General features: G+C 48.2%; 2 protein-coding genes, 1 long non-coding RNA gene, 2 other non-coding genes and 1 pseudogene across 5 annotated transcripts; 3 read left to right on the forward strand and 3 right to left on the reverse strand.

Moving 5' to 3' along the window:
- Positions 1–22,002: 22,002 nt before the first annotated feature.
- On the reverse strand, positions 22,003–24,295 carry LOC137353613 (putative nuclease HARBI1 pseudogene; annotated as a pseudogene).
- Positions 24,296–24,598: 303 nt separating this feature from the next.
- Positions 24,599–24,749, forward strand: LOC137354849 (U12 minor spliceosomal RNA). Its single transcript, XR_010970503.1, has one exon. It is a non-coding gene; the product is annotated as a U12 minor spliceosomal RNA (small nuclear RNA).
- Positions 24,750–28,670: 3,921 nt separating this feature from the next.
- Positions 28,671–28,797, forward strand: LOC137354850 (U12 minor spliceosomal RNA). Its single transcript, XR_010970505.1, has one exon. It is a non-coding gene; the product is annotated as a U12 minor spliceosomal RNA (small nuclear RNA).
- Positions 28,798–40,761: 11,964 nt separating this feature from the next.
- rrp7a (ribosomal RNA processing 7 homolog A) lies at positions 40,762–43,922 on the reverse strand. Its single transcript, XM_068019964.1, has 7 exons — positions 43,843–43,922; positions 43,076–43,218; positions 42,094–42,219; positions 41,746–41,869; positions 41,465–41,562; positions 41,133–41,331; positions 40,762–40,887 (listed from the first exon to the last, which is right to left on the reverse strand). The coding sequence occupies exons 1-7, from the start codon at positions 43,886–43,888 to the stop codon at positions 40,802–40,804; spliced, it is 822 nt and encodes a 273-aa protein (XP_067876065.1). The 5' UTR covers positions 43,889–43,922; the 3' UTR covers positions 40,762–40,801.
- Positions 43,923–69,057: 25,135 nt separating this feature from the next.
- Positions 69,058–104,314, reverse strand: poldip3 (polymerase (DNA-directed), delta interacting protein 3). Its single transcript, XM_068019336.1, has 9 exons — positions 104,205–104,314; positions 98,533–98,953; positions 88,139–88,216; positions 85,598–85,711; positions 83,432–83,623; positions 82,696–82,773; positions 82,247–82,376; positions 74,517–74,583; positions 69,058–73,635 (listed from the first exon to the last, which is right to left on the reverse strand). The coding sequence occupies exons 1-9, from the start codon at positions 104,261–104,263 to the stop codon at positions 73,464–73,466; spliced, it is 1,311 nt and encodes a 436-aa protein (XP_067875437.1). The 5' UTR covers positions 104,264–104,314; the 3' UTR covers positions 69,058–73,463.
- On the forward strand, positions 103,973–107,370 carry LOC137353261 (uncharacterized). Its single transcript, XR_010969831.1, has 2 exons — positions 103,973–106,402; positions 106,491–107,370. It is a non-coding gene; the product is annotated as an uncharacterized lncRNA (long non-coding RNA).
- Positions 107,371–144,179: the final 36,809 nt, after the last annotated feature.

The following is a 144,179-nucleotide window of genomic DNA, read 5'->3' on the forward strand; positions in this document are numbered from 1 at the left end:
GGACTACGTGCTGAGGGACGCACTAAAGCTTGGGGCAGCCGCAGCAAAGGCTCAATGGGGAAAGACCACAGTGTAAGGTTCCCCCACCAAGATGGACTGAGGGGCTGGATCAATGGGAAGCCCCTCGAACTGTATCGTTAATATTCTCAATTGCTGTAAATGTAAAACTGTAATTGACAGGACAATTGTGAAACGGAAGGGTTGGGAAGAAACTCATGAGAGTATTGAAGGAAACTGATCTCCCTTGCAATGTTTGTATTTTTTGGTGCTGTTTGGAAACTGTTTGGCAATGTAATTTTTACAGATGTTTATGAATAAAGTATATTTTGGAAATAAAAAAAAAAATCCATGAGGCGCTGTGGACCATCAGCAGCAGCAGAATTGTACTCAACCACAATCTGTAACCTCATGGCCCGGCATATCCCCCACTCTACCATTACCATCAAGCCAGGAGACCAACCCTGGTTCAATGAAGAGTGCAGGAGGGCATGCCAGGAGCAGCACCAGGCATACCTCAAAATGAGGTGTCAACTGGTGAAGCTACAACACAGGACTATCTGTATGCCAAACTGCATAAGCAGCATGCGATAGACAGAGCTAAGCGATCCCATAACCAATGGATCAGATCTAATCTCTGCAGTCCTGCCACATCCAGCCGTGAATGGTGGTGGACAATTAAACAACTAACTGGAGGAGGTGGCTCCACAAATATCCCCATCCTCAATGATGGGGGAGCCCAGCACATCAGTGTGAAAGATAAGGCTGAAGCATTTGCAACAATCTTCAGCCAGAAGTTCCGAGTTGGTGATCCATCTCGGCCTCCTCCTGAAGTCCCAGCATCACAGATGCCAGACTTCAGCCAATTCGATTCACTCCGCGTAATATCAAGAAACGACTGAAGGCACTGGATACTGCAAAGGCTATGGGCCCTGACAATATTCCGGCAATAGTACTGAAGACCTGTGCTCCAGAACTTGCTGCGCCCCGAGCCAAGCTGTTCCAGTACAGCTACAACACTGGCATCTACCCTGCAATGTGGAAAATTGCCCAGGTATGTCCTGTACACAAAAAGCAGGACAAGTCCAACCTGGCCAATTACCGCCCCATCAGCCTACTCTCAATCATCAGTAAAGTGATGGAAGGTGTCATCAACAGTGCCATCATGCGGCACTTGCTTAGCAATAAGCTGCTCAGTGACGCTCAGTTTGGGTTCCACCAGGGCCACTCAGCTCCTGACCTCATTACAGCCTTGGTTCAAACATGGACAAAAGAGCTGAACTCAAGAGGTGAGGTGAAAGTGACTGCCCTTGATATCAAGGCAGCATTTGACCGAGTATGGCATCAAGGAGCCCTCGCAAAACTCTGGTCAATGGGAATCAGGGGGAAAACCCTCCGCTGGCTGGAGTCATACCGAGCGCAAAGGAAGATGGTTGTGGTTGTTGGAGGTCAAGCGTCTGAACTCCAGGACATCACTGCAGGAGTTCCTCAGGGTAGTGTCCTAGGCCCAACCATCTTCAGCTGCTTCATCAATGACCTTCCTTCAATCGTAAGGTCAGAAGTGGGGATGTTTGCTGATGATTGCACAATGTTCAGCATCATTCGTGACTCCTCAGATACTGAAGCAGTCCGTGTAGAAATGCAGCAAGACCTGGACAATATCCAGGCTTGGGCTGATAAGTAGCAAGTAACATTTGCGCCACACAAGTGCCAGGCAATGATCATCTCCAACAAGAGAGAATCTAACCATATCCCCTTGACATTCAATGGCATTACCATCGCTGAATCCCGCACTATCAACATCCTAGGGGCTACCATTGACCAGAAACTGAACTGGAGTAGCCATATAAATACCGTGGCTACAAGAGCAGGTCAGAGGCTAGGAATCCTGCGGTGAGTAACTCACCTCCTGACTCCCCAAAGCCTGTCCACCATCTAAAAGGCACAAGTCAGGAGTGTGATGGAATACTCTCCACTTGCCCGGATGGGTGCAGCTCCAACAACACTCAAGAAGCTCAACACCATCCAGGACAAAGCAGCCCACTTGATTGGCACCCCATCTACAAACATTCACTCCCTCCACCACCGACGCACAGTGGCAGCAGTGTGTACCATCTACAAGATGCACTGCAGCAATGCACCAAGGCTCCTTAGACAGCACCTTCCAAACCCGCGATCCGTACCAACTAGCTGGACAAAGGCAGCAAATGCACGGGAACGCCACCACTTGCAAGTTCCCCTCCAAGTCACACATCATCCTGACTTGTAACTATATCGCCGTTCCTTCACCATCGCTGGGTCAAAATCCTGGAACTCCCTTCCCTAACAGCACTGTGGGTGTCCCTACCCCACATGGACTGGAGCGGTTCAAGAAGGCAGCTCACCACCACCTTCTCAAGGGCAATTAGGGATGGGCAATAACTGCTGGCCTAGCCAGTGACACCCACATCCTATGAATGAATTAAAAAATATATAAAAAATTATTGCACTAGATAGGAGCTCACGGTATTGGGGGTAATGTATTAGCATGGATTGAGGATTGGTTAACTCACAAAAGACAGAGAGTCGGGATTAATGGGTCTTTTTCAGGTTGGAAAGATGTAACTAGTGGAGTGCCACAAGGATCAGTCCTAGGGTCTCAATTATTTACTATCTATGCTCATGACTTGGAGGAGGGGGCAGAGTGTAATATATCCAAATTTGCTGACGATACAAAAATAGGTGGGAGGGCATGTTGTGATGAGGACAGAAGGAATCTGCAAGGGGATATAGATAGGTTGACTGAGTGGGCAAAAACTTCACAGATGGAGTTTAATGTAGGAAAGTGTGAGGTCATGCACTTTGGTAGGAAGAATCAAAAGGCAGACTATTATTTAAATGGAGAGAGACTTCAAAGAAGTGCAGCACAGAGAGATCTGTGTGTTCTTATGCATGAAACACAAAATGTTAGCATGCAGGTGCAGCAAGTAATTAAGAAGGCAAATGGAATTTTGGCCTTTATTGCTACGGGGTTGGTGTTTAAAAATAGGAAAAACTGTGCCGGGTGTTGATGAGGCCATACCTGGAGTATTGAGTACAGTTTTGGTCCCCATATTTAAGAAAGGATATACTGGCATTGGAGGCAGTTCAAAAGAGATTCACCAGGCTGAATCCTGGGATGAAGGGGTTGACTTATCAAGAACAGCTAAACAGGTTAGGCCTTTATTCATTAGAGTTTAGAAGAATGGGGGGTGATCTTATTGAAACGTACAAGATTCTGAGGGGGCTTGACAGGGTAGATGTTGAGAAGATGTTTCCACTAGTGGGGGAATCTTGAACTAGGGACATAGTTACAGAATAAAGGGGACACTCATTTAAAACTGAGATGCGAAGGAATTTCTTCTCTCAGAGGGTAGTGAATGTCTGCAATTCTCGACCCCAGAGAGTTATGGAGGCTAGATCACTATTTAAACAGGAGGTAGATAGATTTTTGAAATATCGGGGAGTTGAGGGCTATGAGGAGCTGGCATGAAAGAGGAGTTGAGGTATGGGGCAGATCAGCCATGATATTATTGAATGGCGGGGCAGGCTTGAGGGGCTGAATGGCCTATTCCTGCTCCTATTTCTTATGTTCAGCACATAGTCCTGGACCTTGGAATGTGCCAGTCTGCAACACTCGGTCGTGGACAACTCTTTGCGCTGGAAGACCAGCAAGTTTCGGTCTTTCACCGAATCGATAGTCCTCCAGCAGCTGTTGATGTTTATCTCGGTGTGCGTCCCTGGGAACATTAGATGGAGTATAATGTTTTTTTGTTTTTTTTTAATTTTCAAAATATACTTTATTCATAAAAATCTGTAAAAATTACATTCCCAAACAGTTTAAAACAGCATCAAGTCAAAAAATACAAACAGTGCAAAGGTTATCAGTTTCCTTCTATACAATTATGAGTTGCCTCACAACCCTTCCATTTCATTGTCATGCCATATACATTTTTACATTTACAGCACACAAAACTTTTCCGATACAGTTCGAGGGGTTTCCCATGAATCCAGCCCCTCAGTTCAGCTTGGTGGGGGGACCTTACACTGTGGTCTTTCCCCATTGAGCCTTTGCTGCGGCTGCCCCAAGCTTTAGTGCGTCCCTCAGCACGTAGTCCTGGACCTTGGAATGTGCCAGTCTGCAACATTCGGTGGTGGACAACTCTTTGCGCTGGAAGACCAGCAAGTTTCGGGCAGACCAAAGGGCATCTTTCACCGAATTGATAGTCCTCCAGCAACAGTTGATGTTTGTCTCGGTGTGCGTCCCTGGGAACAGCCCGTAGAGCACAGACTCCTGTGTTACAGAGCTGCTTGGGATGAACCTCGACAAAAACCACTGCATCTCTTTCCACACCTGCTTTGCAAAGACACATTCCAGGAGGAGGTGGGCGACCGTCTCTTCCCCACCACAGCCAACGCGGGGGCACTGCGCGGAGGGGGCGAGACTTCGGGTGTGCATGAAGGATCTGACGGGAAGGGCCCTTCTCACCACCAGCCAAGCTACGTCTTGGTGCTTGTTTGAAAGTTCTGGTGATGAGGCATTCCGCCAAATGACTTTGACGGTCTGCTCGGGGAACCATCCGACAGGATCCACCGTAACCACTGCGCCACTGTGGAGAAAACTGATATTATCAGAAACATTGCAAGGATGACTACCAAGTTTCCATCCGTCAATTGGAAAGCAGCTGATCTTGTCTCTGAGTTCAAATTGTTTAAATAGCGAGTTGAGTTGTGCTTCATCAACTTGGCAGTATCTGAGCCAGACAAGTAAACTGAAAATTCGCATCGCTATAGGAAACGAAGGTTGGCACTGCCTGAATACATCTCGGCTCCCAGAAGAGGAACAAAATGATCCCTGTAAGTTTTGGTCGACACTGGAAGATCAGCTGAGGATTGAGAGTAATTTCCATATTCATCGTCTTGAGTTCATGTCTTTTCGTCAGCAACCACACGAAGCTATTGATCATTTCATGAGCAGGTGTCAAGCCAAGGGACGTGACCGTGACTTCTCAGAAGCAGAACTCGCAGAGCGACTCACTGAATTAGTCATTGCACGAACGCCGTTCGAGGCATACCATAAGGATCTCTTAAAGAAACCAAAAGGTTGATACACGAGTCAAGGATGGACGCAAGTACGAAGCGATAGTTGCAGGACAACCAAGTTTGCAATCTTTGTGTTCTACCCCAATGATTCCAGGACCAGCATGTTCCTGTGAGGAAGAAGGTTAAGTTTGGCAAGTTTCGGGAACCTTGGATAACGCGAGATATTGTCAGCCTAGTCAAAAAGAAAAAGGAAGCATTCGTAAGGGCTGGAAGGCTAGGAACAGACAAATCCCTTGAGGAATATAAAGACAGAAGGAATGAACTTAAGCAAGCAGTCAGGAGGGCTAAAAGGGGTCATGAAAAGTCATTGGCAAACAGGATTAAGGAAAATCCCAAGGCTTTTTATAAATATATAAAGAGCAAGAGGGTAACTAGGGAAAGGGCTGGCCCACTCAAGGACAGAGAAGGGAATCTACGTGTGGAGCCAGAGGAAATGGGCGAGGTGCTAAATGAGTACTTTGCATCAGTATTCACCAAAGAGAAGGACTTGGTGGATGAAGAGCCGAGGGAAGGGAGTGTAGATAGTCTCAGTCATCTCATTATCAAACAGGAGGAGGTGTTGGGTGTCTTGCAAAGCATTAAGGTAGATAAGTCCCTAGGGCCTGATGGGATCTGCCCCAGAATACTGAGGGAGGCAAGGGAAGAAATTGCTGGGGCCTTGACAGAAATCTTTGCATCCTCATTGGCTACAGGTGAGGTCCCAGAGGACTGGAGAATAGCCAATGTTGTTCCTTTGTTTAAGAAGTGTAGCAAGGATAATCCATGAAATTATAGGCCGGTGAGCCTTACGTCAGTGGTAGGGAAATTATTAGAGAGGATTCTTTGGGACAGGATTTACTCCCATTTTGAAACAAATGGACTTATTAGCGAGAGGCAGCATGGTTTTGTGAAGGGGAGGTCCTGTCTCACTAATTTGATTGAGTTTTTTGAGGAAGTGACAAAGATGATTGATGAAGGAAGGGCAGTGGATGTTATCTATATGGACTTCAGTATAGCCTTTGACAAGGTCCCTCATGGCAGACTGGTACAAAAGGTGAAGTCACACAGGATCAGAGGTGAGCTGGGAAAATGGATACAGAACTGGCTCAGTCACAGAAGACAGAGAGTAGCAGTGGAAGGGTGCTTTTCTGAATGGAGGGCTGTGACTAGTGGTGTTCCGCAGGGATCAGTGCTGGGACCTTTGCTGTTTGTAGTATATATAAATGATTTGGAGGAAAATGTAGCTGGTCTGATTAGTAAGTTTGCGGACGACACAAAGGTTGGTGGAGTTGCGGACAGTGATGAGGATTGTCAGAGGATACAGCAGGATATAGATCGGTTGGAGACTTGGGCGGAGAAATGGCAGATGGATTTTAATCCGGACAAATGTGAGGTAATGCATTTTGGAAGGTCTAATGCAGGTGGGAAGTATACAGTAAATGGCAGAACCCTTAGGAGTATTGTCAGGCAGAGAGATCTGGGCGTACAGGTCCACAGGTCACTGAAAGTGGCAACGTCGGTGGATAAGGTAGTCAAGAAGGCATATGGCATGCTTGCCTTCATCGGTCGGGGCATAGAGTATAAAAATTGGCAAGTTATGCTGCAGCTGTACAGAACTTTAGTTAGGCCACACTTAGAATATTGCGTGCAATTCTGGTCGCCACACTACCAGAAGGACGTGGAGGCTTTGGAGAGGGTACAGAAGAGGTTTACCAGGATGTTGCCTGGTCTGGAGGGCATTAGCTATGAGGAGAGGTTGGATAAACTCGGATTGTTTTCACTGGAACGACGGAGGTAGAGGGGCGACATGATAGAAGTTTACAAAGTTATGAGCGGCATGGACAGAGTGGATAGTCAGACGCTTTTTCCCAGGGTGGAAGAGTCAGTTACTAGGGGACATAGGTTTAAGGTGAGAGGGGCAAAGTTTAGAGGGGATGTGCGAGGCAAGTCTTTTACACAGAGGGTGGTGAGTGCCTGGAACTTGCTGCCGGGGGAGGTGGTGGAAGCAGGTACGATAGCGACGTTTAAGAGGCATCTTGACAAATACATGAATAGGATGGGAATAGAGGGATATGGACCCCGGAAGTGCAGAAGGTTTTAGTTTAGGCAGGCATCAAGATCGGTGCAGGCTTGGAAGGCCGAATGGCCTGTTCCTGTGCTGTACTGTTCTTTTGTTCTTTGATTGCTACATTGGCCAAAGATTCTAAGTCTGGAAAATAACATGTCGTAGATGGAGACTCCTACATGTGCCAAAGAGCTGTTCATTATTCCATAATGTGTACAAAGCCTGTGGCACACAGGGGCACTAGAAGGGACAGTGGCAGGACAGCCAAGTCTGATGGGGTGAACAAGAATCACAACAAGAGTCAAGTGGACAGCAGGAAGGTACCGCACCCTGATAGGCACAGGGACCATGCTGGATAGCAAAGAAGACAAATCCATGAGGTAGCAAATGGAAATGAGCATCGAGATGATGATGACGGTGATCAGGGTTCCACGGGACATGAGGAACAAACTTTTCACATCGTGAATGTCACTGAATGTGTTGATTCTCATCACACCATTGGAAACATTTGCATCTGTACAGATGATATGCCCTAGGAAAGAAGGCAAACATATGCTATGTTGATACTGGGTGAATACAAACCTACTCCCTCTGTGAATTCTCAAGAATATGTATGCAAAGAAGTGGCAAGCCATGGTGACACCTACAAGCACCCAGCTTACAGTTCCTCATGGGTCAGTAATTTCATGTGGGTGTTCCATCAGGCTAGAATGTCGATACAATCAGTTGGTGTAGAATCCCAAGTATTCTATATTATTCAGACTAGCGGACCAGCAATTGCAGGCCTGCAGGCGTGTAGGGACTTAACTCTAGTTACGATACATGGGATTAGCCATCAACAGGGAAGCAGATCTACGTCGGAAAATAGATCGATCAGTTCCATCGGTGATCTTACTTCACAGTGTCCTGACTGCTTCAATAGGATTGGCAGTTTCTAAGGGGACACCACATTGCATCTACGTGATGATGCAACACCATTAACTGATCCACCCCGCAAGTGCAGTGTGCACATATAGAACAAACTCAAGATTGAACTTGACAGAATGGAAGCAGATGGACTCATTATGAAGATACAAGAACCCACTGATTGGTGTGTTTCCATTATCTGTGTCATCAAGAAGGATGGAGCCATCCCTGTTTGTTTGGATCCTTGGAGGTTGAACAGAGCACTCAAACATTGCCCATAAAAGATCCCCGCTCTGGAAAACTAAAGCTGAGGTTTGCAGGAGCACAGGTCTTTTCCAAGCTCGATGCGAAGAATGGGGATTGGTCGGTCCACCTGGCAAAACACTCCCAGGAGTTGATCACATTCCACACTCTGGCTTTCAGCCACTTCCTTTTGACTTTTCCATAAGCCAAGATCTTTTTCAACAGTGCGTAGATCGCATTACAAGCCAAGTACCAGGATGTACTTGCATCATGGATGACTAAACAAGAGCATGACTGCAGTTCACACTCTCTCAAGCAGGCGCCAAGGAGAGAGGGGCATGGGTTCAACAGTCACAAGTGCGAGATTGACGTACACCAGATCAATTTTTTTGGGTCGATTTATTTGATTCAAGGTGTTTGACCCAATCCCAACAAGCTGGAAGATATTCGTGCTATGCCAGTACCTCAGGACAAGGAAGATTTCCAAAGATGTTTGGGTCTTTTCAACTTTTTAATCTCCGTATATCCCAAATTTTGCGCAAAAAGCTTCATCCCTTAGAGATTTACTTAAGAAAGATGTTCCTTTTCTTTGGCAGGAAGATGATCAGTTTGTGTTTGACCAACTGAAGATGCGTCAGTTCTTCAATGTTATGACCCAGCAGAGGTGACCACTCTGGAAATGCTGCTTCTGGGAAGGGCCTTGGACCAGGCATATTGCAGAAGGACTGACCAATGTCTTTCGGCTCCAAAACATTAGCAGCAGCTCAAGCCAATAATTCTAGTAATGAAGAGGAAACTTTAGCTTTAGTCTTTGGTGCTATGCGTTTCCATACTTACCAACTCGGGAAGAGATTTGTGGTAGAGACAGACCAAAAACCACCCAAGATGATCTGGAAGAAGCCATTAAAGAGCGCACGGCCAAGACTGCAACACTTAGTCATCAAGACACTGGGTTATGACTGTGAGATAAGGTTCAAACCAGGCAAACTCATGGTTACATCTGCTACACTCAGCAGGTTACCCAACCTGGCAAATACCAAGGATGTATCAATTGATTGTCAAGTTGATTTGGTCGATGTCGAACTTGAAGAGGTTCCACATGTCAACTTGGTACATTTCAGACAACAGAAATGTGCTCAGTTGCAAGCTGAAACGCCAGTAGGTTCTACTTTTCAAGAGTTGTGGAGGACCATTCCAGAAGGATGGCCACTCTCTATCCACGATGTGAATGAGAATGCCAGACTGTTCTGGGCTTTTAGGGATGAGCTCAGGATTTTCCGAGGAGTCATTCTCAAGGTCAAGCAAGTTCTTATTCCGGAATTGTTGTGAGCCGACATAATACAGCAATTGCACCAGGCACATATGGGAATTGATCGGACCAGAAGACTAGCCAGGGAGACAATCTATTGGCCTGGAATGAATGATGACATCGAACCCATTGTCAAGAAATGTCAGGCACGCCAATCCAACATGCCGAGTCAGCGTAGGGAGCCACTTCCACCACACGACGTTCCTACGTATCCGTGGGCCAAATAGCCACTGGCCTCTTCCACATTCCAGAGCCCCAGGCTTATGTTCTGCAGACTCAGGTTCCAATCCTACCATGGCAACTGGTGGCATTTTAACAATTAATGGATAATTTCAAATAATTAATCAAAATCTGGAACTGAAAGCTAGTCTCAGTAACAGTGCTGTGGAACTATCATCAATTGCTGTAAAAATCCATCTGGTTCACCAATGTCCTTTAGGGAAGGAAATCTGCCGTCCTTACCTGGTCTGGCCTACATGTGATTCCAGACCCACAGCAATGTGGTTGAATCTTAAAATGCCCTCTGAAATGGCCCAGCAAGCCACTCAATTGTCAAGGGTAATTAGGGATGGGCAACAAATGCATATCCCATGAAAGAATTTTTAAAAATGAAAGTTAAGATCCCCCTTTAAAAACACTCTGATCTTTTGATTTGCTTCACTAATCTCTGCATTTATACAATCTGCCACTTTATAGCTGGCGGAGGAATGGAACTAAGGGAATTGCTCTTTCAGAGACCCAGTGTGGACACAATGGGCCGAATGGCCTCCTTCTGCACTGTAACAATTCTGTGATCCTGTGCTGCCATTGGGCTTATACACAATTTCCACTACAGTCTTAAACCCTTTTTTATTTCTTAATTCTACACAGAATGTTTGCACTGTCTGCTTACCTCTCATTATATCATACATTTAGCATAGCAATACACTGGCTTGGCCATGTGAGCCGCATGGAAGATGGCAGGATCCCCAAGGACACATTGTACAGTGAGCTCGTCACTGGTATCAGACCCACCGGCCGTCCATGTCTCCGCTTTAAAGACGTCTGCAAACACGACATGAAGTCCTGTGACATTGATCACAAGTCGTGGGAGTCAGTTGCCAGCGATCGCCAGGGCTGGCGGGCAGCCATAAAGGCGGGGCTAAAGTGTGGCGAGTTAAAGAGACTTAGCAGTTGGCAGGAAAAAAGACAGAAGCGCAAGGGGAGAGCCAACTGTGTAACAGCCCTGACAACCAATTTTATCTGCAGCACCTGTAGAAGAGTCTGTCACTCTAGAATTGGCCTTTGTAGCCACTCCAGGCGCTGCTCCACAAACCACTGACCACCTCCATACACTTACCCATTGTCTCCCGAGACAAGGAGGCCGAAGAACAGAACAGTGGTTATGTTACTGGATTAATAATCCAGTGACCTAGACTAATTAGCAGTGGACACAAGTTCCCATCCCACTGTGGAAGCTAGAAAAATTATCTTCAGTTAATTAAGTAAATCTGGAATAAAAAGCTAGTATTAATAATGATGACCATGAAACCAGCAGCTCATTATAAAAACCCATGGGGCTCACTTGTGCCCCTTTGAGAAGCAAATCTGCTGTCCTTACCCAGTCTGGTCTAGAAGTGACTTCAGACCCACAGCAATGTGATTAACTTTTAACTGCCCTCTGAAATGGCCCAGCAGATCACTCAACTATTCAAGAAGGTGATCAGTGAGACATCTTCTCAGGGGCGTTTAGGGATGGTCATTAAATGTTGGTCTTGCCAGCGATCTGGGTGTAATTGCCCTTTGAGAAGGTGGTGTTGAGCTGCTTTCTTGAACCACTGCAGTCCATCTGGTGCGGGTACACCCACAGTGCTGTTAGGGAGGGAGTTCCAGGATGTTGACCCAGTGACAGTGAAGGAACAGAGATGGAACAGACCATTCAGGAGAGAAATTAGGAAACACTTTGTATAGAGTGGAATGGAAGTGTACATCTCTCCCACAAAGAGCAGCAGATACCATTCAGTTTATAATTTTAAATCTCAGAGCAATAGATTTTTGCTGAATACAGGATATTTCTACATTACAAGTGACAACACGTCAAAAATACTTCATTGGCTGTAAAGCGTTTGAGGTGGTCATGAAAGTGGATATATAAATGCAAGTCTTTCTCCTTATGGAGTCAAAGCAGGTGGATGGAGTGGAGATATAAAGCAGACATGATCTCATTCAACAGGCTCATGGAGCTGAATGACCTCCCAATGTTCCGAAATAACAGTATCGAGGGGCTGAATGGACTCCTCCTGTTTTTATCTAACAGTCTCAAGGGGTTGAATGGCCTCCTTTCGTTCCTTTATAACAGTATTGAGGGGCTGAATGGCCTCCTCCTGTTTATTGTGAACATTAAGTGCAGGGTAGCTAGAAGAATTAGCTTCTCGATGTGGAAGGAGGCTGCAGAGAGTGTAACTGCTAACAGCACCATGCCATGGGCAATGTCACAAGCAATTGAATGACTTAATGCTGTTGGCCAGGGTGGCCTTTCTAGAAGATGTTCAGAATGAAGAGGTGGGCAACAGTCTCTTCCCCGCCACAGCCGCCTCGAGGGCAGCGTGCAGAGGCGGTGAGACTCCAGGTGTGCAGGAGGGATCTGACGGGGAGGGCCCTTCTCACCACCAGCCAAGCTACATCTTGGTGTTTGCTTGAAAGTTCTGGAAATGACTTTGGCGGTCTGCTCGGGGAACCATCCGACTGGATCCACCATCTCCTTTTCCCGTAGGGCCTTGAGGACATTCCGTGCAGACCACTGCCTGATGGATCGGTGGTCAAAGGTGTTTTCCCGCAGAAACTTTCCCACGAAGGATAGGTGGTACGGCACGGTCCAACTGGATGGAGCGTTCCACGGCAATGTGACCAGACCCAACCTTCACAACACCGGGGACAGATAGAACCTCAGCACGTAGTGACACTTGGTGTTTGCGTACTGGGGATCTACACACAGCTTGATGCAGCCGCACATGAAAGTGGTCATCAGGATGAGGGCGACGTTGGGTACATTTTACCCACACTTATCCAGAGGTTTGAACATCCAAGTCCTCGTGAACATGGTCCATCTTTGATCTCCAGATAAAGCGGAAGACACTTGGGTGACCACCACGGTGCAGGAGTGGGTAATGGGCCACCTCCTTCTGGAATGTGTCTTTGCAAAGCAGGTGTGGAAAGAGATGCAGTGGTTTTTCTCGAGGTTCATCCCAAGCAGCTCTGTAACACAGGAGTCTGTGCTTTACGGGCTGTTCCCAGGGACGCACACCGAGATAAACATCAACTGCTGCTGGAGGACCATCAATTCGGTGAAAGACGCCCTTTGGTCTGCCCGAAACCTGCTGGTCTTCCAGTGCAAAGAGTTGTCCACGACCGAGTGTTGCAGACTGGCACATTCCAAGGTCCAGGACTACGTGCTGAGGGACGCACGAAAGCTTGGGGCAGCCACAGGAAAGGCTCAATGGGGAAAGACCACTGTGTAAAAAAGCATCCATAGTGAACCGAGGAGCTGGAACCTGTGTAAAACTCCTAGGCTGTATACACCAGAGAATGTTTGACATGAAATGTAAATGTACATCATAAATATAATCTGAAATGGCAAGTGCAGTGAATTTTTTTATTCTTTCATGGAATGTGGGCATCATTAGCCAGGCCAGCATTTATTGCCCATCCCTAATTGCCCTTGAGAAGGTGGTGGTGAGCTGCCTTCTTGAACCGCTGCAGTCCATTTGGGGTAGGTACACCCACAGTGCTGTTAGGAAGGGAGTTCCAGGATTTTGACCCAGCGACAGTGAAGGAACGGCGATATAGTTCCAAGTCAGGATGGTGTGTAACTTGGAGGGGAACTTGCAGGTGGTGTTCCTATGCATCTGCTGCCCTTGTTCTTCTAGGTGGTAGAGGTCGCGGGTTTGGAAGATGCTGTCGAAGGAGCATTGGTGAGTTGCTGCAGTGCATCTTGTATATGGTACACACTGCTGGCACTGTGCGCCAGTGGTGGAGGGAGTGAATGTTTGTGGATGGGGTGCCAATCAAGTGGGCTGCTTTGTCCTGGATGACGTCGAGTTTCCTGAGTGTTGTTGGAGCTGCACCCATCCAGGCAAGTGGAGAGTATTCCATCACACTCCTGACTTGTGCCTTGTGGATGGTGGACAGGCTTTGGGGAGTCAGGAGGTGAGTTACTCGCCTCAGAATTCCCAGCCTCTCACCCGCTCTTGTAGCCGCAGTTTCTGGTCAATGGTAATCCCCCAGGATGTTGATAGTGGTGGATTCAGCAATGGTAATGCTATTGAATGTCAAACGAAGATGGTTAGAGTTATGAAAATGCTTCTAATTTTTTTTGAGGATTTCTATGCTAGAATTGTGGAGATGGATTCATTTAAGACTGGGAAGGCTCCATGGATGCTTTTTTACAAGGGTCACTGAGAGGTCTTGTTTGAAAACAAACCTTTCCTGGATATCAGATGCTTTAAGTTCAATAAACAACAGAAAACTTGGTGACTTGGGGGAGATGTTTACAGAGAAGTGACATGTCAAGATGTATGGTGGTCAGGAGGTTCTGACTTGCTGTTTGGTGTTTCGCTTCGGAGATATTGTTTTTGTTCAGTTGGGGTGTGGACTGTGTTTGAAGGCAGTTAGAGGTCAGCCTGCTGAGATAAGATACCAGCTCATCTTTCGCTACCTCTTTGAAAAACCTGCCAATCCAGAGTGTGATAACTGAAATCCCTGATGCCACATTTCTCCTGGACAGCCTATCAGACTACTTCGCGACATCTCCATAATGAACTGCTCCAGAAAAGATCCCAGACACCAAACCAAAAGGGACACCTGACATCATAGAGTCATACAGCATAGAAACAGGCCCTTCGATCCACCGCATCCATGCCGACCATAATGCCTATCTATACTAATCCCACCTGCCTGCATTAATTCCATATTCCTCTATGCTTTGCTCATTCAAGTATCTGTCCAGATGCCTCTTAAATGTCGCTACTGTTCCTGCCTCCACCACCTCCTCAGGCAGCTCATTCCAGATACCCACTATTCTTTGTGTGAAAAGTTTACCCCTTTGATCCCCTTTAAACCTCCTCCCTCTCACCTTAAATCTATGCCCTCTAGTTTTAGTCACCCCTACCATGGGAAACAGACTCTGGCTTTCTACCTTATCGATGCCTCTCATAATTTTATATACCTCTATCATGTCCCCTCTCAGCCTTCTTCGCTCCAGGGAAAACAGACCCAGCCTATCCAATCTCTCTTTATAACTCAAGCCCTCTAAACCAGGCAACATCCTTGTGAATCTTTTCTGCATCCTCTCTAGCTTAATCACATCTTTCCTGTAGTGTGGTGACCAGAACTGCACACAGTACTCCAAATGCGGCCTAACCAACGTTATGTACAATTGTAACATGACGTCCCAACTCTTGTACTCAATGCCTCGGCCGATGAAGGCAAGCATGCCATACGCCTTCTTCACCACCCTGTCTACATGTGTTGCCACTTTCAGGCAACTATGTACTTGCACCCCAAGGTCTCTCTGCTCAACAACACTCCCCAGGGCCCTACCATTCACTGTATATGTCCTGCACTGGTTTAACTTCCCAAAATGCATCACTTCACACTTGTCTGCGTTAAATTCCATTTGCCACTCCCTTGCCCACTTTCCCAGTTGATCTATATCCTGTTGTAACCTCACAACCTTCTTCACTGTCCACTATACCACCAATTTTGGTGTCATCTGCAAACGTACTAATCATGCCCTTTACATTCACATCCAAGTCATTAATATATATGACAAACAACAGAGGGCCCAGCACCGATCCCTGCGGCACACCACTGGTCACCGGCCTCCAATCTGAAAAACAACCCTCCACTACCACCCTCTGCCTCCTATCACCAAGCCAATTTTGTATCCAATTTGCGAGCTCACCCTGGATCCCATGTGTTCGAACCTTCTGGACCAGCCTACCATGCGGGACCTTGTCCATGGAGACAACGTCCATCACCCTGCCCTCGTCAATCCTCTTGGTCACCTCCTCGAAAAACTCAATCAAGTTCGTGAGACATGATTTCCCATGCACAAAGCCATGCTGACTATCCCTAATCAGACCATGCCTTTCCAGATGCATATAAATCCTGTCTCTTAGAATCCCTTCCAATAACTTTTCCACCACTGATGTAAGGCTCACCGAGCTGTAATTCCCTGGCTTATCCCTGCTGCCCTTCTTAAATAAAGGCACATTAGCTATCCTCCAGTCTTGCAGTACCTCATCCATGGCTAGCGATGATACAAATATTTCTGCCAGGGCCCCAGCAATCTCCTCCCTTGCTTCCCGTAGCATCCTAGGATACACCTGGTCAGGCCCTGGGGATTTATCCACCTTCAAAACCTCCAACACCTCCTCCTTTGTAATGTTGATATGCTCCAGGATATCGGTGTTCCCTCCCTTGAACTCACTAGCTTCCATGACCTTCTCCACGTTACATACGGATGAGAAATATTCATTTAAGACCTCGCCCATTTCCCGCGCTCTACACATAGATTGCCACACTGATCCTTAAGGGGACCTACTCTCTACCTAGCTACCCTTTTACTCTTAATATCCTTACAGAGTCTTTTAGGATTATCCTTTATCTTATCTGCCAGGGAAAACACATGGCCCCTTTTCACCCTCCTAATTTCCTTCTTATGTGTACTCCTACATCCCCTATACTCCTCGAGGGACTCGCTCGATCCCAGCTGCCTTTACCTGACATATGCCTCCTTCTTTGTCCTGACCAGACCCTCAATATCCCTCGTCAACCAAGGTTCCCTTAACTTGCCAGCCTTGCCCTTCCATCTAACAGGAACATGCCGGCCCTGAACTCTTCCTATCTCACTTTTAAAAGCCTCCCACTTGCCAGACGTCCCTTTACCTGTAAACAGCCTCTCCCATTCAACTTTTGAGAGTTCCTGTCTGATGCCATCGAAATTAGCCTTCCCCCAATTTAGGACTTCAATCTGAGGACCAGTCCTATCCATTTCCATAACTATCTTGAAGCTAATAGAGTTATGGTCACTGGTCCCAAAGTGCTCCCCCACTGACACATCAAACACCTGCCCATCCTCATTTCCTAAGAGGAGGTCGAGTGTATCCCCTTCTCTAGTAGGGCCATCCACATACTTCTTCAGAAAACTATCCCGGACACACTTAACAAATTCTTCCCCATCTGATCCCTTAGCACTAAGGCTGTCCCAGTCAATATTAGGGAAGTTAAAATCACCTACTATTACAACCCTATAATTCCTACACCTATCTGTGATTTCCCTACATATATGCTCCTTCACTTCCCTCTGATTATTGGGGGGCCTATAGTATAATCCCATCAAAGTGATCACCCTTTCTTATTTCTAAGTTCTCCCCATATGGCCTCGGTGGACATTCCCCCCAGGATATCCTCTCTAAGTACTGCCGTGATGTCCTCCCTAATCAATAGTGCAACTCCCCCTCCTCTCTTACCTCCACCTCTGTCACGCCAGAAGGATCGGTACCCCAGAACATTGAGCTGCCAGTCCTGCCCATCCCTCAACCACGTTTCCGTAATAGCTATAATATCGCAATCCCATGTACCGATCCATGTTCTGAGTTCATCTGCCTTACCAGTAAGGCTTCTTGCATTAAAGTAAATGCAGTTTAGCCTACCAGACCTTCCACGCTCCCTGTCCTGCCCCTGCCCGGCCTGCCGACTGGACTTGCTTGCTTTAACCTCTACATTTGCCTCAACTATCTCATCCGAGAGACTACTACTTTGGGTCCCACCCCCCTGCAAGACTAGTTTAAACCCTCCCGAGTAGTGCTAGCAAACCTCCCTGCAAGGATATTGGTCCCCCTCCAGTTTAGATGCAACCCGTCCCTCTTGTACAGGTCACCTCTGCACCAGAAGAGATCTCAATGATCCAAGTAGCTGAAGCCCTCCCGCCTACACCAGCTCTTCAGCCACGCATTCATTTGCCTTATCCTCCTATTCCTACCCTCACTAGCACGTGGCACAGGGAGTAATCCTGAGATTACAACCCTAGAGGTCCTGCTTCTTAACCTTCTGCCTAACTCCCTATATTCACTTTGCAGGACCTCATCTCTCTTCCTGCCTATGTCGTTAGTACCAATATGGACCACGACCTCTGGCTGCTCACCCTCCCCTTTCAGAATGTCCTGCAGCCGCTCCGAGACATCCTTGACTCTAGCACCAGGGGGGCAACATACCATCATGGAGTCTCGTTTGTGGCCACTGAAACGCCTATCTGCACCCCTTACGATAGAATCCCCTATCACTATAGCTCTTCCCACCCTTTTCCTCCCCTTAAATAAAAGCAAAATACTGCGGATGCTGGAAATCTGAAACAAAAACAATAAATGCTGGAATCACTCAGCAGGTCTGGCAGCATCTGTGGAAAGAGAAGCAGAGTTAACGTTTCGGGTCAGTGACCCTTCTTCGGAACTGACAAATATTAGAAAAGTCACAGATTATAAGCAAGTGAGGTGGGGGTGGGGCAAGAGATAACAAAGGAGAAGGTGCAGATTGGACCAGGCCACATAGCTGACCAAAAGGTCACGGAGCAAAGGCAAACAATATGTTAATGGTGTGTTGAAAGACAAAGCATTAGTACAGATTAGGTGTGAATACACTGAATATTGAACAGCAGCAAGTGCAAACCTGAAAAAAAACCTGAAAAAAACAGTGGGTAAGCAAACTGAACAAACTAAGATGAAATGAAATAAATGCAAAAAAAGATAGTAAAAAATGTAAAAAAGAATGTAAAAAAAAGGAAGAAAAAAATAACTAAAAATGAAAGTAAAATGGGGGGCTGTCATGCTCTGAAATTATTGAACTCAATGTTCAGTCCGGCAGGCTGTAGTGTGCCTAATCGGTAGATGAGATGCTGTTCCTCGATCTTTTCCTCCCCTGCTGTGCAGCAGAGCCCTCCGTAGTGCCACGAACTTGGCTGTTGCAGCTTTCCCCTGAGAGGTCATCCCCCCCAACAGTATCCAAAGCGGTATATCTGTTTGAGAGGGGGATGGCCACAGGGGCCTCCTGCACTACCTGCCAGTGCCTACTACTCCGTCTGGTGGTCACCCATCTCTTTTCTGCCTGTGCAGCCATTACCTGCGGTGTGACCACCTCACTAAACGTGCTCTCCATGACTTCCTCAGCATCGCGGATGCTCCACTGTGAGTCCACCCACAACTCCAGCTCGTAATGCGGGTAGTCAGTAGCTGCAGATGGATACACTTCCTGCACACATGGTCACCAGGGACACTGGAAGCGTCCCTGATTTCCCACATAGCGCAGGAGGAGCATATCACGGGGCTGAGTTCTCCTGTCATGACTTACCCTTAGGTTAATTAGTTACTCCCTTAATTAAAAAATACTAATTATACTAGGGGCCTTGTTCTACCCACTTCAATCTAAAGTCCTTAAAAAAAACACTTTAGTAGTACTCACCTTATCACCAGAGGATTTTTTTTCCAACAAAAAAAAACTTTCCCCTTTTTTTAAAGATATTCTAACAGCTGCTACTCACCAACCAATCACCTTGCAGCTCTCCTCTGATGTCACTGTTTGCCTTTTTTTTTCAAAACTCCGGCGTGTTGGAAGAGCTCCTCTCAGCACTCGGCGTGCTCCCCACAGGTCCACTCCTTCCACATCTTCTCTTTCTTTCTTCAAGAATTAGCAAGGATTTAGCCAAAGTATTTTTTGTTGTTTTTTTCTTGTAAAAGAGCACTGCAGAGAAAATCTCTTTATTTTTCAGTTAACCAGTGTGTGTGGGGCTAAGGTAAAAAGGGAACTTTCATATTTCAATCTGTGTGTTCATGCTTTGCTTCGTTACTTGTTAAGTCTTGTTTTATAATAAACTGATAATTTTGTTGTTTATTGAAGAAACCTGGTTGGTGTATTTTATTTGGGGATAAAGAGTAGAATCTATGATTGACCGTATCGGTAACTGGGTAAACATTTTAAATATATGTTGTGACCTGTGGAGAGGTGGTACTAGAAAAGACAGAGCACTCCTCCTGCCTCAGTCGTAACACGAGATTCTCCCTTATTGCAGATTCTCATTGCCTAGCACTTGTGTGGTGCAAATGTTACTTGCCACTTACCAGCCCAAGCCTGAATGTTGTCCAGGTCTTGCTGCATATGGACACAGACTGCTTCAGTATCAGAGGAGTTGCGAATGGTGCAATCATCAGTAAATTTCCCCACTTCTGACCTAATGATGGAAGGAAGGTCATTGATGAAGCAACAGAAGATGTTTAGGCCTAGGACACTACCCTGAGGAACTCCTGCAATGATGTCCTCGGGCTGAGATGATCGTCCTTTAAAAATCACAACCATCTTCCTTTGTGCTAGGTATAACTCCAACCAGCAGAGAGTTTTCCCCCGATTCCCATTGACTCCAGTTTTGCTAGGGCTCCTTGATGCCATACTCAGTCAAATGCTGCCTTGATATTCAGGGCAGTCACTCTCACTTCACTTCTTGAGTTCAGCTCTTTTGACCATGCTTGGACCAAGGGTGTATTGAGTTCTCAAGCCGAGTGGTTCTGGCGGAAACCAAACTGAGCATCAGTGAACAGGTTATTGCTGTTTAAGTGACATTTGATAGCACTGTCGACGACATCTTCCATCACTTTACTAATGATCAGGAGTAGACTGATGGGGCAGTAATTGGCTGGGTTGGATTTGTCCTGCTTTTTGTGTACAGGACATACTGGACAATTTTCCACATTGCAGGGTAGATACCAGTGTTGTAGCTGTACTGGAACAGCTTGGCTAGGGGCGCGGCAAGTTCTGGAGCACAGATCTTCAGTACAATTGCTGGAATATTGTCAGGGCCCATAGCCTTTGCAGTATCCAGTGTCTTCAGTCGTTTCTTGATATCACGCAGAGTGAATCGAATTGGCTGAAGTCTGGCATCTGTGATGCTGGGGACTTCAGGAGGAGGCCGAGATGGATCATCAACTCGGCACTTCTGACTGAAGATTGTTGCGAATGCTTCAGCCGTATCTTTCACACTGATGTGCTGGGCTTCCCCATCATTGTGGATGGGGATATTTGTGGAGCCACCTCCTCCAGTTCGTTGTTTAATTGTCCACTACCATTAACAACTGGATGTGGCAGGACTGCAGAGCTTAGATCTGATCAAAGCAAAATACTGCGGATGCTGGAAATCTGAAACAAAAACAAGAAATGCTGGAATCACTCAGCAGGTCTGGCAGCATCTGTGGAAAGAGAAGCAGAGTTAACGTTTCGGGTCAGTGACCGAAGAAGTTCCGAAGAAGGGTCACTGACCCGAAACGTTAACTCTGCTTCTCTTTCCACAGATGCTGCCAGACCTGCTGAGTGATTCCAGCATTTCTTGTTTTTGTCTTATATCTGATCAGTTGCTTGTGGGATCGCTGAGCTCTGTCTATCGCATGCTGCTTCCGCTGTTTGACATGCAAGTAGTCCTGTCTTGCAGCTTCACCAGGTTGGCACCTCATTTTTAGGTACGCCTGGTTTTGCTCCTGGCATGCCCTCCTGCACTCTTCATTGAACGAGGGTTGGTCTCCTGGCTTGATGGTAACGGTACAGTGGGGGATATGCCGGGCCATGAGGTTACAGCTTGTGGTAGAGTACAATTCTGCTGCTGCTGATGGCCCACAGCGCCTCATGGATGCCCAGTTTTGCATTGCTAGATCTGTTCGAAATCCATCCCATTTAGCACGGTGATAATGCCACACAACACGATGGAGGGTATCCTCAATGTGAAGACGGGACTTTGTCTCCACAAGGACTGTGCAGTGGTCACTCCTACCAATACAGTCATGGACAGATGCATCTGCGGCAGGCAGATTGGTGAGGACGATGTCAAGTATGTTTTTCCCTCTTGTTGGTTCCCTCGCCACCTGCCGCAGACCCAGTCTAGCAGCTATGTCCTTCAGGACTCGGCCAGCTCGGTCAGTAGTGGTGCTACCAAACCACTCTTGGTGATGGACATTGAAGTCCCCCACCCAGAGTACATTCTATGTCCTTGCTACCCTCAGTGCTTCCTCCAAGTGGAGATCAACATGGAGGAGTACTGATTCACCAGTTGAGGGAGGGAAGTAGGTGGTAATCAGCAGGAGGTTTCCTTGCCCAAGTTTGACCTGATGCCATGAGACTTCCTGGGGTCCGGAGTCAATGTTGAGGCATTTCATGTTGTGTATTGAAAGAAACTGATCTGTATTGCACTTTGTGTAATGTCAAATCTGAACAAATTTTAAGAATAAAGTACATTCTGTGTATGAAGAGAGGGACAGACAGCAGGTGATAATTTTTCAGAGTTATATCTGTAAATTACTATTTGTATTCTTCTTGGGTTTGTTGTTGTATTTACACATGAGCTTGTAGACATTCTAAAATATTCAAAATAATGTTATGAACATGAGCTTCATTAACATTGCAACAGTTTACAAAGTAGAAAAATAGCTCATTAACACAAATGATATTAAAAGTCTTGCACTAAACAGCAGAAGTTAACCTTGCTCAGCAATAACCACCTCAAAAATATTACAATGAGTCTTTGCTGCTAAAATAAAATGTGGCTTGTTTCACTTTCCATCGACACGGGTCTTTCGTCTGATTTCCAGGGGGAGGCTGAGAGATTTTGTTTCTCTCAATGTCCAAATGCTTCAGTCACCAGCTGCTCTCTCGCTGCTCTGGCGGCTGCTCCCGGGGTTTCCTCAGGTGTTCCAGGAGGTGCGGCTCCAGCAACATCCACATCGGGATCCTCCATCTCCTCCGCAATCCCGTCTGCAGGGTGAAGGGTCAGTCCTTCCTGCAGGGCAAAGTTGTGCAATGCACAGCAGGCCACCACAATCCTCGAGACTTTAGCAGAGGAGTACTGTAAAGTTCCCCTTGAGCCATCCAGACACCGGAAGCGTGATTTCAGCACCTGGATTGTCCTCTCCACCGCCTGGTGCGTGCAGACGTGTGCGCGGTTGTACCTTTCCTGTGCTGCACCGTTGGTCCTGTGGTAAGGTGTCATCAGCCACGTTTTCAGCGGGTAACCCTTGTCACCTAAGAGCCATCCAGATATTCGAGGTACCGTACCCATCAAGTGATACAAGTTTGAGTTGCCGAGGACAAAGGCATCATGAGCACTGCCCCAGTGATCCGCATTCACATTCAGGATCTGCAGCTGGGCATCACAAACGATCATGACGTTCAGTGAGTGGAACCCCTTCCTGTTAACGTACGTACCCGGTGCCTTCAACAGGATGTGGGTTCCATCGATAACCCCAAGCACTTTGGGGAAGCCAGCAATCCTGTAAAATGTGATTGCCCTGTCCCTCACCTGTGCTGGGGACATGTCAAAATTAATGAAATCAGAAGCCCTACGGAAAATAGCATCCGTTACCTGGTGAATGCAGGCTCTCGCGGCACTCTGGGTGATGTTGCACATGTCACCAATACCTGATTGAAATGACCCGCACGCATAAAAATTCAGTGCCGTGGTGACCTTCATTGCCACTGACAAGGCAGTGCGGCATCGAGAACTTGGCTTGAGGTCCTCCTGTAAGATATCACAGAGGCGGCCGATTGCCTCCTTACTGAAACGCAGTCGCCTCACACACAACTCCTCCGACATCATCTCGAATGACATCCTCTCCTTATACACTCGCTGGGGTGGGTAATAGTGCCTGCGGATCAGCCGACGGCAATGGTGCCTGACTCTCCTTCGCTGTTCCCTGTATCGGGCCCTCGCATGACAGAAGGCATAAAGAGCAAAGAGTTGAAGAGACATGTGTCTCCCTTAATGGTTAAGGTGTTGCAGCACCTGTTAGAAAGATAGTCTCAGTTGTGAGCAGCATTTTAAAAGATACCATTTTTAAAAGTCACTTCAATCTTTCAAAAGAGTCTTTTACATTGAAACATCAAAGGATTTCGATAAATCTTGAATATACATTTAAAGATCTTTTAAAAGACACTTCAATCTTGTTTTAAAAAATCAGATAAATAAAATTCATTGAAGTCTGATAAGCCAGGCTAAAATGTTACAGACAATTAGCAAATAAATCTTGACATTTGAAATGTCTGCACTCACCTCTGGTAATTCCCTGTTCCCGTTCCTGCTCTTGTTCCTGTTTCTGCTCCTGCTCCTGTTCCTGCTGCTATTCCTGTTCCTGCTCCTGTTTCTGCTCCTGTTTCTGCTGCTATTCCTGTTTCTGCTCCTGCTCCTGTTCCTGCTGCTATTCCTGTTCCTGCTTCTGCTCCTGTTCCTGCTGCTATTCCTGTTCCTGCTCCTGCTCCTTTTCTGCTCCTGTTCCTGCTGCTATTCCTGTTTCTGCTTCTGCTCCTGTTCCTGCTGCTATTCCTGTTTCTGCTTCTGCTCCTGTTCCTGCTGCTATTCCTGTTTCTGCTTCTGCTCCTGTTCCTGCTGCTATTCCTGTTCCTGCTCCTGCTCCTTTTCTGCTCCTGTTCCTGCTGCTATTCCTGTTTCTGCTTCTGCTCCTGTTCCTGCTGCTATTCCTGTTTCTGCTTCTGCTCCTGTTCCTGCTGCTATTCCAGTTTCTGCTCCTGCTCCTGCTCCTGTTTCTGCTCCTGCTGCTATTCCTGTTCCTGCTCCTGTTCCTTCCCCACTGGAACCGTGGAACTGCTGAACACAAGATCAGCAAAAAGGCGAAATGAAACTGAAAGCTGCTGAGAGAGAACTACAACCCCCACAATCCCCCGCGGGCAGGAAAGACAGTTGTTCCCATAATGCCTCGAGGCTTCCTATTTTGCATACTGGAATCTTCTTATTTACATTACCGTATCGATTATTTTAAGAAAGGCTACGAACTCTGAACAGAGACAGGGTGCTAGTCTACACAAACTCTGCCACTCTGAGCCGTGGGTTGGCGGCGTCACCCTGACTGTGCGTGGGATTGATTGTGGCCTGATCCCAACCGCTGCGCTGATCTGGTATGCCTTAAACTAATGAGTAAGGAAAATAACGGTCCGGGGTGACGCCCGGGTCCTCGCCGCCTTGTGCGAGAGGAATTTTTGAGCGGGTAAAGGTCGCCCTGCTGGTGACTCACCTACTTTGTGGGATGCCGCTGTGCAGTGATTTGCCCGACCTGGTACCCATGCATTGGTTAAAAAAGAGCTTGAAAAGATCTGAATCTATATAAAAACTGTGAACCGACAGAGGGTGCTGTAAGAGCTATTATATAGGGAAGTTGCTATTAACAGAATAAGTGTTGCAACCTGTGTGGTGAGGCAGGCCACCTCTACAAAACCTGCCCCAAACACTGCCTCAGTTACGCTCAGGCTGCAAGGTCCAAGGAAAGGCCGGAACAACAAATGCGTCTGGTGCTGGGAAGGAGACAAACAACCTTCTCCGCAGCGAGAAAAGTCTACCTGAGAAGGAGAAGAAAGGGGAGGCAGCTGAAACCAGCGACCCAGCACCTACCCTGCAGAATCAATGGAGGAGGAGGAAGCAGATGGTGAAACAGGTCAGTGGCAAGAGGTACAAAAGAAAACCACAAAGAAAAATCTGCCAAAAGCGGAACAGGTCACTACCCAAACCAGTGGCAAGAGGGGGCTACCGTCTGAGACAGACTACAGCAGCTCCTCTTCCCTGGACGAGGAAGTGTCGGAATGACGGCTCCTGCAAAAGAGGCGACACAAGTCAAAGGTGCTGGAAGATAAAGCCCCCGGGCACTGCAAGCTGTGATGGGCCCAGTGCGCCCCAACGCACCCCAGCTCCGGGACATCGAGAGCAACAACACGTCTGGCGCACTCCAGCTCTGGGAAGCCGGGAGCAGTGATGTTTTCGAGGGGGAACAGCAGAGGACAGCCCAATCCTTGCTGCCTACAAGACCCCCCCTGATGTCACCCCAGCGGAACAAACCCTGCATGAGAAACCAGGAGGGGTTTCTGAGCCCAACGAACGTGAAACAGCTTGTGTACACTATGGGTATGCAGGAACATCCTGAAGGACTGGGACTAGCAAGGACAAATAACTTAAAAAATGGGTATAAGGATTGCTTCAATTAATGTGCATAGTGTTAAATCCACTACGCAATGTGTTTCAACCTTGGATTACCTCGCCAAGGTCAAAGCCGACCTACTGTTTCTGCAGGAATGTGGAATACCACATCTCAGCACCTACAGGCAATGGTTGTGATGGTGGACCCACGGGCCATCGATCTGGTCAGGGGGTAATGATTGCCATTCCTCCGGCCTGGGTATTCTGCTGCGGGGAGGTAACTTCACGATTCGGCAGTGATGACAGCAAACTGGGCACTACGTCCAGATTCTTAAAGAGTAAAAGATGCCAAACTGCACGACGTCTTCAGCAAACCTGCAGACGGAGCGCAGCGCAGATACACATGGTCAAGATCGGACGGGTCTGCCCGTTCCAGGATTGACTTCCTGTTTGTGTCCCGTGCCATCACGGTCAGATCCACCGACATCAAGCCGGTGTTCTTCTCTGACCACTGCCTCTTACTGGCCGACTGTCACTTACAGGACAACCAGCGGGTTGGCAGAGGGACGTGGAAGCTCAATGCGACACTGCTGACCCCAGAGAACGTTGAGGAACTCAAAAGGGATTACAAAGGTTGGAGGACCGTGAAACCCCTCTTTGAGTCTCCAGTTCACTGGTGGGAAGCGATCAAGGAGAACATCAAGAGGTTTTTTATCTACAAAGGTGTTCAGAGGGCGAGAGAGAGACAGAGGGAAATGTCCCAACTCCAGAAAAGTTTGCAAAATCTGCTCCGGCTGCAGTCGATGGGGGTCCAGGTCAAGGAGGATCTCCAAGAGGTGAAGAGCCAGCAGGCCTCGCTCTTTGCCACAGAGGCCTCCAAGATCATCTTCCGGTCCAGAGTCCGCTCCATCGAGCAGGATGAGACGTGCTCGCGTTACTTCTTCCAAAAGGTACACAGAGAGAGCTCTGTTATCAGCAGCCTGAAGGAAGAAGATGGCTCGGTATCGTCTTCACAGTCCGACATACTAAGGATCAGCAAATCCTTTTATGCTGGGCTGTATGACACGAAGCCCACAGACAGCAGAGCCTCCCAGTCCTTCCTGTCATCTATCACAGAGGTCTTAGATGACAGCAGGAGGGAGAGACTGGACAAGCCGCTAACTCTGGACGAGCTGACAAAGGCCGTCGAGTCCTTCGAGACGAGTAAAACTCCCGGAAGCGATGGCTTACCGGTTGAGTTGTACTCGGCCCTGTGGGATTGAGTCGGCCCAGACCTGCTGGAAGTATACGAGAGTATGCTCCTGGGAGAGGGCGGAAATCAGAAATTGGCGGCCCATCTCACTGCTTAATGTTGACGACAAGATTCTGTCCAAAGTCATAGCCAGTCGGATCAAGTCTGCTCTGGAGTTGGTGATTCACCCCGATCAGACCTGTACTGTACCCGGCAGGAAGATCTCTGATAGTCTCGCGCTACTCAGGGATCACCTATGTACGGGACAGGAGGGTGGACACCTGCCTCATCAGCCTGGACCAGAAGAAAGCTTTTGACAGGATATCGCACACCTACATGATGGATGTGCTTTCCAAAATGGGGTTTGGGGAGGGAATCTGCAATTGGATCAAACTGCTCTACACAAACATCAGTAGCGCAGTCTCAATCAACGGGTGGGAATCTGAAAGTTTCCCGATCCAATCCGGAGTCTGACAGGGCTGTCCTCTGTCCCCGGTCTTGTTTGTTTGCTGTATGGAACCCTTTGCTGAGTCTATTAGGAAGGATGCGAGCATAAGAGGGGTGACAATCCCAGGCAGCGGAGGCAGTCAGGTTAAAACCTCCCTGTACATGGATGACGTCGCCGTCTTCTGCTCGGATCCGCTGTCCGTGCGCAGACTGATGAGAGTCTGCGACCAGTTCGAACTGGCCTAGGGAGCCAAAGTTAACCACGGCAAGAGCGAGGCCATGTTCTTTGGGAACTGGGCTGACCGATCCTTTGTCCCCTTCACCGTCAGGTCCTGAAGGTGCTGGGGATATGGTTCGGAAGGGCTGGGGCGTGCACCAAAACATGGGAGGAGCGAGTAGCCAAGGTACAACAAAAGTTGAACATGTGGGGGCCTGGTCACATTGCCGCGGAACGCTCCGTGCAGTTGGGCGGTGCCGTACCACCTATCCTTCGTGGAGCAGTTTCTGCGGGAAAACACCTTTGACCACCGGTCCATCAGGCAGTGGTCTGCACGGAATGTCCTCAAGGCCCTACGGGAAAAGGAAATGGTGGATCCTGTCGGATGGTTCCCCGAGCAGACCGTCAAAGTCATTTGGCGGAATGCCTCATCACCAGAACTTTCAAACAAGCACCAAGACGTAGCTTGGCTGGTGGTGAGAAGGGCCCTCCCCGTCAGATCCTTCCTGCACGCCCAGAGAGTCTCACCCCTCCACACAATGCCCTTGAGGTGGCTGTGGTGGGGAAGAGACGGTCGCCCACCTCCTCCTGGAATGTGCCTTTGCAAAGCAGGTGTGGAAAGAGATGCAGTGGTTTTTGTCGAGGTTCATCCCAAGCAGCTCTGTAACACAGGAGTCTGTGCTCTACGGGCTGTTCCCAGGGACGCACACCGAGACAAACATCAACTGCTGCTGGAGGGCTATCAATTCGGTGAAAGACGCCCTTTGGTCTGCCCGAAACTTGCTGGACTTCCAGCGCAAAGAGTTGTCCATGACCGAGTGTTGCAGAATGGCACATTCCAAGGTCCAGGACTACGTGCTGAGGGACGCACTAAAGCTTGGGGCAGCCGCAGCAAAGGCTCAATGGGGAAAGACCACAGTGTAAGGTTCCCCCACCAAGCTAGACTGAGGGGCTGGATCCATGGGAAACCCCTCGAACTGGATCCAGTATATATTTGTTTGCTGTAAAATGTATTTGACATGAAAAATGAAATGGAAGGGTTGTGAGGCAACTCGCTCCTGTATTGAAGGAAACTGATCTCCCTTGCACTGTTTGTATTGTTTGACTTGGTGCTGTTTTTGAATTGTTTTGTAATGTATTCTTTACAGTTTTTTACGAATAAAGTATATTTTGGAAATTAAAAAAAAGATGCCCGGGTCCTCGCCGCCTTGTGCGAGAGGAATCTTTGAGCGGGTACAGGTTGTCCTGCTGGTGACTCACCTACTTTGTGGGATGCTGCTGTGCAGTGATCTGCCCGACCTTGTACCCATGCACTGATTAACAAAGAGCCGGAGAAGTTAGTGAAGTGACGTTGTAGATAGAGATGTGAGTGTATATAAAAATCCTTAACAGTCTCAGGGGATGAAAGAGTGAATATGTAGGGAAGTTGCTGAAAAAAGTGCAGAAACAGAAGTACTGGATTTCAACTATCCTAATAATTTAGTATAAAGGGTGCAAAATTCTTAAAATGCTTTTAGCAAAGCTTTTTTTTAGCCAGTACACAGCAAGCCCAACAAGAGAAGTGTCATGATGTGCTGAGGTTCTATCTGTCCCCAGTGTTATGAAGGATAGGTCTAGCCACGTTGCTGCGGAACGCTCTATTCAATTGGACCACGTCATTCCTCGTGGTCAAGTGTCCCAGTGCCACACGCTAGCGGGAATAGAAATAGAAAGATAGGGAGGATCAATGCGTGGCTTGAAGGATGGCTTCAGATTCGAGGGCATTGGGACCAATTCTGGGGCAGGAGGCACCTCAACTGGACTGGGATCAATGTCCTCACAGGGAGGTTCACTAGTGTGGTTGGGGAGGGTTTAAACTAAATTGGCAAGGGGATGGGCACCAGCATATAGAAGTAGGAAAGAGGAATAAGGTGCATAATGTGAGAGTGTTTGACAGTACTAGAGAAGGGAATAGTTTCATATTAGATAGAAGCAGACTGAGAAAGACTATGAGGAATGCAAAGACAGGATTATAATGCATGTGCGTAAATGCACAAAGTGTGCTGAATAAGGTTGCTGAGCTACAAACACAAATAGTATGGGAATATGATGTAATGGCAATAGCGGAAATGTGGCTTAAAAATGGTGAATACTGAGCGCTTAATGTTCAAGGATATAAAGTATTCAGGAAAGATAGAGAAGGAGAAAAGGGAGGTGGGGTGGTAGTCCTGATTAGGGAAGACATTGCAGTGTTGGAAACAGTGGATGTCCTTGACGGGGTAAGGACAGAATTCAGTTGGTTAGAGTTGAGAAGCAAAAAAAAGGATGATCACATTTCTGGTGGTGTTCTATAGGCCTCAAAATACTGAGAGAGAGAGAGGAGCAAATCTGTAGGGACCGTGTAAGAACTGTAGAGTGCTGATATTAGGGACTTTAATTACCCAAATATTGACTGGGTTAATGTTAGAGTAAAGGGAAAGGAGGGGGAGGAACTTCTGAAATGTGTTCAGGAGAACTTCCTTGGTGCAACGAAGAAGGCATTGCTGGATCTGGTGCTGGGGAATGAGGTGGACCAAGTGTCTGTGGGGGGAGCACTTTGGTAGGAGTGATCATCATATCATAAGGTAATGGAGAAGAGCAAAGAACAATCTAAAGTAGAACTTCGAAATAGGAAGAGGGCTAATTTTAATGGGATGAGAGGGGATCTAGCCAGGATGAAATGGAACTGAAGACTGTCAGGAAAAACTGGAACAGAACAATTGTGATCTTTAAGGAGATGCTTTAGGCACGGGCTAGGTACATTCCAACAGAGGTGAAAGGTAAGGGAACAAAAGCCAGGGCTCCTTGGATGACAAGGGAGATGGAGATTATGATGTGTGGATGATGCATGTCAGATGAATTCTTCAAGTGAAAACCAATATACAATAAGTTGAGAGGGGAGGTGCAGAGGAAAATAAGACTGGCAAAGAGTGTGAGAATAGAATAGCAATCAACATAAAAGGGAACCCAAAAATCTTCGATAATAAAAGGAAAATACTGCAGATGCTGAAAATCCGAAATAACAACAGAAAGTGCTGGAAATACTCAGCAGATCTGGCAGCATCTGCAGAGAGAGAAGAAGAGAACCAAAAACCTTCTACCCGCATGTAAATAGTAAGCGGGTAGTAAGAGGCAGGTGGGGCTTATTAGGGACAAAGAGGGTGAAGAGATGCAAGGTAAGGCTAGAATACTTAATGAGTATTTTGTTTCAGTGTTTACTAAGGAAGAGGAGCTGACAAAATATCAGTTGAAGCAGAAATGGTAGAGGTAATGGATGGGGTGAAAATTGATAGGAAAGATGTACTGGAAAGGCTGGCTATGCTTAGAATGGATAAGTTGCCTGGCCCGGATGGCTTACATCAGGGTTGCTAAAGGAAGTGGGCTGGAGATAGTGGAAAGGCTTGCCATAATCTTCCAATCTTCCCTAGATATGATGGAGGTGCCAGAGGATTGGAGAATAGCAAAAATGACACCTTTATTCAAGAAAGGATGTAAGGACAGTCCTAGCAACTACAGGATAGTCAGTTTAACATCAGTGGTGGGTAAAGTTTTAGAAACAATAATTAGGGGGAAAAAAATCAACAGGCATTTGGGGAGGTTCCAGTTAAATAGGGAGAGCCAGCACAGATTTGTAAAAGGCAGATCGTGCTTGACTAATCTGATGATTATTGAATGGAGGACTTTTACTATCCAAACTTAGACTGGGATAATAGTAATGTGAGGGGCAAAAGTTCCTAGGGTGTGTTCAGGAAGATTTTTTACAACAGTATGTTGCTAGTCCAACGAGAAAGGAGGCACTGCTGGACCTGGTTCTTGGGAATGAGATTCACCAAGTGGATCAAGTATCAGTAGGAGGGCATTTAGGGGACAGTGATCATTGTATCATAAGGTTTAGGCTGACTATGGAAAAGGACAAAGAGCAATCCAGAGTAAGAATAATTAACTGGGGGAAAGCCAACTTCAATGGGGTTAGAATGGAGTTGGGGCGAATAAATTAGAGTTAGAAGTTGGCAGGAGAAACAGTAGTTGAGCAATGGGCTGCATTCAAATAAAAGATAGTTCAGGCACAGTCAAAGTATGTTCCCTCGAAGGGGAAAGGAAGGGTAAACAAATCCAGAGCTCCTTGGATGACAAAAGAGGTAGAAATTAAGATAAATAAGAAAAAATGTGCTTTTGACAGATGCCAGGTAGAAAATACTATTGAGAACCAGGCTGAATATAGAAGGTCCAGAGGGGAAGTGAAATAAGAGAAGCAAAGAGAGAGCATGAAAAGAGACTGGCAGCTAACATTAAAGGGAATCCCAAAGTTTCCTACAGACATAAATAATAAAAAGGTGGAAAAAGGAGGAGTGAGGCCGATTATTGATCAGAAAGGGGATTTACACATGGAGGCAGAGGGCATAACTGAGGTATTAAATGAATACTTTGTATCTGTCTTTATCAAGGAAGAAGATACAACCCAGGCAATGGTGAAAGGAGCTAATTCAGACACTAGAGGGGTTTAAAATTGATAAAGAGGACGTGTTAGATAGGTTGTCTGCACTTAAAATGGATAAAGTGCCAGGACCAAATGCGATGCATCCAAGGATACTGAGGGAAGTGAGGGTGGAAATCACAGAGGCACATTTTTCAGACTTCCTTAGAATTGGGGGTGGTGCCAGAGGACTGGAAAATTGCAAATGTTAAACCCTTGTTCAAAAAAGGGTGTAAAGATAAGCCCAGCAACTACAGGCCAGTCAGTTTAACTTCGGTTGGGGAAATTTCTAGAAAAAATAATTTGCGACAAAATTAATAGTGTTATGACCAAGGTGGGAGGAGTGCACTGTTAATTCAGTCCCACTTCTCCACAGGTCATAACATATAACAAGTTTTCCACTTGTTCAAACTGTCAATCGGATACACTATGTTCCTCCAGAATAGGACACACGAAAACAGGTTTCTTTATCGAACAACAAAATAAACAGTTTATTATCAAACAAGTCTTAACTAGTAACAAAGTAAAACAATAGCACATAGATCAAATTTTTAAATATCCGACATTAATTTTTAGAAAGTCTTCTTTTCTACCTTAACTAATTTTTAAAGTCCCTTTTTAATATTCGTCCCTTCACACTCGCACCCACACACACATATATATATATATTCCCATACCTAAATCAGTTAACTGGAAAAAGTAATAAAAAAGATTTTTATATCAGAGCTCTGAGACAGAGAATAAGCATTTGTGTCAACAAATTACTCGGTTTTTGAAGGAAACAGCAGATGAGATATTTTATTCCAAACTGGTATTCGGTCCAACCTTCTGAGCATGTAGACAGGTCTTTTAAAAACAGTTCTTTTACAAGCATTGGGTTGTAGTCTTCCGTTCTTTCTTGGAATCCTTTCCTTTTTTTGTCCTTCTTTAGCAGCACTTGACTTTTCTCCTTCCAGACTTGACGCATGGACACCTGACTAACAGCTGAGCAGCTTGGCAGTTTTCCACCCAGATGTTCTGTGCCCGCTACTGCTTGTCCAATCAAAGGGTGCTTGTCGGTTTTCTGCTCCTATTGCCACGGTTTCTGCCTTAAGCTTAGCCCGAACTAGGTGACAAACCCTAACACTGTTGTGTATCAGCCCTCACTGTCCCCTTGATTAAAAAGCATTCGTCTAGCTTACTAGAAATCCTTTTAATTTTTTTTTAACAGAAGTCACTTTTATAACAATAGTCACATGGACAAATGTGGGTTAATTAAGGAAAGCCAGCATGGATTTCTTAAGGGAAAATCACGTTTAACTAACTTGCTGGAGTTTTTTGACAAGGTAGCAGAGGGGATTAATGAAGGTAATGCAGTGTACATGGACTTTCAAAAGGAGTTTGATACAGAGCCACATAACAGACCTTTGAGCAAACTTGTAGCTAATGGAATAAAAGGGACAGTAGCAACATGGATACGAAATTGGCTGAGTGACAGGAAACAAAGAGTAGTGATTATTGGATGTTTTTCAGGCTGGAGGAAGGTTCATTGTGGAGTTCCCCAGGGATCAGTGTTGGGACCCTTGCTTTTCCTGATATATATTAATGACTTAGACGTTAGTGTACAGGGGCGCAATTTTAAAGTTTGCAGATGATACGAAACTTGGAAGCATTGTGAACTGTGAGGAGGATAGTGTAGAACTTCAAAAGGACATAGACAAGTTGGTGGAATGGGCAGACAGGTGGCAGATGAAGTTCAATGCAGAGAAATGTGAAGTGACTCAGTTTTGTAGGAAGAACATGGAGAGACAATATAGAATAAAGGGTACGATTCTAAAGTGGGTGCAAGGGCAGAGGGACCTGGGTGTATATGTGCATTGAAGGTGGCAGGACAGGTTGAGAAAGCGATTAATAAAATATACAGTATCCTGGGCTTGATTAATAGCGGCATAGAGTACAAGAGCAAGGAGGTTATGTTGAACTTGTATTAGACACTAGTTTGGCCTCAGCTGGAGTATTGCCTCCAGTTCTGGGCGTTGCACTTTAGGAAAGATGTGAGGGCATTGGAGGAGTGGCAAACAGAGAGGATGATGCTAACTGACTGCAACAGACATAGGTAAGCTAACAGAATGGGCGATCAAGTGACAAATGCAATTTAATACAGAGAAGTGTGAGTTGATGTATTTTGGCAGAAGGAATGGGGGAGAGGCAATATAGACTTAATGGCACAGTTGTAAAAAGTGTGCAGGGGCAGAGGGACCTTGGGGTGCAAGATCTTTGCAAGTGGCAGGATATATTGAGCGAGTGATCAGCAAAGTGTATGGGATCTTGGGCTTCATAAATAGAGATATTGAGTACAAAAGCCAGGGAAGTTAAACTGCACCTTTATAAAGCTCTGGTTAGGACTCAATTGAAGTATTGCATCCAGTTCTGGTCACCACACTTCAGGAAGGATGTGAGGTTCCTTGAGAGGATGCAGAGGAGATTTACCAGAATGGTTCCAGGGATGGGGGATTTTATTTACAAGGTTAGGTTGGAGAAGCTGGGATTGTTTTCCTTGGAACAAAGGAGATTGAGGAGAGATTTGATAGAAGTGTAGAAGATTAAGGCAGATTTGGATAAATTGGATAAGGAAAAACTGTTCCCACTGGGTACAAGGACTAGGGGACACAGATTTAAGGCTTTGGGAAAAAGATACAGGGGATGTGAGGAAAACTTTTTTACGCACCGAGTGGTAATGACCTGGAACTCGCTGTCAATGAGGGTGGTGGAGACGAAGACGATGAATGATTTCAAAAGGAAATTAGATGGGCACTTGAAGGAAATAAACTTGCAGGGCTACAGGGATCGAGCAAGTGAATGGGACTGACTGGATTGCTTGACAGAGAGCTGGCATGGACTCTATGGGCCAAATGGCCTCTTTCTGTGCCATAAATGATTATATCTCTGCATGTTTATCTACAATGATGATAAGTCTGTTTGGCACGACTCCATTGCTGCAAGCTTGGTCATCCTTGAACACACTAACAGCATTTATTTTCATCTTGTTGCTCGGCTGACCCTTCTGTCTCACTCCATCTTATGTATCAACACTAAGGGTCACCTCTTGGCCTGGGAGTTACAGCTAAGGGGACTTTAGGATTGTCTGCCTCTTATATCCTCTATCCACAATACAGCTGGGACTCGCTTCATTCCCCACTGCCTTCCTCCACATTGCTCTCTGGCTAAAATGTTGATGCAAAGTCAGCTGGGATTCTTGACCATTGAAACCACTTCAAAATATTCCAACATTCCCTCTGTTTGAGCCTACGTGGAACCACAATAGGTCAATTTTTACATGTGCATTTTCACTTTACCCCTTAACTTGCTTTGTGGTCTTGCCTTAGATCACCTGAGACTATAACTGGCTAATATTACATTTACATGAACACACACACACATATATCTACGTATTCATCAAACGGTCTCTTGGGCCTCTTTTTCATTTGTTGGCAGTTATCCATGAACTCTCCTGTACCCCATACCTGGGAGAGCTCTCTGCTAACCTGCCTCTTTGGGTTCCAGTTTAACTTTGTGTCATTCACAGGATGTGGGCATCACTGGTGTGGTCAGCATTAATAATCTATTAATTACCCTTGACAAGTTGGCATTGAGCTGCCTTCTTGACAACTGAGTGACTTGCTACGTCATTTCAGAGGGCAGTTAAGAGTCAACCACATTGCAGTGGGTCTGGAGTCAGATGTAGGCCAGACTGGGCAAGGGCGGAGGATTTCCTTCCCTAAAGAACATTAATGAACCAGATGGGTTTTTACGACAATCCTGTCATTTCTTGGTCTCCATTATCGAGACCAGAATTTTATTCCAGATTTATTTAATTAATTGAATTTAAATTCTCCCAGCTACAGTGGTGAGATTTGAACTCTGGATCATTAATCCAGTTCTCTGGATTACTAGACGAGTAACATAACTGCAGTCCAATACCTTATGATACAGAGATCATAATATATTGTACAGAAAGCTAACTCCCGCTGTAGCATATTACCAAAAAAAATCATGGCGTTAAACCATTCTCCAGCTTTTATCCTTATCCATCTTGTACATATTTCTTGCTGAGTGCTTTTCCCTAACCCTCAATTGTCCATAATTTCACTAACTCAAAAGGAACCCAACTCTAGATTTTGTAAATCCATATTCTAAGTCCCTCTTTAATTTCAATCCCTCTGATGGGTACTCAGGGTGCTTTATTCTCTCCTGATTGTTTCTTGAGGCTGTTTGTTTTTAATGGAGCATGCTCTTGGTCATTAAGGCACAGAAAGAGGCCATTGGCCCATTGATTCCATGCTAGCTCACTGTAGAGCAATCCAGTCAGTCCCATTACCCCGCTCTATGCCCAGAGCCCACTAAGTTTATTTCCAAGTGCCCATCCGATTTCCTTTTGAAATCAATCATCGTCTGCTCTTCCACCACCTTCATAGGCAGTGTGTTCCAGGACATCACCACTCGCTGCATTAAAAAAGTTCTTCCTCACATCCCCACTGCATCTCTTGCCCAAAACCTTTTATCTGTGTCCCCTAGTTATTGCACCGTCATCTAATGGCAACAGCTTTTCTTTGTCTACCTTATCTAAACCTGTCATAATCCTGTACACCTCTATCAAATCTCCCCGCAACCTCCTTTTGCTCCAAGGAGTGTCACCTCTTGGGGGTTTACATGTTCTTAATTTCCTAGCTTAATTTGTAGTTTCACATGCAGCCAATTTCCTGTTGTAAGAGGGTTTCTGGTCTAATTGGCTTTTCCCTTAATTTTATTAACTTTTTGTTGCTGGCAGACGTTTTCCAATTGCTTCTTAAGTTTTATCATCTGCTGTCCTGCCGTAGTATGGTGATAGCTTTGGAATTTTCCATATCCACATGTTCTTGGTGAGTGTTTGAATCAATTCTCCTAGATTTTGCACTCTATTCGGAATATGCAGGACCCAATTGTTCCACCCGTGGATTGTACATCCTTCCGGTGCACTCGACGTTTCAGTCTTGAGGGTAATTACTGACTCCTTCTCCCTAATTAAAGCTTGGGGCTATTTGTGCAGTCGGCTCCCTTTCAATAACTCAGTCACAACCGATTGCTGCCCGTTACCCTCCCTATTTCAAGCTTGAAGTTATTTCTTCTCCCTCTTCCTGTTAGAATCAAGTCAATTGTGTCAACACCTGTTAATTTAAAAGCTTTTACTTGAGCCCAACACAGGGATGCCAATGAAAGCGGATTGGTACCATGGTTACTGTTGCTACAAAGCGTTGTTAGCCCTTCAATAATTTTTACGCGATTGAGACTCAAGTGGTTTAGATTTAGATATACAGCACTGAAACAGGCCCTTCGGCCCACTGAGTCTGTGCCGACCATTAACCACCCATTTATACTAATCCTACACCAATCCCATATTCCTACCACATCCTCACCTGTCCCTATATTCTCCTACCACCTACCTATACTAGGGGCAATTTATAATGGCCAATTTACCTATCAACCTGTAAGTCTTTTGGCTTGTGGGAGGAAACCCACGCAGACACTTTTTATGTATTGACTTAGCTGCGGTTGAATACAACTGTCTCTGGAGTCCATCAAATGTCCGAGCTTGTGGGTTCAAGTCCCATTCCAGACTTGGGCACAATATCTAGGCTGATGCACCCAATACAATACGGAGGGAGTGCTGCACTGTCAGAGGTGCAGTATTTCAGTTGAGACCTTAAACTGAGCCTCTGATTGACCTGAAGTGAATGGAAAAGATCCCATGGCACTATTTGAAAAACAGGGGAGTTCTTCCTGGCGTCCGGGTCAAAGTTTATGCCTCAACCAACATGGTTAAAAACAGGTTATTTGGTCATGGGACTAAGAACGTAAGAAAAAGAAGCGGGACTATGCCTTGTGAGCCTCCTCCTCCATTCATTAAGATCATGGCTGATCTGATAAGGGGCTCAACTCTACTTTCCTGTCTGCTCCCTGATCAAGAATCTATCTAACTCAGCCTTAAAAATATTCAATGACCCTGCCTCCACTGCTCTCTGGGGAAGAAAATTCCACAGGCTAACAACCCTGAGAAAAAAATATCTCCTTGTCTCCCTCTTAAATGGGAGCCCCCTACTTTAGGGTGGCGTAGTGGTAATGTCACTGGACTGGTAATCTAGAACCCAGGCCAATGCTGAGGACACTGGTTTGAATCCCACCACGGCAGACGGAGAAATTTGAATTCAATTAATAAATCTGGAATTAAAAAGCTAGTCTAATGACCATGAAACCATTGTCAATTGTTGTAAAAATCCATCTGGTTCACTAATGTCCTTCAGGGAAGGAAATCTGCTGTCCTTACCTGGTCTGGCCTACATGTGACTCCAGATCCACAGCAATGTGGTTGACTCTTAGCTGCCCTCTGAAATGGCCTAACAAACCACTCAGTTCAAGGGAAATTGGGGATGAGCAATAAATGCTGGCCTAGCCAGCGATGCCCACATCTCACAAATGAATAACATTTTTTTTAAAACTGCGTCCCCTTGTTTCAGGAAACATCCTTTCAGCATCCAACCTGTCAAGCCCCCTCAGGATCTTATGTTTCAATAAGATCACCTCATTCTTCTAAACTCCAATGGGTATAGACCCAACCAAGATAACCCCTTCATCACAGCAACCAGTCGAGTGAACCTTCTCTGAAACGCTTCTCATGCTATTACATCCTTTCTTAAAGACCAAAACTGGTACTCCAGAAGCAGTCTAACTAAGGCCCTGAACAACTGGAACAAAACTTCCCTACTTTTATACTCCATTCCCCTTGCAATAAACGCCAACACGCCACTTGTTTTCCTAATCACTTGCCGTTTCTGCATACTAACCCTTTGTGATTCATGTACCAGGACACCCAGATCACTCTGCACCAAGTTCTGCAATCTCTTTCCATTAAAGTATACTGCTATTCTATTCTTTCCATTAACAAAGACCAAAACTTCCCACTTCCCTTAATCTTTAAGCACCATCATCGCAGCAACAGCAAGACTCAGGCCCTCTGTTGGATTCATGTGGAACTGCATGCACAGTGGCCACACAGGACGAGGCCACCTATTGGAAAAAGGTAGAACTGCACCAAATTCTCACCGACAGGTCACAGACAAGGAAGGTCATTCAACCCATCTTCGTTCACAGATTCACCCATTCCCTCAGAGATAATCCCAGACTTCTCACCTTCCCAACCCGATCCAGTGCCGATTTGGTCTGTTGCTCACTGCCTGTGAAAGCTTCCTGACATCAGTCTAAAAATGACCTTTTACCAGTTTGAAGCTGCTCATGGCTGACTCAGTATAAACTCATGGCCTCAATTTTCCTTTTCCATCTCACTTACTATTTTATTTGCCTTTACAAGATCAATCTATATTATCCAGCTGAAGTCCTGAGTGTCTTCGGCCTTCCCCCCTCCCCCAACCGGATCAGCCCTGTGACTCCTCTCTGTGCTCCCCCCCCTCGCATCTGAATGTTCTGAACAGTATTCAAGATGTTACCTGATCTATTTATAAAAATCCTCGGGATTCTGAACCATATTTTCCAGGACTAAAAGTTGAAACATTCAAAATACAACAAACAGAACGTGCGGAGGAAGCATTTTAATCAGCAGATATCTTAACAGTTCACAGTGGGAGAAAACGGACACCTCTCACTGAAATGGCCCAGCTATTGACCAGCTAATAAAATGGGAATAAACCAGTCACACTGCTGATCCCATCTCTCACCACGAGACTGGATGTTATTCTGTGTATAAACACAACCCCACTCACCACCCGAATCTCTTGATTAGACTCCAGCCTGTACCTCACTCCCGGTTATCTTATATACAAATCTCTCATTCACATCTATACCTCTCTGTGCAATCGTTTTGGTGAATGTTGATACAGTTCCCGAGCTCTGGCAGTGGAGCTGCTCTCAGTGATCAAGAATCAGAGCTAAAGTGGCAGCCGACTGGGACAGTACAATCGGTGAATGAATCCCGAAATCGAGCACAGGCCAAGTTACACGCACAGTGCCTGGGACAAAGTGTTTGTCAGCAATGGGAGAGGCAGAACGTTTAGACTGGGACACATGCTGTGAATGAGTGAGTCGCATGATTGACAGCAGCCACACTGACAGGCTCTGCACTTGTCACATTGTGACAGGAAGGTGAAGGGTCAACGTTTCAGCTCCGTGACCTTTCTGAAAGGTTAAATCGGTTTCCCTTCCCTGCCAGACCCGCTGAGTATTTCCAGCACACTCAGTATTTTGCTCTTGCTCAGGTCTGATGAAATGACTGAGCCCGGCACATGCACAAGACTGGAGGTGGGAGTGAGAAACCCAGGACACGCGAGACTGTGGGGATTCTGGTCACCACTAACTGGACAGCTGTGGAAACTGGACTCTCAAGTTCAGTATAATGTGGCAATAACCCGGGTGCAGGCACTTGACAGCAGTCAGCTCTCAGCAACTGCCCCCGCACACCTCCCCCCGTCAGCATGATGGGCAACTCTCACAGTTGCCTCACAGATCTGCTGTTCTCTCATGAAATATTTACAATTCCCCCACCCCCCCCCAACTCAGGTAAGTACCAGACTCAGAGATTCCACTTTCAGAAACACATCAGTCTGAGAGAGTAGTCACTGACTAGATCTGGTGATAAACGGCACCCCTCCCCCACTCCCAAACCTCGACCCCATCCTCACCCCAGGACGAAAGCCCTGACCCTGACCCACCACACCCCAAACCCCTCACCCCCCCACCCCCACCGATTAAAGCCCCAGTCCAACTCCCACAGGCCAATGTGTCTTCAGTAAGGTTTGAATTTTCGCTCGGCCCTCATCAGAGCGATCTTCTGTTTATCCTCTTCAAATTTCTTCCGAAGCTGAGCGATATCTGAAACAAGAGACAGTGAACAATGAGGGGGGAGCTGCGACCGAACCGGAGACGACTGGGCCCCAGCTGTCGCCAGGCTTCACTCCAGGAGGGAAGGACAGCCTGGGAGAGAATCCAAAGGCCTGTTAAATTGGGAATGCTGATCCCTTACTAACTGCAGGGATCATTCACCGAGTCATGTCAACTAATGCCCAGCGCCCCAGCCTCACCCTCCCCAGTCCCATCTCGTTGCCCCTGCTACTCACGTTCCCTTTTAGTTTCCCGATGTTGCCAGCTATAGAAGTTCAGCAGTTCTTTCTGAGCCCGTTTACGTTTCTCCCGCTGGATCACCCGCAGGTTACCCGCCTCGGTTCGGGGAATGCCCGGGCGCCGTCCCTTCCTGGTCACCTTTATCCAGCCGTCCTTGTCTGGGACGCCATCTTCAGCCTCCGCCAACGCCTCCACCTGGGAACAGAACAAGCAGAGTGAGGAAGTGCGGGAACCGAGCGAGACCCTGCCCCTCCCCCAATCTCACTCCCCCTGATTCCTCCCCCACTGAGCACTGCACACCACCGACCCCCCCCCCCCCCCACCGTACCTCCGCCATCCTCTTGTCATGTTGCTGTATGAATTGATCGACCTCCGTCTGCAGTTCCCCGGGGTCAGTGATGCTGCAGCAGTAATCCCGGATCCATTCTGGGGGGCGGGAAAAAAAAAGGAAAGCGTCAGGATCCCGGTCTCTGACCCAGGCTGCACTGTCCAATCAGGGGCCCTGCTTTCTCTGGATCCCAGAACCTCATCCTACCTGCCCGGCACTCTGATCTCCCGTTCTCCCCCCCACACCCCCCTCCACTGTAAGCAGTCAAGCTGGGTACTCACTCTGAACGCCTGTTTTGAGGGGATGCTCACTTGTAGACACGACCCAGGGCTCTCGGAGATTCCGAGACACGGCAGATTTCACTCCGGCTGCTCTTTTAAACACGACATAGGCCACTCGAAAACCCTGCAGCAGGAGGAGAATTAGACAAGGCAGCATCCTGGGAACACCTACCCCTGGTGTGCAGTTCCTGAACCACCCTGGTGCAGAGCAGTCTGGACCGCCCACTGTCTCCCCCAGGGCATGGAACTACGGTCTAGGTCCTGGGGGATTGACAGGCTCAGGCCCCCGAACACAGTATAGAGTGAGGGTTAACTCCAGCACCACGACCAGGCTCCGATGCTACATACCTGCATCAATTGACCTGGGAAGAATTTTGATTTCTGTGCGTCCGATGTACTCCCCGGGCCTGGTTTCTCCCTAAGTTCCACTGAGGTCACGGGGCCACACTGTGAAAACAGTCTGTGCACACACTCCTAGTCCACAACACACAAAAAAAAGGGACATAAACTTTACACAGCTCAAGTACTGCTCAACTGATATAAAAAGACAAGATTAGTCCACAGCAGCCTCAGAAATATCCCAACAGCCCAGGTCTGCCAGTGGAATCAGGGCAGGTTGGGCACCGCCTCACATGGTCGATCAACCCAGCCAGCAGCTCCTCTCACTCTCATCTCCACTACTGACAACTACAGAACCTCATGTCAACACCCTTCACCCCCTCCCCCACAGCCCCGACGCTTCACCCCCTCCCCCACAGCCCCCGACCCTTCACCCCCTCCCTCACAACCCCTGACCCTTCACTCCCTGCCCCACAGCCCCTGACCCTTCACCCCCTGACTCTTTACCCCCTCCCCTACAGCCCCTGACCTTACACCCCTCCCCCACAGCCCCCGACCTGACACCCCCTCCCCCACAGCCCACGACCTGACACCCCTCCCCCACAGCCCCTGACCCTTCACCCCCTCCCCCACAGCCCCCGACCTGACACCCCCTCCCCCACAGCCCCCGACCCCCTCCCCCACAGCCCCGACCCCCTCCCCCACAGCCCCCTCCCCCCTCCCCCACAGCCCCCGACCTGACACCCCCTCCCCCACAGCCCGACCCTTTACCCCCTCCCCCACAGCCCCTGACCCTTTACCCCCTCCCCCACAGCCCCTGACCCTTTACCCCCTCCCCCACAGCCCCTGACCTTACACCCCCTCCCCCACAGCCCCTGACCTTACACCCCCTCCCCCACAGCCCCTAACCCTTCACCCCCCTCCCCCACAACCCGACCCTTCACCCCCGCCTGCCACCAGAGCCTCTAAAGGCCGAGTCATCGCCAATTACCTCAGTGCAATACGGCGGCAGGTTGAGGACAAACAGGGTCCGGTCCTGAGGACGGCTCCGATCAGCGGCCTCGCGAACCCGGTGTTGCTTCACAAAGAGATGGTGAGTGGCGCGGCTCCGGGCCGAGAACCGGAGCGGGATGACTGGCAGCGAGAGAGAGAGAGAGATTAACCCGGGGAACAGCGACTCCCACCATCCCCCCCCCACCCCGGTACCTGTGAATCCCGCCGTCCATCCCGCCCCCCCCGTACCTGTGAATCCCGCCGTCCATCCCGTACCTGTGAATCCCGCCGTCCCTCCCGCCCCCGGTACCTGTGAATCCCGCCGTCCCTCCCACCCCCGGTACCTGTGAATCCCGCCGTCCCTCCCGCCCCCGGTACCTGTGAATCCCGCCGTCCATCCCGCCCCCGGTACCTGTGAACCCCGCCGTCCATCCCGCCCCCGGTACCTGTGAATCCCGCCGTCCATCCCGTACCTGTGAATCCCGCCGTCCCTCCCGCCCCCGGTACCTGTGAATCCCGCCGTCCCTCCCACCCCCGGTACCTGTGAATCCCGCCGTCCCTCCCGCCCCCGGTACCTGTGAATCCCGCCGTCCATCCCGCCCCCGGTACCTGTGAACCCCGCCGTCCATCCCGTACCTGTGAATCCCGCCGTCCCTCCCGCCCCCGGTACCTGTGAATCCCGCCGTCTTTCCCGTACCTGTGAATCCCGCCGTCCCTCCCGCCCCCGGTACCTGTGAATCCCGCCGTCCATCCCGCCCCCAGTACCTGTGAATCCCGCTGCCACTCGCGCTCCCACACCGGGCGGCGCCATCTTGGAGAAGCCGCAAATACGTCAGAGCTGAAAGCCCCGCCCACTGCTGACCATCAGCCAATCGAAAACGCGCGGAATCCGCGAACAGTGCGCATGCGCAGGGGCTCCAGCTCCAAACACTGGAATTCATCCCAACCCCTAATGCAAGGGGAAAATATCCCCCATCCCGACATATACGAGGCCAGTGACCCCAAACCCCTAATACAGGGGCCAAATACCACCCAGCACCTTAATACAGAGGGTAAACTCCCCAAATCCCTAATACAGGGGATAAATTCTCCCAAAACCATAGCACAGAGGGTAAATGACCCCGAAAACCCTAATACGGGGTAAATTCCGCATTAGCCCCTAATACAGCTGGTAAATTCCCCCCAATCACCTAACACAGGGGTAAAATGACTAATGACTAATACAGGAGGCAAATACCCCCAACCCCTCATACAGGGGGTAAACTCACCCCAAACACCAAACACAGGGGGCTAATACCTTGCTTTTTGCGAGGAGCAGCTTTGACAGAACGAGGTGCGGAGCGAGCTTACAGCTGAGCGGTCAATTTCAGTGTAAGTTACAAGGTAATCCCCTTTTGTTTCGGAGGACCAGGGGACTGCTGGGTAAGGGAAAACTAACTATTTATTTGGGCAGTGGCAGTCCTTGTCCTTCTAGGTGGTAGAGGTCATGGGTTTGGAAGGTGCTGTTGAAGGAGCCTTGCTGAGTTGCTGCAGTGCATCTTGTAGAATGCACCAAGGCTCCTTAGACAGCACCTTCCAAACCTGCCACCTCTACCAACTAGAAGGACAAGAGCAGCAAATACATGGGAACACCACCACCTGCAAGTTCCCCTCCAGGTCACACATCATCCTGACTTGGAACTATATCGCCGTTCCTTCACTGTCGCTTGGTCAAAATCCTGGAACTCCCTTCCTAACAGCACTGTGGGTGTACCTACCCCACATGGACTGCAGCAGTTCAAGAAGGCAGCTCACCACCACCTTCTCAAGGGCAATTGGGGATGGGCAATAAATGCTGGCCTGGCCAGCGACGCCCACATCCCGTGAATGAATAAAAAAAAAAGAATGTTTGTGGATGGGGTGCCAGTCAAGCGGGCTGCTTTGTCCTGGATGGTGTCGAGCTTCTTGAGTGTTGTTGGAGCTGCCCCATCCAGGCAAATGGAGAGTATTCCATCACACTCCTGACTTGTGCCTTGTAGATGGTGGACAGGCTTTGGGGAGTCAGGAGGTGAGTTACCCGCCACAGGATTCCCAGCTGCTCTTGTAGCCACGGTATTTATACGGCTGGTCCAGTTCAGTTTCTGGTCAATGGTGACCTCAGGATGTTGATGGTGGGGGATTCAGCGATGGTAATAGCGTTGAACGTCAATGGGAGATGGTTGGATTCTCTTTTGTTGGAGATGCTCACTGCCTGGCACTTGTGTGGTGCGAATGTTATTTAGGCAAACGACCAAATGTTTGGTCAAAAAGGTTGGTTTTAAGGAGCATCTTAAAGGAGGAAAAAGAGATCAAGAGGTTTAAGGTGGGAATTCAAGAGCTTAGGGCCCAGGCAGCTGAAGGCATGGCCGCCAATGGTGGAGCGATTAAAATCGGGGATGCTCACGAGGCCAGAATTAGAGGAGCGGAGAGATCTCGGAGGGATGCGGGGCTGGAGGAGATTACAGAGATAGGGAGGGACGAGGCCATGAAAACAGGGATGAGAATTTTTAAATCGAGGCTTTGCTTAACTGGGAGCCAGTGTAGGTCAGCGAGGAGAGGGGTGATAGGGGAATGAGGTTTTGTGCAAGTTAGGACACGGGCAGCAGAGTTTTGATGGCATCAAGTTTATGGAGGGCAGAACGTGGGAGGCCAACCAGGAGTGTGGTGGAATAGTCAAGTCTAGAAGCAACAAAGGCATGGATGAGGGTTTCAGCAGCGGATTGGCCGGGGCAGGGGCGGAGTTAGGCAGTGTTACGGAGGTGGAATATGCATTCTTAGTGACGGTGTGGATATGTGGTCGGAAGCTCATCTTGAGGTCAAATATAACAGCAAGGTTGCAAACAGTCTCGTTCAATGACAGACAGCTGCCAAGGCTGGGAAACAGAGTTTGTGCTGGGGACTGAAGACAGTGGCTTTGGGCTTCCCAATATTTAATTGCAGGAAAGAAAATGTTATATTATCCTTTATTCCAATGGGATTAGACTATAAGAGGAGTGAAGTCTTGCTGCAATTATACAGGGCTGCAAGAGGTTCAATGAAATGAGCTGGTTGAGCAAGTAAGCTGACACAAAGCAACTACTTTCCATGTTGTTTGGCATTTGTTACTCACGACGAGTTACAGCGAAACCTTCCGAGTTCTCAGATTATGGGGGAACAGTAACTGTTGAAGCTGAAGATAATAGCAGAACATTGCAGGAGCAGCCAACACGATGAAAGAATCACCTCACGGCAAAGCAGAAAGTTACCATGGAAACATGGGCGGCACAGTGGCGCAGTGGTTAGCACCGCAGCCTCACAGCTCCAGGGACCCGGGTTCGATTCTGGGTACTGCCTGTGTGGAGTTTGCAAGTTCTCCCTGTGACCGCGTGGGTTTTCGCCGGGTGCTCCGGTTTCCTCCCACAGCCAAAGACTTGCAGGTGATAGGTAAATTGGCCATTGTAAATTGCCCCTAGTGTAGGGAGGTGGTAGGGAATATGGGATTACTGTAGGGTTAGTATAAATGGGTGGTTGTTGGTCGGCACAGACTCGGTGGGCCGAAGGGCCTGTTTCAGTGCTGTATCTCTAAATAACATAAACCTCATGGTGCCAACAAAGACAAGTGACACCTTTTTAACCTCTGACACATCTTTCTACCCCTGGACATTGACCAACACGTGCAGGCTGTCTAGGAACCGAATACATCTGAGGTGAAACTCTGGGATACACGTGAGCCTCTCCTTGCCTCCCCTATCACCCAGAGGCAACTGCAATGATCGTAATGTAATTAGTTCCACCGATATTCCATTTCCCACCTGTTCTGCAGAACTAGGATGTCAAGCAGAAAGTTAGAATCAAAATAATGAATGAAGCTCAAAGAGGCAAAATAGACCTGCATTTATATAGCCCCCTTAACACAGTAAAATGTGTTCAGGCAGTTCACAGGGAGTAATAGTTGACCAAATGAGGTCTGGACGCATAAAAGGCCAGAATTGGAGGAACACAGATCTCAGGTGTCTCTGGAGCTGGTGGAGGTTACAGATACAAGGAGGGGCGAGGCCATGGAGAAGATTACTGAGATAGGGAGGGGCGAGGCCATTGTCATGCAGGCCCCCCACCTGCCAAGAATGAGGCATATTAATTTTGTCATATCAACATTGATTTTAAACTGTTGCTAGGAAGAAGAGAAGGCCTGTTACAAGGGCTGCCAGACACTTAGCTGAAAAACATTTGCACACTAACAGACAGTGCTTGTGGAGACAAAGGGGCTATTCCCTGGTCCACTTAACCCACAATGGATTTTGATCACCAGACATTGAAGGTGTAAGGAAGAGCATTCCAGAGACTGCTAAGGTGATACAATCCACAAAAGCCAGGATTGGTTAAACCAGCTGGTCACATGACTAACTGGCTGGTCCAGCATTTTTTGAACGAGCCACAGAATTTTTGAACTCAGCAAGACTGTTTGCTCCTGGACTGAGAAGACCTCTCCTGTCTCACAAGCCTCTGGACCCACTGAGGACACGTGAACCTCAAGAGAGAGAAGGCTCTACAGCAAACAAGGTTTAAGAAGAATACTGGGCCCCAACAAAAAGCAAGACCTACCTGCAATCAAGGACTCTACAGTGAGTTTGAAGAACAATAACCAAAACCATCTTCAGATATTATCTCAAACTTTTCCACTTTATTTCTTCTGCTCTTTTCTGTCTCTATCTGCATCTGTGTATTGCGTATGCATGCTAGCGTGGGCGCATTGCGTATCTGTAGGCATCAACTGAATTAGAGTTTAAGTTCAATCAAGTTCAATCTTTTTTCTTTAAACCTAAGAAAACCTGTTTGGCTGGTTTCTTTGCATTATAATTGGAAGTTAGTGAACAAGGATTCACTAAGGGGGAGCTAAAAAACGTGTGTTTAAAATTAAACCCTGTTACGGTAAGACCAGGTGAAGACTGAGAGGGAACCCTAGACCCCTATCTCACCTGGTTGTAACACTAGGGAGAAGATCACTGAGATAGGGAGGGGCGAGGCCATGGGGTATGTTCCATAGGTGGAAGCAGGTGGTCTTGGTGGAGAGAATATGTGGTAAGAAGCAGAGCTCAGGGTCAGACGGGAGGCTGAGGTTGTGAACAGTATGGTTCAGCCTCAGACAGTGGCCAGGGAGAGGGATGAAGTTGGTAGCTAGGTAATGGAGTTTGTGGTGTGGATGGAAGACAATGGCTGGTATTTTATGCATCTCAGGGGGGTGACTGGAGGCGGGGGGTGGGGGGAGATGGTGGTGGTGGGGAGATCGTAAAATTCAGTGGGAGGCAGGGGGTACTGTTCCCATTGCCTGCTTGCCTTCACTGCCATTTTACCAGGAGCGGAGGAGGTTGAAAATGGCCCACCCGTCCCAGGCCAATTGAGGCCTTCAAGTGGCCAATTAATGACCATTTAAGGGCCTCCTCCCGCCACTGCTGATATATTCCAGCGGTGGCCAGGCACCTCAGCACCTGGGGGATGCCTCCTGATCATGCATCTGTGCCCCATGGAGGACCCCCACCTCCCTCGCTGAGGCCCAGCCGATTTTCCCCAGCAAGGCCCGAAACCCCACTTACCTTTCTCTGCCGGCATCCATGTTGCTTCACATGCTGGGTGCAGTCCCAGCAGTGGCCAGTATTCCCGATGGCGCTGCTGGGCCTAAGGAGCTGCTGGCCTGCTGATTGGCCGGCAGCTCCTGGAGGCGGGACTTGCAGATTCAGAGTGGGCAAAAGCTCTGACCAAGTTGCTGAAAGCAACCCCCTTATGTGTGTCCCTTGAAAGCAAGGGGTGTATTGAGCTACATTGGGAGTCACTGCATAACGGGTCACCTCATACCCTGAGAGCTAATACAGCCTCCCAACACTGGAGGAGACTAGCCTGTATACATGTGCCTTGCCTTGGCAACTCTAAAGCACCCGTCACCTCCAGATTCCTGTCTTTCACTCAACATCCACCCTTGCAGCCCAGTCTGGCCCAGTCCAGAGCAGGTCGGACAGTCGGTAGCACAAGAAGAGAAAAGGTGGGACAATGCGAGGCCTGGGGTTACCCACCTGGGCACTAGCTTCCCTTAGTGCTTCAAATGTAATCGAAGGAAGGGCCAGCTGTTCAGTGGCTCTCACACTGCCCACGATGAACCTTCATTGTTTCTCTTAACTCAACTCTTGTCTTTGAATCGATTTGCATTTTCCTGAGATGCTGATGTTCAGGACGATCACTCCAGTAATGACGAGTAACTGCTGTCATTTCCGCCATCCCTGGAGTTCCTGATCTGATGGTTACAGGATTTTTTTTTCTCAAAAATATACTTTATTCATAAAGATCTGTAAAAAAAATACATTACAAAACAGTTCAAAACAGCACCAAGTTGACAGTCCAGAAAGTGCAAAGGAAATCAGTTTCCTTCAATACAGGAGTGAGTTGCCTCTATTTCATTTTACAAGCCATGTACATTTTACAGCAAACCCATATTTGGTGTATACAGTCCGAGGGTTTTCCCATGGATCCAGCCCCTCAGTTCAGCTTGGTGGGGGGACCTTACACAGTGGTCTTTCCCCATTGAGCCTTTGCTGCGGCTGCCCCAAGCTTTAGTGCGTCCCTCAACACGTAGTCCTGGACCTTGGAATGTGCCAGTCTGCTACACTCGGTCGTGGACAACTCTTTGCGCTGGAAGACCAGCAAGTTTCGGGCAGACCAAAGAGTGTCTTTCACCGAATTGATAGTCCTCCAGCAGCAGTTGATGTTTATCTCAGTGTGCGTCCCTGGGAACAGCCCATAGAGCACAGACTCCTGTGTTACAGAGCTGCTTGGGATGAACCGTGACAAAAACCACTGCATCTCTTTCCACAACTGCTTTGCAAAGGCACATTCCAGGAGGAGGTGGGCGACCGTCTCTTCCCCACCACAGCCACCGCGGGGGCAGCATGCGGAGGTGGTGAGAAGGATCTGACGGGGAGGGCCCTTCTCACCACCAGCCAAGCTACGTCTTGGTGCTTGTTTGAAAGCTCTGGTGATGAGGCATTCTGCCAAATGACTTTGGCGGTCTGCTCGGGGAACCATCCGACAGGATCCACCATCTTCTTTTCCTGTCGGGCCTCGAAGACATTCCGTGCAGACCACTGCCTGATGGATTGGTGGTCAAAGGTGTTTTACTGCACTCTTGGCTTTCCATGATGGCAAGCCAGGTCTGATGTTGGCATACAGCCATGAGCCCTTCCTGCATAACCGTGTCTTGTTTGTCCCAATTTCCATCTTTGAACACTAACTGTACGATTTGGAGAGCTGTCATCCAGGGTAAAACCACAAACTGGGCCATCACATTGACCATAAGTCTTTGATCAAATAAATATTCTGCTGGCCAGGTTTCACCACTCTTTGCCAATACATTTGGATAGTTAACCAATTCCTTACGTAAGGCTCCTTCGAGGACACCTATGGTCTCCAACTTGAACATCACGAGAGGTGTGTGCTCAGCTGGAAGGTATGGAATTGCAACAGTCACCATTGTTATGACCGGGCGAGGAAGGGTTCTCAAGCTCCCCTTTGGCGCTTTTCTGGTTTGGCTGTAACAGGGTTATCTTTAAAACATGGTGCTTTTATCTTCATCTCAGTGAATCCTTGCTCACTGCTCTCTAATTGTAATTGTAAATGAACCAATCAGACAGCTTTTCTTAGGTATAAACAAGAAAGATGTAGGTTTATTAGCCTTACCACTCTAACTCAGCTAAAATTACTAAAAATACACAACGCAACCATGCTAGCATGCATACGAGATAAACCCACACACAAGTAGATTCAGAGGAGGAGAAAGAATTAAGGGGGTGAGGGTGGAATAGTAAATGGAATTCAGTTACTGTCTTTAGTTTTGCTGTAAAGTCCTTGATTGGAGTTGAAGTCTTGCAGTTCTCGCTGGGGCCTAGTGCACACTTTCAAGTTTGTTTCTCTGGTACCAGAAGGCTGAAGAGGTCCTCTGTCTTGAGGCTTGAGCTACTTCCGTGGGTCCCTGGGACTTTGCTTGAGAGAGGGACAGAGAGAGAGAGAGGGACCTTCCTTTTCTTTGGTCTTCAAATTGCAGTCTGCCCCAAAACTTCTGTGAGGCCCAATTCAAACAGTTCCCATTCTGGCCAGCAGGTAAGTCATTTGACCAGCTCTTTGTTTGAAACAGCATCTTCTGGGGAGATTATTGACTCTTCAAAGCTTCCTAGACATACTTGGTGGGGTGGGGTGAGGGGGAGGGGGTGGTTGTGGAGTTTTGTGTCTTGCAAAGTCAATGGCTCTCAATGTCTTTTGATCATCACTATTGACAAAACCCATCTCACTAATTGAATCAGGGAGCACTCCCATTGTCTATCTATGCAACTGTCTCTTGGAATGTAAATGTGCAACCATGTTTCAGCTGTTCAGCTCTGTGGTCCTTTTAAACAAGTTATGTTCAATGTCCAGTAAAAGGTTCAAGTAGTGTTCCATAAGATGAAATTAATATGTTTTCATTTGGTCAGTGTGGTTTCCGTCACACCTCCACCTCTCGCTGAATGAAATGCGACATTAGGGGTGCATTTCATTATAAATTAGAGGGAAGAGACAGTATGGGAAAACACACATGCATTTCTCTCATTCATTCTCATTCATCCAGAAATCTTAAGATTGTTACAGCCTGTCTTTCCTTTGTAGCAGTCCTCCTTTGAACTGCTGCTTTTCCTTGAGGTGAGTCTAAACCCCTTAGGTGTTGTACCCAAGGGGTTTAAAGTTTCTTCATTATCAGCTTGCAATAGGTTGGGATTAGGCATCCTAATAAACATGTGTTTTTTGGGGAGGATTGAAGTTTGCACATTTCCATGACTGTCTAGGGTGCCTTTGTTCCTGTTGGTGTCTGCAGGGGAATGGTTAGATTTAATTAGCCCTGGTTTGGAGTTCTGATCATGGGAGTCAGCAGTGGGTGGATCCACTCTGACCTCACTTCCAGTGCTCTGGTGAGTCATGAAAGTTCTGTTCACTTCAGGGTATTGTTGGTTCCCTTTTCTCCTGACTGTGAGGGAAATTTCTTTGCTAATCTTCCCTTTGTCCTCTGGGACATTCCTGCTTGCAGGTATTTGTCCAGATTCTACTTCGCTCCCCTGCGGCACTTCAACTAGGTGAGTTGCCCCTGCAGGTTTCTGTAAATGCTGTTAGCAACCCTGGTGGGGTCTAATTTTTCCAACATGTCAGGGTTGGCTGACCGGACAGTAGGGTTTTCATTTGGGAATCCTCCTGGACCTCCTTTAACCTGTCTTCTTTGTCCCTTTTTCCCCTTTCCTCTATAACTTTTTGCAAGCCCTGTGCCTGTCTGACCCCTTTTGTTCTTGGCAGGTGTCCCTTACAATTCACCAGCCCTCTGCTGCAGGATTTCCCAAATGCCGATACAGGAATTAGGGGTGCAGATTTCACTGTAGGTTGGGGCTTCCCTCAACCTCGCACATGTGGCAACTCCTACAGTACTTCACCACATCTTTGTGGAGTATTGGCCAGTCAAACTGCTGTCTTATGCGGGCTTTAGTATTTTGTATACCGGCATGTACAACGATTGTAATCTCATGGGCCATTTTTAATATTTCTCTCCGGTATCTCTGCGGCACCACTAACTGGTGAACCACTGTCCACTCCTTGCCCTCAGGTCTGTGAGGAGAACTCCATTTCCTCATCAGTACCTCATTCTTTAAATAGTAGCAATCAGGGACTCCCTCTGCTTCACTTTCAGACTGGGCAGCCTGTGCTAACTCTCTCAATACTGGGTCAGCTCGCTGAGCCTCAGCTAGGGAAGATCCATTTAATTCATTCCCTGGGTTTCCTAACTTTCCAAAGAAAGTCTCCGACAGACAGACCTGGTCATCTGCCTGCAGTGCCACTTCAGTCTCCTCCGGGGGAGCTGGTTTGATCATGGCCTGATCCACTAGACATTCAGGGAAATTGCAGGGGTCCGTCTCCCGCCACTGCCCTGTCTCTCTGACCTCCTTCGGTCTCTCTTTCACCACTGGGGGGGTTAACACCTTCACCCCCACCAGATCATTACCTAGGAGCAGGTCAACCCCATCCACAGGCAAACTAGGGACAATCCCTATGGTCACTGGTCCCGAAACTAGGTCACACTCCAAGTGCACCCTGTGTACAGGTACAGGCGCACACTGCCCTCCAATACCATTCATCACCATTCTGGTATTCACTGCCCTCTTTGGGGGAAAGGTCATGCCTTTTCCCAGACAAGGGAATCTGGTAGCCCCTGTATCCCTGAGGATTACTATGGGCTTGCCTGCCCTACTCGAGTGGTATGGGGTTACTCTCCCTTCAGACACAAAATCCTGATAACCTTCAGGGATCCTATTAAAAGTTCCTGCACCCACAGCAGTATGCTTTCTGGGTTAAAGCCACAGCTTGTTCTGCTGCACTTTCCATCAGGGTCCCTTCTCCTTCACTGAGCGGGTGTGCCCTGATTAACCCTACAGGCTTTACCCGTAGTTTCCAGCAGACAGCTCTTAAATAACCTGCCTTATTACAATGGAAGCACACAGGTCTCGGGGTCCCACTCCTACTTACAGCACCAGCGTTTTTGGCTGGAGGAGGGCCCCCTGTCTGTCCAAATTTTCTTTCTCTCCCGGGACTGCTTGGGCTCCTATCACCCTCCCACCCTTCGTCCTTTTCGGATTTGTGGGGGTGACTAGGAAAGGTTTTCCGCTGGGGAACCGACTTGTATATTCAAGCAAACTCATCAGCCAGAACTGTGGCTTGCCTCGCCGTATGTACTTTTTGTTCCTTCACATGGGTCTTTATGGAGAGGGGGAAAGAGTTTTTAAATTCCTCTAGCAAAATCACCTCTCTGAGGTTTTCATAGCTGAGCTGTACTTTAAATGCCCTCAAGCACTGGTCAAAAGCCAGCTGCTTACTTCTCTCAAACTCCAGGTACATTTAATCAGCTTGCTTCCGGAGGGTTTGGAACTTCTGGCGGTCGGCTTGCAGTACAAGCTCACATGCCCGAGGATAGCATTTTTAGTCAATTCATAATTTGATGAACTCTCATCTGGCAACACGGAATAAACCTCATGGGCTTTTCCTGTTAACTTGCTTTGCAGCAGAAGAGTCCAAGATGCAGCCTTGTAAGTTTCACTGCCTTGTAAGTTTCTCAAAAGATACAAAAAATGCTTCCACATCTCCCTCATTGAATTTTGGAACCAATTGGGAAAATTTTAAAAACTCAGCACACAGCCTCGAATTACAATTCTTCATATTAGCTATGCTTTCACTGGGGTTACTCTGTTGCCCCCTGGCTAACTCAAGCCACCTCAGCTCTCTTTCCTCCTGTTCCTTCCGGAAACTTCTTTCTCTCTCTCTCTCTCTCCTGTCCTTCTTTTTCTTCTCTCTCTTTTTCCCTGTCTTCTAATTCAAGTTTCCTCTGTTCCAATGGTATCTTTGCCAATATTATCCTGTCTGACTCAAATTCTAACCCTGTCTCTGATTCTTCAGATTTGAGGGAAAAATGATTGGCCACTAGTCTTCGGAGTTTGGATTTCCTAGCCTTTGCACAGAAAGTGATCCCACATTGCTCAGCCATATTTCTCAACTCCTGCATGGATAGTGCCTTTAACTTATCCCAAGTTACTTCACCCTGACTTAGGGAATTACTGGCGTCAGTCGCGGACATGTCAGTATTCCAGCATGCACAAGCACAAGAAAACCTGTATTGAAATCTTTTCCCTTTTTGATTGGATCAATTTGATTTCCCACTTCCAATTTCTCATTTGTCTGTGGGTCCAATCCGGACACTAGACCTCAAAGTTCTGTTGCAAGCGAGTGAGGAAGGGGTCTCAGGCTCCCTTCTGGCCCCTTTCCTTGTTTGGCCATAACAGGGTTTAACTTTTAAAACCCAGTGTTTTTAGCTTCACCTCAGTGAGTCCTTTCTCCCTGCTCTCTAATTGTAATTGTAAATGAACCAACCAGACAGGTTTTCTTAGGTTTAAACAAGCAAGATGTAAGTTTATTAGCCTTAACACTCTAACTCAGTTAAAATTACTGAAAATACACAACGCAACCACGCTAGCATGCATACGAGATAAGCACACACACAAGTAGATTCAGAGGAGGAGACAGGAGTAAAGGGGGAGCGTTTGGAGTAGTAAATGGAATTCAGCTACTGTCTTTAATTTTGCTGTAAAGTCCTTGATTGGAGTTGAAGTCTTGCAGTTCTCGCTGGGGACCAGTGCACACTTTCAAACTTGTTTCTCTGGTACCAGAAGGCTGAAGAGGTCCTCTGTCTTGAGGCTTAAGCTGCTTCCGTGGGTCCCTGGGACTTTGAAAGAGAGACAGACAGAGAGAGAGAGGGGGACCTTCCTTTTCTTGGGTCTTCAAATTTCAGTCTGCCCCAAACCTTTCTGTGAGGTACAATTCAAACAGTTCCCACTCTGGCCAGATTCTTCAAAGCTTCCTGGACATACTTGGTGGGGTGGGGTGGTGAAGTGCTGTCTCTTACAAAGTCAATGGCTCTCAATGTCTTTTGATCATCACTATTGACAAAACCCATCTCACTAATTGAATCAGGGAGCACCCCCATTGTCTCTCTATGCAACTGTCTCTTGGAATGCAAATGTGCAACCATGTTTCAGCTGTTCAGCTCTGTGGTCCTTTTAAACAAGTTATGTTCAATGTCCAGTAAAAATTTAAAGTAGTGTTCCATATGACGAAATTAATATGTTTCCATTTGGCAGGTCTGGTTTCTGTCACACTGTGAAAAATAGTCCTTCTTTCCACCGCCCCCCACTTCCCCCTACCAGGAGTGTTTCACTGAATCTACAGATCCCAGGTGCCCATACAATGGTTTCCTCCATCACCCATCCACTTGTTTAGCTTTTCATCAGTTATAAAGGGAGGAATACGATTGTTTGCAATATCTTCCAATCCCTTTTGCACCTGTGACAGAATAAATGAGCTGTGCCTGCTGCACGGGCTCCCTTTGGAGACCTGAGCTTTAAGTGTCATCATGTTGTTTATTACTTAATTCGTTTTCCCTGAGTCTTTGTTGATCATCCAATGACACTGTCATTATCGTATTCACCCTCCTCATAATACCCATTAATTGCTCTCGCAGAGCTGCATTACGTTCCCACAGGCTTTCTATATGTATTGTCAGGAAAACCCTTTGTGCCAAATGGAAAATGTTAATTTCATTGGTTGGAAATTTACATTAGACTTTTAATGAAAAAAATCCTACAGTAACTTTTTAAAAAACTAGCAGCCAAGATGGCCACTGCCATTTACATCTGAAAACCAGGAGATTGAACTGGAGACAAAAAGTCTAAGAAGCCCAGCAAGAACAATGCTTTTGCTAATGTGGTAGATTAGCCAGATGATCCTCATTAGTGAGCTCTTCAAAATCATCCTGAGGCATTCCGAAGTGGAGATGTCCCTCCGGGAGGTAAACACTGGCAACCTCACCTAAGAGGAGTTTTGGGTTTTAGACTTTGGACCTCATTAAAAACAAAGGGGACTGAGAGAACCATGTGACTGTCGGCTCATCTCTGAAGAAACTAGAGGTTTTGTGACACAGACAGCAGACGAGCAGTAACTGAGGGTTCTACAGTGAAGGCGGCGGCTGCTCCCCCCTCTCTCTCTCTCTGTCCCCAGAAAATATCAAGAAAAGAACCATCTGCTATTGGGAGAACCCTCCAAGCCTACAGACTGCTACAACCATCAACCAGGGGAAGACAATCAACGACCAATTCTGCCTTCAGGAAAACTCTGAGCAAAGCAAGCCAACCACAGTTCACTTTGACCAGCGAGGACTTCAAGAATATAGCTTCGACCGAGGGCTACTGGATTTATGGACTGTTTTTAAGTTCCATTAATTCTGGACTTTAATCCAACCACCAAATCTGTTTCCCTCTGTAATCTATTTGTGTGACTCTTGTGTGAATGTGTAGTGTATTTTTAGTATTGTTAAATCGGGTTAGAGTGTTAAGTATAATAAACTTACCTCTTTCTTGTTTAAACTCAAGAAAACCTGTCCGAATGGTTCTTTTACAATCACATTAGAGGAACAAGGTAAAACACTCACTGAGGTGGTGAGCACAACCACTGTCTTTTAGAAGAAATAAACCATGTGGCAGCCAAATAAGAGGAAGGGTGAGAGGGTAGCCTGAGACCCCTCCTCACTTGGCCGTAATACTATCCAGAAGTGCAGAAGGTTTTAGTTTAGACAGGCATCACGATCGGCGCAGGCTTGGAGGGTCGAATAGCCTGTTCCTGTGCTGTACTGTTCTTTGTTGTTCCAGTGGCCGTCTCTGTTGTAGCTCTGACATTCAGCTATATTGAATTTTCCTCACTGTTTCATGGGGTATGTGGTGTAATCCCTGGAACTGCTTGTAGATCTTGACCTGAATTTCTCTTCATAACCTGTCTAAGTTTCTTGGACAACATCTTTTGAGACCAGCTTCCCACAAATTTCCCTGCATAAACCTGATAGCACAGCTATTTTTGAAAAATCAAACAGACCAAGGAAGATTTCAAATCTCACATCATTATATAAGCTCTGCTGTGTTTTAAAAGCCATTGTTGGAACCCTTGTTCACAATAGGGCATCTGGTAGAGGCCAAATCGAAGGTTACATTTGACGGATCAGCGTTCTTGATGATTTTGAAAGAAAAGGTTCAGGATGAAATTAGCGTGAGTATTGTCCCAAAACCTGGGATCACACCCACAGCAGTCAGCATGTCATTCCCAGACCTGCGAGAACTAGTCATCGCCTGGGTCCCATTATAGATCCCAAAGGTGTCTCCCATATCGAGTATCCTGGCAACCTCTCGACTGGTGTTCGCCCCCATCCAATACCATGTGAGGGCTGATGCTGTCCCATTACCGATCCCTCTACCACGTACCCATCAATCGAAGCCCTTTCCCTGCTGGTTGGCAAATAAAATTGCCACCGTAATTCCAGATTTATTAATTGAATTCAAACTCCATCTGGATTTGAACCCATGCCCCAAGAGCAATACCCTGAGGATCTGGATTACAATTCTGATCAAAGGTCACTGGCCTGAAACGTTAACTCTGCTTCTGTCTCCACAGGAGCTGCCAGACCTGCTGAGGATTTTCTGTGCTTCTTGTTTTTATATCTGGATTACTAGTCCAGTGACAATACCACTATGTCACCGCCTCCGTTAGAGTGTCTGATATCCATGAGAGTGGAAAGATTTTCAGGGCCGGATGGATTGTATCCCAGGTTGTTAAAGGAAGCCAGGGAGGAAATAACGGATGCGATGAGTATTTTGTTCAAATCCTCACTGGATACAGGCGAGATGCCAGATGATTGGAGGTCTGCAAATGTTATACCATTGTTTAAAAAGGATGCGAGGGATAGGTCAAATAATTATGGGCCAGTCAATCTGACCTCGGTGGTGGGTAAATTGTTAGTCTATTCTAAGGGACAGGATAAACTTTCACTTAGAAAGGCATGGATTTGTTAAGGGAAGGTCTTGTTTCATTAACTTCATTACATTTTTTGAGGAAGTAACAAAGAGGATTGATGAGGGAAGTGCTGTGGATGTGGTCTACATGGATTTTATTAAGGCATCTGACAAGGTCCCACATGGCAGACTGGTCAGTAAAATAAAAGCCCATGGGATACAGGGGAATGTGGCAGGTTAGATCTAAAATTGGGTCAGCAACAGGAAACAAAGGTTAGTCGTCGGTAGATGTTTTTGTGAATGGAAAACGGTTTCCAGTGGTGTTCCACAGGGCTCAGTGTTGGGTCCCTTGCTGTTTGTGGTATATATTAATGATTTGGACTTAAATATGGGAGGCATGATTGGGAAATTTGCTGATGCCACCAACATTTTCCGAGTAGTTTATAGTGAAGAGGATAGCTGTAGACTCCAGAATGATGTCAATGGTTTGGTTAAATGGGCGGGAAAGCAGTAAATAGAATTCAGTCCAGAGAAGTGTGAGGTAATGCATTTGGGGAGGGCAAACAAAGCAAGGAAATACACAATAAATGGGAGGATATTGAGAGGGGTAGAAGAAGTGAGAGACCTGGGAGTGCATGTCCACAGGTCCCTGAAGGTGGCAGGACAGGTGGTTAAGAGTGGTGAAGAAGGCATATGGAATGCTTTCCTTTATTGGCTAAGTATAGCAGGGATGTAATGCTGGAACTGTATAAAACGCTGGTTAGGCCACAGTTGGGGTATTGTGTACAGTTTTGGTCACCATATTAAAGGAAGGACATAATCACTCAGGAGAGAGTACAGAGGAGATTTACAAGAATGTTGCCAGGGCTTGAAAATTGCAGCTATGACGAAAGATTGGATAGGCTAGGATTGTTTTCCTTAGAAGACAGGAGGCTGAGAGGTGACTTAATTAAGGTATACGACATTACAAGGGGCCTGGATAGAGTAGACAGGAAGGACCTCATTCCCCTAGCAGAGAGGTAAATTACCAGGGGGCACAGATCTAAGGTGATTGGTAGAAGGATTAGAGGAGACATGAGGTAAAACATTTTCGCCCAGAGGGTGGTAGGTGTCTGGAATTCATTGTCTGGATCGGTGGTGGAGGCAGAAACCCTGAACTCATTTAAAAGGTACCTGGACAACACCTGAAGTGCTGTAACCTGCAAGGCTATGGACCAGGCGCTGGAAGGTGGGATTAGATTGGGCGGCTAGTTTCTTCAGCTGGCGCAGATGCGATGGGCTGAATGGCCTTATTCTGGGCTGTAATTTTTCGATGGTTCTATGGCCTAATTGCTGGCTCATTTCCACAGTCTCAGCCACCCAACAGGTTTCTAGATTCAATGAGGGACACGGCGCAGCTCAACACAATAGCAGCAATAAACTCAATTTACCATGGTGGAAGAAAGAGTATATGCTATGGATTAATATCTGACATCATTGATTATTTATGTTGCAAGCGCAAAATATACAAACGCTTGAACTAAGTCGTGGCGACAATATCACTAAGTGATCTATATTCAGAACAATGTCTTTAACTGAGAGAAACCCTGAACAAAACGTGCAGGACCAGCTCTCTGCCTGGGACCCTGTCTCTCTCCTGGAGCTGTTTCACAGCCAGTTAGATGTGTGAGATCAGGGCTCTCTCTAAAAAATCAGCAGCTTCTTTTGAATTTAACCCTCTCATTAACCTTTCAATCCCATCTACAGATGTACACTGGGAATGTCCAACTCAAGTCTTTCTCTTTGGGGTTTTAATGATTTTCACCGATACCCTCAGGTAGGGAGTGTTCAGAATATTTAAACTCCTCCTTGGCCATGTTAACATCAAAAGGGTTACAGGAATGATGCAATGTAGCCTTCCCATATCCTGTCCCTGCTATTTCTTTATCTGGTTAATATGTACCCACCGATCCCTTTTATCACTCTGAAACTTGTACACATTACTGCTCAATCTATCTAATATCGAGAAGACTCCTTCAAATCCCTTTGCCCATTTTCCTTATTTAGTTTCACCTTCACCTTATCCGCACACTTCAAGACTTCTGATGTAAGGGCTAAACCTGTGTCAATGCTAATTACTGCAGCCAATGGAGTCAGTGGAACTGGGGTACACCTGCTGTAAGTGAACATATAGATTCTTTATATGTACATCCATTATCATGCTGTGGTGTTGAGGTCCAGGGGAGGGGGGAGAGAGGGTGGGGGCACTGAGCTGAACTCAAGTCATGGGCCCTGTCAACCCTGGAATCCTCAGTTGAGGAAAACGGTGTGAGAGGTGACAAAGAACAAATCCGATAGAGAAACCGGGAGAATGGGATGTCGGAAGAGTCACGGATCTAGGTCAGAAGAGACAGGACAAGGGGGGCAAACAGTTGAGAGAGAAAGAAATGATGAGGTCAGTGACGGTCTGGGAAACGATGGCTTGATGTTTGGTGACGGGGTCACGGCCTGGGTGACAGAGGAGGAGGTGTCACATTTCCACCTTTGAAAGGTAGTGGCCTGTTGGTGAAACAACAGAAGTGCTGCCCTTGTCGGCAGTTTTAGTGACAGTGAGAGTTGGCCATCAGAGGATGGAGTGCTGGAAGATTGCACACTCTCTCTGCCTGCACACTCTCTCTGCCTGCACACACTCTCTGCCTGCACACACTCTCTGCCTGCACACACACACCCTGCACACTCTCTCTGCCTGCACACTCTCTCTGCCTGCACACACACACTGCCTGCACACTCTCTCTGCCTGCACACACACACCCTGCACACACACTCTGCCTGCACACTCTCTCTGCCTGCACACTCTCTCTGCCTGCACACACACACCCTGCACACACACACTGCCTGCACACTCTCTCTGCCTGCACACACACACCCTGCACACACTCTCTGCCTGCACACACTCTCTGCCTGCACACACTCTCTGCCTGCACACACACACCCTGCACACTCTCTCTGCCTGCACACACACACCCTGCACACTCTCTCTGCCTGCACACACACACTGCCTGCACACTCTCTCTGCCTGCACACTCTTGTCAGCGTTCTGATAATTCAGCAACAGTGGAGGAGTCGAAAGAAGTGGTGAACATGAATGCTATGCTTTCGGCTCATGTCGCCGAGGGACGACAGTAGATGAGAAATAGGAGGGGCCCAAGGACAGATTAAAGTGTTTAGAAAAACAGTTAATTATAACCAAGGGTTACTGATTCCCCTTCTGTGACCTCTGAAATGAGCCAGTGCCCTCAATCTGCAAATTTCTCCACAGGGCATTGATCTGAGGCTTGGCTAAGGGGCACTTTAGCTCTGGGGCTGGGATCATACTGGATTCACTGAGACAGTCATTAATAATGGATCAGCTCTGCTGAAGGCAACGCCGTACAGTCCACAGAGATAAATGCTCTTTTACTACAAATCAGTCGGCAATCAGTTCGAGACAAGCAGGTAAAGTGACTGATTGTGAACATGCTGAGAGGGCTGGGAAATTCTGTCATCTTTAATACATCAGCTGCTGGTGTCAGCCTCTGCCTGTTGGGTAGAGTGAGCATCCTTTAACTGCACTGATTTTTCAGTCTCACACCCCACTCCCAATCCTCCTGGGTGACCAGATCCTTCAGAAAAACATGCGTGAACCCTCTAGAGGTCTTGGCATTTAAAGAATTCATGGGTCCTTATAGTGTGCTCATGTGCCAAATACAAAGCAGTGAGGACATGCAGACATCTCCTGCAGGGTTAAAGTCCACGTTGTTATATGGCTGATAGACCTATCCTTGAGGACATGATAACAATAACTCTGTAATGATCTGGGCAGTCAAAAGAATATCCAGTCTTGTAGCATAGAAGACTTTGACTATCCCAATACGCTTTCAGCAACTGTTTCTCGCAGGCTGTCTTTGCTAAACCTTCTATGTTGTACAGTCACTCCTCGGTATTGTACTGTGGCTTGTGCAATCTCAACATTCTTGGGTTTCCTTTAATACCACTCTCCCATAATAAAGCCAAAAGTTCTCGGAGCAAGGCGGGATGCTCTTCAACAGTTTCCGTATGGGACAAGGGCTCTGCTCAGCTAAACCTTTGCAACACCTTCTTCAGTAACTGATGGAATTTGAAGGGTGCAATGTGGCAAGCCTGGGTAAACACTTCCAAGTATATTGTTGTTCTCAGAATGTAAATGCAAAATGGAATTCAGGGATTGGGGCACTGATCAAATACCATTCGATAAATCTAGAACTGAAGATTTCTTGGAACTCGCCATGGTGTCAGGTAACTATGCTACTGTAGGGGTCACTGAGGGCATGTACTTACCTCTTCATAATCAATACTCTCCAGGATCTGTATGCTTTTTAATTGGTCATATTGAGGAGATGCCAGAACTGGCCATCTCTCACAAAATCTCCTGTAATCGGGACTGTATATCTTCAGCTACCGGTCCATCTGCTGCTGTTGAGGACTGATACTGCAGGACAGGACTTAGAGGGTCAGGTCCCTGTACTATCACCTCCTGTTCTATCCTCCCACATTCTTGTGAGCAGCCCAACGTTTCATCTGTGAGGACCTCTTGTACTATGCGATCCTCATGCATTAGTCGGGTCACTAAATTACAACCCCACTCTTGTGAACTCCTACTAAATGAATACATCCTTCCTCTCTGTTCTTACACATCCCATGCTGAGCATTCCCAATTTCTGCAAGCAATGGTTCACCATGTCCTCTGCTACACCACATCTTTTCAGCCGGTCTATCCCTAATATCCTGGCTATTTCTTCTTGCCTGAACCTGACTCTCAATGTTGCCAATCTTCAGATGCATTGCTGTCAAAACACCAAGGTTTATCCCACTGGAATCAACAGTTTCCATGATTTTACTTGCTCTAAGAGGGGATCAGCAGATACATGAATAGGACATTCCTGTGTCGACTAAAAAATTTTTCTGGTGGCCTCTAACCAGAGCAGTCACATTGAGTCTTCTGCAGATGTTGAAGGAATCACTCCACTTTACCGAGACAGGAGTGGGAACCTTCTCCTGCTGTAGGGTCAGCGCAGTCTTCCCGTTACAACCCCCCACCACTGCTCCCTCATTTACAGGCCCATTACACCTCCACTGCACCCTCATTACACCCCCACTGCACCCTCATTACACCGCAACCCCCCGCCCCCCCCCCCAGCCCCTCCTATCAGTCCTCACCTCGACAGTGTGTTCGCCTCATCTAAATGAGTTTTTAATATAATGGTCTCAGCTGATCCGCTTCTTCCCACCAGTAGGAATAAGGTTCCAGTTGCACCACCAGCTCATGCACACATTGAGCAATGTCAGGGAACGCACGGTCCAGTGTATTCCAACTCAAACCTGAGATCTGCCATCAGGAATATTTCCTGCTTCGATCTTGCAGTAGTTATGGTGGTAATACAAACATTCTCTTGCCTTGTTTGTGGTTCCCCCAGATGTATTACCCCACACTTCTTTGGATTAAATACCATTTGCCACTTCTCTGCCCACCTGAACAGTCCATTGATATCTTCCTGCAATCTACAGCTTTCCTATCAATCAGCTGACCAATTTTTGTATCAGCTACAAACGTCCTGATCATGCCCTCCACATTTAAGTCTAAATCATTGATATATACCACAAACAGCAAAAGACCAAGTACTGAGCCCTGTGGAGTCCGACTGGAAACAGCTTTCCAGTCACAAAAAGACACCTATTGACCATTGCCTTTGCTTCCTGCCACTGAACCAATTGTTGATCCAACTTCCCCTTGAACTCTTACTTTTCTGACAAGTTTGCCTTGCTAAAATCCATGTAGATTACATGAAACCCATTACCCTCATCAATCCTCCTTGTTAATTCCTCAAAAAAATCACTAGTCGGACATGACCTCCCCATAACAAATCCATGCAGACCATCCTTGATTAATTTATATTAGCCCTCAGAATTTTTTTCCAATAATTTGCCCACCACCGATGTTAGGCTAACTGGTCTGTAATTACTCAGTCTATCCCTTTCTCCCTTCTTAGACAATGGTACAACATTAGCAGTCCTCGGGTGCCACCCCTGTAGCCAGAGAGAATTGGAAAACGATGGCTAGAGTCGCCACTATTTCCTCCCTTGATTCTCTTTGCAGCCTGGGATCCATTTCATCCAGACCTGGTGATTTATCCACTTTCAAAGATGCTCAACCCCTTGATATTTCTTTTCTCACTATGTTTATCACACCCAATATTTCACACTCCCCCTTAACTTCAATATCTGCATCGTTCCCTCCTTTTGTGAAGTCAAACTCATTAAGAACTATGCCCATGTCTTCCCCTTCTACACGTTATCTTTTTGGTCTATAATCAGTCCGACCTGTTCCTTTGTTATCCTCTTGCTCTTTATGTATTTATAAAACATTTTTGGGTCTGCCTTGATTTTACTTGCCAATATCTTTTCATGCACTCTTTGCTTTCCTAATTTCCTTTTTAATTTCACTTCTGCCCTTTCTAATACTCTTCTGGGCTTTCTGCAATGTTGAACTCTCTGTATTTGACATGAATTTTCTTTTTTTTTTGCCTTATCCTACTGTGTATGAAGATAGACTGGAAATGTCGGGACTGTTTTTTTCAAAGAGAAGGTGGAGAGGAGATTTGATAGAGTTATTCAAAATGATGAGGGGGGGTCTGGACAGAGTAGATAGAGAGAAACTGTTCTCACTCGTGAAAGAATCGAGAATGAGAGGGTATAGATTTAAAATATTTGGTAAAAGAAGCAAAAACATGAGAAAAACTTTTTCATGTAGCGAGTGGTTAAGGTCTAGAATGCACTACCTCTGAGAGTGTGGTGGAGGCAGGTTCAATCGAGACATTCAAAAGGGAATTAGACAGTTATATGAAAAGGGAGAATGTGGGGAGAAGCACTAGGTGAATTGCTCATTCGGAAAGCCGGTGCAGACATGATGGGCCAAATGGTCTCCTTCTGCACTGTACCATTTCTGTGATTCTGTATGCATTTTGACATTCGGAGGGCGGTGGTGGTCTAGATTTGGGAGTCCATCCTTTTTCTTTGTGGGAACATATTTGTTCTGCATGTTCTTTAGCTCTCCCTTGAATACCTCCCGCTGCTCTGACATTGACTTTCCTTCAAGTCACTGTTTCCAGTCCACTTTTACCAAATCACATCTCAGCTAAGTAAAATTGTCCTTTCCCCAATTTAAAACTGTCTTTTTCCATAACTATGCTAAATCTAACTGAATTATGTCCTTGGCTGTGCCTAAGCTTTCAATTCTCAGGTCAGTAGGGGAGGAAGGGTATATTCTGAACCAGGCTGCACAGACTGTACATGTGGGTTGGTTCAGAGACTCAGATGTGATACCAGGTATGCAACGGTTGAGAAAAAATTCTTAGACTTCTCTCAATGAGATTAGGAATTTCACCAAATTACCAGCAGCTTCCTTGTGGCACGGGTATAACAGGACGTCACCAACAAAACAGCACAGGAATTAAGTACAGCATTTACACAAAATGCAAAAGATAAGGCTGAAGCATTTGCAACAATGTTCAGCCAGAAGTTCCGAGTTGATGATCCACCTTGACCCCCTCCTGCAGTCCCCAGCATCACAGATGCCAGACTTCAGCCAATTCGATTCACTCCGCGTGATATCAAAAAACGACTGAAGACACTGGATACTGCAAAGGCTATGGGCCCTGACAATATTCCGGCAATAGTACTGAAGACCTGTGCTCCAGAATATGCCGCGCCCCTAGCCAAGCTGTTCCAGTACAGCTACAACACTGGCATCTACCCAACAATGTGGAAAATTGCCCAGGTATGTCCTGTACAAAAAAAGCAGGACAAGTTCAACCCTGCCATTTACCGCCCCATCAGCCTACTCTCAATCATCAGTAAAGTGATGAAAGGTGCCATCGACAGTGCTATCAAGGGACACTTGCTTAGCAATAACCTGCTCAGTGATGCTCAGTTTGGGTTCCGCCAGGACCACTCAGCTCCTGACCTCATTACAGCCTTGGTCAAAACATGGACAAATTCAAGAGGTGAGGTGAGAGTGACTGCCCTTCACATCAAGGCAGCATTTACCAAGTATTGCATCAAGGAGCCCTAGCAAAACTGGAGTCAATGGAAATCAGGGGGAAAACTCTCCGCTGGTTGGAGTCATACCTAGCGCAAAGGAAAATGGTTGTGTTTGTTGGAGGTCAATCGTCTCAGCTCCAGGACATCACAGCAGGAGTTCCTCAGGGTAGTGTCCTAGGCCCAACCATCTTCAGCTGCTTCATCAATGATCTTCCTTCAATCATAAGGTCAGAAGTGGGGATGTTCACTGATGATTGCACAATTTTCAGCACCATTCGTGACTCCTCAGATACTGAAGCAGGCCATGTAGAAATGCAGCAAGACCGGGACAATATCCAGGCTTGGGCTAATAAGTGGCAAGTAACATTCGTGCCACACAAATGCCAGGCAATTACCATCTCCAAGAAGAGAGAATCTAACCATCTCCCCTTGACATTCAATGGCATTACAATTGCTGAATCCCCCACTATCAACATCCTAGGGGTTACCATTGACCAGAAACTGAACTGGAGTAGCCATATAAATACCGTGGTTACAAGTGCAGGTCAGAGGCTAGGAATCCTGCAGCGAGTAACTCACCTCCTGACTCCCCAAAGCCTGTCCACCATTTACAAGGCACAAGTCAGGAGTGTGATGGAATACTCTCCACTTGCCTGGATGGGTGCAGCTTCAACACTCAAGAAGCTCAGCACCATCCAGGACAAGCCTGCATGATTGGCAACCCATCCACAAACATTCACTCCCGCCACCACCGACGCACCGTGGCAGAAGTGTGTACCATCTACAAGATGCACTGCAGCAATGCATCAAGGCTCCTTAGACAGCACCTTCCAAACCCACGACCTCTACCACCTGGAAGGACAAGGGCAGCAAATGCAGGGAACACCACCACCTGCAAGTTCCCCTCCAAGTCACACACCATCCTGACTTGGAACTATATCACCGTTCCTTCACTGTCACTGGGTCAAAATCCTGGAACTCCCTTCCTAACAGCACTGTGGACTGCAGCGGTTCAAGAAGGCAACTCACCACTACTTTCTCAAGGGCAATTAGGGATGGACAATAAATGCTGGCCTCGCCAGCGATAACCACATCCCATGAATGAATAAAAAAAAATTGTTAATGTGTTATAGGGATGGTCATGTCTGTGCTGTAGACATCAGAGTAGGAACTGCAGTAAGACTGGTTGCAGCTAGATACATACTAGTCCCTTTGGTGGAAAGGAGCCATCAATTCCATTTAGCTGGCATGGAACCTTGGACCTATATCGCCATTCCTTTATTATCGCTGTGTCAAAATCCTGAAACTCTCTCCTGAACAACACTGTGGGTGTACCTGCACCAGATGGACTGCAGTGATTCAAGGCTGTTTTCCCTTACATTGGTTATTCTTGCGGATTGTCCTGGTGAGTGCAAGACGAAAAGCTTCGACAACATATCTCTATTTTCAGCAATTCTCAAGTTCTGTACGACCAAATGACTATTAAAAATAAAACTACTTATGCTGAAAAGAAGGTTTGGAGTCCCAAATGCGAATAGGCGGCTGTCACTAGGATCTTCCCAGAACAGTTCTTTACAGGCGATGCTGAAGATCAGTCTGGTAGACTTTCCAAGAATTTGCAGCACAGAAAGCTCCAATCAGGCTTTACAGCAGGAAGCAGCAACAAAGATGTTCTTAGGTCTTATAGCAGCAATGTAGCAGTAATTATTTCTTCAAATACAGGAGGAAATAGCAACACTCTTCATGCAGGAATTCTTTTCGAGAGAAAGATATCAGCTATCTTCTCCTGGCAGGCACACATCAACTTCTTCCATCTTCCAGGCCAAACACCAACTGCCTTTTTTTTAATAAAAAAAAGTTCAAAATGAAATTAAAACTGTTCAGCAGCAAGTCACATGATAACCATAAATCTTGGCCTGTCACTTCTCTTCAAACCAAAATAACCCCTGCTGTTTTTATTGGAAAACAGATGCCTTCCAGTAACAGTTTACAGTTCCACTCTCGGTCCCAACCAGAGTAGGTGACCTCCCTTTTTTGAAATCCTTTTCAGCTTCAAAATGTAAGTTCTCAAGTTTTAACACTTAAAAATGAAAGTCTTCGTAACAATATGGACAAATGGTGAGGAGAGAATTGGGCTTGACTGTGACTTGCAGATGGCCACAGAACTCCCAAGGAACAAAAGATCAGCAGCCGGGTGGGGTCGCAAGGGGTGGAGGAGCAGAGAGGATGAGAAAAACCCTGTCCTGTTGATCAAAGCTGGAGAGGGGGATGGGGAGGTCAAGTTGAAAATGTCCCTAAATATTAGTTAGCATTTGTGAGTGGCCCAGTGAAGAGCCGAATTGGTTCTGGGCATGATAGGCTGAATGGCCGACTGTATTGTTAGATTCTATAACTTGTGGAAAGGAAATTGTGTATTTATTTTAATCTTTAAGAGAAAGACAGAGACGGCTGGCAGTTTTTCTGTACAATGTCTATTTAGGCTTTATTGTAAATGAGGAACAGAATACATTGTATAAGATAAACCTATTTACAAAACCTGTCCAATCAGACACGGCCTTTGTCTGGTGCACAAAGCACGTAGTTTAAAATGGTCAAACACCAACACGGAAAAATCTGCTCAAAATGGTCACCCTCCAGGCACAACATGACTCCATAAAACAGGCGGTCTGGGTCAGTTAGCGTGGCCGCTTAGAACACTGTGTCTGGGGTTATAGGAGAATCAGCTCTGCCAGCATACGCCCACAGGCTCCCATTACTCGACATCCAGTTTGTCAGGCTACACCTGCAGCCTGCCTCAGGCTGTAACCCAGCCCACAATTACATCTCCAACCTGACATCTGAGTTACAGTACCACTCCTGACTCAACACCCATTCAGAACCAGTGCACCTTGATATAGACTGTGCACAGTCTGCCTGCGTCACCCAGATGTCTGGAAGTAATTCACACCCATGTGAAGGGGAGCACATTTAATAAGGAGACAGGGCTCAGCTCACTCTCCCCATTGATACCCAGTTCACTCTCTCAGGCACTGCAATATCTGCTTTGTATATTTGTAGCTGTGGCAAATCAAGCAACTCCTGGAGGTTTCTTTCATTAAGAACAAGTTTATTTAAAACTGAGTTCATCCCTCAAATGCAGTGTGTCCAGTTAATGCTCTGGGAGCTTCCCACAAACCCCAGCAATAGTTGGAATGGGATTATCGTCAAACACTGGATCAATGACAATGTGAATAAGCAGCAGTGGTAATCATTCACAGCACTCAACCAGCCTGCCAGAACTTAGAAACATGGTGTTCCACAAAGGAAGAACTTGCATTTCTATGGTGTCTTTCACCATCTCAGGATGTCCCAAGGTGCTTTAACAGCCAGTGATGAACTTTTTGAAGTGCAGTCACTGTTATATGTAGGTAATACAGCTGCCAACTTTGCACACAGCAAGATGGTTCAGGACTAAATATTGGCCAGTACAACGAGGAGAACTCCCCTGCTCTTAGAAATAACAGCATGGGATCCTTCACATCCATCTGAGAGCAGATAGGGCCTGGGTGGAGTGTTTCATTTGATAGTACAGCACTGCCTCAGTATTACACTGGAGTGTCAGCCTAAACTATGCTCAGGTTTTTGGGGTAGGGATTGAGTTAGTGACATTCCCACTCAAAGACGAAAGTGCTTTCCACCGAGCCAAGGCTGCAGTATAGTATTTTCACGAAGTAATTACTTCCACTGCCATGTGAATGACATCACTGCAGTTGTGATATAAATGTCGCCTGTTCCCAAAACCATGAGCTGTGCTGACACTACAGCAGAAACAAGCAAAGCTTCTCAGTAACACACTAACACTGCAAACATGCCCCACTAGGACACTCCCACTATGAGCAGCGAGCTGGAAATAGCTTCTAGGCAGCTGCTCTCTAGCACGTTCCTCCCAATCACAGACAAACATGGCTCTGTAGGATGCTGGGAGTTTGACAGTGATAGACACAGGATAACTTGTCCCGTGAATCAAACTGCAGCAGCTGGTTATGGAGCAGGGGACAGTCTCTGGATTCTGGTACTGCGTTACAGGCCCGTTCTCTTGGTAACAGCCCAGTTAGTGTTGTTACTGGGGACGTGCTTCTTTCCAGACATTCCCCCCCTCCCCAACCCTCACTCTACCCTTTCAAATCAGGATTAACATTGGAGAAAACATGCTGATTTTTGATTAAAGTCACCAATAAATTGGAGGTATTTTTGTAATAGACTCTACAGTGGAATCCTCCCACTAACCCTCCCTCTGTCAATGATCCAAACAATACAGTATGTGAGGGGCCTGATTCTCACCGTAACAATGGCTGACCATGTAACTTACTATATTACACACCAGATATTATCCCAGTATCACACTACACTTGGAATATCCTGCTACCAATCAGGTGATGAGGTATCTATTTTCTAGGGTCACTATGAAGTTATTAGTCCTCCCTGGAGAACTGCATGAAGCTGTAGCCTCCCTGAATATTGCTCCTTCTGCACAGCTCTCCATCACCTAGAGAGCAACTTCAACAACCAGCTGCTCCGTGTATGCTATGAGGAACCCTGATCCGAGGCTGGGCTGCACTAACCTGTCAATAATTATTTACCCAATTCAAACGTCCCTTTGTTCTTCTGACACTGAAATCAGGAAAGGTTCAACAACCACTCAAAACACAGCAAACACACCTATCAACACTTCATAAAGACAATGCTGTTTAAAGCCCTCCTGTACTGTAGCTCTCTAACCGTTCATCTCATTCTCCCTGGTGACCCACGCAGATTCACAGCTAAAAATATTACAATCAGAAACTCCTCCACCCTCCCATTGAAACCAGCTTGGCTGCGAAGGCCTCAACAGCCTGTCAACACTCAGGGCCTGGGTTCACTCACTTGGGTGGGTGTCCCTGGACAGTAAGTAGTGACTGGAGTCAACACCTTGGCAAGCAGGGAGTAAAGGGGAAAACCCTCGAAAACATTAAACATTAGGCTCAGAAAGACTAATCTGTTCCAATCTGGTTGGCTGAGAAAATCACCCAGCACCCAGGGATCTACTCTCATTCGCACATGGACCTGGAGGGAGCTACTGAACCACCCAACCAGAGGGCTCTACTGACCCACCCAGATGGAGTGATCTACTGACCCACCCAGACAGAGGGATTTACTGACCCACCCACTCAAATGGAGTCATCTACTGACCCACCAGACATGGATCTACTGACCTACCCACCCAGATAGAGTGATCTACTGACCCGCCCAGACAGGGATCTGACTCACCCAGCCATGGGCTGAGCTCATTAACAATCTATGTACAGGTGACCACTAGCTGTCAGACACAGCAGTCCACGCAACAGATTTTTCCTTTGAAATACGAGTTTGGATTTGTACCTGTGGAATATTCCTGTTCCCAGTCCTTTTCCTCCTCACTGAGATGCAGGGCACCCCCCCCCCCCAGACAGTGACATTGCACCATTCACTAATTAAAGTCAGAGAGAAGTTAAAGAACACATTCCGTACAATTACCAATTTTTTTTTTAACCACAGTTAGGAAATAGGGGAAGCCTCCCCCAGCCCCAGCGGCCCTGCAGTTTGAGTAATGGGGCCCAGTTCTCTCCCACAGATGGAGAAAGGTCAGAGCTGGGTAGCTGGCAATCCATCCATCGGCCAGTTCAGCAGCCTCAGTGTGCAACCCAAACAGGCAGGGAGACATTCGAGGGACTCCCATACTCACAAAATTAACTGAACACACTCAGCCTCCCTGCTCTGGAGGGAAGGAATGTGATTAGTATTCAGGCCTTTTAGCTGGAAAGTGCCCTGCGTAGATCATTGGTTTGGACAGACCAACGTTAGTTGGGATTGCCCTTGGCAATGGAACAGCCCACTGCACTCACTATCTGGTAGGGGGGGGGGGTGTGGAACAGCCCACTGCACCCACTATCTGGGGGGGGGGGGGGGGGTTGGAACAGCCCTCTGCACCCACTATCTGGGGGGTGGAGTGGAACAGCCCACTGCACCCACTATCTGGGGGGTGGAGGTGGAACAGCCCACTGCACCCACTCTCTGGGAGCAAGTTCTCAGGACTGGGTGAGACTATTTTGGAGGGGGAAGGGAGGGAGGAGGATCTTTCACCTGGTGGACAAATGTTTAGTTGAGAGGCTTGCAGCATTGCCAGAAGCCTGAGATTTACACTGCATCCAACTAACCGTCAAACGAAACCACAGTTCACTACAACCTGGGCCCATCAGGAATACAAACAGGGAACTCTGAGAATACATAGCAAGTCTAACAGGAATACAAACAGGGAATGTGGTTTATTGCTGAATGACTTGCTGTGCATATCCAACATTCCCATTGTGGCTTCTTCCCTCGATCGTATGATTAAGGCAGTTTGGAGAAGGTGTGAGATGAGTTAAAGGCAAGGGGTTGAGACACAGACTGAGGCAACTACCCTGGCAGAGCCACACTACTGAACTTCAGTTACCTCTGTGGGGTTGTGCAGCTCACAGGAGGTGATGGCGGTGGTGCCAAGGCAGTTTTTACAGGAGTGAGAGGAGATGGGAGCAGCATCCTCAGTGACACTGCATTTCACTCACTGCACAGGGACAATCTGTTTCTCCAGTAGTTGAGGAATGTTGATGTACAGTGAGATCAGAATACCTGGGACAGGCGGTACAGGGAAACCCATTCACCCATTGCAAATTGCCAGCTGCAGCAAGTGTCAGCCAGAAGGGACTAAAAAAAAATGAGCTGGGAAACTTTTTTTTTTACAGAACTGTTAAACAAAAGCATGGATTGGACACACAGAGGACCCGAGGTGTGGTTGAGTGCGGAGGAGGCCATCACTGGAGCAGGTTAAAGTTTGATCTTGAAAGCGGTGGGCTGGGCTGATGTCGAGGGGCCTGAGGATTTGAAAAGCGCTTTCAGGACAGTCTCCGGGTCAACCTCTGCCGGTGGCTGATTGGACGGGCGAGGCTTGGCCCTGGGGATCTCAGCTTTCTTCACCACTGGAGTATCACTTAGTCTCCTGCAGAAAAGGTCAGAGGTGATCAGCGATTGATAAACAAGCGTCATCTTGATGATTCCATCACTACCAAACCTGACCCCCACTTTAGCAGGCACCCCGCCCCCCGCCAGTCCTCAGCAGGCACTCCCCTCCCCCCCTCAAACCCCCCTCAGCAGGCACGCTCCTCCTCAGGACCTCCTCTCCCTGACCGCCTCCACCCCCACCCTCGCCTTCAGCAGGCACTCCCCTCCACGTCCCCAACTCACTTTCGCGGGCACTGCCCCCCTCCCTCGCCACCGTCCAAAGCAGGCAACCCCCTCCCCGAACCAAAAGTGAACATATCTTGATCATGGCTGAATCAGTGATCCAATTGTGCGTGTGAAACTAATCTGCCTCCAGCAAGCCCCATGTGATTTAATGGGCTATAGAAGTGCTCAGCAGGACACTGAACCACACAGAGCAGGAGGCCACAGTGTAGGTGTGGAATGAGCCCTGGCAGCAGCAGAATGGGCAGTACCAGTGGGCTGGAATGAATAAGCCCGCTCCTCGACGCTGACTCTGGCTGGAGAGTGTGGAGATCGGGCTGTCCAAGGTTGAGAACATCTCCCTGGTTTCTGAGTGGCAGCACTGAAAGACCAGCCCACATTCACAGGCTTATGTTCTGGGGAGAGACTAAGCGCGAACCCCGGCTGTCTGTCCTTCTCCCTACCCCAGGGGCACTGAGGCCAAATGTAACTTCATCACTACTGGCCCAGCTGGGAGCAGCTAACAGCTCAGAGCAGGGAAAGCGCTGGGACCCTGCTGGTCTGTACAGCACAGAGCGAGGATGATGCTGGGGCCCTGCTGGTCTGTGGGAGTGGCTCAGTACCGGAGCAAAAGTAGCATTTCTCTGGTCAACTTACAATAGGATTGGCTGTTCTGAGGTGATGACATTTCCATTTACATGAAGGTTGCATTTCATTGGCTGACCTGTGGAGGGAAAGAAAATGATGTATTTGTTGAGATCCCAAAGAACAATCAGACATCAATCTCCGTACAACATCCATACTGGTCCCTGAACCTTCCCCATATCCTCCGTGCAACATCCATACTGGTCCCTGAACCTTCCCCATATCCTCCGTGCAACATCCATACTGGTCCCTGAACCTTCCCCATATCCTCCGTGCAACATCCATACTGGTCCTTGAACCTTCCCCATATCCTCCGTGCAACATCCATACTGGTCCCTGAACCTTCCCCATATCCTCCGTGCAACATCCATACTGGTCCCTGAACCTTCCCCATATCCTCCGTACAACATCCATACTGGTCCCTGAACCTTCCCCATATCCTCCGTGCAACATCCATACTGGTCCCTGAACCTTCCCCATATCCTCCGTGCAACATCCATACTGGTCCCTGAACCTTCCCCATATCCTCCGTGCAACATCAATACCAGTCCCTGAACCTTCCCCATATCCTCCATGCAACATCAATACCAGTCCCTGAACCTTCCCCATATCCTCCATGCAACATCAATACTAGTCCCTGAACCTTCCCCATATCCTCCATGCAACATCAATACCAGTACCCGAACCTTCCCCCATATCCTCCGTACAACATCCATACTGGTCCCTGAACCTTCCCCATATCCTCCGTGCAACATCCATACTGGTCCCCGATCCTTCCCCATATCCTCTGTGCAGCATCAGTACCAGTCCCCAACCCTTCCCCATATCCTCCGTGCAGCATCAATACCGGTCCCTGAACCTTCCCCATATCCTCCCTGCAGCATCAATACTGGTCCCCGAACCTTCCCCTCACTCTCTGTGCATCATTAATACTCCTCCTTAAACATTCCTGCCACAGCTCTCACCCTACATGCAGTCCACTAACTAATATACACTGGCTGATCCGTTCAATTGCCACATCACCAGGGTATAATACTTTGTCAATAGTTAAAAGATATTCCTATACACTGGCAGCGAACAGCAACAATTTGAAGTAAACTGTTCAAAATAAACTGATCAGTATATTCACTGTGTGTAAATAGATTAAAAAAGACAAAAAGACATATTCAAGTCTGCTCATCTGAGGCAATGAGTCGTGTTGATATTCCCTCAGAGACACACAAGATTGGAACAGATTGGTATTGGACAGCATTCCCCTAACTGAAGGACTGAGACTCCCCAGTCAGTATTCTCCCCGAGAGAAGAACAAACAGACCCCAGTCAGTGTACAGATATCTCCGAGACAGGGACAGAAAGACCCCAGTTGGTGAACAGATATCTCCCTGAATGCTGAGTGGCGATTACTGAGACGTGGTTGCAGGGAAACCAGGTTTGGGAATTGAGTATCCAAGGGTACTCAATATTTCGGAAGGACTGGCAGGAAGGAAAAGGAGGTGGTGTAGCTTTGTTAGTAAAAGAAGAGATCAGTGCTGTAGTGAGAAATGATATAGGCATTGGAGATCAAGACGTAGACTCAGTCTGAGTAGAAATAAGAAATAGCAAGGGAAAGAGGACCCTGATGGGAGTAATCTATAGGTCCGCAAACAGTAGTTTCACAGTGGGGCACAGTATAAACCAGGAAATACTAGGGGCTTGTAAGAAAGGTACGGCAATAATCATGGGTGATTTTAATATGCATATAGACTGGATTAATCATATTGGCAAGGGTAGCCTCCAGGGAGTTCATTGAATGTATTAGAGATTGTTTTTTGGAGCAATATGTTGTGGAACCAACCAGAGAGCAGGCTATTCTAGATTTTGTATTGTGTAATGAGGTGGGATTAATGATCCTCTCGGAAAGAGTGATCATAGCATGCTAGAATTGCAAATTCAGTTTGAGGGCGTGAAACTGGAGTCCCACACTAGCATTCTGGAGTTAAAGGTAATTACATAGGCATGAGAACAGATTTGGCCCTAGTGGACTGGGGCAGGAAGACTAAAAGGTAGGACAGTTGATGAGCAGTGGCAGATGTTTAAGGAGATATTCAATTCCTCCCAACTAAAATATATTCCAGAGAGGAAGAAAGATTGTACGACCAGTTCGAGCTGGCCTCGGGAGCCAAAGTTAACCACGGCAAGAGCGAGGCCATGTTCTTTGGGAACTGGGCTGACCGATCCTGTGTCCCCCTTCACCGTCAGGTCAGACTATCTGAAGGTGCAGGGGATATGGTTCGGAAGGGCTGGGGCGTGCACCAATACCTGGGAGGAGCGAGTAGCCAAGGTACAACAAAAGTTGAGCATGTGGGGGCAGCGATCTCTCTCCATTGTGGGTAAGAACCTGGTCATCAGGTGCGAGGCGCTCACGTTGTTGCTGTACGTGGCGCAGGTCTGGCCCATACCCCACTCCTGTGCTGTGGCGGTCACCCGAGCCATTTTCCGCTTCATCTGGGGATCCAAAATGGACTGGGTCCGGAGGGACACGATGTTCAAACCTCTGGATAAGGACGGGAAAAATGTACCCAACGTGGCCCTCATCCTGATGACCACCTTCGTGTGCGGCTGCATCAAGCTGTGTGTAGACCTCCAGTACGCAAACTCCAAGTGTCACTACGTGCTGAGGTTCTATCTGTCCCCAGTGTTGCGAAGGATGGGCCTGGTCACATTGCCGCAGAACGCTCCATGCAGTTGGACCGTGCCGTACCACCTATCCTTCGTGGAGCAGTTTCTGCGGGAAAACACCTTTGACCACCGATCCATCAGGCAGTGGTCTGCACGGAATGTCCTCAAGGCCCTACGGGAAAAGGAGACGGGGGATCCTGTCGGATGGTTCCCCGAGCAGACCGCCAGTCATTTGGCGGAATGCCTCATCACCAGAACTTTCAAACAAGCACCAAAATGTAGCTTGGCTGGTGGTGAGAAGGGCCCTCCCCGTCAGATCCTTCCTGCACGCCCGAAGTCTCGCCCCCTCCGCGCAATGCCCTCGCGGTGGCTGTGGTGGGGAAGAGACGGTTGCCCACCTCCTCCTGGAATGTGTCTTTGCAACGCAGGTGTGGAAAGAGATGCAGTGGTTTTTGTCGAGGTTCATCCCAAGCAGCTCTGTAACACAGGAGTCTGTGCTCTACGGGCTGTTCCCAGGGATGCACACCAAGATAAACATCAACTGCTGCTGGAGGACTATCAATTCGGTGAAAGACGCCCTTTGGTCTGCCCGAAACCTGCTGGTCTTCCAGCGCAAAGAGTTGTCCACCACCGAATGTTGCAGACTGGCACATTCCAAGCTCCAGGACTACGTGCTGAGGGACGCACTAAAGCTTGGGGCAGCCGCAACAAAGGCTCAATGGGGAAAGACCACAGTGTAAGGTCCCCCCACCAAGCTGAACTGAGGGGCTGGATCCATGGGAAACCCCTCGAACTGTATCGGAAAAATTTTCATTTGCTGTGAAATGTAAAAATGTTAATGGCATGACAAATGAAATGGAAGGGTTGTGAGGCAACTCATGATTGTATTGAAGGAAACTGATCTCCCTTGCAATGTTTGTATTTTTTGGTGCTGTTTGAAACTGTTTGGCAAAGTAATTTTTACAGATTTTTATGAATAAAGTATATTTTGGAAATAAAAAAAAAAGCTTGTAAGAGGGGGAGAAAACATCCATGGCAAAGCAAGGAAGTTAAGGATAACATAAAGACAAAAACTAAGGCATACAATATTGCAAATGCCAGTGGCAGGCTGGATGATTGGGAAACTTTTAAAGATCAACAAAGGGTTACTAAAAAAGTAATAAAAAGAGGAAAGGTAAATTATGAAAGAAAACTAGCGCAAAATATAAAAACGGACAGCAAAAGCTTCTATAAGTATATAAAAAGGAAGAGAGTAGCTAAAGTGAATGTTGGTCCCTTGGAGGATGAGACTGGGGAGTTAATTGTGGGGAACACAGAAATGGCGGAGACACTGAATCGGTATTTTGCCTCAGTTTTCACGGTGGAGGACACTAGTACCATCCCAATAGTAACAAGTAATGCAGAGGTGATAGAAAAGGAGGAACGTAGAACAATCATCACTAGGGAAAAAGTACTGAGCAAACTATTGGGATTGAAAGCAGACAAGTCCCCAGGGCCTGATGGCCTACATCCTAGGGTCTTAAAGGAAGTGGCAGCGGAGATAGTGGATCCATTGGTTATAATATTCCAAAATTCCCTGGATGCGGGAAAGGTTCCCGTGGATTGGAAAAATGCTGATATAACACCCTTATTCAAAAAGGGAGGGAGGCAGAAAGTAGGAAACTATGAACCAGTCAGTTTAACATCTGTCATTGGGAAATTGTTAGAATCCATTATTAAGGAAGACATTTAGAAAGTCAAAATGCAATCCATCAGAGTCAGCATGGTTTTATGAAGGGTAAATCATGTTTGACTAATTTGCTAGAGTTCTTCGAAGATGTAACAAGCAAAGTGGATAATGGAGATCCTGTAGATGTAGTATATCTGGACTTCCAGAAGGCATTTGAAAAGATGCCACACAAAAGGTTAATACACAGGGTAAGATCACATGGGTTTAGGGACAATTTATTAGCTTGGATAGAGGATTGGCTAACCAACAGAAAACAGAGAGTCGGGATAAATGGGTCCTTTTCTGGTTGGCAAGATGTAACTAGTGGGGTGTCACAGGGTTCGGTCCTCGGACCCCAACTATTTACAATCTATATTAATGACTTGGATGCAGGGATAGAAGGTACTATAGCCAAATTTGCAGATGACACTAAAATAGGTGGGATAGTAATTTGCGATAAAGAAATAAGAAATTTACAAATGGATATGGATAGGTTAGGTGAATGGGCCAAAATTTGGCAGATGGAGTTTAACATGGATAAGTGTGAGGTTATCCATTTTGGTCGGAAGAATAGAAAGGCAAATTATTATCTAAATGGAGAGAAACTTCAGAGTGCTTCGGTGCAGAGGGATCTGGGTGTCCTTGTGCATGAATCGCAGAAAACTAGTTTGCAGCTGCAGCAGGTAATAAGGAAGGCAAATGGAATTTTGGCATTTATTGCTAAAGGAATAGAGGAGAAAAGTAGGGAAGTGTTGCTGCAACTATACAAGGCATTAGTGAGACCGCACCTGGAGTATTGCGTACAGTTTTGGTCCCCTTACTTGAGGAAGGATGTAGTTGCATTGGAGGCAGTTCAGAGGAGGTTCACTAGATTGATTCCAGAGATGAGGGGTTTGTCTTATGAAGAGAGATTGAGCAGTTTAGGCCTTTACTCTCGAGAGTTTAGAAGAATGAGAGGAGATCTAATTGAGGTATGTAAGATGTTTAAGGGGATTGACAAAGTAGATGTAGAGAGGATGTTTCCTCTGGTGAGACAATCTAGAACGAGAGGGCATAGTTTTAGGATAAGGGGTAGCAAATTTAAAACAGAGATGAGGAGAAATTACTTCTCTCAAAAGGGTCGTGAGTCTGTGGAATTCACTAGCCGGGACATTGAGTAAATTCAAGGAGGAGATAGACAGATTTTTAGTTAGTAATGGGTTGAAGGGTTATGGAGAACGGGCAGGAAAGTGGAGTTGAGGCCGTGATGAGATCAGCCATGATTGTATTGAATGCGGGAGTAAGCTCGAGGGGCAGAATTGCCTACTCCTGCTCCTAATTCTTAAGTTCTGAGAGGGGGACAGAAAGATCCCAGTTGGTGTACAGATATCACCCTGAGAGAGGGACAGAGAGACCCCAGTCGGTGTATGGATATCTCCCTCAGAGCGGGAGAGACACCTCAGTCAGTGTACAGCTATCTCCCTGAGAGAGGGGCAGAGAGACCCCAGTCAATGTACAGATATCTCCCTGAGAGAGGGACAGAGAGAACCCAGTTGGTGTACAAGTGCTGATCTGTGATTAGTTGGAAGTTGGATTTATGTTTTTTGCTGGTGTGTTCTGCCTACCCTTTAACGAATGATAACAAATGTGTCTGACATCTTTTTTTCACAGGAGGTTTCAATAGAGAAGGGTGGGAAATGCAGTTTGGTGCTGGAAAGCCATTTGGGATTGGTGGAGAGGACTCTGCGACTGAGAACCAGGGAAAGGGGAATGGGGGGAGTTTAGATAGAGTGAGAGAGAGGGAGAGCGCACACAAGCAAGAGGATGGACAAGGGACTAGGAGAGAGGTGGGAGATGGATGGGGGGGGACGAGAGAGAGAGGGGGTGAGAGGGTGAGGGGGTGAGAGGGGGTGAAGGGGTGAGAGGAAGGGAGTGGAGGGGGGGGAGAGAGGAAGGGAGTGGAGGGGGGGGAGAGAGGAAGGGAGTGGAGGGGGGGGAGAGAGGAAGGGAGTGGAGGGGGGGGAGAGAGGAAGGGAGTGGAGGGGGGGGAGAGAGGAAGGGAGTGGAGGGGGGAGAGAGGAAGGGAGTGGAGGGGGGAGAGAGGAAGGGAGTGGAGGGGGGAGAGAGGAAGGGAGTGGAGGGGGGAGAGAGGAAGGGAGTGGAGGGGGGAGAGAGGAAGGGAGTGGAGGGGGGAGAGAGGAAGGGAGTGGAGGGGGGAGAGAGGAAGGGAGTGGAGGGGGGAGAGAGGAAGGGAGTGGAGGGGGGAGAGAGGAAGGGAGTGGAGGGGGGAGAGAGGAAGGGAGTGGAGGGGGGAGAGAGGAAGGGAGTGGAGGGGGGAGAGAGGAAGGGAGTGGAGGGGGGAGAGAGGAAGGGAGTGGAGGGGGGAGAGAGGAAGGGAGTGGAGGGGGGAGAGAGGAAGGGAGTGGAGGGGGGAGAGAGGAAGGGAGTGGAGGGGGGAGAGAGGAAGGGAGTGGAGGGGGGAGAGAGGAAGGGAGTGGAGGGGGGAGAGAGGAAGGGAGTGGAGGGGGGAGAGAGGAAGGGAGTGGAGGGGGGAGAGAGGAAGGGAGTGGAGGGGGGAGAGAGGAAGGGAGTGGAGGGGGGAGAGAGGAAGGGAGTGGAGGGGGGAGAGAGGAAGGGAGTGGAGGGGGGAGAGAGGAAGGGAGTGGAGGGGGGAGAGAGGAAGGGAGTGGAGGGGGGAGAGAGGAAGGGAGTGGAGGGGGGAGAGAGGAAGGGAGTGGAGGGGGGAGAGAGGAAGGGAGGGGGGGAGAGAGGGAGGGAGGGGGGGGGAGAGAGGGAGGGAGGGGGGGGGAGAGAGGGAGGGAGGGGGGGGAGAGAGGGAAGGAAGGTGTGAGAGAGGGAGGAGAGCGCGAAAGATGGAAGGAGGGGGACAAGAGGGAGGGGGAGAAAGGGAGGATAGGGAAGGAGGGAGGGGGGAGAGCAGAGAGGGAGGGGTGGGGAGAGGAAGAGAGAGAGAGGAAGGGAGGTGGAGAGTGAAAGGGAGGGAGGTGGAGAGTGAAAGGGAGGGAGGTGGAGAGTGAAAGGGAGGGAGGTGGAGAGTGAAAGGGAGGGAGGTGGAGAGTGAAAGGGAGGGAGGTGGAGAGTGAAAGGGAGGGAGGTGGAGAGTGAAAGGGAGGGAGCTGGAGAGTGAAAGGGAGGGAGGTGGAGAGTGAAAGGGAGGGAGGTGGAGAGTGAAAGGGAGGGAGGTGGAGAGTGAAAGGGAGGGAGGTGGAGAGTGAAAGGGAGGGAGGTGGAGAGTGAAAGGGAGGGAGGTGGAGAGTGAAAGGGAGGGAGGTGGGGGAGAGGGAGGGAGGGCTCTCAGCACAATCACTCCCTCCATCAGTGAATGGACACCAGACAATAGGCCTCACACCAGTAGGATGGTTTATAACTGATTTACCATCTAAACATCTGTTGTTGTACTTCTTGTAAGCGGTGATGGCGTCATCCTTTCTGACGAAGACGACTTCTGCGACTCCTGGATGTACGAGGCGGGCTCGCTTCAGTGCGCCACAGACACAGAACAACTCCTAAACACAGAGGAAAGGGAATCAATGAATCCAGGAGTCTGTGCTCACAGAAACCACTACTCCTTCTGGCTCACTCCTTCTAACTGAACTCTGCCTGACTCTCCTCGCCCACCCACCTCGAGCACTCACACTGCCTCCTTGAACAGAGACTCCTGGCCACTACTGCAAGGCCTGAGGGGCACAGACGATTGGTGACTTCAACACGGTCCACAACTAATGTTCATTACAGAAAACCTCCTGTCCAGTCCAGGAACAGAGTTAGACTGCACACACTTCAATGACCCCCAGCAACCCTGGGATGGAGCAGAATCAGACTCACCACAATATCCTCCTCGGTCACTCGTGGATGGAGATTATTGACGGTCATTTTTGTTCCTTCTAATGGACTCAGATTCAGCTGTGAAGGAGATCAGTGAGAGAGAGAGACATGTTACACTTTCAGTAGCAGCTCACAGGACTGGTTATCAGTAACTGTATATCGGCTGTGTGGGCAGGATTCTATGGGGTAACAAGAATGTAAGCGTCAGGCTCCAGCCTGGGCCATACCCAGTCTCAGTGTTAGAATCCAAGGATGGCAGTGCCCTCATGAGCATCAATGCAGACCTCAGGGGACAACAAGAAGCACGAGACAGCGTGCCCACTCCTGGACACTATCCAGTGAACTGTGACAGAAAGCCAGGTGATGATGGGCTACAGCTCTGATGTGATGCACCATACAATCAAATGAGAGGTACTGAAGGGCATCAGAACCAGTGGAGGGACAGCCCAGAGAGAGTCAGTGTTTTGGAGGTGGGGCAGACTGAGGAAATTGGGAAGAATCCGCCCCCTCAGTGCTGAATGTCAAGCAGCCCAACCCTTCACCAGCGAGGGCTCTCACAGGAGGACAAGGAGAGAAACCCACCAGTTTACAGCTTCCTGCAGTCAGGTGTGGATGGAATACAGAAACATGCCGAGCTGCACTGTCAACAGCCTCAGGGGTGTCAAATATGCATCAGAGGGGCTCTTGGTTAAATAGCATGAAGCCAGTAATGGGGGTACAGTGTGAATGAGGGTACCTCCAGAGGCAGCGAGTCATCAGCTGCGTCCTGCTCTGCTGCTAGTTCTGCCGTTCTCGGTACATTTACTGGAGGTCTGGAGCGTGTGAGGGTGAGAGGAGCCGGCGGAGGAGCAGTGTAGGAGTCATTCTGGACCACTTTTGTTAGAGGAACAGGCTTTCCTAGGGAGAGCTTCGAGGCAGCGAAACCAGGCTGTACAGAAAGAGCAGAGGAAACAGTTATTCCTGCTTAAATTCCCCGCAGTAAATTTAAATCTCACACGCATCCCATTTCAGGCATTTGTCTGAGTCCCTCTCACTGGATGATTCTTTGGACAGTTAAAGCTGAACATTTACCCATTTAAACCTTGAAACATAGGCCTGTAACTGAAAGTGACATTGAGGGTGTCATTGGTTTGAAGCAGTACCCTCAACTATCTAATAAAATCACATCGTGCAGCTGCAGTCTGCTAAAGGTCCCATCATAAACAGTAACCTCTTCAGACAGCGTTAAGACTAGTTCAGCCGACTCAGCATTCCCAGTTTTAAATTCACATTTCCAGCATTCAGCCAGCTGCCTGCAATCTGTTTAATGTCACCTCTCCCCTCACCTGCTCCTGAACTGGCCTTCAGTCCAATAATTTTAGTTTAGTCAGATGGGACGGAGATCGGCATCTGCTGACAACGCAAGCCCAATATATTAATCAGCATCTCCAGTGTAACAACATATCCCTGTGATAACACAGTGCGCCAGTACCAGGTGGAATGGGCCAGGGATGGTGCATTTCCACTTGGGAAAGGAGCTTTCTATGTCAACCAAGTTCTCCCCCCACTCCCCCGATTGGTCTTCCTGTGTAAATGTTCATTTTCCCATCAAAATGACAAACCCGGAGTAAAAAGAAAATCCTGGGTAAACTGAGATATTCTGCAGCGTGCACGCGAACCTGTAGCCAAGACAGTGGGAAGATGACAAGGCAGGAAAAATCCCAGCAGGGATTGTTAGAAAACCAGGAAAGGATATCTCAGAAGTGGGCAGCTGGGAAGGTGATAAAATCAAGAGGGGAATGCAGAAGCAGTTCAGGACTATGTTAGCCTGTGTTCTGGGGAAAGGAAACACTTTCCATTGCAGGCAGCCAGTGTCAGCACCAAGCACGTCCTGGTCAGGTACAGTGCAGTACGCTTAGACACAGAGGAGAGCTGTGTGTTTACAAAAGGAGCCTAAAGACCCAGTGCCTTATGGTCTGGATCCTGGGTGACCGAGCCCTGTTGTATGACCCTGCCTTCAATATCACGACAGCTGGCCTCCAAGTGCAGATCCAAGGACTAGAGGGACACCATCTCATGTAAGTCAATGACTGAAACAGTTTTAACGACTGATTTCTTTGCGGGGGTGGGGTGAGGAAGTAGGGCATTAAAAATGAGGGAGTCCCATTCCATCCCTCCCCAAACTGGAATTCAGCAGCAGGATAAGAAACAAAAGGACAAAATGGGCCTGAAAGTTTCCACATGCCCACACCTGGACCTCGCTGGACAATGAGCCCTCCATGACTTCACACAGCTGTTACCACTTTGCCACAAGACCTGCCTCCCCACAGCCCCCAGGAAGTGCAGTGCTCCCCTTCTGTGAGAAACATATCTGTTCTACCAGGCCCGTCCCAACTTTGAATGCTACCTGAAGTCAACATCAGCTTTCTTCCGAATCATTGAATGGCAGAATTTGCAGAGACAACTATCCAATTAGCTCTTTACCCACAACCCTGAAAATTCTCCCCTTCACGTATTTATCCAATTCCTTTATGAAAGTTACTATTAAATCTGCTTCCACGGACTTTTCAGTCAGTGCATTCCAGATCACAACAACTGTGTAAAAATAATTATTTTGCCAATGACCTTAAATCGGTATCCTGTGGTTACAAAACCTCCTGCCACTGGTAACAGTTTCTAATTAATCATACAATAATTCAGTACAAGAGGAGGTCATTCGGCCCATCGTGACTGTGCCAACTCTATCAAAATCCTTAAAGATTTTGGAACTCCTCTATAATCTACATGTCCCTAAAAACATGCACATCCTGGGACTGTGCCGACATTATATAGTTCAATGTATTCTCCTGCAAGAAACCATACAGGTACTTCACAACATCTCTGTGTTTGGTTCTCTGAATAAGAACGAAAGACTGTTTCTTACCCTCTTCTGAGTAAGGTGGTTTGTCACTGTGCCGATTTTCAGGGGTTTGTTTGTCACAGGTATTAAATGTATGACATCTTCCTCCTCCTCCTCCATATCCTCTTCCTCAAGAACCTGAGACAAAAATACAAACTTGAGACCACAACCAATCTCACTTCAGGAGGCTGTCTGAATACAACCAAACGGTTTACAAACCACAATCAGATGGCGTCAGAAGGGTTACTCTGAATTCACATCACAGTCTGCCTGATCGAGTTCCTCTTTTGACAGTGATTCAGCCCATAGCCCTGTCCTGGTGGTAGCTATTCAACTGGAGCAGTGTATCCCAAGCCCATTCCTTGCCCTTCTCCCTGCAGTAAAGCTTTGCACCTTCTGTGCAGGAAGTGTCTCCTCACATTACCTCCTCGTTCAATTCACAATCTGCAGTCTCTCCTCCTTTGTTAATGGTTCACCAACCACTAGAAACAATCTATTTACCCTCTCAAAACCTACCGAGAGATTACAAGTGAGCTAAAGATTATAATAAAACACTAACCAGACAGACGTCACAATGCCAGATGGAGGCGGGTGTCACTTTACTGGGTTGAGTATACTCACTGCAGTGACCTGATTCCCTGTCAGTGAAATACTCTTCGATATCTGTGACGTGTAGCCCCTTTCATGAAAGTGGAGATAACAACAGCTGACGAACAGATAACTGAGCCCTACAGACCAGGAAGGAGATTCCATCCAGCTGTGCACACAACATAGACACGCGCACAGACACAAACATGGTCATCTTGGCTGCGGTGTCCTTCAGAGTCAAATAGTTTGTTACCTCTCACTGTCAACCGTCACACCTAATAATGGTTGTTTAGATTTTGATATACAGCACTGAAACAGGCCCTTCGGCCCACCGAGTCTGCGCCGACCATTAACCACCCATCTATACTAATCCTACACTAATTCCATATTCCCACCACATCCTCACCTGTCCCTATATTCCCCTACCACCTACCTATACTGGTGGCAATTTATAATGGCCAATTCACCTATCAACCTGCAAGTCTTTTGGCTGTGGGAGGAAACCGGAGCACCCGGAGGAAACCCACGCAGACACAGGGAGAACTTGCAAACTCCACACAGGCAGTACCCAGAATTGAACCCGGGTCGCTGGAGCTGTGAGACTGCGGTGCTAACCACTGCGCCACTTTAGAGAAGGTACTGGGGGAAGTTGCCCTCCCAGTAATCGGGCCCTGTAATTCAGCAGCTAGGGGCTGTATCCCAGCAACCTGGCACTGTAATCTGGCAGACCTGTACCCACTAGTACTGTACCCCAGTGTTATACAGTGACAGACCTATACCCACCAGTACCATACCCATGTTATAAAGTGATGAACCTGTACCCACCAGCACTTTAACCCAGTGTTATAGTGACAGCCATGTACCCACCAGTATTGTACCCCAGTGTTATACAGTGACAGACCTGTCCCCACTAGTACTGTACCCCAGTGTTATACAGTGACAGACCTATACCCACCAGTACCATACCCATGTTATAAAGTGATGAACCTGTACCCACCAGCACTTTAACCCAGTGTTATAGTGACAGCCATGTACCACCAGTACTGTACCCCAGTGTTATACAGTGACAGATGTGTACCCACCAGTACTGTACCCCAGTGTTATACAGGGACAAACCTGTTCCCACCAGTACTGTACCCCAGTGTTATATAGTGACAGACCTGTACCCACCAGTACTGTACCCCAGTGTTATAGTGACAGACCCGTACCCACCAGTACTATACCCCAGTGTTATACAGTGACAGACCCGTACCCACCAGTATTGTACCCCAGTGTTATACAGTGACAGACCTGTCCCCACCAGTATTGTACCCCAGTGTTATACAGTGACAGACCTGTCCCCACCAGTACTGTACCCCAGTGTTATACAGTGACAGACCTGTACCCACCAGTACTGTACCCCAGTGTTATACAGGGACAAACCTGTTCCCACCAGTACTGTACCCCAGTGTTATACAGGGACAAACCTGTTCCCACCAGTACTGTACCCCAGTGTTATACAGGGACAAACCTGTTCCCACCAGTGCTGTACCCCAGTGTTATACAGGGACAAACCTGTTCCCACCAGTACTGTACCCCAGTGTTATACAGGGACAAACCTGTTCCCACCAGTACTGTACCCCAGTGTTATACAGGGACAAACCTGTTCCCACCAGTACTGTACCCCAGTGTTATACAGGGACAAACCTGTTCCCACCAGTACTGTACCCCAGTGTTATACAGGGACAAACCTGTTCCCACCAGTACTGTACCCCAGTGTTGTACAGTGGCAGACTTGCATCCACCAGGTGAAAACACTCCGTCCAGCGGCTGCCCCAGGTTTCAGGAGATGCAGTCTATTGATGTGCAGCTTTGTGATTTTCACACTTCCTAGTTTTACATTTTATTGAAGTCTCAGTGGACACTGTGGAGGTATGGAGCTAATGGCTCTCCCTTTCCTAGTCTGCCTGCAGTGCTGTAATACCAGCAAATGCTCACCTGGCCGGGGCCCTGGTCATTCACCACATTGATTCGCATTCCCAAGGGTTGAGACAGCACAGGAGCAACAGGTTTTTTCTGTGAAAGTGGAATGAAGACACTTGTTATTATGATAAATACAGCAGCAGCTCTGTGCAGCACGATACAGACTGGAGAAATTAAAGACAGACTTGCATTTATACAGCAACATTCACAACTTTAGAACATCCCAAAGTGCTTTATTGCCAATAGTACTTTTGTACTAGTCACTGTTGTAATGTAGGAGATGTGGCAACCAATTTGTTCACAACAGGCTCCCACAAACAGCAATGAGGTAATGATACTCTGTTCGACTGATGTTGGTTAAGGGATAAATGGTGATAGGACACCAGTGAGAACGCCCCTGCTCTCCGAAATGGTACCAAGGGATCTTTAACATCCACCTGAGACAACAGTTGCGGTTTCAGTTTAATGTCTCATCCAAATGACGGCATCTCTGATCATGTAGCCCTCCCTCAGTATTGCAGTGGAAGTGTCAACCTGGATTATGTGCTCAGGTCTCTGGTTTGGGACTTGAACCCACAACCTTCTGATTGAAGAGGCAGGAGAGCTACCCACTCAATCTCGACTGACAACCTGATATCCACAGTGACTTCTTTACAGTAACGCCCAGTAAAACTCTGACTGTAGAAGGGCCAGGCCCCTGCATAAGGAATGCCCCAGTTAATCAGGTTGAGGACCCTGCTTTTCATGGAGCTGTCCCGTCACAATTATCACCCACAGAATCACGAGTACAGGAACCGTGTTTTTAATGCTTTAAACGGTTCCAAAGCACATATACTCCTTCTCTCAGTGCTGTGATTACATATTCTCAAAACTCCAACCCCTTGCTCTGCCATGCCAAGTTTCCCCACAAAAGCTCTATTCACAGATGAACACAGGAGGCTCACAACCATCTGAGGCCCCAAGGGAGGCAAAGGCCACTCAAGGAGTCGCTCCTCCAAGCCCCTTCCTTTCTTAAAAGTGTTGACCCAAGCTGCGGTATGGCTCCCTGGGTGTTAGGGGTCCTCCCAGTCCACCCATGTGGCCACTAGGAACATAGGAAGAGGAGGAGGCCATTTAGCCCCTCAAGCCTGTTCCGCCATTCAACGTGATCATGGCTGATCTGTGATCTAATCCTGTATACCCCCTTTTGTCCCACATCCCTTAATACCTTTTGATAACAAAAATATACAAATCTCAGATTTAAAATTAATAACTGACCCAGCATCAATTGCCATTTGTAGAAGACAGCTCTAAATTCTACCACCATTTCTGTGTAGAAGTGTTTCAAACTTCACTCCTGAAAGACCTGGCTCTAATTCTTGGCTATGTCCCCCAAGTCCTAGACTCCCCAATTAACGGAAATACTTTCTATCTATTACCCTCAGTATCTTGAAAACTAATATCAAATCACCCATAATCTTCAAAATTGTAGGGAATACTAGCCTAGTTTGTGCGTTCGCTCTTCATAATTTAGCCCCTGGAGTCCAGGTATCATTCTGGTAAATCTACACCGCACTCCCGCTAAGGCCAATATATCCTTCATCAGGTGTGGTGACCAGAACTGAACACAATACACCAGGTGTGGTCTAAGCAGGGCTTTGTAAAGCTGTAGCATGATTGCTAACCCCTTGTATTCTAATCCTCTAAATATCAAGCCATATTCCATTAACCTTTTTGATCATTCTCTGTGTATTATCTATGTACATGGAACCCCTCCCCCCCCAAGCCAACCCCCGAGTCTCTTTGGACCAACGCTGTTTCCAGCTTTTCACCATTTACAAAGATGTCTCACACTTGCCTACATTGAAATCCATTTGCTGCAGTTTTGCCCATTCACTTAATCTATTAATATCTGTAATATTCTCACCTACTTCCTTTAAAACCTTGGGATGAAAACCATCTACACCTGAGGATTTTACACTTTTTAATGCCATTATTTTCTGCATTGTTGTTAATTTGCTAACATTAATTTTGGTGAGTCCCTATCCGCGTTTCAATTATTGGTGCCCAGCATGCTGACCTCTTCCTCCACTTAAATATTTATGCAAAGTAATTACTTAACATGTCTGCATTTTCTTATTTTCACTGACTAGATCACTGTTATCACCCTAGATCACTGACCACCCTTCTTTTTCCTAATAGCATTGCAAAAAATTGTGTTGATTTTGTTATCCCTTCCAAGTTGCTATTTACACTCCCTTTTTGTAGCTCTTACTATCTGTTTTTCAGCCTTTACAGTTCTTTGTATCTTCTTCTGTCAGCCTAGATGGTGTCAGCAGGCCATCTGGGGCAGCACAGCTCATCCCATTGACGTCACCACCTTCAGGAGAAGATCAGGACTCATCACATGGAGAAATGCAGATGGTAACGTGCTTCTCACCACACCCTAGTGCACCAACGCGCCAACATGCCAGACCCACACACAGCCAGCCATGCCAACATGTCAACGTACCAAACCCACACACAGCCGGAAACACCAACCTGCCAGACCCACACACAGCCGGCCACGCCAACACACCAACCTGCCAGACCCACACACAGCCGGCCACGCCAACACACCAACCTGCCAGACCCACACACAGCCGGCCACACCAACACACCAACCTGCCAGACCCACACACAGCCAGCCACGCCAACACACCAACCTGCCAGACCCACACACAGCTAGCCACGCCAACACATCAACCTGCCAGACTCTCACACAGCCAGCCACGCCAACATGTCAACGTACCAGATCCCCACACACAGCCAGAAACACCAACCTGCCAGACCCACACAAAGCCGGAAACACCAACCTACCAGCTGGCCACACCAACCTGCTCGAATCGTAGAATGGTTATAGCACCGAAGGAGTCCATTCAGCCGATCATGTCCATGCCAGCTCTCTGCAAGACCTACTCAGCTAGTCCCAGTCCCCCGTCTTTTCCTTGTAGCCCTGCAAAGTTTCTCTCTTCAGGTGCTTATTTTTTTTATTCATTCATGGGATGTGGGCGTCACTGGCCAGCCCAGCATTTATTGCCCATCCCTAATTGCCCTTGAGAAGGTGGTGGTGAGCTGCCTTCTTGAACCGCTGCAGTCCACGTGGGGTAGGTATACCCACAGTGCTGTTCAGAAGGGAGTTCAAGGATTTTGACCCAGCAACAGTGAAGGAATGGCGATATAGTTACAAGTCAGGATGGTGTGTGACTTGGATGGGAACTTGCAGGTGATGGTGTTCCCATGCATCTGCTGCCCTTGTCCTTCTAGTTGGTAGAGGTCGCGAGTTTGGAAGGTGCTGTTGAAGGAGTCTTGGTGCATTGCTGCAGTGCATCTTGTAGATGGTACACACTGCTGCCACTGTACATCGGTGGAGCAGGGAGTGAATGTTTGTGGATGGGTGCCAATCAAGCGGGCTGCTTTGTTCTGGATGGTGTCGAGCTTCTTGAGCTGCATCCATCCAGGCAAGTGGACAGTATTCCATCACACTCTTGACTTGTAGATGGTGGACAGGCTTTGGGGAGTCAGGAAGTGAGTTACTCGCCGCAGGATTCCTAGCCTCTGTCCTGCTCTTGTAGCCACGGTATTTATATGGCTACTCCAGTTCAGTTTCTGGTCAATGGTGGCCCCTAGGATGTTGACAGTGGGGCATTCAGCAATGGTAATGCCATTGAATATCAAGGGAGATGGTTAGATTCTCTCTTGCTGGAGATGTTCATTGCCTGGCACGAATGTTACTTGCCACTTATCAGCCCAAGTCTGGATACTGTCCAAGTCTTGCTGCATTTCTACACGGACTCCTTCAGTATCTGAGGAGTTGCGAATGGTGCTGAACATTGTGCAATCATCAGCGAACATCCCCACTTCTGACCTTATGATTGAAGGAAGGTCATTGATGAAGCAGCTGAAGATGTTTGGGCCTAGGACACTACCCTGAGGAACCACTGCAGTGATGTCCTGGAGCTCAGACGCTTGACCTCCAACAACCACAACCATCTTCCTTTGCGTTAGGTATGACTCCAGCCAGCAGGGGGTTTTCCCCCTGATTCCCATTGACTTCAGTTTTGCTAGGACTCCTTGATGCCATACTCGAGTCAAATGCTGCCTTGATGTCAAGGGCAGTCACTCTCACCTCAACTCTTGAGTTCAGCTCTTTTGTCAATGTTTTGACCAAGGCTGTAATGAGGTCAGGAACTGAGTGGCCCTGGCGGAACGGAACCCAAACTGAGCGTCACTGAGCAGGTTATTGCTAAGCAAGTGTCGCTTGATGGCACTGTCGATGACACCTTCCATCACTTTACTGATGATTGAGAGTAGGCTGATGGGGCGGTAATTGGCCGGGTTGGACTTGTCCTGCTTTTTGTGTACAGGACATACCTGGGCAATTTTCCACATTGCAGGGTAGATACCAGTGTTGTAGCTGTACTGGAACAGCTTGGCTAGGGGCACGGCAAGTTCTGGAGCACAGGTCTTCAGTACATTTCCGGACTATTGTCAGAGCCCATAGCCTTTGCAGTATCCAGTGCCTTCAGTCGTTTCTTGATATCACTCGGAGTGAATCGAATTGGCTGAAGTCTGACATCTGTGATGCTGGGGACTTCAGGAGGAGGCCGAGATGGATCATCAACTCAGCACTTATGGCTGAAGATTGTTGCAAATGCTTCAGCCTTATCTTTCGGACTGATGTGCTGGGCTCCCCCATCATTGAGGATGGGGATATTGTGGAGCCACCTCCTCCAGTTAGTTGTTTAATTGTCCACCACCATTCACGGCTGGATGTGGCAGGACTGCAGAGTTTAGATCTGATCTGTTGGTTATGGGATCGCTTAGCTCTGTCTATCGCATGCTGCTTACACAGTTTGGCACGCAGATAGTCCTGTCTTATCAGCAAAGGCTTCACCAGGTTGATTTTCAGGTATGGCTGGTGCTGCTCCTGGCATGCCCTCCTGCACTCTTCATTGAACCAGGGTTGGTCTCCTGGCTTGATGGTAATGGTAGAGTGGGGGATATGCCGGGCCATGAGGTTACAGATTGTGGTTGAGTACAATTCTGCTGCTGCTGATGGCCCACAGTGACTCATGGATGCCCAGTTTTGCATTGCCAGATCTGTTCGAAATCTATCCCATTTAGCATGGTGGTAGTGCCACACCACACAATGGAGGGTATCCTCAATGTGAAGGCGGGACTTCGTCTCCACAAGGACTGTGCGGTGGTCATGCCTACCAATACTGTCATGGACAGATGCATCTGCGGCAGGCAGATTGGTGAGGACGAGGTCAAGTATGATTTTCCCTCTTGTTGGTTCCCTCACCACCTGCTGCATACCCAGTCTAGCAGCTATGTCCTTTAGGACTCGGCCAGCTCGGTCAGTAGTGGTGCTACCGAGCCACTCTTGGTGATGGACATTGAACTCCCCAACCCAGAGTACATTCTGTGTCCTTGCCACCCTCAGTGCTTCCTCCAAGTACTGTTCAACATGGAGGAGTACTGACTCATCAGCTGAGGGAGGGCAGTAGGTGGTAATCAGCAGGAGGTTTCCTTGTCCATGTTTGACCTGATGCCATGAGACTTCATGGGTTCAGAGTCGATGTTGAGGACTCCCAGGGCAACTCCCTCCCTACTGTATACCACTGTGCTGCCACCTCTGCTGGGTCTGCCGTTGTCGTTTCCGGTGCCTAGGTCGATGTTGGGTGGTCCGTCCAGTTTCATTCAGTTCCCTTTGAAAGCGATGAATGAATTTACCTCCAGCACACCCACAGGAAGCGCATTCTAGATCGTAACCACTTGCTGTGTAAAAAAGCTTTTCCTCATGCCATTTCGAGTGTCCTCTGGTTATCGACACTTCTGCCAATGGGAACAATTTCTCTCTATCTACTCTGTCTAGTCCCCTCATGATTTTGAACATCTCTATCAAATCTCCTCTCAACCTTCTCTTCTCTAAGGAAAACAACCCCAGCTTCTCCAATCTATCCACGTTTCTGAAGTTCCTCATCCCTGGAACCATTCTCGTAAACATTTTCTGTACCCTCTCTAAAGCCTTCACAATTTTTTCTGAAGTGTGGTGCCCAAAATTAGACACAATACTCCAGTTGAGACGGAACCAGGGTTGTACAAAAGTTCATAACTTCCTTGTTTTTGTACTCTATGCCTGTTTATAAAGATCCCACATGTCTTTTTAACCACTTTCTCAATCTGCCTTGCCACCTTCAATGATTTGTGCACATATACCCCCAGGTCTCTCTGCTCCTGCACCCCGTTTAGAATTGCACCCTTTATTTTGTATTGCCTCTCCTCGTTCTTCCAAACAAAATGCACCACTTCACACATCCCTGCATTAAATTTCATCTGCCGTGTGCCTGCCCATTCCACCAGTCTATGTCCTCTTGAAATTTATCACTTTCCTCCTCAGAGTTCATAATACTTCCAAGTGTTGTCATTTGCAAACTTTCAAATTGTGCCCTGCACACCAAGTCTAGGTCATTAATATAGATCAAGAAAAGCAGTGGTCCTGATACCGACTCCAGGAGAACCCCACTCTATAACCTTCCTCCAGTCAGAAAAACAACTATTTACCGCTACTCTCTGTTTCTTGTCACTCAGCCAACTTCTTACCCATGTTGTCCCTTTTATTCCACAGACTTCAACTTAGCTAGCAAGTCTATTTTGTGGCACTTTATCAAACACCTTTTGAAACGCCTTATATGCCACAGCAACTCCTTATATGCCTCATCAACCATCTCCCTTACCTGATCAAAACGCTCAATCAAATTCATTAAACGCGATTTGCCTTTAACAAATCGATGCTGGCTTTCCCTAATTTGCACTTGTACAAGTGACTGTTAATATGGTCTTGGATTATCGTCTCTAAAAGCTTTCCCATCACCGACTGGCCTGTATTTGCTGGGTTTATCCTTACAACCTTTTTTGAATAAGGGTTTAACACTTGTGTCATGCAGGCCCCCACCTGCCAAGAATGAGACATATTAATTTTGTCATATGAACATTAATTATAAAGCTGAAAAACATTTGCATACTAACAGACAGTGCTTGTGGAGACAAAGGAGCTATTCCCTGGTCCACTCAATCCACAATGGATTTTGATCACCAGACGTTGAAGGTGTAAGGAAGAGCATTCCAGAGACTGCTAAGGTGATACAACCTACAAAAGCCAGGACCGGTTAAACCAGCTGGTCACATGACTAACTGGCTGTTCCAGGGTTTTTTGAACGAACCACAGAGTTTTTGAACTCAAAGACTGTTGCTCCTGGACTGAGAAGATATCCTCTGTCTGCTCCCATCACTTTCTCATAAGCCTCTGAATCCACTGAGGACACGTGAACCTCAAGACAGAAAAGTCTCCTACAGCGAACAAGGTTTAAGAAGAATACTGGGCCCCAACGAAAAGCAAGATCTACCTACAATCAAGGACTCTACAGTGAGCTCAAAGAACAGTAACCAAAACCATCTTCAGATATTGCTTCAAACCTTTCCACTTAATTTCTTCTGCACTTTTCTGTCTCTATCTGCATGCCAGCATGGGTGTGTCGCGTATCCGTGGGCGTTAACCGAATTAGAGTTTAAGTTTAAGAAAGTTCAATCTTTTTTCTTTAAGCTCAAGAAAACCTGTTTGGCTGGTTTCTTTGCCTTACAATTAGAAAGCAGTGAACAAAGATTCACTAAAGGGAAGCTTAAAAAAACAGTGTGTTTAAAATTAAACCCTATTACAGTTAGACCAGGTGAAGGCTGAGAGGGAACCCTAGACCCCTATTTCACCTGGCCGTAACACTTGCAATTCTCCAGTGTTCTGGCATCACCTCTCCCCGTATCTGAGGAGGATTGGAAGATTATGGCCTGTACCTCTGCAATTTTCACCCTTACTTCCCTCACCATCCTCAGATGCATCCCATTTGGTCCAGCTCACTTATTGAGCTGAATCTTCTGTGCAACCTTCCGTGTGGCTGCTCATTTAAAGAGCCAGGGTGGACCCCCCCACCCCCCAAATCACATGGAGAGAGCTGGCTGTCTGTCTCTGGCAATGGCATCAGCTGAAGATCGCAGCAGCACATCAAGCGGCAGCGTAAGTATCATTTACTCATTCATTGTACTTCACTTCAATGCCTTTTTCCCAAACTATCCTCATTTCCCCTATGTCATTTGTATTTAGAAATCTGTCAATCTCTGCTTTAAACATACTCAATGACTGAGCTTCCACAGCTGTCTGGGGTCGAGAATTCCAAAGATTCACAACCCTCTGAGTGAAGAAATTTCTCCTCATCTCTGTCCTAAGTGGCTTCCCCCTTATTTTGAAATTGTGTCCCCTGGTTCTGGACTCCCCAACCAAGGAAAACATCTTAGCTGCATCTACCCTGTAAATCCCTTTAAGCATTTTGTAGGTTTCAGTGAGTTCACCTCTCATTCTTCGAAACTCTAGAGAACACAGGCCCAGTTTCACCGATCTCTCTTCATAGGACTGGCCTGCCATCCAGGGAACAAGTCTGGTGAACCTTCATTGCACTCCCTCTATGGCAATAATATCCTTCCTAAGGTAAGGGGACCAAAACTGCACACAGTACTGAAGGTGCGGCAGTTAAAGGTCAACCACATTGCTGTGAGTCTGGAGTCACATGTAGGCCAGAGCAGGTAAGGATGGCAGATTTCCTTCCCTAAAGGACATTAGTGAGGGGGAGGTGTGATGGGAGAAGGGGAGGGGGCGTGGTGTGTGTGGGGAGGGGCGAGGTGTGGGGGGGAGTGGGAGGTGTGGGGGAGCTGTGGGGGGGGAGGGGGAAGGAGGTGTGGGGGTAGGGGGAGGGAAGTGTGGGAGGGAGGGAGAGGTGTGGGGGAAGGTTTGGAGGGGGGAGGGGGAGGTGTGGAGGGAAGGGATGTGGAGGGGTGGGGGAGGTGGGGCGTGGAGAGGGGGGTGTGGGGTGGAGGGGGAGTTTTGAAAATAGTGCACAGGTCAGGCATCCAACACATTTCCACCTCTGGCCAGTCTTGCCGGAGGCGGGTGAGCAATGGAAGCGGCTATCTAAGTGCCCACGTGGGCAGATTCGGGTGCTGGGATCTTCCTGGTAGCAGACAGGCCCTCCGTTGAGAGCAAAGTCCTGTGGATGCTGGAGGTGGCTTGCAAGTCCTCCTATATTTACCGTCCCACCAGAGCCACTTCTGCCACCCGGGGACGGCGGCGGCTGCAGACCAGCAGGTGGAGAGGAGATTCCCTCCACAATGATGGCCCGGCAGCTGTGGCCGCAAATATACGTCCTCTGAGGGCACCTCAGCGATCTCCTGCCTGATGCAGCAACACACACCTCTCCAAGTGCGGCTGCCGGCAGAATAACGCTGTGGGCCCTCCCACTGAGCCAGCCATGTGCCTGACCCGTCCACTAACATTAAGTGGTTCTCCAGGAGGTGGCCTCTTAACTGGCTGCTCCAGTAAGATCACGCAAGCGGGCGGCCACTTTTGGTCCTGACCCTCAGAAATTCTTCAAGGGTGGTAATATTCCACCCCATAACTCCAATCTAATTTCCTGCCCTCTCTCCACGTTCCGTAACACCGTTCCCTCTCCCTTTTAAACTCCTCTGTCCGTCTAGCGCAGTGCACCCCACATCCACCTCCCTGCGTGAAATGTTTGCAGGGCTCTCTTTTAATGGGCTTAGTTCAAATTCTACTCTTCCCCCTGATTCTATAACTGCATATCTATCAGTTAACATGGCTTACCTTTCCCTAACCATGCCCACTCTCCCAAATCAACTTACACCTTTCCACACTTTACTCAGTCCACAGCAGTGGATTCTACCAATTCTCTAATTACTGAAGTTAAAGTCTCCGATTAGTAGTTACCTGGTTTGTTCTGTTCTCCTTATTTAATATCGGGTAATGTTTGCTCTCCTAATTTCTCCCACTGATATTACCCCAAAATCAGAAGCTTTTGGGAAGATTCTAACGCCTGCAGCCCCTGGTTCTTCCTCAATCTCCAGAGGAGATGTACCTTGCTGTGCATATTGCTCAATCGCCTGCAACTGGTAGGCAGTGACGCCAGCAACACTTTTACTATTGCTATTTTAAAACATTTTTTCCAGAATCACAAGGACCTTTGGAGAGGATTTCTGATCCAAAATTAAATCCAGCGGTAAAGAGAGGAGGAGCTCAGCAAGGGACCAGAGGGCTGGCATGCAGCAGTGCAGCTCTGTGATCCCTGGATCATTTTACACTGGGACACAGGAAAGACCAGTCACAGGGCCTCTCCAGCTAGATCGACAGCATGGTCGCCGGCCTCTCCGGTGAGACCAGCAGCATCGACAACCATGTACGGAATACAACACATGGTAAGAGATGGACTGACACAGTAAACGTTTCTGTGCTAAATATACCGAGGTCGCAGGTTAAAGGTTTCCACCTGTGAGACTTGGAATGTTTTGGTTATCCTGCCTCCTGTGTTGACGGTTCCTTCTGTTAGAGCCGTGGCTGCAGCCGGAACACTTCTCCTGGCGCTCAGCCGCTCCCGCGCATCCAAAACTTTTTTCACCGCCATCCCTTTCTCACTTCCATCCTGGCCCTTCCTCGAATTGATCATTTCACGTGCGTCCAGAACTTTCGAGGCGCCCCCAGTTATTTTCGAGCGCATGCCTTTCTGTCCCAGGCGTTCTCGAGCGTCTCTCATAGTTAACCGTTGCCGAGCGTCTGTGATGCCAATCTTCTGCCGTGCATCAAAAGTCCGTTGAAAGCCGGCGACGGGCCAGCTCGTGCTCAAGTTTACATACTGATCTCCAATCCGTGACTTAATGCTACCAACAACTGGCCTGGTACTCGGTGCTGGTCTGCAATAAAACAAGCAGCACAAATAAACCATCCATCAACATCAAAAACAAACCTGGCAAAGCCACCCCAGCTCTAACAGGTCACTCACCACTGCTCTAGATACTGACAGCACCGATCATTACAGTCAGTGGGCAGGTGGATAATATTTTCACACTATTACAACACCCAAAACACTGGATTACAGAATTGGTGAGGACAGGTCTGTCAGTGTATAGTGCAGTATAGAGTATTGGGTCCAGGGCAAATGCAGCATATATGGTTCTGGAAAAGTGTGGTATTCAGGGAGCAGGGCCCAGGGTGAGTGAGGTATACAGGGCCCAGGGTGAGTGCGGTACGCAGGGCACAGGGTGAGTGCGGTATACAGGGCACAGGGCGAGTGCGGCATACAGGGCACAGGGCCCAGTGAGGTATACAGGGCACTGGGTGAGTGCAGGGCACTGGGTGAATGCAGTATACAGGGCACAGGGTGAGTGCCGTATACAGGGCACAGTGTAGTATACAGGGCACAGGGTGAGTGCGGTATACAGGGCCCAGGGTGAGTGCGGTATACAGGGCCCAGGGTGAGTGCGGTATACGGGGCACAGGCTGAGAGCAGTGTTCAGGACACAGGGTTAGTGCAGTGTACAGGGTGAATGCAGTGTACAGGGCACAGGGTGAGTGCAGTGTTCAGGGCACAGGGTGAGTGCAGTGTACAGGGCACAGGGTGAGTGCAGTGTACAGGGCCCAGGGCCCAAGGGGAGTGCGGTATGCAGGGCACAGGGCCCAAGGTGAGTGCAGTATACAGGGCCCAAGGTGAATGCGGTATGCAGGGCACAGGGCCCAAGGTGAGTGCGGTATGCAGGGCACAGGGCGAGTGCGGTATGCAGGGCACAGGGCGAGTGCGGTATGCAGGGCACAGGGCGAGTGCGGCATGCAGGGCACAGGGCGAGTGCGGCATGCAGGGCACAGGGCGAGTGCGGCATGCAGGGCACAGGGCCCAGGGCGGTATACAGGGCACAGGGCGGTATACAGGGCACAGGGCGGTATACAGGGCACAGGGCCCAGTGCAGTGTACAGTGCACAGTGCCCGTGGTGAGTGTGGTATTGAGGGCACAGGGCTCGGGGTGAGTGCAGCACTCAGGGCACGGGGTAAATGCGGTTTTCAGGGCACACAGCCCTGGAAGAGTGCAAATTTAAGGGCACATAATTCTGGGTAAGTGCAGCATTCGGGGCCCAGGGTGAGTGCAGCATTCAGAGCTCGGGGGGAGTGCAGCATTCAGGGCACAGATCCTAGCATGAGTGTGGTATTCAGGGCCCGGGGTGACAGCGGCATGCAGGGTACAGGGTCCTGGAAGAGTGAGGTATTCAGGGCACAGGGTGAGTGCGGCATTCAGGACCTCAAAGGTAGTGATCTCAGGATTACTACCAGTGTCACGTGCTAGTCAGAGTAGAAATAGCAGGATATATCGGATGAATACATGGCTGAAGAGAGGTGTGAGGGGGAGGGTTTTAGATTCCTGGGACATTGGGACCAGTTCTGCAGGAGGTGGGACCAGTACAAACTGGACGGGTTACACCTGGGCAGGACCGGGACTGATGTCCTAGGGGGAATATTTGCTAGAGTGGTTGGGAAGGTTTAAACTAAAATGGCAGGGGGATGGGAACTTTCGCAAGGAGTCAGAGGAGCTGAGATCAAAGACAAGAACAAAAGACATTAAGGGGAATAAGAAAAGTGATAGGCAGAGAAATCAAGGGCCAGAATCAAACAGGGCCACAGTGAAAAATAGTGGGAAGGGGACAAGTAATGTTAAAAAGACAAGCTTTAAGGCTTTGTACCTTAATGCGCAGAGAATTCACAATAAAGTGGATGAATTAATCGCGCAAATAGATGTAAACGGGTATGATATAGTCGGGATTACGGAGACATGGCTGCAAGGTGACCAGGGATGGGAAATGAACATCCAGGGGTATTCAGTATTTAGGAAGGACAGACAAAAAGAAAAAGGCGGTGGAGCTGCATTGCTGGTTAAAGAGGAAATTAACGCAATAGTGAGGAAAGATATTAGCTCTGACAATGTGGAATCTGTATGGGTAGAGCTGAGAAACACTAAGGGGCAAAAAACATTAGTGGGGATTGTATATAGACCCCCAAACTGTAGTGGTGATGTTGGGAATGGCATTAAACAGGAAATTAGAGACGCGTGCGATAAAAGAACATCTGTAATTATGGGTGACCTTAATCTGCATATAGATTGGGCAAATCAAATTAGTCACAATTCCATGGAGGAGGAATTCTTGGAGTGTATATGGGATGGTTTTCTGGACCAATACATTGAGGAACCAACTAGAGAACAGGCCATCCTAGACTGGGTATTGTGCAATGAGAGGGGAATAATTGACAATTTAGTTGTGCGAGACCCCTTGGGAATGAGCGGCCATAATATGATAGAATTCTTCTTCAAGATGGGGAGTGACATAGCTGATTCTGAGACTAGGGTCCTGAATCTCAGTAAAGGAAACTACGAAGCTATGAGGTGCGAGTTGGCTATGATGGATTGGGAAACGTTACTTAAAGGGATGACGGTGGATAGGCAATGGCAAACATTTAAAGACGCATGGATGAACTGCAACAATTGTTTATTCCTGTTTGGCGCAGAAGTAAAACGGGAAAGGTAGTCAAACCATGGCTTACAAGGGAAATTAGAGATAGCATTAGATCCAAGGAAGAGGCATATAAATTTGCCAGAAAAAACAACAGACCTGAGGATTGGGAGCAGTTTAGAATTCAGCAAAGGAGGATCAAGGGATTGATTAAGAAGGGGAAAATATAGTTCGAGAACAAGCTGGTGGGGAACATAAAAACTGACTGTAAAAGTTTCTATCGGTATATGAAGAGAAAAAGATTGGTGAAGACAAATGTAGGTCCCTTACAGTCAGAAACAGGGGAATTTATCATGGGGAACAAAGAAATGGCTGACCAACTAAATGCATACTTTGGTTCTGTCTTCACAAATGAGGACCAGAAATTTGGAGGAACACAGGGTTTAGTGAGAGAGAAGAACTGAAGGTAATCAGTATTAGTAGAGAAATGGTGTTGGGGAAATTGATGGGATTAAAGTCCGATAAATCCCCAGGGCCTGATGGTCTGCATCCCAGAGTACTTAAGGAAGTGGCCCTAGAAATAGTGGATGCATTGCTGATCATCTTTCAAGATTCTATAGACTCTGGAACAGTTCCAACAGATTGGAGGGTAGCTAATGTAACCCCACTATTTAAAAAGGGAGGTAGAGAGAAAGCAGGGAATTATAGACCAGTCAGCCTGACGTCAGTAGTGGGGAAAATTCTAGAGTCCGTTATCAAAGATTTTATAGCAGAGCACTTAGAGAACAGTGGTAGAATCGGACAGAGTCAGCATGGATTTACGAAAGGGAAATCATGCTTGACAAATCTACTAAAACTCTTTGAGGATGTAGCTAGTAGAGTTGACGAGGGGGAGCCAGTGGATGTGGTTTATTTGGACTTTCAGAAGGCTTTCGACAAAGTCCCACATAAGAGATTAGCGTGTAAAATTAAAGCGCATGGGATTGGGGGTAGTGTATTGCGATGGATAGAAAATTGGTTGGCAGACAGGAAACAAAGAGTAGGGATAAATGGGTCTTTTTCCGAATGGCAGGCAGTGACTAGTGGAGTACCACATGGATCAGTGCGAGGACCCCAGCTATTCACAATATATATTAATGATTTAGATGAGGGAACTAAATGTAATATCTCCAAATTTGCAGATGCACAAAACTGGGTGGGAGGGTGAGTTGTGAGGAAGATGCAGAGAGGCTTCAGGGTGATTTGAACAAGTTGAGTGAGTGGGCTAATGCATGGCAGATGCAGTATAATGTGGATAAATGTGAGGTTATCCACTTTGGTAGCAAAAACAGGAAGGCAGATTATCTGAACGGCTATAAACTGAGAGAGGGGAAAATGCAACGTGACCTGGGTGTTCTCGTACACAAGTCGCTTAAGGTAAGCATGCAGGTGCAACAGGCGGTAAAAAAGGCAAATGGTATGTTGGCCTTCACAGTGAGGATTCGAGTACAGTAGCAGGGATGTCTTGCTGCAATTGTACAGGGCCTTGGTGAGGCCATGAAATATTGTGTGCAGTTTTGGTCTCCTTATCTGAGGAAGGATGTTCTTGCTATAGAGGGAGTGCAGCGAAGGTTTACCAGACTGATTCCTGGGATGGCAGGACTGACGTATGAGGAGAGATTGAGTCGGTTAGGATTATATTCGCTGGAGTTCAGAAGAGTGAGGGGGGATCTCATAGAAACCTATAAAATTCTAACAGGACTTGACAGGGTAGATGCAGGAAGGATGTTCCCGATGGTGGGGGAGTCCAGAACCAGGGGTCATAGTCTAAGGATACGGGGTAAACCTTTCAGGACTGAGATGAGGAGAAATTACTTCACCCAGAGAGTGGTGAGCCTGTGGAATTCGCTACCACAGAAAGCAGTTGAGGCCAAAACATTGTATGCTTTGTAGAAGGAGTTATATATAGCTCTTGGGTCCAAAGGGATCAAAGGATATGGGGCAAAAGCGGGAACAGGTTACTGAGTTGGATGATCAGCCATGATCATAAAGAATGGCGGAGCAGGCTCGAAGGGCCGAATAGCCTACTCCTGCTCCGATTTTCCATGTTTCTATAAGTGCGATACTCAGAGCACAGGGCCCCGGGTGAGTGCGGCATTCGACCCGGTGTGTGGTATACAGCGCATGGGGTGTGTGGGGTTTTCAGGGCCCAGGAAACAATAACAAACCTACTCCGGGTAACTGAACACCCCCCACCACCACCGAATTTGAGTGACAGGTGCTCGTAGCCAATAAGGCGGCGCATTTGCCAATTACGGGCAGGAGACGAGGAATTCAATCGGCGGGGGAAGGTGGAGTGAATGCGGCCGGGCGACAGGAGGTAAACCCGGGGCCTTGAGGCACGAAAACCCGGGGCCGCGCTCGCCTCCCCCACCCTTTACAACCACACTTAATGGTCAACCGGATTGACAAGAACAGCAGCCAATCAGGAAGCCGTTTCCACAGCCGGCAGCCAATCAATACTCAGAAGGTGGGCGGGGCGCCCCGGCGAAGGAGTTTGGTTGCGCAGCGCGAGGCAAAACTTCCGTTTTTCAGCGGCGGCCGAGAGCGGAGCCGCGGGAACCGGGCCCGATCCCCGAGCACCGGCCTCCCGTTCCACTGGGCCTCGCACCCCGGGCCCGCCCTCCTTACCTGCCTTTCACCCGCAGCCCGCGTCTCCGAATGATGTCGTCCAGCGAGGAATCCGCCATGGCCGTTCGCAGCGTGGGGGAGGGGGACGTCGGCCCGCGCAGGACAGGAGGCCCCGGCGGAGGAGGAGCGACAAAAAAGCGCGACCGGCTCAGGATTTCGAAATCGCTGAGGTGGATCAGAGTCCCAGAGACAGCTGGGCCTGAGGCTGCTGCAAGGGCTACCGAGCTCCACAGTGAACCCAGGCGGGGAGAGCAGAAGCTGCGAGTCTCAGTGAAAGGCTGGGACTTGCTGAGAAACATTAGCAACGTCAGCGAGGCCATTCAGCCCCTTGAGTCTGCTCAACCATCAGCAAAATCATATCCAAGCTGTACCTTGACTCCTTTTACCTGCCTTTGCTCTCAAGCCTTCGTCCTCTTTCGTGTGTAAAAAAAAACCAAATCAAATATCAATATCTAAGTCAAATATCCAGGCCAAAGCGTCTGGTGTAATCATGTGGATATCTTGAGGGCTGCTGGTGAATTTTCTCTGAGGGCCCTGTTCAATGATGTGCTCTCGGGTCTGATGCTTTAATCTTTCAGTTATGCTGAGGGTGACAGCACCTACCATGACTGCTTCATACGATCATCCGAATTCAGAGCAGGAGTAGGCCCCTCGAGCCTGCTCCACCATTCAATAAGATCATGACTGATCTGATTGTAACCTCGACTCCACATTCCCGCCTACCCCCAATAACCTTTCACCCCCTCGCTTATCAAGAATCTACCTCTGCCTTAATGAATTAGGCGTAGAAGTAGGCCATTCGGCCCCTGGAGCCTGCACTGCCATTCAATAAGATCATGGCTGATCCGATTGTGTCTTGAATTCCACACTTCTATCTACCCCCGCTAATCTTAGATTCTTGTTAGGCAAGGGAATCAATCTACCTCCACCTTAAAAATATTCAATGACCTCGCCTCCATCACCTTCTGAGGCAGAGAATTCCAAAGTCGCACAACCCTCTGAGAGAAAAAAGTTTCTCCTCGGCTCTGTCCAAAAAGGGCAACCCCTAATTTTAAGACAGTGCCTCCTAGTTCTGGACTCACCCACAAGAGGATACAGCCTCTCCACATTCACCCTGTCAAGACCACTCAGGATCTTATATACTTCAATCAAGTCTCCCCTCACTCTTCTAAACTCCAGTGAAAATAAGTCCAGTCTGCCCAACCTTTCCTCATAAGACAACCCGCTCATTCCAGTTATCAATCTAGTAAACCACCTCTGAATCACCTCCAACGCGTTTACACATTTCCTTAAATAAGGAGACCAAAAGACTCTGTTTCCACTGCCTTTTCACAGAAATGTTGTAGCACAGAAGGAGGCCATTCAGCCCATCGTGTCTGCGCTGGCTCTCCGAACGAGCAATTCACCCCTGCCTTCACCCCATAACCCTGTACATTCTCCCTTTTCAGATAACAGTCTAATTCCCTTTTGAATGCCTCGATTGAACCTGCCTCCACCGCATTCTCAGGCTGTGCATTCCAGACCTTAACCACTCGCTGCATGAAAAAGTTTTTCCTCATGTCGCTTTTGCTTCTTTTGCCAATTACTTTCAATCTGGAGGTCAATGCCAGGAGTGAAGCACTAAGGACCTGGACGCAGTGCTGCAATAAATTCAATGACCTCACACGAGCGGCCAGGGTCAGCAAATGCATCTTCAAATGCCATATCCTACCAACTGCACCACTAGCTTCTCATACTGTTCAATTCACAACATCCCCATCACTCACCTTCCAACAATCTCTATCAATTAGGACTTATCCCCTGACATTCGTGTGCTCCACCGCACCCTGATATGCTTAACATGGCCGCAAACCTCACGTCTATATCTCACAGCTTGCATACACTGCCAGCTATTCAACCATGACAGCCATATCACCCAAACAGATTACATGACTCTCACTGACAAACCTCCCTCTCTTGCAGGATCAGGTGGCGTATAACCAGGGACTTCAGGAGCTAACCCGAGTGATACAGGCATGGCTGCATATTCTAACCCCCATGGAGGAGATGGTGCTGGTCATTATTGGGACAGCCATTGCTGAGGCCATGTCTAGCGGCGGGGCTAAGACCATGGAAGATGACGGTATCCTTGTGCCTCACCCTCCTGCTCATCCCACCTCCCCTGGAACCCACACACTCTTCTGATTTACAAGTGGCAGGTCGGATAAGCATGTAGCTCTTACTTCCCTCGTCCCCGCCCCCCTTTCCCTGCACCAGAAACTTAGCCTTGTGCTTTACTCCTTTCAGATACCCCCGAAGTGTAACCTGGCCAGGCAGCAGGTGGACAGCAAGGTGACAGTGATGATGAAGACACAACATCACTTGGTTTCACATTCGCAGCCACCAGCTTAGATACTGGTGCACCATGTAATTTACAGGATAACATAGAGGGAGAGATCTGCACGTGGTGAGACGCAGGGGACACGTGACCTGCTGTCAGAGCATGGGGCATGAACAATGTAGGTGCCAGGATGAGGTTGCACACGAGTTTTGCTGCTGAGGACTTCAATGGGGCAGCTTACAGAAGATGGGGATGCACAATTGAAATGCTTGGTGCATTGTCAGAAAGCCTGCTTTCAATGTCAATGAACAACGCAACACAGTACTTTGCTCAAAGCTCATCCTTTCCAGCATGAAAGTGACAGCCAACTCCACTGGCACATTTGTGGACCCAACCATGATGCAGCCTCTGATGGGCAATGTCTCAACTTCCATTGCAGCACAAGCAGCGGCCACCCAATGTCTGAGTGCTACAGTGCAACAACAGACTGCTGCCATCATCGCCTCTGGATGCCAGTGTGCTCAGGGCCTGGCTGGGTGTCACAGCAATCCTACAATCTGTCGTCCAACATTACTACGATTGCTGAGGCGTCGCCCAGGGGAGAGCAGTGTTCCATGGAGCACTTAACTGCTGCCGCCTATGCTGAGATGGTGCAGTCCGCAGCCAAGCCTTCTCGGCCCTGGAGCTGCTCGAGGTCGACCTCCAAGGCGACTGAAAGTCGGCAGCCTTCCACCAGCCGTGGAGAACTAGGACAGGCAAAGTCACATGGAAGTTAGGCACGAAGGAAATGCACCTTTGTATGTAATATGGCATATTTTCATTTATAAATTTGGTTTGGGATGTTTATTTTATGCTGGCTTTTGTTTTTACATTATGGTCAAGTGGGCACTGTGATGGTCAGTGACAGAGGGGAAAGTAAGGTGTGGGACTGTCGGTGACTGGTGTTGCATTCAGATGAGTTCTTAACAGACAGCCCAGCCAGAAGGGGCTGTGTAGATTGCCTCCTCCTCCTCATGCCCCAGAAAGGGGCTGTGTAGATTGCCTCCTCCTCCTCATGCCCCAGAAAGGGGCTGTGTAGATTGCCTCCTCATGCCCCAGAAAGGGGCTGTGTAGATTGCCTCCTCCTCCTCCTCATGCCCCAGAAAGGGGCTGTGTAGATTGCCTCCTCCTCCTCATGCCCCAGAAAGGGACTGTGTAGATTGCCTCCTCCTCCTCATGCCCCAGAAAGGGGCTGTGTAGATTGCCTCCTCCTCCTCATGCCCCAGAAAGGGGCTGTGTAGATTGCCTCCTCCTCCTCATGCCCCAGAAAGGGGCTGTGTAGATTGCCTCCTCCTCCTCATGCCCCAGAAAGGGGCTGTGTAGATTGCCTCCTCCTCCTCATGCCCCAGAAAGGGGCTGTGTAGATTGCCTCCTCCTCCTCATGCCCCAGAAAGGGGCTGTGTAGATTGTCTCCTCCTCCTCCTCATGTGTAGCCTCATGAAGGCGAGGTTGTGCAGCGTGCAGCAGACCATCACTAGTCTTGAAGCCACTTTCTGAGTACTGCGGGGCTCCACCACTGCGGTGCAGGCAGTGGGAGCGTTGTTTCAGCATGCCAGTGCTTTGCTCTAACACATTTTATGTGGCAACATGGCTTTCGTTGTCTGCCTACACGCGAGTGTGTAGGACGTTACAGGCTGGAGTTATCAGTCAGTGGATAGCACTCCTTGCCCAATAGTCACCCTTTGGTTTGCCAGGGTGGCTCAAATGCAGCTGGCGCAATTGACTGCGGAGAATGAAGATATCATGACTGCTGTTAGGGTACTGGGCATTGACCTGCATGATTCACTGCTTTGGTCACACACCAGCTAAATGCTGATGGAGTGAAATCTCTTTCAGTTCCAGTGTAGGGCAGAGTTGGCATGCGATGCCTGCAAAGCGAGGTGCGTGCAATCACTGGCACCATGGGGGAAGCCTGCAATTCTAGCGACGCTGCATGCCTGCTCTGCCTACTTCTCTCTAGCAAGTGTTATGAACACTGGATGTTGTAACATAATTATGTTTTTATAAAGTGTGATTTTTTTTTAAAGTTTAAGATTGAGTCTGGAGGGTCAGGTGACTTCACATCCACTCTGCTAAAGGACAAGATAGATCAAAGACTTCTTTTTGAAAACAAGAGACTGCAGGAGTAACACATGAGGAACAATAGGTTTCACCTTCCCAGACTTATGGATTGTAAACAAGGAGTCAGTGATTCTGAAGATGCAAATGTACCAGGCAGTTGTTAACACTAAAGGCCTGCTCGGGTCTGCAAACAAAAAAAACCCGACCCGAGCTCGACAGAACCACATCCAACCCGAGCCTGACCCGGCCCGCGTCCTTCTATTTTTTCTTGCGCCCGACCTGACCCGACCCGACCCGACCATCAGTTAACTTACCTTCGTTTTTCACTTTGTTGCTGATCTGCACAAGCTTAAAATAACTGTAACAAAACCACCTTTCTAGTCCAAAAATTAAATTAACATTGGAGCCACTTACCTGTGATAGAGCGCGTCTGACCCGAGCCCAAATGCCGGACCCGGAAGTGCAACCTGACCCGACCTGAATCCAACACATCGTTGGGTTCGGGTTGGGTAGCCGGCCTTTAGTTAACACTCGGGAACAATGGAAGGCGCAGGTGGCTCTGTGAAACCAGACTTCTGGACTTTGCATATTGGAATAGGACAATAAGCTATTGACTTTTGAGTCCAGATAAATTTAACAGATTTCCTGAAGGCAGAGAGGCAGTTAGAAGAGAACCCAGCGGTTACAGCCTGAGAGCAGGCTGTAAGGGCTACAAACAGCGGTGGCAGCCTTAAGAGAGAGAAAGGTGAGACAGCTGCTCTCAGAAACCTGAGACAGCAAAAGGCTGCGAAAACTTGAACCTGTTTTGAAAGTCAAATTTTGGGGAAAAAGGGAAAACTAGCAGGATCACCAGGACTTGCCTTATTCACAGACGTCCAGGTCGAAAGTGCTCGAAGAAGTGAGTGAAGGGGTGTTTGATTTTTGAAAAGGTCTGGGAGATCCAACCCATTGCAACTGGGAGGTGTTTGGGACTTTTAACCATAAATACTTCACCATCAGGGAGGACTGTGTAACATATAAGTGTGGTGTGAGGTTTTCAACTGTTATTTAAAATAAAAACGCACCTTTCTTTGTAATTTGGAGTATCAGCTACTTACAATTAGTTAATGGTGATTTCTTTTAGTTTAGTTAAATAAAAGTCTTAAAATGTGAAATCTTATTGTGCAACTCTTTAAATTGGTCTGGGGGTTCATATCTCATATTTTTCATGTTAACCAGCTGTTATGACCAGGTGAGAAAGGGGTCTGGGGGTTCTCTCTCAGCCTTTGCCTGGTTTAACCGTAACAGGGTTTCATTTCAAAACCCTTTTTTAGCTCCCCGTTAGTGAATCCTTGTTTGCTGCTCCAATTGTAAGGCAAAGAAATCAGACAGGTTTCCTTAGGTTTAAACAAGAAAGGTAGAAGTTTATTAATCTTAAACTCTAATCCGGTTGATGACTATGAATATGCGACATGACCATGTTAGCATGCACACGTGATAAACATACATGCAGATAGAGACAGAAAAAAGTAGAAGGAATAAAGGGGAAAAGTTTGAGGCAATATCTGGTAGTTACAGTCCTTTAAGTTCAATGTGGAATCTTTGGTTGCCGGTAAGTTTTGCAATTTGTTGGGGCCCAGTTCATGCTTCAACTTGTTTCGATGTCGGAGTCTTTTCTCTCTTGAGGTTTACGTGCCTTCTGTGGGTCCGGTGCTTGGGGAGAAAGCGAGAGAGAGAGAGACAGTCAGGTGAGAGACTTGCTTGTTTAAGTTTCAGTTGCACACTACCTTCTGGATTCAAACTGTCCTGTGGCTAGTTCAAAAAACCTGGACCAGCCAGTCCGTCATGTGACCAGCTGGTTTAACCAGTCCTGGCTCTGTGGATTGTATCATCTTAGCAGGGCCTGGAATGTGCTTCCTTACACCTTCAATGTCTGGTGATCAAAATCCATTGTGGCTTAATTGGAGCAGGGAATAGTCTGTCTCCACAAGCAGTGTCTCTTAGTATGCAAATGTCCTTCCAGACCAGTGTCTGGTGATCTTCAAACAAGTCATCTCCACTCCAGCAACAGTTTAAAATCAATGTTCATATGACAAAATTAATATGCCTCATTCTTGGCAGGTGGGGGGTCCCTGAGATCGTACCACAAGAGAGAATGAAATATAGTTAACACTCATTGAATAGTGGATGGCATCTTGCACAACAGTGGATGGCGAACTGCGAGGTGTTGTAGATATCTCCAGCTCCAGCCTGGAAGGTTCCAGACGCATAAAAGTTATGACCACGACCATTGGCGATGCTGTCCTTGTCCTGCTTTGAGGTTGCAGTTGTGGCTGCAGCAGACTTCAGTGAGGACTACTTAGTGAAGCGAAGACATCTGACGCACTGTTCCTCACTGAGGGTCAGGTAGGAGAATTGCTCCCTGAAAACTCCGGGTGGATATGGCCTCCTGCTGAGATCCCTTCTCCTCCTCCTCCTTCCAGAAGCTTTTCCTACTCTGCATGGCCTCAGTTCATTCACCCTTTCATGTTGTATTCCTACTGCACCATGTCTGGGAGCAACTGGTTTGTGCAGAAGCCTTGAAGTTGGCAATAACTCCTTCAGCACCTGCTACACCACGCCCTGTAGGCTTTTACAACTTTAAACCATGATAGAAAGCACCAAACACTTGTAGAATCCAAGCAACAGCCAGAAGAAATCAACCAACAACGACCCTGTATGTTCTTTAAACCTTCAAATAGCACTGGTGGAGGAATCCTTCCTGCTGCTATTCAGGTATTCAAGTGGGTGAGGTTAAGAGAAGCTGTAAGCTGGAGCATGGAGCTCCAAAACTGCAATACCCACACCAAATCGGCATCGAAGGCTGATTGACATCATGATCTGCTTACTACAAGCAGACGTTCACTGCATGTGCTAACGGCCTCACCAGTTTAGCATAGTGTGTGATTCACCCCATAGCGTGCGCGTGTGCCGCTTACACCATTTGGGAGCTCTAAGGGCACTAAGCACCCAAAGACTGGTGCAAATAATCACAATTTCTCACCAGTATCACTGAATGGGGAGAGTTAGGTGGGGTACAGTGTGTGAGAGGGTGGGGAGTTGGAGGGGGTACAGTGTGTGTGAGAGGGTGGGGAGTTCGATTGGGAACAGTGTGTGTGAGAGGGCGGGGATTTGGATGGGGTACAATGTGTGTGAGAGGGTGGGGATTTGGATGGGGTACAGTGTGTGTGAGAGGGTGGGGAGTTGGATGGGGTACAGTGTGTGTGAGAGGGTGGGGAGTTGGATGGGGTACAGTGTGTGTGAGAGGGTGGGGATTTGGATGGGGTACAGTGTGTGAGAGAGGGTGGAGAGTTGGATGGGGTACAGTGTGTGTGAGAGGGTGGAGAGTTGGATGGGGTACAGTGTGTGTGAGAGAGGGTGGGGAGTTGGATGGGGTACAGTGTGTGTGAGAGAGGGTGGGGAGTTGGATGGGGTACAGTGTGTGTGAGAGGGTGGGGATTTGGATGGGGTACAGTGTGTGTGAGAGGGTGGAGAGTTGGATGGGGTACAGTGTGTGAGAGAGGGTGGGGAGTTGGATGGGGTACAGTGTGTGTGAGAGGGTGGGGATTTGGATGGGGTACAGTGTGTGAGAGAGGGTGGAGAGTTGGATGGGGTACAGTGTGTGTGAGAGGGTGGAGAGTTGGATGGGGTACAGTGTGTGTGAGAGAGGGTGGGGATTTGGATGGGGTACAGTGTGTGTGAGAGGGTGGGGATTTGGATGGGGTACAGTGTGTGTGAGAGGGTGGAGAGTTGGATGGGGTACAGTGTGTGAGAGAGAGGGTGGGGAGTTGGATGGGGTACAATGTGTGTGAGAGGGTGGGGATTTGGATGGGGTACAGTGTGTGTGAGAGGGTGGAGAGTTGGATGGGGTACAGTGTGTGTGAGAGAGGGTGGGGAGTTGGATGGGGGACAGTGTGTGTGAGAGGGTGGGGATTTGGATGGGGTACAGTGTGTGAGAGAGGGTGGGGATTTGGATGGGGTACAGTGGGGGAATTTTATTCTGGCAGTGGGAATCTTGACGTGCAGAAGAAGTAATGGTGCAATCCCTGCATCACCTCTTCTCTGGAAGGCTCACTGAATCTAGTGCTAATTGGGCATTTAAGGGTGGATATCGGCGGACCTTTCACAGGATAAAGGACCCCATGTCTGGAAGTCCCGCCCTCTGAGCTGCCAGCCAATCAGAGGCTGGCAGCTTTTTTTTTTCTTCCCAAAATATACTTTATTCATAAAAATCTGTAAAAAAATATGTTACAAAATAGGTCCAAAAAGCACCAAGTCAAACAATACAAAGAGTGCAAAGGAGGTCAGTTTCCTTCAATACAGAGTGAGTTGCCTCACAACCCTTCCATTCCATTTTTCATGCCAAATACATTTTACAGCAAACAAATATTTTCTGGAAACAGTTGAGGGGTTTTCCATGGATCCAGCCCCTCCGTTCAGCTTGGTGGGGGGACCTTATATAGTGGTCTTTCCCCATTGAGCCTTTTCTGCGGCTGCCCCAGGCTTTAGTGCGTCCCTCAGCACGTAGTCCTGGACCTTGGAACGTACCAATCTGCAACATTCGGTGGTGGACAACTCTTTGCGCTGGAAGACCAGCAAGTTTCAGGCAGACCAAAGGGCGTCTTTCACCAAATTGATAGTCCTCCAGCAGCAGTTGATGTTTGTCTCGGTGTGCGTCCCTGGGAACAGCCCATAGAGCACAGACTCCTGTGTTACAGAGCTGCTCAGGATGAACCTCGACAAAAACCACTGAATCTATTTCCGCACCTGCTTTGCAAAGACACATTCCAGGAGGAGGTGGGCAACCGTCTCTTCCCCACCACAGCCACCGCGAGGGCATTGTGCGAAGGCGGTGAGACTCCAGGCGTGCAGGAAGGATCTGACAGGGAGGGCTCTTCTCACCACCAGCCAAGCTACATCTTGGTGCTTGTTTGAAAGTTCTGGTGATGAGGCATTCCGCCAAATGACTTTGACGGTCTGCTCGGAGAACTATCTGACAGGATCCACCATCTCCTTTTCACATAGGGCCTTGAGGACATTCCGTGCAGACCACTGCCTGATGGATTGGTGGTCAAAGGTGTTTTTCCGCTGAAACTGCTCCACAAAGGATAGGTGGTATGGCACGGTCCAACTGGATGGAGCGTCCCACGGCAATGTGACCAGGCCCATCCTTCGCAACACCGGGGATGGATAGAACCACAGCACGTAGTGACACTTGCAGTTTGCGTACTGGAGGTCTACACACAGCTTGATGCAGCCGCACACGAAGGTGGTCATCAGGATGAGGGCGACGTTGGGTACATTTCTCCCGCCCTTATTCAGAGGTTTGAACATCGTGTCACTCCAGACCTGGTCCATTTTGGATCCCCAGATGAAGCGGAAAGTGGCTCGGGTGACTGCCACAGCGCAGGAGTGGGGTATGGGCCAGACCTGCACCACGTACAGTGACAATGTGAGTGCCTCGCATCTGATGACCAGGTTCTTACCCACAATGGAGAGAGATCGCTGCTCCCACATGCTTAGCTTGTGTTGTACCTTGGCTACTCGCTCCTCCCAGGTTTTGGTGAACACTCCGGCCCTTCCGAACCATATCCCCAGCACCTTCAGGTAGTCTGACCTGACGGTGAAGGGGACAAAGGATCGGTTAGCCCGGTTCCCAAAGAACATGGCCTCACTCTTGCTGTGGTTAACCTTGGCTCCCGAGGCCAGTTCGAACTGGTCGCAGATGCTCATCAGTCTGCGCACGGACAGCGGATCCGAGCAGAAGACGGCGACGTCATCCATGTACAGGGAGGTTTTAACCTGAGTGCCTCCGCTGCCTGGGATTGTCACCCCTCTTATGCTCACATCCTTCCTAATAGACTCAGCAAAGGGTTCAATACAGCAAACAAACAAGACCGGGGAGAAAGGACAGCCCTGTCTGACTCCAGATTTGATCGGGAAACTTTCCGATTCCCACCCATTGATTGAGACTGCGCTACTAATGTTTGTGTAGAGTAGTTTGATCCAATTGCAGATTCCCTCCCCAAACCCCATTTTGGAAAGCACATCCATCATGTAGGTGTGTGATATTCTGTCAAAAACCTTCTCCCGGTCCAGGCTGATGAGGCAGGTGTCCACCCTCCTGTCCCACACATAAGCAATCGTATCCCTGAGTAGCGCGAGACTATCAGAGATCTTCCTGCTGGGTACAGTACAGGTCTGATCAGGGTGAATCACCAACTCCAGAGCAGACTTGACTCGACTGGCGATGTGGACAGAATCTTGTCGTCAACATTAAGCAGTGAGATGCGCCGCCAATTTCTGATTTCTGCCCTCTCCCCCTTCTGCTTGTAAATGAGGGTGATGATGCCTTTCCTCATGGATTCTGACATGCTGCTGGCCAGGAGCATACTCTTGTATACTTCCAGCAGGTCCGGGCCGACCCAGTCCCACAGGCCCGAGTACAACTCGACCGGTAAGCCGTCGCTTCCGGGAGTTTTACTCGACTCAAAGGACTCGACGGCCTTTGTCAGCTCGTCCAGAGTTAGCGGCTTGTCCAGTCTCTCCCTCCTGCTATCATCTAAGACCTCTGTGATAGATGACAGGAAGGACTGGGAGGCTCTGCTGTCTGTGGGCTTCGCGTCATACAACCCAGCATAAAAGGATTTGCTGATCCTTAGTATGTCGGACTGCGAAGACGTTACCGAGCCATCCTCTTCCTTCCGGCTTCTGATAACAGAGCTCTCTCTGTGTACCTTTTGGAAGAAGTAACGCGAGCACATCTCATCCTGCTCGATGGAGCGGACTCTGGACCGGAAGATGATCTTGGAGGCCTCTGTGGCAAAGAGCGAGGCCTGCTGGCTCTTCACCTCTTGGAGATCCTCCTTGACTTCGACACCCAACGTCTGCAGCCGGAGCAGATTTTGCATACTTTTCTGGAGTCGGGACATTTCCCTCTGTCTCTCTCTCGCCCTCTGAACACCTTTGAAGATAAAGAACCTCTTGATGTTCTCCTTAATCGCTTCCCACCAGTGAACTGGAGACTCAAAAAGGGGTTTCACGGTTCTCCAACCTTTGTAATCCCTTTTGAGTTCCTCAACGTTCTCTGGGGTTAGCAGTGGAGCATTGAGCTTCCATGTCCCTCTGCCAACCTGCTGGTCATCCTGTAAGTGACAGTCAGCCAGTAAGAGGCAGTGGTCGGAGAAGAACACCGGCTTGACGTCGGTGGATCCGACCATGACAGCACGGGACACAAACAGGAAGTCAATCCTGGACGGGCAGACCCGTCCGATCTTGACCAGGTGTATCTACGATGCGCTCCGTCTGCAGGTTTCCTGAAGACGTCGTGCAGTTTGGCATCTTTAACTGTTTCTATTAGGAATCTGGACGTAGCGTCCAGTTTGCTGTCGTCACTGCCGGATCGACCAGCCGCATCGATGATGCAGTTGAAGACACCGCCTAGAATGACCGGCCTGGACGTCGCCAGCAGCAGTGGGAGCTGCTGGAAGACGGTCAGCCGCTCGCTGCGTTGTACCGGGGCGTACACGTTGATCAACCGGAGCGGAGCGTTGTTGTACATCACGTCTGCTACGAGGAGGCGGCCGCCCACCACCTCCTTAACTTCGGAGATGGTGAAGTTACCTCCCCGCAGCAGAATACCCAGGCCGGAGGAACGGCAATCATTAACCCCCGACCAGATCGATGGCCCGTGGGACCACCATCGCGACCACTGCCTGTAGGTGCTGAGGTGTGGTATTCCACACTCCTGCAGAAACAGTAGGTCGGCTTTGACCTTGGCGAGGTAATCCAAGGTTGAAACACATCGCGTAGTGGATTTAATTGAAGCAATCTTGATACCCATTGTTTGTAAGTTAGTTTTTGCTTCCCATACCATTTGTCCTTGATAGTCCCAGTCCTTCAGGATGTTCCTGCATACCCAGAAGCGGTGGCTGCTGCTGGAGGTGCACCTACAGGAGGCTGAGGAGCATCACTTGACCCAGGCCACAGGTAGTCAGGGTGGGAGGGGTGGGGGCGGGTGGCTCTCAGCGGGCCCCCCCCCCCCTTCCGGATGTCGTGTCTCTCGTTCAGGCACCAAGTGTCTTTTAACGCGAAAGCTCTAAACAGCACACCCCCACCGCAGAGCCGGGAGGCAGCCCGCACGGTTTTCCATGCTGTGCTTCCCATTCAACAACAGGGCTGCCTGCCACATGGCTGCAGTGGGAAGAGGTCATCATTTGGGGGTTAATTGCCCAGCTAAGGGCCACAATTGGCAGTGGGGCAGGAAGGCTTTCCACCCTGGACTAAATTCTGGTGGAGACGGGATGGTGGCAGGAAAGAGCCCCCCCTCCCGCCACACTGCCACCATCACACCTGATTTTATGTTCTCCCCACCTGCATACCTGCCATGGGGGAGAGCATAAAATTCCTCCCAGTTTGTGTGAAAGGATGGGGAGTTGGATGGGATACAGTGTGTGTGCGAGAGGTTGGGGAGTTGGATGGGGTACAGTGTGTGAGAGAGGGTGGGGAGTTGGATGGGGTACAGTGTGTGTGAGAGGGTGGGGAGTTGGATGGGGTACAGTGTGTGTGAGAGGGTGGGGAGTTGGATGGGGTACAGTGTGTGAGAGAGGGTGGGGAGTTGGATGGGGTACAGTGTGTGAGAGAGGGTGGGGAGTTGGATGGGGTACAGTGTGTGTGAGAGAGTGGGGAGTTGGATTGGGTACAGTGTGTGAGAGAGGGTGGGGAGTTGGATGGGGTACAGTGTGTGAGAGAGGGTGGGGAGTTGGATGGGGTACAGTGTGTGTGAGAGGGTGGGGAGTTGGATGGGGTACAGTGTGTGAGAGAGAGGGTGGGGAGTTGGATGGGGTACAGTGTGTGAGAGAGAGGGTGGGGAGTTGGATGGGGTACAGTGTGTGAGAGTGGGTGGGGAGTTGGATGGGGTACAGTGTGTGTGAGAGAGGGTGGGGAGTTGGACGGGGTACAGTGTGTGAGTGGGTGGGGAGTTGGATGGGGTACAGTGTGTGAGAGAGGGTGGGGAGTTGGATGGGGTACAGTGTGTGAAAGGATGGGGAGTTGGATGGGGTACAGTGTGTGAGTGGGTGGGGAGTTGGATGGGGTACAGTGTGTGTAAAAGGATGGGGAGTTGGATGGGGTACAGTGTGTGTGAGAGGGTGGGGAGTTGGATGGGGTACAGTGTGTGTGAGAGAGGGTGGGGTGCTGGGTGGGGTACAGTGTGTGTGAAAGGATGGGGAGTTGGATGAGGTACAGTGTGTGAGAGAGGGTGGGGAGTTGGATGGGGTACAGTGTGTGAAAGGATGGGGAGTTGGATGGGGTACAGTGTGTGAGTGGGTGGGGAGTTGGATGGGGTACAGTGTGTGTGAAAGGATGGGGAGTTGGATGGGGTACAGTGTGTGTGAGAGGGTGGGGAGTTGGATGGGGTACAGTGTGTGTGAGAGAGGGTGGGGTGCTGGGTGGGGTACAGTGTGTGTGAAAGGATGGGGAGTTGGATGAGGTACAGTGTGTGAGAGAGGGTGGGGTGCTGGGTGGGGTACAGTGTGTGAGAGAGGATGGGGAGTTGGATGGGGTACAGTGTGTGAAAGGATGGGGAGTTGGATGAGGTACAGTGTGTGAGAGAGGGTGGGGAGTTGGATGGGGTACAGTGTGTGAAAGGATGGGGAGTTGGATGGGGTACAGTGTGTGAGAGAGGGTGGGGAGTTGGATGGGGTACAGTGTGTGAGTGGGTGGGGAGTTGGATGGGGTACAGTGTGTGTGAAAGGATGGGGAGTTGGATGAGGTACAGTGTGTGAAAGGATGGGGAGTTGGATGGGGTACAGTGTGTGTGAGAGGGTGGGGAGTTGGATGGGGTACAGTGTGTGTGAGAGGGTGGGGAGTTGGATGGGGTACAGTGTGTGTGAGAGGGTGGGGAGCTGGGTGGGGTACAGTGTGTGAGAGAGGGTGGGGAGCTGGATGGGGTACAGTGTGTGTGAAAGGATGGGGAGTTGGATGAGGTACAGTGTGTGTGAGAGGGTGGGGAGTTGGATGAGGTACAGTGTGTGTGAGAGGGTGGGGAGTTGGATGGGGTACAGTGTGTGTGAGAGAGGGTGGGGAGTTGGATGGGTTACAGTGTGTGTGAAAGGATGGGGAGTTGGATGGGGTACAGTGTGTGTGAGAGGGTGGGGAGTTGGATGAGGTACAGTGTGTGTGAGAGGGTGGGGAGTTGGATGGGGTACAGTGTGTGTGAAAGGATGGGGAGTTGGATGAGGTACAGTGTGTGTGAGAGGGTGGGGAGTTGGATGGGGTACAGTGTGTGAGAGAGGGTGGGGAGCTGGATGGGGTACAGTGTGTGAGAGAGGGTGGGGAGCTGGATGGGGTACAGTGTGTGTGAAAGGATGGGGAGTTGGATGAGGTACAGTGTGTGTGAGAGGGTGGGGAGTTGGATGGGGTACAGTGTGTGTGAGAGAGTGGGGAGTTGGATGGGTTACAGTGTGTGTGAGAGGGTGGGGAGTTGGATGGGGTACAGTGTGTGTGAAAGGATGGGGAGTTGGATGGGGTACAGTGTGTGTGAGAGGGTGGGGAGTTGGATGGGATACAGTGTGTGTGAGAGGGTGGGGAGTTGGATGGGATACAGTGTGTGTGAGAGGGTGGGGAGTTGGATGGGATACAGTGTGTGTGAGAGGGTGGGGAGTTGGATGGGATACAGTGTGGGTGAGAGGATGGGGAGTTGGATGAGGTACAGTGTGTGTGAGATGGTGGGGAGTTGGATGGGGTACAGTGTGTGTGAGAGGGTGGGGAGTTGGATGAGGTACAGTGTGTGTGAGAGGGTGGGGAGTTGGATGGGGTACGGTGTGTGTGAGAGGGTGGGGAGTTGGATGGGGTACAGCGTGTGAGAGAGGGTGGGGAGCTGGGTGGGGTACAGTGTGTGTGAGAGGGTGGGGAGTTGGATGGGGTACAGTGTGTGTGAGAGGGTGGGGAGTTGGATGGTGTACAGCGTGTGTGAGAGAGGGTGGGGAGCTGGGTGGGGTACAGTGTGTGTGAAAGGATGGGGAGTTGGATGAGGTCCAGTGTGTGTGAGAGGGTGGGGAGTTGGATGGGGTACAGTGTGTGTGAGAGGGTGGGGAGTTGGATGGGGTACAGTGTGTGTGAGAGGGTGGGGAGTTGGATGGGGTACAGTGTGTGTGAGAGGGTGGGGAGTTGGATGGGGTACAGTGTGTGTGAGAGGGTGGGGAGTTGGATGGGATACAGTGTGTGTGAGAGGGTGGGGAGTTGGATGGGATCCAGTGTGTGTGAGAGGGTGGGGAGTTGGATGGGGTACAGTGTGTGTGAGAGGGTGGGGAGTTGGATGAGGTACAGTGTGTGTGAGAGGGTGGGGAGTTGGATGGGATACAGTGTGTGTGAGAGGGTGGGGAGTTGGATGGGATCCAGTGTGTGTGAGAGGGTGGGGAGTTGGATGGGGTACAGTGTGTGTGAGAGGGTGGGGAGTTGGATGGGATACAGTGTGTGTGAGAGGGTGGGGAGTTGGATGGGATACAGTGTGTGTGAGAGGGTGGGGAGTTGGATGAGGTACAGTGTGTGTGAGAGGGTGAGTAGTAGTTTATGTCCGATGGAGATGGAAGCTGGTTTGTGGATTCTCTTTGTACGAGTGCATCTTAAAAGAAGCTGTGCATGGAACTGGACTAACTTGAAAAACTACAGACTCCATCTCAATAGGAATGCGGCATTATTGAATATTACTGTAGATTTTTGGTATCTATTGGAGTTTGGGCTAGGATACTGTTGCCATTACCCTGTACCTAATGGGACCATCATGTGTCTGGTGCCTGTGCATTGGGTACCAGGTCCTAACACTGTCATGCATTGGACACTGTTGGACATCGTGGAGAGTTAAAGGATTAACAATCAAACTTCTTTATATTAAGAAGCAATGGAATGTCTAATATAAATAGGATGGCTTTGAAGTATCATTCGAGGAAAGTATAACTTGTCTCCTGATATGTAAAGTGCTTGTGCAAAGAGATAAACGGCAGTAATGATGTCAGCCATGGGCGATTAAGGTGTAAATGTATCATTAACTATAGTATATCAACATTTGAAGTAGGAGTAGGCCATTCGGCCCCTCGAGCAGGCTCCGCCATTCTATATGATCATGGCTAATCTGATTGTTGCCTTAACTCCACTTTCCTGCCTTCCCCCCATAACCCTTGACTCCCTTGTAGATCAAAAATCTGTCTAACTCAGCCTTGAATATGTTCAATGACCCAGGCTCTCTGGGAAAGAGAATTTCAAACATTAACGACCCTCTGAGAGAAGAAATTCCTCCTCATCTCCATCTTAAAAGGGGACTCCTTATTTGGAAATTGTACCCCCTAGTCCTAGATCCCTCCACGAGGGGAAACATCCTCTCAGCATTTGCCCTGTCAAGCCCCCTCAGAATTCTCTATGCTTCAACAAGATCACCTCTCATTCCTCTAAACTCTCACAAGTATAGGCCCAACCTGCTCAACCTTTCCTCAAAAGACAACCACTTCATGCCAGGAATCAGCTGAACAAACTTTCCCTCTGAACTGCTTCCATTGCAAGTATATCCCTCCTTAAATTAGGAGACCAAAACTGCACACAGCACTCTAGGAGCAGTCTCAGCAACATCCTGTACAGTTGTAGCAAGACTTCCCTACTTTTATACTCCATCCCTCTAGCAATAAGTGCCAACATTCCATTTACCTTCCTAATTACTTGGAAGTATTATGAAGATAATGGTTAATAAAGCCTGCTCTTCAAAGTGTTGAAGAACAATTAGGTCAGAAAGTCTTATCTTAGGGAAGTAGTTTTGGAGTAAACAACTGTTTGTATGAATAGTTTGTCTTCAAAGGATTTGGAAATGGATACATTATGAGCTTTTATCTGTGACCTGTACCTTTGATGTGGCAAAATGAGCTGTATGAAGGAGCATGGTTTTCAACAGTTTTTCGGAGGGCTTGCAAGACAGAACCTGAAGCCAGCAGCCACTTCCTTTTGTCTGGTTAAGCTGATCACAAGAGCCAGCCATGAACAAAGTCTGTTCCATATACTACACTACAAATTGTCCCATGCTGTTCCCTGGACCTGCACAACAACAGTTCCCGAAGGAAGCTGTCACTCACCTCTGGATCCTGCAGCCCGGTCCCAGCATCAAGCCGCTTGTGTCTGTGGCTGTCGAGCTTTCTGCTTCTGTTGACATGGCAAATTCCTGCGTCTCAGTGCTTGGTCCCGTCAGTCCATGGCTATGTCCAGCAGGTGGTGCATGGACCTGCAGGGTCTTCCTCACTATGTCTGTGGTGACCAGTCGGCAGCAAGAGGGAGACCAGCATATGGCAGGATCCCCACAATCAGGTCAACACTGACTGCACGTGTGCCCTTAACCCAAAGAAACCGCCATCCATGAGTAGACGGGACTCCCCTTCCACCCACGCCATGGATGTCCACTAGCCTAACAGCTCCCCCATTCTCCACTCAGTGCCTCTGAAAGCAATGTTGCTGTTCTGTGGAGAGTTCTTGATATTCGGGGTTTTTTTTCGCAGCGAGCATTCCTCTGACTGAGCCTTGACCTTCCTTAGACCTCTCCCCCTCTACACTTCCCATTTTGCTCAAAGCCTACATCTGGGATCATACATTTCAGGAGTTTGGACAATTCCTGAATTAGCACAAGGTGCAGCTAACAGAATTGGAATGAATGGATTCTCTTTGGCTGTTTCCAGAATAGGAATCCAGTTATTTTTATTATAGGATATTATCACTCCCTTAATGAGTTTGAGGATCGGGAAACATTGAGAAAATAACACTTGAGCAACATTGGGTGTTGCCTTGACTGAGAATACAAGCCTAAACAATACTAGATAACAGTCCCTAAGGTGTGTGGTGCTTTGTAACTTGTCCATTCCATTTAGGACTGAGATGAGGAGGGATTTCTTCACCCAGAGAGTGGTGAACCTGTGGAATTCTCTACCACAGAAAGCAGTTGAGGCCAATTCATTAAATATATTCAAGAAAGAGTTAGATATAGTTCTTAGGGCTAAAGGGATCAAGGGATATGGGGAGAAAGCGGGAACAGGGTACTGAGTTTGGATGATCAGCCATGATCGTATTGAATGGCGGTGCAGGCTCGAAGGGCCGAATGGCCTATTCCTGCTCCTATTTTATATGTTTCGATTCCCCCAGTCATGCCGACCTAGTATTATCTTTCTTTGTTTTTCTCTCCACTTGAGTTACCATGATTATATGACATGGCCTGCACTTAGCTAAGCTGTCTCTGATATGTATTATACAGAGAGCTATTCATCCCTTCGACTTCAGCTTTGCATCTGGCTAGCTGACATGCATTGAATGGTGTGAAGTAGCTGTAACTGCATGGTCGATACAAGCTAAACCTGCTGCAGAGAGTGAAGTCTTGTCATTTCAAGCGTAAGTACCTTTTTAACAATGTGATAATTGTTAATGACTGCCAGCCAGCCTCTCTGGCACTGAAAATTATCTAAGGACGGAATCTCACTCCTTTCGGTCGTGAATTGTTTTAGGATGTTTAAAACTATCATTTACACTTAATTTTTTTTCTTTCCCTTCCTGTCTCTTTTTTCATTCTCTTTAATCCAATCTCTCTTTCCATCTCTATTTCTCTTTCTGTCCCTGATTTGACATTGAGTTCACCCACTATAAGGCACCCTCCTTCCCAATCCTTCAATCTCACTGGTTCAGAAGATACCCTGTTGCTTGCCCCGTTCACTCAGGTCCCAGATGCCTGGTTTCCCTCATGGATTATCAACTCACACTTCCAGTAACTAAGTGGGCAAAAAAAAATGAGCTGAAGGGTACAGGGGCAAGTCTAACTAACAGAAGACACCGTTCGATTCCTCACAACAGCAGAATCTGGCCCCACTTCCTCCCACAGTCTAGTATTGAGACTTGCTTGTTTTAGCACTCAGTCTGATCTCATCATAATTGATCCTTACAACTGTTACAGAGTTAGTGTAATGCGGATAGATACTTTTGCAGCTATTCTACATAGTGTGCTGACTCATAAATAATTTGTCTGTTCCCAGTTACATTTATTTTATTCGTTCATGGGATGTGGGCATCACTGGCTAGGCCAGCATTTATTACCCATCCCTGATTGCCCTTGAGAAGGTGATGGTGAGCCGCCTTATAAAACCACTGCAGTCTTTGGGGTGCTGTTAGGGAGGGAGTTCCAGGATTTTGACCCAGCGACAGTGAAGAAACGGTGATATAGTTCCAAGTCAGGATGGTGTGTGACTTGGAGGGGAACTTGCAGGTGGTGGTGTTCCCATGCATCTGCTGCCCTTGTTGTTCTAGGTGCTGGAGGTCACGGGTATGGAAGGTACTGTCTAAGGAGCCTTGGTGAGTTGCTACAGTGCATCTTGTAGATCAGGATTGTCCAACCTTTTCGGGCGGAGGGCCGCATTACGATTTTTGCTTGGCCTGGGGGGGACCGGTGCGCAAATTTCGAAAGATAAAGGCATTAAAAATTTATCTTACTGATAAAAACAGCAACAGATGTACATTTTTGTGAAGAAGCTTTAAATAAGAAAACTAATTTATTGACTTACTTTCTCGTCACTATATTGAAACCTGATTTAGTGAGATACTGCATTGTTTTTACTTGCATAACTAATTAGTGTCTTGCACACTTGATGTAGCAATACAGAGTTTTCTGGATAGATATCCATCTGTCTGGAGTGATCTTGATCTCTCTCCCTGTGTCTCTCCCTGTGTTCCCCCTTCTCTGTGTTGTTCCCCCCTCTATATGTCATCCTTGCACCCTGTATTCCCCCCATCCCCCTCTCTCTGCCCTGCCCTCTCTCTATCTCCCCCGCCCCTCTCTCTCTGCTTCCCATTCTCTGTTCCCCCCCCTCTCTCTCTCTGTCCCCCCCCTCTCTCTTTGTTTCCCCCCCCCCTCTCTCTCTCTCTCTGACAGTTGCACTGAGCGGGAGCCCTCAGCAAAACAACTTTGTGGTTGGTCAGTTTCACAGCTGACAGCTGCTGAAGCAGGAATGTGCTTCCCAACATCGGACAGATTTGGGATTTTCCAGCGGGCTTTTAAAACAGTCGGAAAGCCCCGAATCTGTCAAAGTTGGGAAGCACGTTCCTGCTTCAGCAACTGAGCGGTGAAACTCAGCGCAGTGTTTTTAAAAAGGTCACTTTGCAGGAAATCAAAGGGAAATTTCCCATCTCCAGTCACGGAGCTCTGGGATGAGGAATAGCCCCAGGTACAGTTTACACCCGCTGGCTGGATGGAAACCTTTGGCGCGTTGGATCCTGGCCCGCAGGCTGTATGTTGGACAACCCTGTTGTAGATGGTACACAGTGCTGCCACTGTGCGTCATTGGTTGAGGGAGTGAATGTTTGTGGACGGGATGCCAATCAAGTGTGATGTTTTGTCCTGGATGCTGTCGAGCTTCTTGAGGGTTGTTGGAGCTGCACCCATCCAGGCAAGTGGAGAGTATTCCATCACACTCCTGACTTGTGCCTTGTAGATGGTGGACAGGCTTTGGGGAGTCAGGAGGTGAGTTACTCGCTGCAGAATTTCCAGTCTCTGACTTGCTCTTGCAGCCACGGTATTTATGTGGCTACTCCAGTTCAGTTTCTGGTCAATGGAATTATATAGAACGTGCAGCACAGGGACAGGACATTTGCCCCAAACAGCTCCTGCCGGAGTCTATACTCCACTCAAGGCTTCCTCTTCTAACTCTATCAGCGTAATCCTCTATTCCCTTCTCCCTCAGGTGCCTATCTAGACTTCCCTTAAATGCATCTGTACTTCTTTGGCCTCCTTATCTTGAGAGACAATGGGTAAGCGCCTGGAGGTGGTCAGTGGTGTGTGGAGCAGCGCCTGGAGTGGCTATAAAGTCCAATTCTAGAGTGACAGACTCTTCCACAGGTGCTGCAGAAAAATTTGTTTGTCGGGGCTGTTACACAGTTGGCTCTCCCCTTGCGCTTTTGTCTTTTTTCCCGCCAACTGCTAAGTCTCTTCGACTCGCCACACTTTAGCCCCGCCTTTATGACTGCCCGCCAGCTCTGGCGAATGCTGGTAATTGACTCCCACGACTTGTGATCAATGTCACAGGACTTCATGTGTACTATTCACCTCACTAGTCCCTGTGGCAGTCAGTTCCACATTCTCACCACTCTCTGGGTAAAGAAGTTTCTTCTGAATTCCCGTTTTGATTCCTGGTGACTGTCTTATAGCGTTTGCCTCCAGCTTTGTTCTTCCCCACGAGTGGAGTCACTGTCCGGGATTTTCAATTGCCTGCGGGGTCAGGACGGAGTGTGGGCGTGATTTGAAAATCGCATTCCTGCAGGGCGGCACTGGATCCCACAGCCTCTGGAACGTGAGGCAATTTTCAAAGGGAGGGCAGGAGTGGGTGTTCGGGGCACCCGCTCGCCACCAATTAACAGCCCATTAAACTCCTCAATGAGGTTGTTCCGGGCCGGGAAGGGCGAGAAGGCAATTTTCAAAGCAGAACTCGCCAAACCCGAACAGTCAGTGCACCACTGTCCCGTTCAAAGGGGGCAGAGGTTAAAGTTGTTTTTCTTTGATGATGAAAAATTTCAGGAGCTGGGGGATCTTGCACTTTTACCTTCCATTTGGACGTTTGGCTACTTTCCTGCACGGTGAGGCTGCTGGCCCTCCAAGGAGCGGCCTGCTCTCTTCTGCAAGGCAGCAGTAGGCCCCATCATGGCCACCATCTGTCTTTGCTGCTTACGCTCTGCAGGCAGCTCCCACCTCCTGCTTACACTCGGTGCCGCTAATTGGGCGCCAAACGCACTTCTGACCGAAGTAGGGCATTTACATTTAAAGATAGCGTTGAGTGAGCATGGGGTCGGGACCTGGAAATGATCTGGGTGTCAGGTTCCTGACCTTGATTTGAAAATCCAGCCCACTGTCTCTGTGTCTACTCTATTAAAACCTTTCATAATCTTAAACCCTCTATTGGGTCACCCTTCATCCTTCTCTTTTCAGGAAGAAAGAGACCGACTCTGTTCATTTTTTTTTTATTTCCAAAATATACTTTATTCATAAAAATCTGTGAAAAATACATCACCAAACAGTTTCAAACAGCACCAAGTCAAAAAATACAAACAGTGCAAAGGAGATCAGTTTCCTTCAATACAATCATGAGTTGCCTCACAGCCCTTCCATTTCACATTTGTCGTGCCAGATGCATTTTTACATTTTACAGCAAACGGAAATTTTCCCGATACAGTTCGAGGGATTTCCCATGGATCCAGCCCCTCAGTTCAGCTTGGTGGGGGGACCTTACACTGTGGTCTTTCCCCATTGAGCCTTTGCTGCGGCTGCCCCAAGCTTTAGTGCGTCCCTCAGCACGTAGTCCTGGACCTTGGAATGTGCCAGTCTGCAACATTCGGTGGTGGACAACGTTTTGCGCTGGAAGACCAGCAAGTTTCGGGCAGACCAAAGGGCGTCTTTCACCGAATTGTTAGTCCTCCAGCAGCAGTTGATGTTTGTCTCGGTGTGCGTCTCTGGGAACAGCCCGTAGAGCACAGACTCCTGTGTTACAAAGCTGCTTGGGATGAACCTTGACAAAAACCACTGCATCTCTTTCCACACCTGCTTTGCAAAGACACATTCCAGGAGGAGGTGGGCAACCGTCTCTTCCCCATCACAGCCACCGCGGGGGCATTGCGTGGAGGGGGTGAGACTTTGGGCGTGCAGGAAGGATCTGAGACCGACTCTGTTCATCATCTCCTGATATGTCCATCCTCATATTTCTGACATCATCCTTGTAAATCTTCTATGAACCCTCTCCAGTGCCTCTATATCCATTTTGTAATGTTGTGACCAGATCTGTACGCCGTGCTCCAACTGTGGTCTAACCAAAGTTCAATTCAAGTTTCGCATAACCTCAGCTTTTTAATTCTATTCCTCTAAAAATCAACCCTAGTGCTTAGTTTGCTTTTGTTATGCCTTATTAACTTGCGTCGCTACTTTTAGTGAAATGAGAACAGAAAGTGCCAGAAATACTCAGCAGGTCTGACAGCATCTGTGGAGAAAGAAACAGAGTTAACGTTTCAGATCTGCAACCCTTGAAGGCCGCAGGCCATCCTATAGAGGGGTACCCCCGACGTCACTCGTTTCCCCGACCCCCTCGTCCCTCGTTCCCTCGACCCCCCCATCCCTCGTTTCCCCGACCCTCATTCCCCCGACCCCCCACGTCCCTTGTTCCCCCGACTCCCTCGTTCCCCCGACCCCCTCATCCCTCGTTCTCCTGACCCCCCATCCCTCGCTGCCCTGACCCCCTCGTCCCTCATTCCCCCGACCCCCCCATCCCTCATTCCCCCGACCCACCCCCCCATCCACAATGATGGCCTAACGCTGTAGCCATGAGAGATTTTTAACTCTTTGCAATCCTGCAGGAAGTGCCTCCATTTTGAGGCACCCTCGCAATCTCCTGCCTACCTCAGTAGCACCCACCTCTTCCGGTGGAACTGCCGGCCGGACATGGCAGCCGGGCCTCTGATTGGACCTCCCACTTCATTGGTCCGCCCACTATCCTTAATTGGACGGGACTCCCAGAGGCAGCTCCTTAATTGGCCAGCTTCAGGAAGACAAGAGTGACGTCCCGCCATGGCCACTTCCGGGTTCCCGAAACGGAAATGAGCCCGATGACGGGATCCTGACGATCTCAGCGAAATCCAGTCCTATGGCGGAGGGGAGAATTGCTGGTGAATAAAATTACAGGCTTTTGAATGGGCTAAAATATTGAGAAGGCTGTTTAAATGGGGTCCTGGCCTTTATTAATAGAGGCAAAGAGTACCAAAGCAAAAGAAGTTATACTCAGCTTTTATAAGACGCAGCTTCGGCCTCAGCTGCAGGATTGTGTTCAATTCTGGACACCGCACTTTAGGAAGGATGTCAAGGCCTTGCAGAGGGTGTATAGAAGATTTACCAGAAAGGTTCCAGGGATGAAGGACTTCAGTTATGTGGAGACATTGGAGAAACTCTCCTGAGAGCAGAGAAGGTTAAGGGGAGATTTAATGGAGGTGTTTAAAATGTGAGAGGTTTTCATAGAGTAAATAAGGAGAAACTGTTTCCAGTGGCAAAAGGGTCAGTAACTGGAGGACACAGATTTAAGATAATTGGAAAAAGAACCAGGCGGGGGAGATGAGGAGAATTTTTTATGGCAGTGAGTTGTTGGGATCTAATGCGTTGCCTGAAAGGGCGGTGGAAGCAGATTCAGTAATAACTTTCAGACGGGAATTGGATAAATACTTGAAGGGTAGAAATTTTCAAGGTCTATGGAGAAAGAACTGGGGAATGGGACTAATTTGATAGCTGTTTGAAAGAGCCAGCACAGGCATGATGGATGAATGGCCTCTGCCTCTCCTGTATGATTTTATGATATTAAAAGGGATGGGGAAAATTAAAGGTGATTGTCACAATGAGGGACAGAAATCTGGAAACGTTTTGGCAAATCTCAGAAAGTCCAGTTGAGCCACTCGTGCATTTGCTGAGCCTGAAAAGGACAGGGGTCAGAGGGCAACGGAAGACCCATAGGCAGGCCTGAGGCTGCCTTTGACCCGCTGTGTCACGGTAGGAGGAGGAGGAGGAAGAAGTAGGAGTGGGGGAGCAGGACCTGGGAGAGGTGGGCTGGGGGGGGGGAGACCGGGAGCAGGTGGGGGAGGGGGAGACCATGAGGCATATGGGGGAGACTTGGAGGCAGGAGGCAGGTAGCTGTTTGACTGAGATAGGGGTAGCCGAGGGAGGGGCGAGGGGAGGTTTCCCTTTGTTCTGCTTCTCTCCTGGCTCTTGCTGGGATGCATTTCCATAGACACCTTATCAAGGTTATGCTGGAACTGCATAACTCATTGGTTAGGCCACAACTTGAGTACTTTGTGCAGTTCTGGTCACCTCATTACAGAAAGGATGTAATTGCACTAGAGAGGGTACAGAGGAGATTTACGAGGATGTTGCCAGGAAAAATGCAGCTATGAGGAAAGATTGGACAGGCTGGGGTTTTCTCCTTGGAACAGAGAAGGCTGAGAGGAGATCTGATTGAAATGTACAACATTTTGAGGGGTCTGGATAGAGTGGAGGTGAAGGGCCTATTTACCTTAGCAGAGAGGTCAGTGACGAGGGGGCATAGATTTAAAGTGATTGGTAGAAATATTAGAGGGGAGATGATGCAAATGTTTTTCACCCAGAGGGTGGTGGGGGTCTGGAACTCCCTGCCTGAAAGGGTAGTTGAGGCAGAAACCCTCAAATCATTCAAAAGGAGTCTGGATATGCACCTCAAGTGCCGTAATCTGCAGGGCTACGGACCAAAAGTTGAAGGTGGGATTAGAATAGGTGGATCAATTTTTGGCCAGCGCAGACACGATGGGCCAAGTGGCCTCTTTTTGTGCCGTAAACATTCTATGATTCGAAAGAAGCTGTTGTTAGTGAGCTGTTACACCCAGGTGAGAAATGTGTCTCGGGGTCTTTTGCAGTCTTTACATGGTCTTATTGTAACAGGGCTTAATTTTAAAAACACTGTGTTTTGAGCTCCCCTTTTTGTGAATCCTTATTCAGTTTCCAATTATAAGGCAAAGAAATGAGCACACCAGGTTTTCTCAGGTGTAAAGAAGAAAAAAATGAAATTTATTAAACCTTAAACTTAAACTCTAATACGGTTCATGCCTATGGATATACAATATGATGTTCTTTCTTTTGGGCCTCCTTATCTCGAGAGACAATGGATACGCGCCTGGAGGTGGTCAGTGGTTTGTGAAGCAGCGCCTGGAGTGGCTATAAAGGCCAATTCTGGAGTAACAGGCTCTTCCACAGGTGCTGCAGAGAAATTTGTTTGTTGGGGCTGTTGCACAGTTGGCTCTCCCCTTGCGCCTCTGTCTTTTTTCCTGCCAACTACTAAGTCTCTTCGACTCGCCACAATTTAGCCCTGTCTTTATGGCTGCCCGCCAGCTCTGGCGAATGCTGGCAACTGACTCCCACGACTTGTGATCAATGTCACACGATTTCATGTCGCGTTTGCAGACGTCTTTATAACGGAGACATGGACGGCCGGTGGGTCTGATACCAGTGGCGAGCTCGCTGTACAATGTGTCTTTGGGGATCCTGCCATCTTCCATGCGGCTCACATGGCCAAGCCATCTCAAGCGCCGCTGACTCAGTAGTGTGTATAAGCTGGGGTTGTTGGCCGCTTCAAGGACTTCTGTGTTGGAGATATAGTCCTGCCACCTGATGCCAAGTATTCTCCGAAGGCAGCGAAGATGGAATGAATTGAGACGTCGCTCTTGGCTGGCATACGTTGTCCAGGCCTCGCTGCCGTAGAGCAAGGTACTGAGGACACAGGCCTGGTACACTCGGACTTTTGTGTTCCGTGTCAGTGCGCCATTTTCCCACACTCTCTTGGCCAGTCTGAACATAGCAGTGGAAGCCTTACCCATGCGCTTGTTGATTTCTGCATCTAGAGACAGGTTACTGGTGATAGTTGAGCCTAGGTAGGTGAACTCTTGAACCACTTCCAGAGCGTGGTCGCCAATATTGATGGATGGAGCATTTCTGACATCCTGCCCCATGATGTTCGTTTTCTTGAGGCTGATGGTTAGGCCAAATATGTGTACAATATGATGTACACATGTACATAGGGACAGAAAAGAGAAGAAACGATAAGGTGGAAAAGTTTGAGGCAATATCTTGTTATGGTGCTTCGAGCTCAAGGTTTAGTCCTTTTGTAAGTAGTCTTTGCTTTCCTCGGGGCTCAGTTTTCTTCTTAAACCTTATTAACGTAGGAGACTTTTCTCTCTTTCAGTTTCACATGTTTTCACAAGATTCAGTTCCGTGGGAAGAAGATGGAACAGGCAGACAGGAGAAGAGGTCATTCTTGCTTCAGTTCCAGGAGCACACGGCTTTGTCTGAGTTCAAATCCTTTGTTGGAAGTTCAAATTCTCTGCAACAGCCATGTGACTAAAACTGGTCTGACCACTTCTTCTGTGTATTGGGGAAGCAGCAACTGGGTCCCCAACACTGCTCGTACTATACAAATGTGATAGAGTCATACAGCACTGAAACAGGCCCTTCGGCCCACCAAGTCTGTGCCAACCTACAACCACCCATTTATACTAATCCTGACAATATTCCGGCAATAGTACTGAAGACCTGGGCTCCAGAAATCGCCATGCCCCGAGCCAAGCTGTTCCAGTACAGCTACAACACTGGCATCTACCCTGCAATGTGGAAAATTGCCCAGGTATGTCCTGTACACAAAAAGCAGGACAAGTCCGACCCGGCCAATTACCGCCCCATCAGCCTACTCTCAATCATCAGTAAAGTGATGGAAGGTGTCATCAACAGTGCCATCAAGTGGCACTTGCTTAGCAATAACCTGCTCAGTGACTTTCAGTTTGGGTTCCGCCAGGGCCACTCAGCTCCTGACCTCATTACAGCCTTGGTTCAAACATGGACAAAAGAGCTGAACTCAAGAGGTGAGGTGAGAGTGACTGCCCTTGACATCAAGGCAGCATTTGACCGAGTATGGCATCAAGGAGCCCAAAACTGAGGTCAATGGAAATCAGGGGGAAAACCCTCCGCTGGTTGGAGTCATACCGAGCGCAAAGGAAGATGGTTGTGGTTGTTGGAGGCCAATCATCTAAGCTCCAGGACATCACTGCAGGAGTTCCTCAGGATACTGTCCCAGGTCCAACCATCTTCAGCTGCTTCATCAACGACCTTCCTTCAATTATAAGGTCAGAAGTGGGGATGTTCGCTGATGTTTGCACAATGTTCAGCACCATTCGTGACTCCTCAGATACTGAAGCAGTCCGTGTAGAAATGCAGCAAGACCTGGACAATATCCAGGCTTGGGCTGATAAGTGGCAAGTAACATTCACGCCACACAAGTGCCAGGCAATGATCATCTCCAACAAGAGAGAATCTAACCATCTCCCCTTGACATTCAAAAGAATTACCAACGCTGAATCCCCCACTATCAACATCCTGGGGGTTACCATTGACCAGAAACTGAACTGGAGTAGCCATATAAATACCGTGGCTACAAAAGCAGGTCAGAGGCTAGGAATCCTGAGGCAAGTAACTCACCTCCTGACTCCCCAAAGCCTGTCCACCATCTACAAGGCACAAGTCAGGAGTGTGATGGAATACTCTCCACTTGCCTGGATAAGTGCAGCTCCAACAACACTCAAGAAGCTCAACACCATCCAGGACAAAGCAGCCCGCTTGATTGGCACCCCATCTACAAACATTCACTCCCTCCACCACCGACACACAGTGGCAGCAGTGTGTACCATCTACAAGATGCACTGCAGCAATGCACCAAGGCTCCTGAGACAGCACATTCCAAACACGTAACCTCTACCAAATAGAAGGTCAAGGGCAGCAGATGCATGGGAACACCACCACCTGCAAGTTCCCCTCCAAGCCACACACAATCCTGACTTGGAACTATATCGCCGTTCCTTCACTGTCGCTGGGTCAAAATCCTGGAACTCCCTTCCTAACAGCACTGTGGGTGTACCTACCTCACATGGACTGCAGCAGTTCAAGAAGGCAGCTCACCACCACCTTCTCAAGGGCAATTAGGGATGGGCAATAAATGCTGGCCTGGCCAGCGACGCCCACATCCCATGAATGAATTTAAAAAAACATTAATCCCATATTCCCTACACTAGGGGCAATTTACCTATCGATCCACAAGTCTTTGGCTGTGGGAGGAAACCGGAATGCTCGGCAAAAACCCACACGGTCACAGGGAAAACCTGCAAATTCCGCACAGGTAGTGTCCAGAATCGAACCCAGGTTGTTGGAGTTGTGAGGCTACAATGCTAACCACTGCACCACTGTGTCCTTCCAGTCTGGGGTTTGCAATTTTACGTTTTAATGTTCATATGGCAAAATAACGTGCGCCTCAGTGGCTTGCCTGACATCTCCACACCCAGGGGAATGAAATGCAATTTGAGGAAAAACGGCGCATTTCATTACAGAGTTTGAGAGAAATATAAGATACAGAAAGAAAAACCATGCATTTCTCACATTCATTTCCATTCATTCACCAATCTTAAAGTTTATTAAAAATGGTCTGTTCTGGGTGCCAGGCTGCTTTAATTTTCTCTTTTTTCCTCAGGAGAGTTAGTGGGGTGGGGTGGGGGGGGTGGGGTGCGGGTCTATCCTGAACTCTCTGAGTCATGCAAAGACTTCAGGGGATGGGTGGTTCCCTTTTCATCTGACTGTGAGGGAGGAGTCATGTTACTCTCCCCTTTGTTCTCTGGGACATTCCTACCTGCAGGTATTTGTGCAGACTTGGCTGCACACTCCTGTGGCACTTCGACTAGGTGAGGCATCACCCTCACAGTTTCTGTGCCCCTCAGAAGTCTCTCTTTATCTCTGCAGGTTCCTGTTAATGCTGTTAGTAACTCTGGTGGGGTGCTTCCAGAGTCTGCATTTACATGTGGGGTCTAACTTTTCACATTTTTCGGGGTTAGCTGACCGAACAGCAGGGGTTTGCCTGCTGGATTCTTCCTGGACTTCCTTTAACCTGCTGTCTTGGTCACTTTTTCCCCTTCTCTTTCTAAACTTTTGCCAGCCACGAGCCTGCCTGTCCCCTTTTGTTCTCGGCGGGGGTCCCTTCCAGTTCACCAGCCCTCTGCTGGAGGGTCCTCCTAACACCGGTATAGGACTTAGGGGTGCAGGTTTCACTGTAGGTTGGGGTTTCCCCTCAACCTGGCACATGTGGCAACTCCTGCAGCACTCCACCACATCTTTGTGGAGTTTTGGCCAGTCAAACTGCTGCCTTATGCTGGCTTTGGTTTTTCGTATTCTGGCATGTACAGCCACTGCAGTCTTGTGGGCCATTCTTACTATTTCTCTCTGGTACCTCTGCGGCATCACTAACTGGTGAACCACTGTCCACTCCTTGCCCTCAGGTCTGTGAAGAGAACTCCATTTCCTCATCAGAACCTCATTCTTTAAATAGTAGCAATCAGGGACTCCCTCTGCTTCACTTTCAGCCTGTGCTAACTCTCTCAATACTGGGTCAGCTCACTGAGCCTCAGCTAGGGAAAATCCATTTAATCCATTCCCTGGGTCTTCTAACTTTCCAAAGAAAGTCTCAGATAGACAGACCTGGTCATCTGCCTGCAGTGCCAATTCAGTCTCCTCTGGGGGAGCTGGTTTGATCGTGGCCTGATCCACTACACATTCAGGGAAACTGCAGGGGTCCGTCTCCCGCCACTGCCCTGAGTCTCTGACCTCCTGTGGTCTTTCTTTCACTACTGGAGGGGCTAACACCTTCACCCCCTCCAGATCATTACCTAGGAGCTGGTCAACCCCATCCACAGGCAAACTAAGGAGAATCCCTACGGTCACCGGTCCCAAAACTAGGTCGCGCTCTAAGTGCACCCGGTATACAGCTACAGGCATACACTGCCCTTCACCACCATTCTGCACTCTCTGGGGGAAAGATCAGGCCTTTTCCCAGTAAAAGGGATCTGGTGGCCCCTATGTCCCTGAGAATTACTTGAGAGGCTTGCTTGCCCCACTCGAGGTATATGGGGTTGCTTTCCTTTCAAACACAAAACCCTGATAACCTTCAGGAATCCTATTAACTTTTCCTGCACTGGCCATGGTAAGCTTCCTGGGTTGCACTCTTACTGCAGCTAAAGCTTCAGCTTGTTCTGTGTTTTCCATCAGAGTCTCTTCTTCACTGAGCGGGTGTGCCCTGATTAACCCTACCATTTTCTCTTTAGTTTCCAGTAGTCAGTTTTTAAATGCCCTGCCTTATTACAATGGAAGCACACAGGTCTCCGGGTCTCACTATTGCTCACAGCACCTTCCTTTTTGGCTAGAGGAGGGCCCTCTGTGTCTCCTGATTTCCTTTCTCTTCCAGGACTGCCTGGGCAGATATCACCTTCCCAACCTTGGTCCTTTTTGGATTTGTGGTGGTGATTAGGAAAGGTGCTACCCTGAGACACAGACTTATAAATTAAAGCAAACTCATCGGCTAGAACGACCGCTTGCCAGGCTCCCTGAACCCACTGCTCCTCTACATGGGTTTTTATTGAGAATGGGAGAGAGGTTTTAAATTCCTCGAACAGAATTACTTCTCTGAGATTCTCATAGCTGAGCTGTACTTTAAGACCCCTCAGTCACTGGTCGAAAGTCAGCTGTTTACTTCTTTCAAACTCCAGATAAGTTTGATTAGCTTGTTTTTTGAGGGCTCTAAACTTTTGGTGATAGGCTTCGGGTACTAATTCATATGCCTGAGGAAAGCATTATTAGTCAGTTCATAATTTGATGAACTCTCATCTGGCAAAAAGGAATAAACTTCATGGGCTTTTCCAGTTAGTTTGTAGTAAAAGAGACCAGGTCTCAGCTGGCCATTTTAGCTGCCTTGCCAGTTTCTCGAAAGACACGAAAAACGCTGTCACATCTTCCTCATTGAATTTTGGAATCAATTGAGCGAGCTTTAGCAACCTTGCACCTATCCCTGAATCGTGCTCCTCCATATTGGTCGTGCTTTCACTAGGATTACTCTGTTGCCCCCAGTTAACTCAAGCCGCTTCAAATCTCTTTCTTCGCATTCTTTCCGGAATTTTCTTTCTCTCTCTGTCTCTCGTTCCTTCTCCTATCTTTCATTTTCTTCATGTTTCTTTTGGAAGGTCCTCTCTTTCTCCCTCTCCTGACTCTCTAATTTTTTAAAATATATAGTAGGTAGTGTTTTTTTAAGGGAATCAAGGTCCCTCGTGTAAATAATCTCTAGATTTTTGAGTAATTTCAGGGAGAAAATTAAGGGTAAGTCATGGCAGGGCAGCTCAGCAACGTGGAATGTTCCTCCTGTGCAATGTGGGAAGTCAGGGACACTTCCAGTGTCCAGGGCGAACACGTGTGCAGGAAGTGTCTCCAGCTGCAGCGACTCGAAATCCGCGTTTCGGATCTGGAGCGGCAGCTGGAGACACTGTGGAGCATCCGCGAGGCAGAGATCATCATGGATAGCACGTACAGGGAGGTGGTCACACCGCAGGTAAAGACTGCTCAGGCAGAAAGGGAATGGGTGACTGCCAGGCAGAGTAGAAGAACTAGGCAGGTAGTGCAGGAGTCCCCTGGGTCCATCTCCCAATCTAACAGATTTTCCACTTTGGATACTGTTGGGGGAGATAACTTCTCAGGGGAATGCAACAAGAGCCAAGTCTGTGGCACCACAGGTGGCTCAGCTGCACAGGAGGGCAGGAAAAAGAGTGGGGGAGCTATAGCGATAGGGGATTCTATCATAAGAGGTACAGATAGGCATTTCTGTGGCCGCAAGCATGACTCCAGGATGGTATGTTGCCTCCCTGGTGCTAGGGTCAAGGATGCCACGGAGCGGCTGCAGGAAATTCTGAAGGGGGAGGGTGAACAGTCAGAGGTCGTGGTTCACATTGGTACCAACGACATAGGTAGAAAGCGGGATGAGGTCCCGCAACAAAATTTAAGGAGCTTGTTCGCAGATTAAAGAGCAGGACCTTAAAGGTTGTAATCTCTGGATTACTCCCTGTGCCACATGCTAGCGAGTATAGGAACAGGAGGATAGAACAGATGAATGTGTGGCTGGAGAGATGGTGCAGGAGGGAGGGCTTTAGTTTCCTGGATCACTGGGTCTGTTTCTGGCAAAGGTGGGACCTATACAAGTTGGGCGGGTTGCACCTGAACCGGAATGGGACCAACATCCTTGCTGGGACGTTTGCTAGTGCTGTTGGGGGGGGCGGGGGAGGGGTTAAACTAATTTAGCAGGGGGATGGGATACAGAGTGGAGGTACAGTAGGGGATGATACACAGCCAAATAGAGAAGAGAAACAGAGTCAGTCTGGAAGGCAGAGCAAATATAGACCTGTTAAGGCACAAGCGAATAGTGCAAGGCTGGATTGCATCTATTTTAATGCAAGGAGTCTTACTAGTAAGGCAGATGAATTGAGGGCATTGATTAACACATGGGATTATGATATTATTACTATCACAAAGACATGGTTGAGGGAGGGGCAGGACTGGCAGCTCAATATTCCATGGCACAGAATCTACAGGTGAGATAGGGGAGGGGGTGAAAGAGGAGGTGGCATTGCACTGTTGATCAAGGAGTCAATTACTGCAGTAAGGAGGGATGATATCTTAGAAGGTTCCTCAAATGAGGCCATATGGGTAGAATTTAAAAACAAAAAGGGGGCAATCACTTGGCTATGAGTGTACTACAGGCCTCCAAACAGTCAGGGAGTGATAGAGGAGCAGATGTGGAAGCAAATCTCAGAGAGGTGTAAAAATAAAAAGGTAATAATAGTAGGGGATTTCAACTTTCTCAATATTAACTGGGATAGTCTTAGTGCAAAAGGCTTACAGGGGATGGAATTGTTAAAATGCATACAGGAGAGCATTTTTGAGCCAGTATGTAGAAAGTCCTACAAGAGAAGGGGCAGTACTGGTCCTAATCCTAGGGAATGAAGCCGCACAAGTGGTAGAAGTGTCAGTTGGGGAACATTTCGGGGATAGTGACCGTAACTCTGTAAGATTTAAGGTAGTTATGGAAAAGGACAAAGATGGACCGGAAATTACTGAATTGGGGGAAGGCTGATTTTAAGATGATAAAACAGGATCTGGCCAAAGTGGACTGGGAGCAGCTACTTGTAGGAAAGTCTACATCAGACCTGCGGAAGTCATTCAAAAAGGAAATAGTGAGGGTTCAGAGTCAATATGTACCCGTAAAGGTGAAGGGTAGGACCAACAAGTCCAGGGAACCCTGGATGTCAAGGGATATAGAGGATTGGATCAGGAAAAAAAAGGAGGCTTATGGCAGATTCAGAGGGCTGTAAACAGCGGAGGCACTAGAGGAGTATAGAAAGTATTGTGGGGGGGGGGGGTACTTAAAAAAGTAATTCGGAGAGCGAGGAGGGGACATGAAAAAACACTAGCGGGCAAGATAAAAGAAAATCCCAAGATGTTTTATAAGTATATTAAGGGCAAGAGAATAACCAGGGAAAGAGTAGGGCTCATTAGGGACCAAAGTGGCAATCTGTGTGTGGAGCCGGAGGACGTAGGTAGGGTTTTAAATGATTACTTTTCATCTGTATTCACTATAGAGAAAGACAATGTAGGTGTAGAGATCAGGGAGGGGGATTGTGATATACTTGAACATATTAGCATTGAAAGGGAGGAGGTATTAGCACTTTTAGCGGGCTTCAAAGTGGATAAATCTCCAGGCCCAGATGAGATGTATCCCAGGCTGTTGTGTGAGGCAAGGGAGGAGATAGCAGGGGCTCTGACACAAATTTTCAAATCCTCTCTGGCCACAGGAGAAGTGCCAGAGAATTGGAGGACAGCGAATGTGGTACCATTATTCAAGAAGGGTAGCGGGGATAAACCAGGTAATTACAGGCCGGTGAGTCGAACATCAGTAGTAGGGAAACTATTGGAAAAAATTCTGAGGGACAGGATTAATCTCCACTTGGAGAGGCAGGGATTAATCAAGGATAGTCAGCACGGCTTTGTCAGGGGGAGATCGTGTCTAACTAACTGGATTGAAGTTTTCGAGAAGGTGACTAGGTGTGTGGATGAGGGTAAAGCAGTTGATGTAGTCGACATGGACTTTAGTAAGGCTTTTGATAAGGTCCTGAATGGGAGATTGGTTAAGAAGGTAAGAGCCCATGGGATCCAGAGCAATTTGGTAAATTGGATCCAAAATTGGCTTAGTGGCAGGAGGCAGAGGGTGATGGTCGAGGGTTGTTTTTGCGATTGGATGCCTGTGACCAGTGGTGTACTGCAGGGATCGGTGCTGGGACCCTTGCTGTTTATAGTGTACATTAATGATTTAGACATAAATATAGGAGGTATGATCAGTAAGTTCGCAGATGACACAAAAATTGGTGTCGTAAATAGTGAGGAGGAAAGCCTTAGATTACAGGACGATATAGATGAGCTGGTAAGATGGGCAGAGCAGTGACAAATGGACTTTAATCCTGAGAAGTGTGAGGTGATGCATTTTGGGAGGACTAACAAAGCAAGGGAATATACAATGGGTGGTAGGACCCAAGGAAGTACAGAGGGTCAGAGGGACCTTGGTGTTCTTGTCCATAGATCACTGAAGACAGCAGCACAGGTAGATAAGGTGGTTAGGAAGGTATATGGGATACTTGCAGGGAGGTTATGATGGAGCTGTATAAAATGCTAGTTCTGGGCACCGCACTATAGGAAGGATGTGATTGCACTGGAGAGGCTGCAGATGACATTCACCAGGATGTTGCCTGGGCTGGAGCATTTCAGCTATGACGAGAGACTGGATAGGCTAGGGTTGTTTTCCCTAGAGCAGAGAAGGCTGAGGGGGGACCTGATTGAGGTATACAAAATTGAGAGGGGCATTGATAGGGTAGATAGGAAGAAACTTTTTCCCTTAGCAAGGATGTCAATAACTAGGGGGCATAGATTTAAGGTAAGGGGCAGGAGGCTTAGAGGGGATTTGAGGAAACATTTTTTTCATCCAGAGGGTAGTTGGAATCTGGAACACACTGCCTGAAGGGGTTGTAGAGGCAGGAACCCTCACAGCATTTAAGAAGTATTTAGATGAGCACTTGAAACGCCACAGCATACAAGGTAACGGGCCAAGTGCTGGAAAATGGGATTAGAATAGATAGGTGCTTGATGGTCAGCACGGACACGATGGGCCGAAGAGCCTGTTTCTGTGCTGTATAACTATATGACTCTATGACTCTCTCTTTTTCTCTTTCTTCTAATTCAAGTTTCCTTTGTTCCAATTGTATCTTTGCTAACAATACCCTGTCTGGGTCTACTTCTAACCCTATTTCTGCTTCCTCAGATTCAGGGGAAAAATGGTAGGCCACTAGCCTTAGGAGTTCAGACTTCCTAGCCTTGCCACGTACAGTGATCCCACACTGCACAGCCATTTTTCTCAACTCCTCCATAGCTAGTGCTTTTAACTTATCCCAAGTTACTTCACTCTGGCTTGGGGAGCAATTAGCTTCAGTTGCAGACATGTTGGTATTCAATCACACACAACCACAAGAAAACCTGTATTAATCTTGCTGTTTTTGATTGGGAACAATACGGGTTTCCACTTCCAATTTCTGTAGTTCGTCTGTGGGTAAAATCTTGGACGCTATCACCCACATTTCTGTTACGACCCGGTGAGAAATGTGTCTCGGGGTCTTTTGCAGTCTTCACGTGGACCTATTGTAACAGGGTTTAATTTTAAACACACCGTGATTTGAGCTGTCCTTTTTGTGAATCCGTGTTAACAGTTTCCAATTATAAGGCAAAGAAATGAGCACACCAGGTTTTCTCAGGTTTGAAGAAGAAAAAGTGAAATTTGTTAAACTTTAAACTTCAACTCTAATACAGTTCACACCTGTGGATATATGATGCGCCCACACTAGCATGTTCATGCGATATACACATGTAGATAGGGACAGAAAAGAGAAGAAACGATAAGGTGGAACAGTTTGAGGCAATATCTTGTTATGGTGCTTCAAGCTCAAGGTTTAGTCCTTTTGTATGTAGTCTTTGCTTTATTTGGGGCCCAGTGTTCTTCCTAAACCTTGTACACAAAGAACACTCTTCTCTCTTTGCGTTTTATGTGTTTTCACAAGATTCAGTTCCATGGGAAGAAGATGGAGCAGGCAGACAGGAGAAGAGGTCATTCTTGCTTCCGTTCCAGGAGCACATGGCATTCTGAGTTCAAATCCTTTGTTGGAAGTACAAATTCTCTGCAACAGCCAGTTAGTCATGTGACTGAAACTGGTCTGACCACTTCTTCTGTGTTTTGGGGAAGCAACGACTGGGTCCCTAACACTGCTAGTACTATACAAATGTCCTTCCAGTCAGGGGCTTGCAATTTTAAGTTTTAACGTGCATGTGGCAAAATAATGTGTGTCTCGGTCTTGGTAGGTGGGCGGGCTTGCCTGACAGAGCTGAGACAGTGATGATGAGGGAACTATTCACTCTAGGGCTGCAGCACAGGATGCTGGAGAGGCCAGCTCTGCTCACGAGTCTGAGTTGAGTTGGTCCGGCTCGGTGAGGACTGGAGTGTGAGAGGTTCGTGGAGTCAGACAGGGAATGAGCTCCTGTTGGGTGAGGATAGCACTGACAGGGCTGTGAAACCCTTGTGGTTGAATGGCCTCACTATCTGTGATTATACACAAAGGGTAGTCACTTGAAAGAGATATTGGAGGATGCCTCATGCTTGTGGCGTCCTAGCCCAACAAAAGTCAGCACCCTCACTTGAGAAATCGGACAAGAATAGAGTGGAAGATGCCGGAGTCTTTGTCCAGCTGGGAAGAGCGTGAACTGTGAATTGTGATTCCAAAAGACTGGCTGCATGCTGTCATTGGTTTGAAAGCCAGCAGATGGCAGTGTTGTATAGCTGAGATATTCACAGTGGGGTCTAATAACTGGTACCAAACTCATTCGCTGGGACATGATGCATACTGCAGACTGTGCGATACCTACAGAGATGCACTGATCCAGCTGGTCACTCACTGACCAGGGTTGAGACCCAGCACACTGCTTCATTGCACTGCATTCACCCTCCCTCCCCTTGGCCCCCCATTACATATAAACATAAGAAAAGTAGGAAATGGTGTCTGCCATATGGCCCCCTGAGATTGCACTACCATCCAATAAGATCACGGCTGATCTTTGACCTCAAATGTGGCCTGAGGGAGTGATACACAGCCTGGAGGAGCGGTACATGGCCTGGAGGAGCGGTACATGGCCTGAGGGAGCGGTACATGGCCTGAGGGAGCGGTACATGGCTTGAGGGAGCGGTACACGGCTTGAGGGAGCGGTACATGGCCTGAGGGAGCGGTACATGGCCTGGAGGAGCGGTACACGGCCTGGAGGAGCGGTACACGGCCTGGAGGAGCGGTACACGGCCTGGAGGAGCGGTACACGGCCTGGAGGAGTGGTACACGGCCTGAGGGAGCAGTACACAGCCTGGAGGAGCGGTACACGGCCTGGAGGAGCAGTACACGGCCTGAGGGAGCGGTACACGGCCTGGAGGAGCGGTACGCGGCCTGAGGGAGTGGTACATGGCCTGGAAGAGCGGTACGCGGCCTGGAGGAGCGGTACGCGGCCTGAGGGAGCGGTACACGGCCTGGAGGAGCGGTACATGGCCTGAGGGAGCGGTACACGGCCTGGAGGAGCGGTACGTGGCCTGAGGGAGTGGTACACATTGTGTTGGGGGATATTCTTGTATATTCCTGCTGCATGAACTCAATAACAGTAACCGCACTTCAAAAGGTAATTCAGCATATGAAGCAATTTGTCACGTTTCTGAGAAATTAGATCAGAAGCACATGACAAGTGCCTGCCTGTTAGTCTCCAAGCCTGTCGGTCTTTCTTAACGCCTTCCTGCATCTCTGAAAACAGGTATGGAGTTTGTGTATTGACAGGACAGAAATAGCCCTGAATTGGGAGATGGTGGATGCTACTCTGTTCTCTGTGGAAAGGTCACATGGTGAGACCATGGGAACTGTCAGGGCTTTGGTTTGACATCTGCAGTAATCTTCATCAAGGGTCAGAGTTTTCGAGTAGAACTGAGGGCACTGAGCAGGTCAGAGCCTGTAGATTCTGCTGAGATCAGGACTGGTGTTCTGTGAGGAAGGGAACCAGTCACACACCACGGTTGTTCTGACTGATATTTCACATCTCAACTTTCAAAGCGCATCTGAACGTTTGTTTTGAAAGGGAAAGCTCAGGGGATTGTCGAGGAAGTTTCAAACTGGATAATGAGAAACAGAAGCTGATCATTAATGGTCCTCGCAGTTGCACAGCTGGATTCAGCAGATCCCCCAAGGACTGGGCTGTGGACGTCTGCTCTTCGCCGAGTTTCATGACCTTGTTGACAAGACTGTCCTCTGGACACTCATGTTTGAGAATGACGTCAAGTTGTGTGGGAAAGAATGAAACTAGCCCAGAGCAATAGTTCAAACTGGACTGAGGGACAACAGATCAAAAACAATGTTGGGAAGTGAAGGGAAGTAGAGAATAACATCTGGAGCACAATGAAAATGAGATAGGAAGGAATGGCTGTCCTCTCCTGAGCACACTGACCCTCACTGGGCCTATGGACCTGGTCTTGACTCCCTCTCTTCCCACCTCCTCTCGCTGGGGATTCAGTCCCAATGCCCCAGACGCTCCTCTCCTGAACACACCGACCCTCTCACTGGTGTTTGGCCTCACGGGGTTCAGATAAGACTGATTGGGTCTGCAGAGATGGAGTTGGGGGTGGGAGGCGGGGGTGGGGAATCAGGTACCTCCTTTAATGCCTCGTGAGCCTGGAATCCTGGCACTGCTCCTCCTCATTGTCAGGGAGAAAACTGGGAATCCCTGAGGAAACTCCTGTAACAAATGTATTTAAGTTACAAACTATGAATGCACGATCGCTGAGATCAATACCCAGGCAGTACTTGAAATGACTAAAGGGGCCTTTAGAGTTACCTACCTGACATCACCTAGCAACCAAGAGTCAGGCTGGAGACTGTGTTTTCCTGTTTGCCTATAGTTA

Source organism: Heterodontus francisci, chromosome 41, assembly GCF_036365525.1.
Source record: "Heterodontus francisci isolate sHetFra1 chromosome 41, sHetFra1.hap1, whole genome shotgun sequence".
Lineage (NCBI taxonomy): Eukaryota > Metazoa > Chordata > Chondrichthyes > Heterodontiformes > Heterodontidae > Heterodontus > Heterodontus francisci.

Excerpts from the sequence above, each read along its gene's own strand:
- rrp7a (XM_068019964.1), bottom strand. The coding sequence starts at position 43,888 with ATGGCGCCGCCCGGTGTGGGAGCGCGAGTGGCAGCGGGATTCACAG. Across the intron at positions 41,870-42,093 it reads TCCCAGGTCAATTGATGCAG|GGTTTTCGAGTGGCCTATGT; the intron begins GTATGTAGCATC and ends CTCCTGCTGCAG. Across the intron at positions 41,332-41,464 it reads ATGACAAGAGGATGGCGGAG|GTGGAGGCGTTGGCGGAGGC; the intron begins GTACGGTGGGGG and ends TTCTGTTCCCAG.
- poldip3 (XM_068019336.1), bottom strand. The coding sequence starts at position 104,263 with ATGGCGGATTCCTCGCTGGACGACATCATTCGGAGACGCGGGCTGCGG. Across the intron at positions 98,954-104,204 it reads GGGCTGCGGGTGAAAGGCAG|ACCAGCACCGAGTACCAGGC; the intron begins GTAAGGAGGGCG and ends GTTTTATTGCAG. Across the intron at positions 83,624-85,597 it reads ACCACCTTACTCAGAAGAGG|CCTGGTTTCGCTGCCTCGAA; the intron begins GTAAGAAACAGT and ends CTTTCTGTACAG.